This window comes from Salmo salar, chromosome ssa06 (genome assembly GCF_905237065.1).
Source record: "Salmo salar chromosome ssa06, Ssal_v3.1, whole genome shotgun sequence".
Taxonomy (NCBI): Eukaryota; Metazoa; Chordata; class Actinopteri; order Salmoniformes; family Salmonidae; genus Salmo; species Salmo salar.
In genome coordinates, this window is record NC_059447.1 from 91,383,622 (window position 1) to 91,527,800 (window position 144,179).

The window sequence follows — 144,179 nt, forward strand, 5'->3', positions numbered from 1 at the left end:
GTCTTCATGGAGGAGATTATTGAGTAGTTTGGTTCATCAGGCTGACCCCCAGTCTTCATGGAGGAGATTACTGAGTAGTTTGGTTCATCAGGCTGACCCCCAGTCTTCATGGAGGAGATTACTGAGTAGTTTGGTTCATCAGGCTGACCCCCAGTCTTCGTGGAGGAGATTACTGAGTAGTTTGGTTCATCAGGCTGACCCCCAGTCTTCATGGAGGAGATTACTGAGTAGTTTGGTTCATCAGGCTGACCCCCAGTCTTCATGGAGGAGATTACTGAGTAGTTTGGTTCATCAGGCTGACCCCCAGTCTTCATGGAGGAGATTACTGAGTAGTTTGGTTCATCAGGCTGACCCCCAGTCTTCATGGAGGAGATTACTGAGTAGTTTGGTTCATCAGGCTGACCCCCAGTCTTCATGGAGGAGATTACTGAGTAGTTTGGTTCATCAGGCTGACCCCCAGTCTTCATGGAGGAGATTACTGAGTAGTTTGGTTCATCAGGCTGACCCCCAGTCTTCATGGAGGAGATTACTGAGTAGTTTGGTTCATCAGGCTGACCCCCAGTCTTCATGGAGGAGATTACTGAGTAGTTTGGTTCATCAGGCTGACCCCCCAGTCTTCATGGAGGAGATTACTGAGTAGTTTGGTTCATCAGGCTGACCCCCAGTCTTCATGGAGGAGATTACTGAGTAGTTTGGTTCATCAGGCTGACCCCCAGTCTTCATGGAGGAGATTACTGAGTAGTTTGGTTCATCAGGCTGACCCCCAGTCTTCATGGAGGAGATTACTGAGTAGTTTGGTTCATCTGGCTGACCTCCAGTCTTCATGGAGGAGATTACTGAGTAGTTTGGTTCATCAGGCTGACCCCCAGTCTTCATGGAGGAGATTACTGAGTAGTTTGGTTCATCAGGCTGACCCCCAGTCTTCATGGAGGAGATTACTGAGTAGTTTGGTTCATCAGGCTGACCCCCAGTCTTCATGGAGGAGATTACTGAGTAGTTTGGTTCATCAGGCTGACCCCCAGTCTTCATGGAGGAGATTACTGAGTAGTTTGGTTCATCAGGCTGACCCCCAGTCTTCATGGAGGAGATTACTGAGTAGTTTGGTTCATCAGGCTGACCCCCAGTCTTCATGGAGGAGATTACTGAGTAGTTTGGTTCATCAGGCTGACCCCCAGTCTTCATGGAGGAGATTACTGAGTAGTTTGGTTCATCAGGCTGACCCCCCAGTCTTCATGGAGGAGATTACTGAGTAGTTTGGTTCATCAGGCTGACCCCCAGTCTTCATGGAGGAGATTACTAAGTAGTTTGGTTCATCAGGCTGACCCCCAGTCTTCATGGAGGAGATTACTGAGTAGTTTGGTTCATCAGGCTGATCTCCAGTCTTCATGGAGGAGATTACTGAGTAGTTTGGTTCATCAGGCTGACCCCCCAGTCTTCATGGAGGAGATTACTGAGTAGTTTGGTTCATCAGGCTGACCCCCAGTCTTCATGGAGGAGATTACTGAGTAGTTTGGTTCATCAGGCTGACCCCCAGTCTTCATGGAGGAGATTACTGAGTAGTTTGGTTCATCAGGCTGACCCCCAGTCTTCATGGAGGAGATTACTGAGTAGTTTGGTTCATCAGGCTGACCCCCAGTCTTCATGGAGGAGATTACTGAGTAGTTTGGTTCATCAGGCTGACCCCCAGTCTTCATGGAGGAGATTACTGAGTAGTTTGGTTCATCAGGCTGACCCCCAGTCTTCATGGAGGAGATTACTGAGTAGTTTGGTTCATCAGGCTGACCCCCAGTCTTCATGGAGGAGATTACTGAGTAGTTTGGTTCATCAGGCTGACCCCCAGTCTTCATGGAGGAGATTACTGAGTAGTTTGGTTCATCAGGCTGACCCCCAGTCTTCATGGAGGAGATTACTGAGTAGTTTGGTTCATCAGGCTGACCCCCAGTCTTCATGGAGGAGATTACTGAGTAGTTTGGTTCATCAGGCTGACCCCCAGTCTTCATGGAGGAGATTACTGAGTAGTTTGGTTCATCAGGCTAACCCCCAGTCTTCATGGAGGAGATTACTGAGTAGTTTGGTTCATCAGGCTGACCTCCAGTCTTCATGGAGGAGATTACTGAGTAGTTTGGTTCATCAGGCTGACCCCCAGTCTTCATGGAGGAGATTACTGAGTAGTTTGGTTCATCAGGCTGACCCCCAGTCTTCATGGAGGAGATTACTGAGTAGTTTGGTTCATCAGGCTGACCCCCAGTCTTCATGGAGGAGATTACTGAGTAGTTTGGTTCATCAGGCTGACCCCCAGTCTTCGTGGAGGAGATTACTGAGTAGTTTGGTTCATCAGGCTGACCCCCAGTCTTCATGGAGGAGATTACTGAGTAGTTTGGTTCATCAGGCTGACCCCCAGTCTTCATGGAGGAGATTACTGAGTAGTTTGGTTCATCAGGCTGACCCCCAGTCTTCATGGAGGAGATTACTGAGTAGTTTGGTTCATCAGGCTGACCCCCAGTCTTCATGGAGGAGATTACTGAGTAGTTTGGTTCATCTGGCTGACCCCCAGTCTTCATGGAGGAGATTACTGAGTAGTTTGGTTCATCAGGCTGACCCCCAGTCTTCATGGAGGAGATTACTGAGTAGTTTGGTTCATCAGGCTGACCCCCCAGTCTTCATGGAGGAGATTACTGAGTAGTTTGGTTCATCAGGCTGACATCCAGTCTTCATGGAGGAGATTACTGAGTAGTTTGGTTCATCAGGCTGACCCCCAGTCTTCTCTTTAAGTTATTGAGGGAGTATGGGACCAAAGGTGCAGATGGAGCCAGGTAATTAGAGGTGGCTAGTCTTGCAAATGTATTTTGTATGATGAGTAATTTGTGTAGGTAGGAGGCAACTAACTAGCCCTGTCCATGCTAACTAGCCTTCTAACTAACTTGCCCTGAATACAATAGATACGCAATTTGTTGGCGCGGCTGCGTGTGTGTGTGTGTGTGTGTGTGTGTGTGTGTGTGTGTGTGTGTGTGTGTGAGATGGTTTCATTTATAAGGTGTGTTTTGTCTCTTCAACCCGGCATGCAGCAACATGGAGGTAGAAGAGATGGACACTGGTAAGTGAGGTGAGCTCATTAGAATGTTTATTATACAATTATATATATTCTATTATACATCAACATGTTTGTATGTACTGTAGTATTTTGATTTTGTCTGTCTGTCTGTCTGTCTGTCTGTCTGTCTGTCTGTCTGTGTGCCTGTCTGTGTGTGCCTGTCTGTGTGTGCCTGTCTGTCTGTCTCTGTGGGTCTGTGTCTGTCTGTCTGTCTGTCTTTGTGGGTCTGTGTCTGTCTGTCTGTCTTTGTGGGTCTGTGTCTGTCTGTCTGTCTTTGTGGGTCTGTCTGTGTGTGTGTGTGTGTGTGTGTGTATCAGTTGGACTCAAACTATTGTGATTCCCTATCTGTCTCTGTCTGTCCTGACAGGCAGTGAACCTCTACAGACAGCACTCTCTACCTTTGTCTCTTTTCATCTCCACTCCTCTTCTCCCTTCCTCCTCTCCTGTCCTCTCCCCTCCTTTCCCCTCCTCTCCCCTCTCCTCCCCTCTCCTTTCCCCTCCTCCTCCCTCCCCTCTCCTTTCCCCTCCTCCCCTCTCCTCTCCTTTCCTCTCCCCTCCCCTCCCCTCTCCTTTCCCCTCCTTTGCCCTCCCCTCTCCTTTCCCCTCCCCTCACCTCCCCTCCCCCTCTCCTCTCCTTTCCTTTCCCTCCCCCTCACCTCTCCTCCCCTCTCCTCCTTTCCCCTCTCCTCCCCTCTCCTTTCCCCTCCCCCTCACCTCTCCTCCCCTCTCCTCCTTTCCCCTCTCCTTTCCCTTCCCCTCACCTCTCCTCCCCTCTCCTTTCCCCTCCCCTCTCCTCCTCTCTCTCTCCTCTCCACTCCTTCTCCTCTACTCTTCCTATCCCCTTCCTTGCCACTTCTCCTCCTCTCCCCTGTTCTCCCCTTTTGTCATTGTCATTCCATCGCTCAAATGCACTCTCCTTTATTTTCACATTTATTCTCTCCTTCTTTCAACATCTTTGTTCCCTGTAACCTTTTTTGCCAGTGTATCATGCATATTCCGGCTTACTCGTATGAACCCCCACCTCGCTTTTTCCGTTCCCTTTCTATCCCTTCTCTCTCTCTAACTCTCTCTCTGTCTTTCTCTTTCTCTCTATCTCTCACCCATCTCTCTCTCACCCCTCTCTCCCTCCCTCCCTCTCTCTCCTCCTCTCTCTCTCTCTCTCTCCCTTCCCCCTCCCAGCCTGGCAGAGGCAAGGTCCGGACAGCAGTCTAAGGATGCAGCTCTGAACCCCTTAGAGGAAGACACCACCACCCCCCCTAGAGGAAGACACCACCACCCCCCCTAGAGGAAGACACCACCCCCCCCTAGAGGAAGACACCACCACCCCCCTAGAGGAAGACACCACCACCCCCCCTAGAGGAAGACACCACCCCCCTAGAGGAAGACACCACCACCCCCCCTAGAGGAAGACACCACCACCACCCCCCCTAGAGGAAGACACCACCACCCCCCCTAGAGGAAGACACCACCACCCCCCCTAGAGGAAGACACCACCACCCCCCCTAGAGGAAGACACCACCACCCCCCTAGAGGAAGACACCACCACCCCCCCTAGAGGAAGACACCACCACCCCCCCTAGAGGAAGACACCACCCCCCCCTAGAGGAAGACACCACCACCCCCCCCTAGAGGAAGACACCACCACCCCCCCTAGAGGAAGACACCACCACCCCCCCTAGAGGAAGACACCACCACCCCCCCCTAGAGGAAGACACCACCACCCCCCCTAGAGGAAGACACCACCACCCCCCCCTAGAGGAAGACACCACCACCCCCCCCCTAGAGGAAGACACCACCACCACCCCCCTAGAGGAAGACACCACCACCACCCCCCCTAGAGGAAGACACCACCACCCCCCCCTAGAGGAAGACACCACCCCCCTGGAAGACACCACCCCCCCTAGAGGAAGACACCACCACCCCCCTAGAGGAAGACACCACCACCACCCCCCTAGAGGAAGACACCACCACCACCCCCCCTAGAGGAAGACACCACCACCCCCCTAGAGGAAGACACCACCACCACCCCCCTAGAGGAAGACACCACCACCCCCCCTAGAGGAAGACACCACCACCACCCCCCTAGAGGAAGACACCACCACCCCCCCTAGAGGAAGACACCACCACCCCCTAGAGGAAGACACCACCCCCCCCCTAGAGGAAGACACCACCACCACCCCCCTAGAGGAAGACACCACCACCACCCCCCCTAGAGGAAGACACCACCCCCCCCTAGAGGAAGACACCACCACCCCCCCTAGAGGAAGACACCACCACCCCCCCCTAGAGGAAGACACCACCACCCCCCCTAGAGGAAGACACCACCACCCCCCCTAGAGGAAGACACCACCACCCCCCCTAGAGGAAGACACCACCACCCCCCCCTAGAGGAAGACACCACCACCCCCCCTAGAGGAAGACACCACCACCCCCCCCCTAGAGGAAGACACCACCACCCCCCCTAGAGGAAGACACCACCACCACCCCCTAGAGGAAGACACCACCACCCCCCTAGAGGAAGACACCACCACCCCCCCCTAGAGGAAGACACCACCACCCCCCCCTAGAGGAAGACACCACCACCCCCCTAGAGGAAGACACCACCACCCCCCCTAGAGGAAGACACCACCACCCCCCCCTAGAGGAAGACACCACCACCCCCCCTAGAGGAAGACACCACCACCCCCCTAGAGGAAGACACCACCACCCCCCCTAGAGGAAGACACCACCACCCCCCCCTAGAGGAAGACACCACCACCCCCCTAGAGGAAGACACCACCCCCCAGAGGAGACCACCCCCCCTAGAGGAAGACACCACCCCCCCTAGAGGAAGACACCACCACCCCCCCCTAGAGGAAGACACCACCACCCCCCCTAGAGGAAGACACCACCACCCCCCCCTAGAGGAAGACACCCCCACCACCCCCCTAGAGGAAGACACCACCACCCCCCTAGAGGAAGACACCACCACCCCCCTGAGGAAGCCACACCCCCAGAGGAAGACACCACCACCCCCCCCCTAGAGGAAGACACCACCACCACCCCCCTAGAGGAAGACACCACCACCACCCCCCCAGAGGAAGACACCACCACCACCCCCCCTAGAGGAAGACACCACCACCCCCCCCAGAGGAAGACACCACCACCACCCCCCCTAGAGGAAGACACCACCACCACCCCCCTAGAGGAAGACACCACCACCACCCCCCAGAGGAAGACACCACCACCCCCCCCTAGAGGAAGACACCACCACCCCCCCAGAGGAAGACACCACCACCACCCCCCTAGAGGAAGACACCACCACCACCCCCAGAGGAAGACACCACCACCCCCCCTAGAGGAAGACACCACCACCCCCCCCCTAGAGGAAGACACCACCACCCCCCTAGAGGAAGACACCACCACCCCCTAGAGGAAGACACCACCCCCCCTAGAGGAAGACACCACCACCCCCCCTAGAGGAAGACACCACCACCCCCCCTAGAGGAAGACACCACCACCCCCCTAGAGGAAGACACCACCACCCCCCCTAGAGGAAGACACCACCACCCCCCCCTAGAGGAAGACACCACCACCCCCCCTAGAGGAAGACACCACCACCCCCCCTAGAGGAAGACACCACCACCCCCCCTAGAGGAAGACACCACCACCCCCCTAGAGGAAGACACCACCACCCCCCCTAGAGGAAGACACCACCACCACCCCCCTAGAGGAAGACACCACCACCCCCCCTAGAGGAAGACACCACCACCCCCCCTAGAGGAAGACACCACCACCACCCCCCTAGAGGAAGACACCACCACCACCCCCCTAGAGGAAGACACCACCACCCCCCCTAGAGGAAGACACCACCCCCCCCTAGAGGAAGACACCACCACCCCCCCAGAGGAAGACACCACCACCACCCCCCCTAGAGGAAGACACCACCACCACCACCCCCCCCTAGAGGAAGACACCACCACCCCCCCTAGAGGAAGACACCACCACCCCCCCTAGAGGAAGACACCACCACCCCCCAGAGGAAGACACCACCACCCCCCCCAGAGGAAGACACCACCACCACCCCCCCAGAGGAAGACACCACCACCCCCCCCCCTAGAGGAAGACACCACCACCCCCCCTAGAGGAAGACACCACCACCACCCCCCTAGAGGAAGACACCACCACCCCCCCTAGAGGAAGACACCACCACCCCCCTAGAGGAAGACACCACCACCCCCCCTAGAGGAAGACACCACCACCCCCCTAGAGGAAGACACCACCACCCCCCCTAGAGGAAGACACCACCACCCCCCCCTAGAGGAAGACACCACCACCCCCCCTAGAGGAAGACACCACCACCCCCCCTAGAGGAAGACACCACCACCCCCCCCTAGAGGAAGACACCACCACCCCCCCCAGAGGAAGACACCACCACCACCCCCCTAGAGGAAGACACCACCACCCCCCCCTAGAGGAAGACACCACCACCCCCCCCTAGAGGAAGACACCACCACCCCCCCCCTAGAGGAAGACACCACCACCCCCCCCTAGAGGAAGACACCACCACCCCCCCCTAGAGGAAGACACCACCACCCCCCCTAGAGGAAGACACCACCACCCCCCCTAGAGGAAGACACCACCACCCCCCCCTAGAGGAAGACACCACCACCCCCCCTAGAGGAAGACACCACCACCCCCCCCCTAGAGGAAGACACCACCACCACCCCCCTAGAGGAAGACACCACCACCCCCCCTAGAGGAAGACACCACCACCCCCCCCCTAGAGGAAGACACCACCACCCCCCCCCTAGAGGAAGACACCACCACCCCCCCTAGAGGAAGACACCACCACCCCCCCTAGAGGAAGACACCACCACCCCCCCCTAGAGGAAGACACCACCACCCCCCCCTAGAGGAAGACACCACCACCCCCCCCTAGAGGAAGACACCACCACCCCCCCTAGAGGAAGACACCACCACCCCCCCTAGAGGAAGACACCACCACCCCCCCCTAGAGGAAGACACCACCACCCCCCCTAGAGGAAGACACCACCACCCCCCCTAGAGGAAGACACCACCACCACCCCCCTAGAGGAAGACACCACCACCCCCTAGAGGAAGACACCACCACCCCCCTAGAGGAAGACACCACCACCACCCCCTAGAGGAAGACACCACCACCCCCCTAGAGGAAGACACCACCACCACCCCCCTAGAGGAAGACACCACCACCCCCTAGAGGAAGACACCACCACCCCCCCCCTAGAGGAAGACACCACCACCCCCCCCTAGAGGAAGACACCACCACCCCCCCTAGAGGAAGACACCACCACCCCCCTAGAGGAAGACACCACCACCACCCCCCTAGAGGAAGACACCACCACCACCCCCCTAGAGGAAGACACCACCACCCCCCCCCTAGAGGAAGACACCACCACCACCCCCCTAGAGGAAGACACCACCACCCCCAGAGGAAGACACCACCACCACCCCCTAGAGGAAGACACCACCACCCCCCTCAGAGGAAGACACCACCACCACCCCCCCTAGAGGAAGACACCACCACCACCCCCCTAGAGGAAGACACCACCACCACCCCCCCTAGAGGAAGACACCACCACCACCCCCCTAGAGGAAGACACCACCACCCCCCCTAGAGGAAGACACCACCACCACCCCCCCTAGAGGAAGACACCACCACCCCCCCCTAGAGGAAGACACCACCACCCCCCTAGAGGAAGACACCACCACCCCCCCTAGAGGAAGACACCACCACCCCCCCTAGAGGAAGACACCACCACCCTGAGGAAGACACCACCACCCCCTAGAGGAAGACACCACCACCCCCCCTAGAGGAAGACACCACCACCCCCCCCTAGAGGAAGACACCACCACCACCCCCCTAGAGGAAGACACCACCACCCCCCCTAGAGGAAGACACCACCACCCCCCCTAGAGGAAGACACCACCACCCCCCCCTAGAGGAAGACACCACCACCCCCCCTAGAGGAAGACACCACCACCCCCCTAGAGGAAGACACCACCACCCCCCTAGAGGAAGACACCACCACCACCCCCCTAGAGGAAGACACCACCACCACCCCCCTAGAGGAAGACACCACCACCCCCCCTAGAGGAAGACACCACCACCCCCCCTAGAGGAAGACACCACCACCCCCCCCCTAGAGGAAGACACCACCACCACCCCCCCTAGAGGAAGACACCACCACCACCCCCTAGAGGAAGACACCACCACCCCCCCCTAGAGGAAGACACCACCCACCACCCCCCTAGAGGAAGACACCACCACCACCCCCCCTAGAGGAAGACACCACCACCACCCCCCCCCTAGAGGAAGACACCACCACCCCCCCCTAGAGGAAGACACCACCACCCCCCCTAGAGGAAGACACCACCACCCCCCTAGAGGAAGACACCACCACCCCCTAGAGGAAGACACCACCACCACCCCCCAGAGGAAGACACCACCACCACCCCCCCAGAGGAAGACACCACCACCCCCCCTAGAGGAAGACACCACCCCCCCTAGAGGAAGACACCACCCCTAGAGAAGTCACCACCCCCCTAGAGGAAGACACCACCACCCCCCCTAGAGGAAGACACCACCACCACCCCCCCTAGAGGAAGACACCACCACCCCCCCTAGAGGAAGACACCACCACCCCCCTAGAGGAAGACACCACCACCCCCCCCTAGAGGAAGACACCACCACCACCCCCCTAGAGGAAGACACCACCACCCCCCCTAGAGGAAGACACCACCACCCCCCCTAGAGGAAGACACCACCACCCCCCCCTAGAGGAAGACACCACCACCACCCCCTAGAGGAAGACACCACCACCCCCCCCTAGAGGAAGACACCACCACCCCCCCTAGAGGAAGACACCACCACCCCCCCAGAGGAAGACACCACCACCACCACCCCCCCCTAGAGGAAGACACCACCACCCCCCCTAGAGGAAGACACCACCACCACCCCCTAGAGGAAGACACCACCACCCCCCCTAGAGGAAGACACCACCACCCCCCCCTAGAGGAAGACACCACCACCCCCCCTAGAGGAAGACACCACCACCCCCCTAGAGGAAGACACCACCACCACCCCCTAGAGGAAGACACCACCACCCCCCCTAGAGGAAGACACCACCACCCCCCTAGAGGAAGACACCACCACCCCCCCCTAGAGGAAGACACCACCACCCCCCCTAGAGGAAGACACCACCACCCCCCCTAGAGGAAGACACCACCACCCCCCCTAGAGGAAGACACCACCACCACCCCCCTAGAGGAAGACACCACCACCCCCCCCTAGAGGAAGACACCACCACCCCCCCTAGAGGAAGACACCACCACCCCCCCTAGAGGAAGACACCACCACCCCCCCTAGAGGAAGACACCACCACCCCCCCCTAGAGGAAGACACCACCACCCCCCCTAGAGGAAGACACCACCACCCCCCTAGAGGAAGACACCACCACCCCCCCCAGAGGAAGACACCACCACCCCCCCTAGAGGAAGACACCACCACCCCCCCTAGAGGAAGACACCACCACCACCCCTAGAGGAAGACACCACCACCCCCCCCTAGAGGAAGACACCACCACCACCCCCCTAGAGGAAGACACCACCACCCCCCTAGAGGAAGACACCACCACCACCCCCCTAGAGGAAGACACCACCACCCCCCCCAGAGGAAGACACCACCACCCCCCTAGAGGAAGACACCACCACCCCCCTAGAGGAAGACACCACCACCCCCCCTAGAGGAAGACACCACCACCCCCAAACCCCCCTAGAGGAAGACACCACCACCCCCCCTAGAGGAAGACACCACCACCACCCCCCTAGAGGAAGACACCACCACCCCCCTAGAGGAAGACACCACCACCCCCCCTAGAGGAAGACACCACCACCCCCCCTAGAGGAAGACACCACCACCCCCCCTAGAGGAAGACACCACCACCCCCCTAGAGGAAGACACCACCACCCCCCCCTAGAGGAAGACACCACCACCCCCCCTAGAGGAAGACACCACCACCCCCCTAGAGGAAGACACCACCACCCCCCTAGAGGAAGACACCACCCCCAGAGACACCACCCCCCCTAGAGGAAGACACCACCACCACCCCCCTAGAGGAAGACACCACCACCCCCCCTAGAGGAAGACACCACCACCCCCCCCTAGAGGAAGACACCACCCCCCCCTGGAAGACACCACCACCCCCCTAGAGGAAGACACCACCACCCCCCCTAGAGGAAGACACCACCACCACCCCCTAGAGGAAGACACCACCACCCCCCCCTAGAGGAAGACACCACCACCCCCCTAGAGGAAGACACCACCACCACCCCCCTAGAGGAAGACACCACCACCCCCCTAGAGGAAGACACCACCACCCCCCCCCTAGAGGAAGACACCACCACCCCCCCTAGAGGAAGACACCACCACCACCCCCCTAGAGGAAGACACCACCACCCCCCCCCTAGAGGAAGACACCACCACCCCCCCCTAGAGGAAGACACCACCACCCCCCCTAGAGGAAGACACCACCACCCCCCCTAGAGGAAGACACCACCACCCCCCCTAGAGGAAGACACCACCACCCCCTAGAGGAAGACACCACCACCCCCCCTAGAGGAAGACACCACCACCCCCCCTAGAGGAAGACACCACCACCCCCAGAGGAAGACACCACCACCCCCTAGAGGAAGACACCACCACCCCCCCTAGAGGAAGACACCACCCCCTGAGACACCACCCCCCTAGAGGAAGACACCACCACCACCCCCCTAGAGGAAGACACCACCACCCCCCCCCCTAGAGGAAGACACCACCACCCCCCTAGAGGAAGACACCACCACCCCCCCCAGAGGAAGACACCACCACCCCCCCCCAGAGGAAGACACCACCACCCCACACCCCCCCTAGAGGAAGACACCACCACCCCCCCTAGAGGAAGACACCACCACCACCCCCCCCTAGAGGAAGACACCACCCCCAAGAAACACCCCCCCTAGAGGAAGACACCACCACCCCCCCCTAGAGGAAGACACCACCACCCCCCCCTAGAGGAAGACACCACCACCCCCCCTAGAGGAAGACACCACCACCCCCCCTAGAGGAAGACACCACCACCCCCCTAGAGGAAGACACCACCACCCCCCCCCTAGAGGAAGACACCACCACCCCCCCCCCCCTAGAGGAAGACACCACCACCCCCCCTAGAGGAAGACACCACCACCCCCCCTAGAGGAAGACACCACCCCCCCTAGAGGAAGACACCACCACCCCCCAGAGGAAGACACCACCACCCCCCCTAGAGGAAGACACCACCACCCCCTAGAGGAAGACACCACCACCCCCCCTAGAGGAAGACACCACCACCACCCCCCTAGAGGAAGACACCACCACCCCCCCTAGAGGAAGACACCACCACCACCCCCCTAGAGGAAGACACCACCACCCCCCCCTAGAGGAAGACACCACCACCCCCCCCTAGAGGAAGACACCACCCCCTAACACCACCCCCTAGAGGAAGACACCACCACCCCCCTAGAGGAAGACACCACCCCCCTAGAGGAAGACACCACCACCCCCCCCTAGAGGAAGACACCACCACCACCCCTAGAGGAAGACACCACCCCCCCTAGAGGAAGACACCACCACCCCCCCTAGAGGAAGACACCCCCCTAGAGGAAGACACCCCCCCCCCCTAGAGGAAGACCATCCCAATGTATTGCACTGTATAGGGAATAGTAGAGTGAGGTGCAGCTATTGTATGGATGTCTCATTAGTCTGCCACCACTAGTCTGCCACCACTAGTCTGCCACCACTAGTCTGCCACCATTAGTCTGCCACCAGTAGTGTGCCACCAGTAGTCTGCCACCAGTAGTCTGCCACCAGTAGTCTGCCACCAGTAGTCTACACAGTAGGTAGTCTGCCACCAGTAGTCTGCCACCAGTAGTCTGCCACCAGCAGTCTACCACCAGCAGTCTGCCACCAGCGGTTTGCCACCAGCGGTCTACCACCGTAGTCTACCACCAGCAGTCTACCACCGTAGTTTACCACCAGCGGTCTGCCACCAGCGGTCTGCCACCAGCGGTCTGCCACCAGCGGTCTGCCACCAACGGTCTGCCACCAACAGTCTGCCACCAACAGTCTGCCACCAGTAGTCTACTAACAGTAGTCTACTAACAGTAGTCTGCTAACAGTAGTCTACTAACAGTAGTCTGCCACCAGTAGTCTGCCACCAGTAGTCTACTAACAGTAGTCTACCACCAGTAGTCTACTAACAGTAGTCTACCACCAGTAGTCTACTAACAGTAGTCTGCCACCAGTAGTCTACTAACAGTAGTCTACTAACAGTAGTCTGCCACCAGTAGTCTACTAACAGTAGTCTGCCAACAGTAGTCTACTAACAGTAGTCTGCCACCAGTAGTCTACCACCAGTAGTCTACTAACAGTTGTCTGCCAGCAGTTGTCTGCCACCAGTAGTCTGCCACCAGTAGTCTACCACCAGTAGTCTACTAACAGTAGTCTACTAACAGTAGTCTGCCACAGTAGTCTGCCACCAGTAGTCTGCCACCAACAGTCTACCACCAGCAGTCTGCCACCAGCGGTTTGCCACCAGCGGTCTACCACCGTAGTCTACCACCAGCAGTCTACCACCAGCAGTCTACCACCGTAGTCTACCACCAGCGGTCTGCCACCAGCGGTCTGCCACCAGCGGTCTGCCACCAGCGGTCTGCCACCAACAGTCTGCCACCAACAGTCTGCCACCAGTAGTCTGCCACCGGTAGTCTGCCACCGGTAGTCTACTAACAGTAGTCTATTAACAGTAGTCTACAACCAGTAGTCTACTAACAGTAGTCTGCCACCAGTAGTCTACTAACAGTAGTCTACTAACAGTAGTCTACCACCAGTAGTCTACTAACAGTAGTCTACTAACAGTAGTCTGCCACCAGTAGTCTACTAACAGTAGTCTACCACCAGTAGTCTACTAACAGTAGTCTACCACCAGTAGTCTACTAACAGTAGTCTGCCACCAGTAGTCTACTAACAGTAGTCTGCCACCAGTAGTCTACCACCAGTAGTCTACCACCAGTAGTCTACCACCAGTAGTCTACTAACAGTAGTCTGCCACCAGTAGTCTACTAACAGTAGTCTGCCACCAGTAGTCTACCACCAGTAGTCTACTAACAGTAGTCTACCACCAGTAGTCTGCCACCAGTAGTCTACCACCAGTAGTCTACCACCAGTAGTCTACTAACAGTAGTCTACTAACAGTAGTCTGCCACCAGTAGTCTGCCACCAGTAGTCTGCCACCAGTAGTCTACTAACAGTAGTCTGCCACCAGTAGTCTACTAACAGTAGTCTGCCACCAGTAGTCTACCACCAGTAGTCTGCCACCAGTAGTCTACTAACAGTAGTCTACCACCAGTAGTCTGCCACCAGTAGTCTACCACCAGTAGTCTACTAACAGTAGTCTACCACCAGTAGTCTACTAACAGTAGTCTGCCACCAGTAGTCTACTAACAGTAGTCTGCCACCAGTAGTCTACTAACAGTAGTCTACTAACAGTTGTCTGCCAGCAGTAGTCTACTAACAGTAGTCTGCCACCAGTAGTCTACTAACAGTAGTCTGCCATCAGTAGTCTACTAACAGTAGTCTGCCACCAGTAGTCTACTAACAGTAGTCTACTAACAGTTGTCTGCCAGCAGTAGTCTACTAACAGTAGTCTGCCACCAGTAGTCTACTAACAGTAGTCTGCCACCAGTAGTCTACTAACAGTAGTCTGCCACCAGTAGTCTACCACCAGTAGTCTGCCACCAGTAGTCTGCCACAATTAGTTTGGTGAGAAAGCTGCTGGAACAGACTGTCTTGTATTTTATTTGAAGGCTTATAGATTATTTTTGTCCAGAATGTTGATTAAAGCCTTTGTGAAGAACAAAGGATAACAGGAAACATGTGATCAATGATTGTTAGCTACTGTACTGCTGCATTCATTTCAGAACAACGCGTAGGCCTAGTCTATTTAGGGGATATTTGTACCATGACGTTTAGCATGACTTGGATTAGAAATACAGAAACCAAACAAACTGATAAAATCTTACATTTCAATCTGATCTCGAGAAAAACTGGAACAATTGAGAAGCTAAGCACACAGTGCTTGAGTCTCAAATGGTACTCTATTGGCTCTGGTCTAAAGTAGTGCACCATAAAGGGAATAGGGCTCTGGTCTAAAGTAGTGCACTATATAGGGAATAGGGCTCTGGTCTAAAGTAGTGCACTATATAGGGAATAGGGCTCTGGTCTAAAGTAGTGCACTATATAGGGATTAGGGCTCTGGTCTAAAGTAGTGCACTATATAGGGAATAGGGCTCTGGTCTAAAGTAGTGCACTATATAGGGAATAGGGCCCTGGTCTAAAGTAGTGCACTATATAGGGAATAGGGTCCCGTTTGAGACGCACATCCCCAGTCTCATGCTTTTGTCGATGCTGATCAAAAACATGATATACACCGTCTCTGCTTCATGTCTTTGGGATGGACCTGGGCCTTGACTGACTTGATATAACTTCTTTACTCAATGACCTTCAACAACTGGGGATGTTGCAATTCTCTCAGAAACGAAAGAAAGCTTTTCCAATCCATCACTACTTTTGTACGAGCTGTTGAAACGGGAAAGAGACAGTGAGCAATGTGGATGGAACAATTACTGGTAAGAACACCACTAGGGACGGATTGGAACCACTAGGGACGGATTGGAACCACTAGGGGCGGACTGGGACCACTAGGGGCGGACTGGGACCACTAGGGGCGGACTGGGACCACTAGGGGCGGACTGGGACCACTAGGGGCGGACTGGGACCACTAGGGGTGGACTGGGACCACCAGAGGCACACTGGGACCACCAGGGACGGACTGGGACCACTAGGGGCGGAATGGGACCACAAGGGACAGAATTTCTAACACAGTGGCCAATTTTGGTCCTCGAGACCCCGGCACTGGTCTGTTTTCCCCCTTGAAGCCATCATTATTAGCACAAAAACACCAATTTAGATAGGCACATTAGGCTAAAGTTGGACAAGCCCATCTGGCATTTGCCAGAATTTCCCTATGCTCAGTCCACCACTGAACACCACCTTGCTCCTGTGCTGTCATGTGGAAGTGGATTGACGTTGGCGGTCCCATTCAGGACAAAATGATGACACTCAAAAACCCTTGTTAATGTGTTTTAATGCGTCTGAAGACCACCATCAGCTGAAACGATAAACCACAGTGGAATCCTAATTCCACATGGAAGACATCACCTACCTGTTGTTGACAGTTATGTAGCCTCAAAACAGACAGGTTAAGAAAGATGTTGACATCTGTTCTTCAAGAGGACAATGTGGATACAGATATAAAGTAGAGGTCAATGTGGATACAGATATAAAGTATGAATCATAGAAATAGAATTGGTCATGGGTACAATCAAAATGGCCGCCGGTCAACCTGCCAAAACTGCCCCAATGACTTGAGTTGGAAGGTCCATTTTAAGGATCCTACTTATATGATGTGAATGACACACCCGCAACTATAAGAGTATAAAATAGATATTTCCATATGCTGTATTTTTTTTCTATGTTAATAACTAGTGTAATAATCACTGTATGTTTGTTGATTTTAGTTATTTGAAATGATTGGGTTCTGGTCAAAATAGAATCAGGGTTTCTCGGAGTCAAATCATTTAATCTTGAGTCACGTCAATAATTAGGATGCTCGTTTGTTTTTCGCATTGATTTATGTAGTTGTGTACATTTGTGTATAGAACTTGGAATTGTAAATTAATTTTCTGACAGCAGCAATTGGTTTTATTTTTTAAGATGGGATACAATTGGTTTGTGTTACCCACCATGGGCATAGAGTTGAAATAATAACAGTACTGTCACATTTGAAACCTAGATATGAGTCCCAAATGGCACCCTATTCCCTATATATAGTGCACTACTTTTGACCAGAGCCCCATAGACCTTGGTCAAAAGTAGTGTACTATATAGGGAATAGGGTGCCTTTTGGGATGTAACTCTAATGTCACTGCACATCAGATTAGTGTCACTTGAAAATATGACTTGTTGAGCTAGGTTAGATTAGTGTTAAGGCTGATTGACACACAGTATGCGTTTCAAATGGTAGCCTATTCCCTATATATAGTGCACAACGTTTAACCAGAACCCTATGGGCCCTGGTAAAAAATTAAAAAGTAGTGCACTACATAGGGAATAGGGTACCATTTGGGAAGCACTCACACTTCCCTGCTCTCTCATTCCCCACAATTAAGAAAACAGTCATGCAGAGTCTGAAATATCTATGTTCACTGCAATAACATCAAGGTCAATGTGATTGTGTCTTCTCATATTCTTTGTCTTTATTGGGTTTACTGTCAAGAACATGGCTGCAACACACACACACACACACACACACACACACACACACACACACACACACACACACACACACACACACACACGGAGTCATGATGAGGTGTGTGTGTTTAATCAAAAACAACAATTTTCTAATCTTAGTAGATTGAGTTTATTTCATGTCAAATCCCCCCCCCCAAAACATTTATTTTTTTTAATATAGGTTTCTTAGTTTTCCATTTCGTCCTTTCAAGTCCAAGGTCGTGTAGTACAGTTCCAAGGTCGTGTAGTACAGTTCCAAGGTCGAACAGTACAGCTCCAAGGTCGAACAGTACAGCTCCAAGGTCGAACAGTACAGCTCCAAGGTCGGACAGTACAGCTCCAAGGTCGAACAGTACAGCTCCAAGGTCGAACAGTACAGCTCCAAGGTCGAACAGTACAGCTCCAAGGTCGAACAGTACAGCTCCAAGGTCGAACAGTACAGCTCCAAGGTCGAACAGTACAGCTCCAAGGTCGAACAGTACAGCTCCAAGGTCGAACAGTACAGCTCCAAGGTCGAACAGTACAGCTCCAAGGTCGAACAGTACAGCTCCAAGGTCGAACAGTACAGTTAATTGAAATGAAATGATGAGGTTTTTCTCTGCTGTACTTTTCTGGCCACGGCCGCTATTTTTCCAATCTGGAGGAAATGTTTTGGGTTGCAGTATTTACCTCAGCCCCTGAATTGGTGTGTTACCGTGTGTTTGTGTTTGTGTGTGTGTGTGTGTGTGTGTTTGCATGGTGAGTGTGTGTGTGTGTATGATGGGATGTGATGTGATTTGTGTGTGTGTGTGTTCCAATATGGTGACAGTGACTCAATCTAACTGGGAGAGATCCCCAGATGTGCTGTGAACACTCAGAAATTGGGTTTTAGATGAGAAGCCACAGCACAGAATAAACGGAACCAATATTTTCCAGCAACAGGTTGACAATAAATAATTGTGTATTTAATGTAATCCCAACCATAATTTTGTATTTAATGTAATCCCAAGATTGCATTTAATGTAATCCCAAAATTGCATTTAATGTAATCCCAAAATTGCATTTAATGTAATCCCAAGATTGCATTTAATGTAATCCCAAGATTGCATTTAATGTAATCCCAAGATTGCATTTAATGTAATCCCAAGATTGCATTTAATGTAATCCCAAGATTGCATTTCATGTAATCCCAAGATTGCATTTAATGTAATCCCAACCATAATTTTGTATTTAATGTAATCCCAAGATTGTATTTAATGTAATCCCAACCATAATTTTGTATTTAATGTAATCCCAAGATTGCATTTAATGTAATCCCAAGATTGCATTTAATGTAATCCAACCATAATTTTGTATTTAATGTAATCCCAAGATTGCATTTAATGTAATCCCAACCATCATTTTGTATTTCACAACCAGGCAAAATGCTTGATCTTTATTATTCAAGTAAATTATTTCCTACAAATATATTATTCTATAAGTGATCATAATGTTTTAAAAACATTTTCAGTTAGAAAAGGGAGAATATATTTGATCTGTCTGATAAATTGGTCTCCAGTTTGTAATGAAGTTTATAGTTTTATCACTTAGTCTATATACAAAAGGAAGGTGCTTCATTTTGCTGAGATCTATGCAATAGTTGGATTTCCATGAGCAATGTTGTAATATTATTTGTGTCCTGCAGTTTCCTGATAATGTAAAAATACTATTTGTACAGATTTTAAGGGCGGTTTTGGTTTGATAAACATAATGCATAATAAAGGAATTTGTTAAAATATTAAACTTTGTCATTACTGTTCTTACACAGGGATGTTGACTATGAACTACGCAGAAATCGCTCCACCAGCTGCTACAATTCTAATTCTGTGATTCGCTGAATTTCAGTTTATGTGGCAAAACAAGCATGTTACAGTGTTGAAAATCATTGTATCATCGAAACCGCTGTGAAATATATTTTCCCATAAATAAAAATATGAATTTTTCAGCTGTTTGAAGCTGGTGTACAAAACCGAAAGTAAAAGAGGCAAAAACGAAACTTAAAAACAGGACGCAAAGAAATAGCTCATATAGAAAGCAAGTCTATGAGAATGGTAGATCTATAAATCACATTTCTGTATGAATATTGTCATAAAAAAAGTTACATATTGCAGCTGTTACGGTATAGGGGGCAGTATTTTCACGGCCGGATAAAAAACGTACCAGATTTAATCTGGTTACTACTCCTGCCCAGAAAGTTGAATATGCATATAAGTAGTAGATTTGGATAGAAAACACTCTAACGTTTCTAAAACTGTTTGAATGGTGTCTGTGAGTATAACAGAAGATTCCATACAGGAAGTGCCCTGTCTGACAATTTGTTGTCCTTCTGTTGCATCTCTATCGAAAATACAGCATCTGCGCTGTAACGTGACATTTTCTAAGGCTTCCATTGGCTCTCAGAAGGCGCCAGAAAGTGGAATGGGGTGTCTGCTGTCTCTGGGCGAAGAACAGCAGGAGAATTTGTTAGTGGTCAGCCTGGGGACAGTGACACTGGAGAGGTGCGTTCACGAGAATTCTCAATTTTTTTTCTTTCAGCCTTTGAATGAATACAACGTTGTCCGGTTGGAATATTATCGCTATTTTACGAGAAAAATAGCATAAAAATTGATTTTAAACTGCGTTTGACATGCTTCTAAGTACGGTAATGGAATATTTTGCATTTTTTTGTCACGAAATGCGCTCGCGCGTCACCCTTCGGATAGTGACCTGAACGCACAAACAAAACGGAGCTATTTGAATATAACTATGGATTATTTGGAACCAAAACAGCATTTGTTGTTGAAGTAGAAGTCCTGGGAGTGCATTCTGACGAAGAACAGCAAAGGTAATCCAATATTTCTAATAGTAATTCTGAGTTTAGGTTGTCCCAAACTTGGTGGGTGTCAAAATAGCTAGCCGTGATGGCCGGGCTATGTACTCAGAATATTGAAAAATGTGCTTTCGCCGAAAAGCTATTTTAAAATCTGACACCGCGATTGCATAAAGGAGTTCTGTATCTATAATTCTTAAAATAATTGTTATGTATTTTGTGAACGTTTATCTTGAGTAATTTAGTAAATTCACCGGAAGTTTGCAGTGGGTATGCTAGTTCTGAACATCACAAGCTAATGTAAAAAGCTGGTTTTTGATATAAATATGAACTTGATTAAACAAAACATGCATGTATTGTATAACATAATGTCCTGGCAGTGTCATCTGATGAAGATCATCAAAGATTAGTGCTGCATTTAGCTGTGGTTTTGGTTTTTGTGACATATATGCTTGCTTTGAAAATGGCTGTGTGATTATTTTTGGCAGGGTACTCTCCTGACATAATCTAATGTTTTGCTTTCGCTGTAAAGCCTTTTTGAAATCGGACAATGTGGTTAGATAAAGGAGAGTCTTGTCTTTAAAATGGTGTAAAATAGTCATATGTTTGAGAAATTGAAGTTATAGCATTTTTGAGGTATTTGTATTTCGCGCCATGCTCTACCATTGGATATTGGTGATTTAATTTGACCCAGTTTCTCACAGCAGGAAAATAATGCTGCAGCAACAGGAAATGTGAGTTATTATGTGGATTATAATTAATGGACATTTTAATATAAGTACATATTAAACGTTCAAGAAAACGTATTTTCCCACCTCGGGCATTAAAGCCATTTTATTATTGTACCTTTTTTTGTCTGATATGGACACCATTTATCTTCAACCCCGTCACAGACAATATGGAAGTTGTCTGAATATGATTTATAAAAGATACTTGTTATAAAATCAACATTTACCTAATGCTCATGTGTCCCCCAAACCAATTAAATTATTATTATAATAAATATAAAATGTAATTAAAATCTCAGAATTTTCCTGAATTAAACCCTGAAATAGACACATTGTGTGTCAGCGGGCTCATCATTTAATTTTTTTTTTAAATGCTGTCAATTCAGAATTTGAACATAAATCTAATCTTCTTGAGATTGTCTTTAACATTTCAGACTGAGCTCAGAAAACATTCCGTTTATATTTATTCATCTTTGCCATTTTATTTAACAAATATTGTCACGTGACGGAGTTGAGACTAGCGTGACGGGGTTGAGACTAGCGTGACGGAGTTGAGACTAGCGTGACGGAGTTGAGACTAGCGTGACGGGGTCGAGACTAGCGTGACGGAGTCGAGACTAGCGTGACGGGGTCGAGACTAGCGTGACGGGGTCGAGACTAGCGTGACGGAGTTGAGACTAGCGTGACGGGGTTGAGACTAGCGTGACGGAGTTGAGACTAGCGTGACGGAGTTGAGACTAGCGTGACGGGGTCGAGACTAGCGTGACGGGGTCGAGACTAGCGTGACGGGGTCGAGACTAGCGTGACGGGGTCGAGACTAGCGTGACGGGGTTGAATACTGTAACGGGGTTGAAGAGACGCATCGGTTTTCATATATACTGGTATAGTTTACTATCATATTCCCTCCAAGATTTACCCCAAAACATTGCATTTCATTGTATGCAACCATGTAATAAGGACATTAGATATATATGATCGAATATCTGGGTTTTATTAACCAAACTGTAGTAAATATCGAGAAAAAAAAATACACAAAAAAACACATCAGGCATTATGGTAATTAATAACGTTCAACAGGTTTCATCAGAAAAGTGTCAATGTGTCATCAAACTGTAGGAACATTTTCCAAGAGCATTTAGAATGCTAGAACAGCTGTAACTACAGCACTAGTGTCAGAATGACCACATTTACATTTACGTCATTTAGCAGACGCTCTTATCCAGAGCGACTTACAAATTGGTGCATTGACCTTATGATATCCAATGGAACAACCACTTTACAATAGTACATCTATATCTTTTTTTGGGGGGGGAGGGTTAGAAGGATTACTTTATCCTATCCCAGGTATTCCGTAAAGAGGTGGGGTTTCAGGTGTCTCCGGAAGGTGGTGATTGACTATCCTCCTTCTCAGGAGCACCATATTCATTCATTCATTCATTCATTCATTCATTCATTCATTCATTCATTCAGGGTTTTCTTCCTGAGAGTGTGGCCCACACATCTCTCTCAACCTCTACGTGGTCGGGATGTCACACGCTGTGGGGGGTGTGGAATCATCTCAAGGACTTCATCAAACTGGATACCAGCGAATGTCGTCTCGAGAAGGCCAGAAAAATCAGTTTGGTCCTACACGATGCAAACACTTCACTTGTACACTCCTTTTCATCCGTGCCGAGGATGATGATGTCAAAACATGTACAGTTAAGGCACTTCTTTGTGTGTGTGTGTGTGTGTGTGTGCGTGTGCGTGCGTATGTATGTGGATCTTCATTACATCCTTGAACTGGAACTACTTCTTCCTCGGGTTCTGAACAGACACCCTGTGGTGGTTGCTACCGGCCTACTGCTTCCTCGGGTTCTGAACGGACACCCTGTGGTGGTTGCTACCGGCCTACTGCTTCCTCGGGTTCTGAACGGACACCCTGTGGTGGTTGCTACCGGCCTACTGCTTCCTCGGGTTCTGAACGGACACCCTGTGGTGGTTGCTACCGGCCTACTGCTTCCTCGGGTTCTGAACGGACACCCTGTGGTGGTTGCTACCGGCCTACTGCTTCCTCGGGTTCTGAACGGACACCCTGTGGTGGTTGCTACCGGCCTACTGCTTCCTCGGGTTCTGAACGGACACCCTGTGGTGGTTGCTACCGGCCTACTGCTTTCTCGGGTTCTGAACGGACACCCTGTGGTGGTTGCTACCGGCCTACTGCTTCCTCGGGTTCTGGGCGGACACCCTGTGGTGGTTGCTACCGGTCTACTGCTTCCTCGGGTTCTGAACGGACACCCTGTGGTGGTTGCTACCGGCCTACCTACTGTTTCCTCGGGTTCTGAACGGACACCCTGTGGTGGTTGCTACCGGCCTACTGCTTCATCGGGTTCTGGACGGACACCCTGTGGTGGTTGCTACCGGCCTACTGCTTCCTCGGGTTCTGGACGGACACCCTGTGGTGGTTGCTACCGGCCTACTGCTTCCTCGGGTTCTGGACGGACACCCTGTGGTGGTTGCTACCGGCCTACTGCTTTCTCGGGTTCTGGGTGGACACCCTGTGGTGGTTGCTACCGGTCTACTGCTTCCTCGGGTTCTGAACGGACACCCTGTGGTGGTTGCTACCGGCCTACCTACTGTTTCCTCGGGTTCTGAACGGACACCCTGTGGTGGTTGCTACCGGCCTACTGCTTCATCGGGTTCTGGACGGACACCCTGTGGTGGTTGCTACCGGCCTACTGCTTCCTCGGGTTCTGAACGGACACCCTGTGGTGGTTGCTACCGGCCTACTGCTTCCTCGGGTTCTGGACGGACACCCTGTGGTGGTTGCTACCGGCCTACCTACTGTTTCCTCGGGTTCTGAACGGACACCCTGTGGTGGTTGCTACCGGCCTACTGCTTCCTCGGGTTCTGGACGGACACCCTGTGGTGGTTGCTACCGGCCTACTGCTTCCTCGGGTTCTGGACGGACACCCTGTGGTGGTTGCTACCGGCCTACTGCTTTCTCGGGTTCTGGGCGGACACCCTGTGGTGGTTGCTACCGGTCTACTGCTTCCTCGGGTTCTGAACGGACACCCTGTGGTGGTTGCTACCGGCCTACCTACTGTTTCCCCGGGTTCTGAACGGACACCCTGTGGTGGTTGCTACCGGCCTACCTACTGTAACCTCGGGTTCTGAACGGACACCCTGTGGTGGTTGCTACCGGCCTACTGCTTCCTTGGGTTCTGAACAGACACCCTGTGGTGGTTGCTACCGGCCTACTGCTTCCTCGGGTTCTGAACGGACACCCTGTGGTGGTTGCTACCGGCCTACTGCTTCCTCGGGTTCTGAACGGACACCCTGTGGTGGTTGCTACCGGCCTAAAATCCAGCACCTACAGGTTTTTTTTCTCTATCCTTTTTTATTGGTCCTTCAAATTCATAAACAACCCCTATTTTACAGTGATGACATGGTGTATTCTCATGGTGGATATGCACCGCTTTAATCTGGCTTGGCATCGTCTCCATCACACGAACAACATTGGCACACTTCACAAAGAACAACAATGCACTTTGCCCTGACCTTGAAGATCCTGGCTGTGGGGGACTGTTCTGGAACGTGATCTGGACATTGTGGAGGAGTGGTCAAGTTCCTCAATGCTCCTTTCCTTCTCCTTTCTTCTTTTGTTCTGCTGTTCTCCAATGTTTACGCTTCTGACGCTGGTCTCTCTCTCTCTCTCTCTCTCTCTCTCTCACTGAAATCACTGATCTTTTTCCCTGCCTCAACATTTCCTTTCCATCTCTGACTCTCTCTCTCTCAAGGTATTGTTCCCATTTTGTCGTGGTCGACACCGCCTTTGTCTTCTTGCTGCTGATGGGGGTGCCGTCATTCCATAGATGTTTTAACGTTAAATCAAAGATTCTGATAAAATATGCATGTATACATTATAATCCTTGAGTAATTTAGGATCTAGAGTGATTTAAAAGAGCCTTGCCCAACTCTCCTACCATTAGGCTACCTACCTTAAAATATATGTCTTGTTCACATGGAACACGTTACAGCATGTTTGATAAGTGAATATAAACAATATGTAATGTATAATATATTTAATAATGAATTTGTTTAGATGCAATATTCATGAATAAAGTAAATAACTCAACCCTGTTTTTTTTTGCCTCAAAATGGCCTCCGCTCCTCATGTGGTGAAGGACAGGAGACCACATGGTGTGCATGAAATGAATAGATTGTATATTTTTCCAGTCACCACCAGCCAGTGGCCCCAACCACAATTATATCCAGCTCGGTCCAGAGGGGCACAAATAAATAAACAAAAACGAAGTTGATGGATCAATGCCATGCTTTTTAACCCTGGGATGACATTTGGCGTCTCTCCTCTTCTTTTCTCTCTCTCTCCTCTTTTCGTTCTTGCTCCTCTGTTGAGACTGACTGTCAATGTGATGTGATGGATCAATGCCATCCTCCTGCCTTGACCTGGTCTTGGCCTTGTGTCGCTATATCTGGCCGCCAATATCTCCCAATGGTACTAGCCCATCCAGGACTCGCCACACCTCGCCCTTACCGCGCCAATGACAAAAGGATTGCAATAGAGCCGTCGTTCCTATCGCCACATCATCCCTGTGTCTGAAGTCTAAGGGCTCCTGGAAACCTCATGAGGACTTCTCAGAGGCCAAGATAGAAGACACAACCTCATGAGGACTTCTCAGATAGAAGACACAACCTCACGAGGACTTCTCAGATAGAAGACACAACCTCATGAGGACTTCTCAGATAGAAGACACAACCTCACGAGGACTTCTCAGATAGAAGACACAACCTCATGAGGACTTCTCAGATAGAAGACACAACCTCATGAGGACTTCTCAGGGGCCAAGGTAGAAGGCAAAGCCGCATGAGGACTTCTCAGAGGCCAAGATAGAAGACAAAGCTGCATGAGGACTTCTCAGATAGAAGACAAAACCACATGAGGACTTCTCAGATAGAAGACACAACCTCATGAGGACTTCTCAGAAGACAAAACCACATGAGGACTTCTCAGAGGCCAAGATAGAAGACAAAACCTCATGAGGACTACTCAGGGGCCAAGATAGAAGACAAAAGGAGACATTTTGACCCAGGGGTTCCACAGGGTTTCTTCATGGGACCTCCTAGTGGTCAAATAGGGAAATGGTTCCAATAGTTTTTCCACCATTCATTTTTCCCATAAAGGATTTTAGAAACACTTCAAATAAGGGCTGTGTTTCGTGTAGGCTTACCCTGACATGACGTTTTGATAACCTTGTAAACCTCTCTAGGACAAGGTGACTTTTATCAATATATTCACCCCCCCCCCCAAAAAAAAATGAAATGCTAATTAGCTGCTAATGTGGCTATCATAAAGAACTACAAATACCATGATGCTCTGGACGAGACTGCCAAATCGAGGCAAAGGTAAGAATCTCTGGGTTAACTATCTAATGTTAGTTAAATGTAGTAATAGATCAATTGGCTACATTTCTTGGCAAGTTTGAAATTGACACAATACCTGTTAGCAAAGGTGTCGGCTGGAGGTGACGTGCAGAGCTTGCAGGGATTTGTATTTATATATTTTTTTTGTCTACTTTGATGCTAATTAGCATTTTTTTTTTATCAGAGAAAATAGAGCCGAATATATTGATAAAAGTCACCTTGTCCGAGAGAGATTTACATGGTTATCTAAATGTCAGGCCAGGGTAAACCGACACGAAACACTAAAATCTAAAATCCTCTATGGGAAAAATGAATGGTGGAAAAACTACTGGAACCACTAGGTTTTATGGGTGTTATGACACCTCCACTGTGGAGCTCTATTGCTAGTGAAGTGCAACATTGTATCAAATCATCACTTGGTGCTGTGCTAGCGAACTTGCAACATTGTATCAACTAGCCTATTCCGGGCCCTCAGAGTTTCCTGCATCAATGAGCTCAGGACGTTTCCGCTGGATACATGTGATCATCAGATCATTATATATGGGATCATCAGATCGTTATATATGGGATCATCAGATCGTTATATATGGGATCATCAGATCATTATATACCACAAGGTTCAATTCTTGGGCCAACTCTTTTCTCTGTATACATCAATGATGTCGCTCTTGCTGCTGGCGAGTCTCTGATCCACCTCTACGCAGATGACACCATTCTGTATACTTCTGGCCCTTCTTTGGACACTGTGTTAACAACCCTCCAGATGAGCTTCAATGCCATACAACTCTCATTCTGTGGCCTCCAACTGCTCTTAAATACAAGTAAAACTAAATGCATGCTCTTCAACCGATCGCTGCCCGCACCTGCCCGCCTGTCCAGCATCACTACTCTGGACGGTTCTGACTTAGAATATGTGGACAACTACAAATACCTAGGTGTCTGGTTAGACTGTAAGCTCTCCTTCCAGACTCACATCAAACATCTCCAATCCAAAGTTAAATCTAGAATTGGCTTCCTATTTCTCCACAAAACATCTTTCACTCATGCTGCCAAACATACCCTCCTAAAACTGACCATCCTACCGATCCTCGACTTCGGCGATGTCATTTACAAAATAGCCTCCAATACCCTACTCAATAAACTGGATGCAGTCTATCACAGTGCCATCCGTTTTGTCACCAAAGCCCCATATATTACCCACCACTGCGACCTGTACACTCTCGTTGGCTGGCCATCGCTTCATACTCGTCGCCAAACCCACTGGCTCCAGGTCATCTACAAGACCCTGCTAGGTAAAGATCCCCCTTATCTCCGCTCACTGGTCACCATAACAGCACCCAATTGTAGCATGCGCTCCAGCAGGTATATCTCTCTGGTCACCCCCAAAGCCAATTCCTCTTTGGCCGTCTTTCCTTACAGTTCTCTGCTGCCAATGACTGGAACGAACTACAAAAATCTCTGAAACTGGAAACACTTATCTCCCTCACTAGCTTTAAGCACCAGCTGTCAGAGCAGCTCACAGATCACTGCACCTGTACATAGCCCATCTATAAATAGCCCAAACAACTACCGCTTCCCCTACTGTATTTATTTATTTAGCTTCTTTGCACCCCAGTATTTCTACTTTGCACACTCATCTACTGTCAAATCTACCATTCCAGTGTTTTACTTGCTATATTGTATTTACTTCGCCACCATGGCCTATTTATTGCCTTTACCTCCCTTATCTCACCTCATTTGCTCACATTGTACATAGACTTATTTTTCTACTGTATTATTGACTGTATGTTTGTTTTACTCCATGTGTAACTCTGTGTTGTTGTATGTGTCTAACTGCTTTGCTTTATCTTGGCCAGGTCGCAATTGTAAATGAGAACTTGTTCTAAACTACCCTACCTGGTTAAATAAAGGTGAAATAAAAAAAAATAATAATAAATATACGGCATCATCAGATCGTTATATATGAGATCATCAGATCATTATATATGAGATCATCAGATCGTTATATATGAGATCATCAGATCGTTATATATGGGATCATCAGATCGTTATATATGAGATCATCAGATCATTATATATGAGATCATCAGATCGTTATATATGAGATCATCAGATCGTTATATATGGGATCATCAGATCGTTATATATGAGATCATCAGATCGTTATATATGGGATCATCAGATCGTTATATATGGGATCATCAGATCGTTATATATGGGATCATCAGATCATTCTATTTTGCTTTTTCACACGGCTTGGTGATTATCGAGGCCGGGAGTGTTGAAAAGATTTTTCAAATACTGAGGAACTATCATTCACAATGGATGTTTAAATAACAGACTTTGTTGACTTGTGTCAGGCGAAGAAATAATGAGTTATTAAAACGATCAGAAATCAGACATTGCCAAATGGGCACTTTCCTACATACATTATGCATGCATTCTGGAGAGACACACACCATATATATCTTCACCACACAACCCTCCCCTTCTTTTTGATGCAACGGTTTAAATGATACAACAAGCCACATTATCGTCACATATATTTTAGATGCTTTTCACTCAATCACCGCAACTCAATCAGCTAGACCACTACTCAAATCGCGAGCTTCCCAAAAACACTGGTGATTTTTTATTTTTTTTTTTTTTTAATTTAACCTTTATTTAACAAGGCAAGTCCATTAATTAAGAACAAATTCTTATTTACAATGACGGCCTACCCCGGCTAAACATCAACCCGGACGACGCTGGGCTACCGTATGGGACTCCCAATCACGGTCGGTTTGTTATACAGCCTGGAATCGAACCAGGGTCTGTAGTGACGCCTCTAACACTGAGATGAAATGCCTTAGACAACTGTGCCACTCGGGAGCCACACAGCAACAATCCACAGCAATAATAATAATAAAGAAAAAGCCCATGATCCTCTGTGGTTAAGTCGTGCTCCCTGGTGAAGTATTTTGAATGATTTTATTCAGACAGGTGTAATTACATAATTTTGCCGAAACATCAATTTACTTTAGGGGCAATCCAGCATCCTATAACAGTGCACTGTGCACCCGTCAACGTTTCTTTCCAATTCGCAAGAGGCTGAAACCAGAGATCTGTATAAAATGACGAAATGCTCATGTCTCCGCCCTAACAATGGGAGTCTTTTTTTTCCCCAAAGGCAGGAAGGCAGGCGACAAGCTTAGGTCTGCATATTATTCCCATAGAAACGCATTGAGTTCACAGTGCATTCGGAAAGTATTTAGGCCCCTTGACTTTACAGCCTTATTCTAAAATGGATTTTTAAAAACAGAACTTATTTACATAAGTATTCAGACCCTTTGCGATGAGACTCAATATTGAGCTCAGGTGCATCCTGTTTCCATTGATCATCCTTAAGATGTTTCTGCCACTTGATTGGAGTCCACCTGTGGTAAATTTAATTGATAGGACATGATTTGGGAAGGCACGCACCTGTCTATATAAGGTTCCGCAGTTGACAGCGCATGTCCGAGCAAAAACCAAGCCATTAAGTCGAAGGAATTGTCCGTAGAGCTCCAAAACATTGTGTAGAGGCACAAATCTGGGGAAGGGTACCAAAAAATGTCTGCAGCATTGAAGATCCCCAAGAACACAGTGGCCTCCATTATTCTCAAATGGAAGAAGTTTGAAACCACCAAGACTCTTCCTAGAGCTGGCCGCCCAGCCAAACTGAGCAATCAGGGGGAGAAGGGCCTTGGTCAGGGAGGTGACCAAGAACCCGATGGTCACTCTGACAGAGCTCCAGAGTTCCTCTGTAGAGATGGGAGAACCTTCCAGAAGGACAACCCTCTCTGCAGCACTCCACTAATAAGGCCTTTATGGTAGAGTGGCCAGACGGAAGGATTCCTCTGTTAAAGGCACATACGGTGAAGCATGGTGGTGGCAGCATCATGCTGTGGGATGTTTTTCAGAGGCAGGTACTGGGAGACTAGTCAGGATCTAGGCAAAGATGAACGGAGCAAAGTACAGATTGGTCCTTGATGAAAACCTGCTCCAGAGTGCTTTGGACCTCAGTCTGGGGCAAAGGTTCACCTTCCAACAGGACAACGACCCTAAGCACACAGACTAGACAACTCAGGAGTGGCTTCGGGACAAGTCTCTGAATGTCGTTGAGGGCCCAGCCAGAGCCCGGACTTGAACCTGATCGAACACCTCTGGAGAGACCTGAAAATAGCTGTGCAGCGACGCTCCCCATCCAACCTGACAGAACTTGAGAGGATCTGCAGAGAAGAATGGGAGAAAATCCCCAAATACAGGTGTGAGCTTGTAGCGTCATACCCAAGAAGACTCGAGCTTTAATCGCTGCCAAAGGTGCTTCAATGAAGTACTGAGTAAAAGATCTGAATACTTATGTAAATGTGATATTTCAGTATTTTTAATATACATTTGCAAAAATTCTAAAAACCTGTTTTTGCTTTGTCATTATGGGGTATTGTGTGTAGATTGATGAGGGGGAAAAAAAACAATTTTATCCATTTTATAATAAGGCTATAATGTAATAAAAATGTGGAACAAGTCCAGGGGTCTGAATACTTTCCGAATGCACTGTATACTGGACAGAATTTGGCGATAGTGAGCCCTCTCGCTTCGCCTCTTCCTCTCTGCTGAAACTATATCTCCAGAGAAAGCATCCGAGCGAGCAAAAGAGCACCTCTCTGTATGTAGCCCATGTATCCGATGCTGTCTGGACAGAAATGGTATGACATGACATGGTCTACACATACTGAGACAGAGGGATGCTGTTTCCCTCGCTCGGATGCTATAACTGGGATTGATTAATGCTTGGTCAAATACATTATAAATATTTCAATATTGTATTTGGATGGGCAAGGAGGTACGGTAGGCCCCCCCTCACACATGGTACCCTATTCCCTATACAGTGCACTGCCCATAGTCTACAATACAGCTTTGGGGACTTACCCGTAGTCTACAATACAGCTTTGGGGACCTACCCGTTGCCTACAATACAGCTTTGGTGTTCTACCCATAGTCTACAATACAGCTTTGGGTACCTACCCGTAGTCTACAATACAGCTTTTGGGACCTACCTGTAGTCTACAATACAGCTTTGGGGACCTACCCGTAGTCTACAATACAGCTTTGGGGACCTACCCGTTGCCTACAATACAGCTTTGGTGTTCTACCCGTAGTCTACAATACAGCTTTGGGTACCTACCCGTAGTCTACAATACAGCTTTGGGTACCTACCTGTAGTCTACAATACAGCTTTGGGGACCTACCCGTAGTCTACAATACAGCTTTGGAGACCTACCCGTAGTCTACAATACAGCTTTGGGGGCCTACCCGTAGTCTACAATACAGCTTTGATTTTTTGCAACATTATCACTGTCCATGCTCTGTATATCACGCCACAAGATGTGTTTTCTGTTAAGAAATAGGCTTAATTGAGTAACACTTTCTCCTGTACTCCAGAGCAATATAGTCATTATTGATGACCAGCCTAAATTCTCTAACATGGTTGTCATTGATTCCACCATTAGCTATTCATACACCGCTTGGTATACATACATGCCTGTCTAATTAACTGCTAAGTGGCTGCTGTATAATATAATGATGTAATGGTTAATTAGCTGATAATCCTTTAATATGCTGAACATTCTCCCCACTGTAACTGTGGGACTGAAATGGTGCCTAGTCTACTGTGTGACTGAAATGGTGCCTAGTCTGTGTGACTGTAATGGTGCCTATTCTGTGTGACTGAAATGGTGCCTAGTCTACTGTGTGACTGAAGTGGTGTCTAGTCTCCTGTGTGACTGAAATGGTGCCTAGTCTACTGTGTGACTGAAGTGGTGTCTAGTCTCCTGTGTGACTGAAGTGGTGTCTAGTCTACTGTGTGACTGAAATTGTGTCAAGTCTACTGTGTGACTGAAGTGGTGTCTAGTCTACTGTGTGACTGAAGTGGTGTCTAGTCTACTGTGTGACTGAAGTGGTGTCTAGTCTGTGTGACTGAAACGGTGCCTAGTCTGTGTGACTGAAATGGTGCCTAGTCTGTGTGACTGAAATGGTGCCTAGTCTACTGTGTGACTGAAGTGGTGTCTAGTCTCCTGTGTGACTAAAATGGTGTCTAGTCTACTGTGTGACTGAAGTGGTGTCTAGTCTACTGTGTGACTGAAATTGTGTCTAGTCTACTGTGTGACTGAAATTGTGTCTAGTCTACTGTGTAACTGAAGTGGTGTCTAGTCTACTGTGTGACTGAAATTGTGTCTAGTCTACTGTGTGACTGAAGTGGTGTCTAGTCTACTGTGTGACTGAAGTGGTGTCTAGTCTACTGTGTGACTGAAGTGGTGTCTAGTCTACTGAGACTGAAATGGTGCCTAGTCTGTGTGACTGAAATGGTGTCTAGTCTACTGTGTGACTGAAGTGGTGTCTAGTCTGTGTGACTGAAATGGTGCCTAGTCTGTGTGACTGAAGTGGTGTCTAGTCTACTGTGTGACTGAAGTGGTGTCTAGTCTGTGTGACTGACATTGTGTCAAGTCTACTGTGTGACTGAAGTGGTGTCTAGTCTACTGTGTGACTGAAGTGGTGTCTAGTCTACTGTGTGACTGAAGTGGTGCCTAGTCTGTGTGACTGAAATGGTGCCTAGTCTGTGTGACTGAAATGGTGCCTAGTCTTGTGTGACTGAAATGGTGTCTAGTCTACTGTGTGACTGAAGTGGTGTCTAGTCTATGTGTGACTGAAATGGTGCCTAGTCTGTGTGACTGAAGTGGTGTCTAGTCTACTGTGTGACTGAAGTGGTGTCTAGTCTGTGTGACTGAAATGGTGCCTAGTCTGTGTGACTGAAATGGTGCCTAGTCTACTGTGTGACTGAAGTGGTGTCTAGTCTCCTGTGTGACTGAAATGGTGTCTAGTCTACTGTGCGACTGAAGTGGTGTCTAGTCTACTGTGCGACTGAAGTGGTGTCTAGTCTCCTGTGTGACTGAAGTGGTGTCTAGTCTACTGTGCGACTGAAGTGGTGTCTAGTCTGTGTGACTGAAGTGGTGTCTAGTCTACTGTGTGACTGAAATTGTGTCTAGTCAGTGTGACTGAAATGGTGCCTAGTCTGTGTGACTGAAATGGTGCCTAGTCTGTGTGACTGAAATGGTGCCTAGTCTATTGTGTGACTGAAGTGGTGTCTAGTCTCCTGTGTGACTGAAATGGTGTCTAGTCTACTGTGTGACTGAAGTGGTGTCTAGTCTACTGTGTGACTGAAGTGGTGTCTAGTCTACTGTGTGACTGAAGTGGTGTCTAGTCTACTGTGTGACTGAAGTGCTGTCTAGTCTACTGTGTGACTGAAGTGGTGTCTAGTCTACTGAGACTGAAATGGTGCCTAGTCTGTGTGACTGAAGTGGTGTCTAGTCTACTGTGTGACTGAAGTGGTGTCTAGTCTACTGTTTGACTGAAGTGGTGTCTAGTCTGTGTGACTGAAATGGTGCCTAGTCTGTGTGATTGAAATGGTGCCTAGTCTGTGTGACTGAAATGGTGCCTAGTCTACAGTGTGACTGAAGTGGTGTCTAGTCTCCGGTGTGACTAAAATGGTGTCTAGTCTACTGTGTGACTGAAGTGGTGTCTAGTCTACTGTGTGACTGAAATTGTGTCTAGTCTACTGTGTGACTGAAATTGTGTCTACTCTACTGTGTAACTGAAGTGGTGTCTAGTCTACTGTGTGACTGAAATTGTGTCTAGTCTACTGTGTGACTGAAGTGGTGTCTAGTCTACTGTGTGACTGAAGTGGTGTCTAGTCTACCTTGTGACTGAAGTGGTGTCTAGTCTACTGAGACTGAAATGGTGCCTAGTCTGTGTGACTGAAATGGTGTCTAGTCTACTGTGTGACTGAAGTGGTGTCTAGTCTGTGTGACTGAAATGGTGCCTAGTCTGTGTGACTGAAGTGGTGTCTAGTCTACTGTGTGACTGAAGTGGTGTCTAGTCTGTGTGACTGAAATGGTGCCTAGTCTGTGTGACTGAAATGGTGCCTAGTCTGTGTGACTGAAATGGTGCCTAGTCTACTGTGTGACTGAAGTGGTGTCTAGTCTCCTGTGTGACTGAAATGGTGTCTAGTCTACTGTGCGACTGAAGTGGTGTCTAGTCTACTGTGCGACTGAAGTGGTGTCTAGTCTACTGAGACTGAAGTGGTGTCTAGTCTCCTGTGTGACTGAAGTGGTGTCTAGTCTACTGTGTGACTGAAATTGTGTCTAGTCAGTGTGACTGAAATGGTGCCTAGTCTGTGTGACTGAAATGGTGCCTAGTCTGTGTGACTGAAATGGTGCCTAGTCTACTATGTGACTGAAGTGGTGTCTAGTCTCCTGTGTGACTGAAATGGTGTCTAGTCTACTGTGTGACTGAAGTGGTGTCTAGTCTATTGTGTGACTGAAGTGGTGTCTAGTCTACTGTGTGACTGAAGTGGTGTCTAGTCTACTGTGTGACTGAAGTGGTGTCTAGTCTACTGAGACTGAAATGGTGCCTAGTCTGTGTGACTGAAATGGTGTCTAGTCTACTGTGTGACTGAAGTGGTGTCTAGTCTGTGTGACTGAAGTGGTGTCTAGTCTACTGTGTGACTGAAGTGGTGTCTAGTCTACTGTGTGACTGAAGTGGTGTCTAGTCTACTGTGTGACTGAAGTGGTGTCTAGTCTGTGTGACTGAAATGGTGCCTAGTCTGTGTGACTGAAATGGTGCCTAGTCTGTGTGACTGAAATGGTGCCTAGTCTACTGTGTGACTGAAGTGGTGTCTAGTCTCCTGTGTGACTGAAATGGTGTCTAGTCTACTGTGCGACTGAAGTGGTGTCTAGTCTACTGTGCGACTGAAGTGGTGTCTAGTCTACTGAGACTGAAGTGGTGTCTAGTCTCCTGTGTGACTGAAGTGGTGTCTAGTCTACTGTGCGACTGAAGTGGTGTCTAGTCTGTGTGACTGAAGTGGTGTCTAGTCTACTGTGTGACTGAAATTGTGTCTAGTCAGTGTGACTGAAATGGTGCCTAGTCTGTGTGACTGAAATGGTGCCTAGTCTGTGTGACTGAAATGGTGCCTAGTCTACTGTGTGACTGAAGTGGTGTCTAGTCTCCTGTGTGACTGAAATGGTGTCTAGTCTACTGTGTGACTGAAGTGGTGTCTAGTCTACTGTGTGACTGAAGTGGTGTCTAGTCTACTGTGTGACTGAAGTGGTGTCTAGTCTACTGTGTGACTGAAGTGGTGTCTAGTCTACTGAGACTGAAATGGTGCCTAGTCTGTGTGACTGAAGTGGTGTCTAGTCTACTGTGTGACTGAAGTGGTGTCTAGTCTGTGTGACTGAAATTGTGTCTAGTCTACTGTGCGACTGAAGTGGTGTCTAGTCTGTGTGACTGAAGTGGTGTCTAGTCTACTGTGTGACTGAAGTGGTGTCTAGTCTGTGTGACTGAAATGGTGCCTAGTCTGTGTGATTGAAATGGTGCCTAGTCTGTGTGACTGAAGTGGTGCCTAGTCTACTGTGTGACTGAAGTGGTGTCTAGTCTCCTGTGTGACTGAAATGGTGTCTAGTCTACTGTGTGACTGAAGTGGTGTCTAGTCCACTGTGTGACTGAAATTGTGTCTAGTCTACTGTGTGACTGAAGTGGTGTCTAGTCTACTGTGTGACTGAAGTGGTGTCTAGTCTACTGTGTGACTGAAGTGGTGTCTAGTCTACTGAGACTGAAATGGTGCCTAGTCTGTGTGACTGAAATGGTGTCTAGTCTACTGTGTGACTGAAGTGGTGTCTAGTCTGTGTGACTGAAATGGTGCCTAGTCTACTGTGTGACTGAAGTGGTGTCTAGTCTACTGTGTGACTGAAGTGGTGTCTAGTCTGTGTGACTGAAATGGTGCCTAGTCTGTGTGACTGAAATGGTGCCTAGTCTGTGTGACTGAAATGGTGCCTAGTCTACTGTGTGACTGAAGTGGTGTCTAGTCTCCTGTGTGACTGAAATGGTGTCTAGTCTACTGTGCGACTGAAGTGGTGTCTAGTCTACTGTGCGACTGAAGTGGTGTCTAGTCTACTGAGACTGAAGTGGTGTCTAGTCTCCTGTGTGACTGAAGTGGTGTCTAGTCTACTGTGCGACTGAAGTGGTGTCTAGTCTGTGTGACTGAAGTGGTGTCTAGTCTACTGTGTGACTGAAATTGTGTCTAGTCAGTGTGACTGAAATGGTGCCTAGTCTGTGTGACTGAAATGGTGCCTAGTCTGTGTGACTGAAGTGGTGCCTAGTCTACTGTGTGACTGAAGTGGTGTCTAGTCTCCTGTGTGACTGAAATGGTGTCTAGTCTACTGTGTGACTGAAGTGGTGTCTAGTCTCCTGTGTGACTGAAATGGTGTCTAGTCTACTGTGTGACTGAAGTGGTGTCCAGTCCACTGTGTGACTGAAATTGTGTCTAGTCTACTGTGTGACTGAAGTGGTGTCGAGTCTACTGTGTGACTGAAGTGGTGTCTAGTCTACTGTGTGACTGAAGTGTCTAGTCTACTGAGACTGAAATGGTGCCTAGTCTGTGTGACTGAAATGGTGTCTAGTCTACTGTGTGACTGAAGTGATGTCTAGTCTGTGTGACTGAAATGGTGCCTAGTCTGTGTGACTGAAGTAGTGTCTAGTCTACTGTGTGACTGAAGTGGTGTCTAGTCTGTGTGACTGAAATGGTGCCTAGTCTGTGTGACTGAAATGGTGCCTAGTCTGTGTGACTGAAATGGTGCCTAGTCTACTGTGTGACTGAAGTGGTGTCTAGTCTCCTGTGTGACTGAAATGGTGTCTAGTCTACTGTGCGACTGAAGTGGTGTCTAGTCTACTGTGCGACTGAAGTGGTGTCTAGTCTACTGAGACTGAAGTGGTGTCTAGTCTCCTGTGTGACTGAAGTGGTGTCTAGTCTACTGTGCGACTGAAGTGGTGTCTAGTCTGTGTGACTGAAGTGGTGTCTAGTCTACTGTGTGACTGAAATTGTGTCTAGTCTGTGTGACTGAAATGGTGCCTAGTCTGTGTGACTGAAATGGTGCCTAGTCTGTGTGACTGAAATGGTGCCTAGTCTACTGTGTGACTGAAGTGGTGTCTAGTCTCCTGTGTGACTGAAATGGTGTCTAGTCTACTGTGTGACTGAAGTGGTGTCTAGTCTACTGTGTGACTGAAGTGGTGTCTAGTCTACTGTGTGACTGAAGTGGTGTCTAGTCTACTGTGTGACTGAAGTGGTGTCTAGTCTACTGAGACTGAAATGGTGCCTAGTCTGTGTGACTGAAGTGGTGTCTAGTCTACTGTGTGACTGAAGTGGTGTCTAGTCTGTGTGACTGAAATGGTGCCTAGTCTACTGTGTGACTGAAGTGGTGTCTAGTCTACTGTGTGACTGAAGTGGTGTCTAGTCTACTGTGTGACTGAAATGGTGTCTAGTCTACTGTGTGACTGAAGTGGTGTCTAGTCTACTGTGTGACTGAAGTGGTGTCTAGTCTATTGTGTGACTGAAATTGTGTCTAGTCTACTGTGTGACTGAAATTGTGTCTAGTCTACTGTGACTGAAATTGTGTCTAGTCTACAGTGTGACTGAAATGGTGCCTAGTCTACTGTGTGTCCATCTGTCACACAGTAGAGGAAGTGTGTCCATCTGATGAATGGGAATGTGCCTGAACTCAATTTTATACACTAATTGTAGTCTCACCCATTAATTTCTAACGGCCGGTCATTTTTGACCGGGAACACCACAGGTGTACAAAAGTTAAATAATTTAATGAAAATCATCAACATGTATTTTGTGTGTTCAGATGCTCTGTGTGGACAAAGTCATGGAATCTTATGACCATCAGATTAAATTAACTACATTTTTCAGAGAGAAAAAACGTGTAAATCGGTCCAATTAATGAGCAACATTCATCACCATCATCCTATTGGTGAACGTAGAAAACAATATAGAAAAAACTATGATCTGTTTTAGTAGTAGTCAATGTGTAGCAGAGATGAGTCGGTCATGGTTGTACATGGTCACGTGATGGGTAGATGGTAGATCCGCCAGCGACTTCAGAATGAGTGTTGACCCTCGGGGCTAAGTGGGAATTTCCTAATGGTCAAGATGTTGATTTCTTCCGTGATCGACCCGTGTGATACATATGCATGCAATTTCAATTTGGGTAATTTCCTGTTACATCATAATATGTCTGGGCAGCAGCTATTCCGTTTGAATTTGAAATAAACTTTATTGTTCAATATGTCAGGTAAAACACAGTGTCAGGATATTTACAAGTGTCAAAACAACCAAACAAACAAGTCCTCACTAACAGGAAGGATGGTCATATGACAATAGAAAAAAATTATAATATTCTGCTTTTTCCAGTATTGCAATATTTTTTGTTATTGCATATTTTGTTTTGGTAAAATAGAGAGCACATCAAATACTATGGTGCGGGTGAATGACCGTCATGGGTCCTCCAGTAGTCAAACTATGTAATGTAGACATTTACATTTACGTCATTTTAGCAGACGCTCTTATCCAGAGCGACTTACAGTAGTGAATGCATACATTTCATAAAACATTTTTTTTTCTTCATATGCACGGACATGCGTCAATAACGCGTTGATGATGGTCATAAGGTATGTATTCATCTACAACTACGTGTGTTCAGAACTAGTTTCTATTGCTATAGTCTGTCGGACATTTTCACCTGTGATAACTACTCCAAGTATGAGTATTTGTGGCAACCAATTGGGATGTTATTATTGTGAAATGACTGTACAAGGGGGAAGAGGATTAAGTTGCAGTTTAAAAAAAAAAACAGATCAAAGGTTATAATCAAAGTAACATAATCCATAACATGGAATCTAGTTTATATTCAAAACACACATGACAACATGAACAGGAAGGGCTAGATTCAGTCTGTATTGTGGGTAAGATCCGTGTTTTACCACGATAACATTTTAAAGGGAATTTCTGATTAAACTGATATATGCAGAGTGGACAGTCATTACAGTCTCTGCGAACGCAGGAACATTGCCTTTAAATTTTGCTGTAGCACGGATCGATCTCTCCCGCAACACGGATTGAATCTACACCAGAGACAGATGTCCCAGAGATGGCCATGGTGTACTAATTACAAACCAAGTATCTCACTTGAAATACTTTAACGATACCTGCATAATGTATAATGTATTAACATTAAAATAGTGTATGTGCAATCACCCTGCAGGCGTGCTTGTGTATTTGTATGTATACTTAACTCTCTGTGTGTGTGTGTGTGTGTGTGTTCTTTGCTAAATTAGCTTGGCCGACATGCATCAATGGTCATGCCTCAGGGCGGCAGTTTATCTAATGACTTGTTTTGTCTTCATCAGAGAGGAGGAGAGAAGATTGAGGAGTTGGAGAATGTAGCAACGGAGGAGGAAGGTTGGAATTGCCGTCTGCATTCTTCCCTTAAACCTCAATTATGTTGATAGATTGTAGCGATGGATGAAACTGCAATAGATGGAAACAGACAGACACATCAGGCTTCGTGAGCAATATTCTGACGTCACCTTAGACCTTTATAAACACAACCCAATTATTATTTTTTTGTGTTCTAAAGGCCATTGTAGAGGCCAAAACTTTATCTTTTAACCCTTGTGAGGTCTTAACATTCTGTATACTCACCTTGTCCTAAGGGTAAAAAAAAAATGACCCGCCTTCACTAAACCCCTAGAATAAAGCAGCTTAATTGAATTTTAAACCCCAAATCTGTTTTGCAAGAAGAAACAACCTGTCACCTGATATTCACAAACTTTGTGAATATCTGGGTTTTCCCTCTTCACAATGCAGAAAGACTGCATTTAATCAGTGGACACCACTCATTTTTATTACAACACACCTGTCATAATTGTTTTCTTTACTTAAGTAGAGTTTTTTTTAATTATTATTATTATTATGCTAAAGGTACTGCATAGGTGTAAACATGTTTTTTTGCAAGAGATAGGACTTGTATAGCCTAAGAAAGTAGCAGAAATGTGCAGAATGTAGTTTTGAATGTATTTTATTGAAGGGGAACAATAAGTCTTCAACTTTTTGGGCAACATAGTGATTTATTATTATATACTGTACAATGAGGAATTCAACTACAAAATACTAGTCTTCTCCCAGTTTTTGAACCATTGCACCCACCCACAAGGTGTATAAACAACAACAATAAATAATAATAAAATAAGATAATAGATACAAAACAAAAATGTGAAGAACATAAATCAATCAACTCTAATTAGCACATGTAGGACAGTATGCAAGTGTGTGTGCATGGACTTTGCTGATGTATTTCTCACATGTGCAGCACATAGTATTTATTTTACAGTCCTTTTGGGGGCAGAATTGGCATCTCCTCCGCTTGCCTGCCCCAGCTGCAGCTGTAACCGATGTGAAATGGCTAGCTAGTTAGCGGTGGTGCGCGCTAATAGCGTTTCAATCGGTGACGTCACTCGCTCTGAGACCTTGAAGTAGTTGTTCCCCTTGCTCTGCAAAGGGCCGCGGCATTTGTGGAGCGATGGGTAACGATGCTTCGAGGGTGGCTGTTGTCGATGTATGCAGAGGGTCTCTGGTTCGAGCCCAGGTAGGGGCGAGGAGAGGGACGGAAGCTATACTGTTACACAGCCTCGGGTGGATCAGGACAAGATTCAGCCCCCTGAACAGCTTTCACAAGCACTGCAGAGGCTGCTGTGCGGTGGAGGCGCTCCCTTCTTTGAATGTGTGGGTTTACAAGTGCCTTTCCCAGCTGCTCCAGGAACACCCTCCTCTTGTTCTGCTTATCAGGCATCCAGGTAGGGTTAATCTTGTTCCATATCACGAAGGCATTGTATGAGGACACATCAATGATGTTATGGAAGATGACCAGGGGCCAGAGGGCAGTCATCCTCCTGCAGCTGTAATTTCCAATCACCTTGTCCAGGTTGTCCACGCCTCCTTTGTTGTGGTTGTAGTCCAGGATGTTGGCTGGCTTCCTGTCCTCACGATCACCATTTTGTGCAGTGTGCTCAGGAGGGGCACATTGTTGTTCCTCTTTGGGAGGTAAGAAACTAGAGTGGTGGTGGGGGGGGGGGTGAAGGCAAACTGATGAGAAGGCCTCTCTCCCCCATGTTGTGAGGAGTGCAGGGGGGAGCTCAGGCTTGTTCTTTCTAACTGTGCCAACCATGGTGATCTTCCTCTTCAGGAGCTGCTGGCTGAGTTCAATCAGTAGCACACATAACATGAATTTCTCATTGTGTGTGTGTGTGTCTTTGTGGTGTGTAAATGATTTTATAACTGCTGGGTCAAAAATGACCTTAAGACAATCTTTGTATCCTGGTGCTGTTCAGCTTCCATGGAAATATGAACAAAAGCAATGTTTCACTTTTTCTAATGTTGGGGTCACTCTAGGAAAAGTCATCAAATCTCAAGTTGAAAAAATATCATTTAGGGGGTTTTCTCTGCTGTTTAACATGTTCATTGGTTATTATTATACTGTCAGAGGGAAACAAAACGGTCTGAATGTGAGTGAGGGGGTCTGGGGTCCACTCACCAACCAAGAATTCACAAAATGGACAATCACCATATTGAGACTGCATGCAGAATTCTGCTAAATATATCCTCTGTGTACAACGTAATACACCAAATAATGCATGCAGAGCAGAATTAGGCCGATACCCGCTAATTATCAAAATCCATTAAAAAAAGTGAAATTCTACAACCACCTAAAAGGAAGCGATTCCCAAACCTTCCATAACAAAGCCATCACCTACAGAGAGATGAATCTGGACAAAGCCCCAGGACAGCAACACAAAAAGACCCAACCAAATCATGTGAAAACAAAAATTACTTGACACAATGGAAAGAACTAACAAAAACACTGAGAGAACTGGAATGCTATTTGGCCCTAAACAGAGAGTACACAGTGGCAGAATACCTAACCACTGTGACTGACCCAAAAATAAGGAAAGCTTTGAATATGTACAGACTCAGTGAGCATAGCCTTGCTATTGAGGCAGATCTGGTTCTCAAGAGAAGACAGGCTATGTGCACACTGCCCACAAAATGAGGTGGAAACTGAGCTGCACTTCCTAACCTCCTGCCAAATGTATGTGTCACAACTTCCGCCGAAGTCGGTTCCTCTCCTTGTTCGGGCGGCGCTCGGGGGTCAACGTCACCGGTCTTCTAGCCATCGCCGATCCACTTTTCATTTTCCATTTGTTTTGTCTTGTTTTCCCATACACCTGGTTTACATTGCCCTCATTACTTGTCATGTATTTAACCCTCTGTCCCCCCCCCCATGTCTGTGTGTGTGTAATTGTTTATTGTCAGGTTGGCAGTCTTCTGGCTGGTTTGCGCCGGGTTATATTTTACACCCGTGCTTTTTGACAGCCTGTACTTTTTACTTTGTTATTTTGTACTTAGTGCTGCCTCACTTGTTCTGAGGGCATTTTGTTTTTGTGACGCGGTTGGGTTCTATTCATATATTGCCTCAGTAAAGTGCCTTGTCCACTCATCTCTGCTCTCCTGCGCCTGACTTCCAATGCACCAGCTACAGCCACACCTTGACAGTATGACCATATTATAGACACACACTTACAAAAGTTCCAAAGGAATAGAGACATTTCAAATGTCATATTATGTCTATATACAGTGTTGTAACGATGTGCAAATAGTTAAAGAACAAAAGGGAAAATAAATAAACATAAATATGGGTTGTATTTACAATGTGTTTGTTCTTCACTGGTTGCCCTTTTCTTGTGGCAACAGGTCACCAATCTTGCTGCTGTGATGGCACACTGTGGTATTTCACCCAGTAGATATTGCGGTTTATCAACATGGGATTTGTTTTCTAATTCTTTGTGGGTCTGTGTAATCTGAGGGAAATATAATGTTTACTGTTCATTTTATATTGTTAATTTCACTTTGGTTTATTATCTATTTCACTCGCTTTGGCAATGCAAACATATGTTTCCCCATGCCAATAAAGCCCATTGAATTGGGGGAAGGAGAGCGAAAGAGAGCGAAAGAGAGCGAGAGACAGAGACAGAGAGAGAGACAGAGAGAGACACAGAGACAGACAGAGACAGAGACAGACAGACACAGACAGACAGAGACAGACAGAGACAGAGAGAATTAAAAAAAAATAGTTTAGTAGTGTTGGATGAAGTTAATTTTTTTCAGAAGGATATATACAACTACCCTCCACAACATAACAACTCCAAACCTACAACCTGATTTTGGTCAAAATTACCTGGAAGGATTCCTCCTACCAAGGATTCTTACTGCCAGCAAATTCTATGGCAAATCAACAACCAGCAAAAGAAGCAGAAAGTGCAATCCCCCAAAATACCATCCAACCTGGAACTGAGTGAGTCATGTTAAGTCTGAAGCTACTTCTAAAGCCAAGAAGGAAAATACATTACAATAATCTCTAGATATTTTACTTTATAAAGGCTGAAAGCTAAGTTAAGGCTATCAAGCTTGCTAGGACAGAACATACCCTGCAACTTCAATTTGTACAGAGGTGTAAAATGAGAGGTGTGAAAGCCCTTGAGCCCAAATGCAGAGGCCTCTTTGGCCCCCTGTTCCATGGCTTCCCCTTGAGCAGAGGTCATCACAGCACAGTACTCCTTGGATGTAAAAAAAAGAAAAGAGAAGACATGGAAAGAGTAGAAAAAGAAGCTCCTCATGGACAATCCACTGACAGTTTTTGCTGACTGCTACAAAAATGAGAACGTAAGCAACTTAATCTTCCACACAGACCATCCCCTGGCATGGCGCAGTGCTATATTAACACACTATTCATCTGTCAAGAGAGGGGGTGTTAGCGATGGGTGGAAACTCAGGATACTAGACAATGAGGACTCCGAGACAGCCAATGTCAACCTGTAAGTCTGGAACAGTATTGAACAGGGCCCCAACCCCAAACAGTTTGAGCAAGACTTCCACAGAATCAAAGAGTTTGAGTTTATTTTATTTTTACAGGGACAGTGCACATTAATCAACGTTTCAGTAAAAGTGACGGTTTTAGCCAGCCGGCTAATTTTCAACCGCAGTCCCTGGGCAGGTTATTAAAAACAATTACAATACAGACAATCATTGAGCAGTGAGCACACGCAGAGTAACATAGGACAAGCAAGCCATAGCATACAAACAGAGAAACATAGGACAAGCAAGATGTAGCATACAGACAGAGCAACATAGGACAAGCAAGATGTAGCATACAGACAGAGCAACATAGGACAAGCAAGATGTAGCATACAGACAGAGCAACATAGGACAAGCAAGATGTAGCATACAAACAGAGCAACATAGGACAAGCAAGATGTAGCATACAGACAGAGCAACATAGGACAAGCAAGATGTAGCATACAGACAGAGCAACAAACATAGGACAAGCAAGATGTAGCATACAGACAGAGCAACATAGAACAAGCAAGATGTAGCATACAGACAGAGCAACATAGAACAAGCAAGATGTAGCATACAGACAGAGCAACATAGAACAAAAAGCAACAAGACAAAATCCATAAAAGCAACAGAGTGTTTCGATACCTCACAAGCTACAGACAACAGACAACATGGAAAGCGGCAATACACAGCTAGGGATTATGTTCACAAATCTGATTGACCTTTAGCCATGTCTTCATGCATTTTGTGAAAGTGTGATATGTGGTGCAGTTATGTGTGTCTGGTGGCAGTGTATTCCAGACATGGGAAGCTCTCACAGAGAAAGCGGATTTACTAAAGGTGCTTTTCCTTAAGGGAACTACACAGTCACCTCTCATGGCAGACCTTGTGGATCTGCTGCCATATGTTTGGGTTTTCTGTGTAACAAAAGTACTGAGTGGAGGGGGAGCCAGGCCATTTAGGATCTGGAATACAAGACATGCGTCGGTGTATTGCACAAGATTTTCCCAACTCAGGAGCTCATGCTTTCTGAGGATGTAACAGTGATGATGGCTATTGGGCTTCCTATCAAGCACTTTGAACTGAATAGGTTTTAATGTTGTATAGCAAGCTTGGGTCCAACTAGTCAAGCAGTATGTTAAGTGGGGGAGTATCATAGATTTGAAGTACAGTTTTGCTACCTCTGTAGTCAAACAATTTCGTACAAATCGGAAATGAGCTAGGTTGAATTTGGTTATTTGAATTAACTTTTTCACCTGCTTTTTAAAAGAGAGGTTAGAATCAAGTATGATGCCAAGGTACTTAAAATCAGATACCACCTGGAGCTTCTCCCCTGATACACAGACATCTGGTTCAGTAGCATCAGATACCACCTGGAGCTTCTCCCCTGATACACAGACATCTGGTTCAGTAGCATCAGAAACCACCTGGAGCTTCTCCCCTGACACACAGACATCTGGTTCAGTAGCATCAGATACCACCTGGAGCTTCTCCCCTGATACACAGACATCTGGTTCAGTAGCATCAGATACCACCTGGAGCTTCTCCCCTGATACACAGACATCTGGTTCAGTAGCATCAGATACCACCTGGAGCTTCTCCCCTGACACACAGACATCTGGTTCAGTAGCATCAGATACCACCTGGAGCTTCTCCCCTGACACACAGACATCTGGTTCAGTAGCATCAGATACCACCTGGAGCTTCTCCCCTGATACACAGACATCTGGTTCAGTAGCATCAGATACCACCTGGAGCTTCTCCCCTGATACACAGACATCTGGTTCAGTAGCATCAGATACCACCTGGAGCTTCTCCCCTGACACACAGACATCTGGTTCAGTAGCATCAGATACCACCTGGAGCTTCTCCCCTGATACACAGACATCTGGCTCAGTAGCATCAGATACCACCTGGAGCTTCTCCCCTGATACATCTGGCTCAGTAGCATCTGTTGCCCTCTTTGTGAAGAACATGCAAACAGTTTTTTTCACATTGAGATGCAAACACGAGTCACTGAGCCACTTTGTAACCTGGACCATTACAGTAGTGTGTTCTTGTGCAGCTTGTTGTTTGCTCTTTGCATGCACATATATCACTGTATCATCTGCATACATTTGAACTTCAGACCCAGTACAGACAGAAGGCAGATCATTAATGTACAGGCTGAACAGGAGGGGCCCCAGTATTGACCCTTGGGGCACGCCCACATCATAGCTAAGAGTGGGCGACAGCTCATTGCTCACTCTGACACACTGAGTTCTGCCTTCCAAGGTATGATTTCATCCATCTCAAGGCATCGGGGGAAAAGTTGAACTTGGACAATTTTGTGATGAGATCCTCATGGTTAACAGTATCAAAAGCCTTCCTTAGGTCCAGAAACACAGCCCCAACAACAACCCCTTTATCCATCTTGGACTTCACATTTTCAAGAAGAAAGCAGTTGGCCGTTTCTGTGGAGTGTTTCGCTCTGAAGCCAAACTGCATGGAGTGTAATGTGAAGAGGCTGTTGTTGAGGTGGGCAATCAGTTGTTCTGCTACACACTTTTCAACAACCTTCGACTTCCATACCCTTGGAAACACCCCCAGACAAATAGATGTGTTGGTGACCTTAGTAATGGGGCCAATGAGTGACTCTTTGTAGTTTTTAAGAAAGGTAAGAGTCCAGCCCAAACACATCTTTGACTTTAGAGTTCTTTAGTGAGCTAATCACCTTGTTCCCCTCTGACTCAGAAACCTCCCTTATGATGAAGACAGGTTGAGCGTCATTCACTAGCACTGAGCCCAAGAAACCAGTGGAGGGGTTCTGTGTCAGTACCCTGATGGAGTCAACAAAGTAGGAATTGAAGGCTATTGCTATTTCGACTGCATCCTGTGTTAGATTGTTATTCACCATGATTTCTAGTCTTTTTGCGGTGTTACTATGGTCTTTCCCTGTTAACTTTTTTAGATTCTCCCAGATCAATTTAGAATGTCCCTTTTCGCTTCACCAATTATGTTAATAAAAAAAGTTTGCCTTGGCCTGTCTGACTTCTTTCATCACCTTATTTCTCAACATGGTAAACCTACGTCTGTCATGCTCTAATTTGGATTTTAGGGCTGTTTTTAAGAGCATAATCTCGTTCTTTCATCAGTTTCCAGATTTCCCCATTTAGCCAAGGAAGAGTGCTCTTTTGGCCAGGTTTGGATTTGATTTTCTTTAGGAAACCATTTATTGTAGTCTGGATTGTGGATAGAAAAACCTGACTATCAGCTTTCACATCTGTATAGGACAAGAGATCGTTCCAGTTAATTCCCTTAATTGCGTTTATAAAATAGTTTAATTCACTCTTAGGTATTCTTAGTTGATCTGTCTTTCTAACAGTAGAGAGGTTAAACTTGCTCTTAGACAGCTTTCTGGCTATAAGTGTCAGATTATGATCAGACAGCCCAGTAACCATATTGAATGATTTAGTCAATCTCTCTGGTTTATTACTGAACACCAAATCAATCTGTGTTTTAGAGCAACAAGTCAGGTTGGCTCTTTAAGAGGGTGAACAGCAGGAGAAGCTCTTTCTTGGTGACGATTCCCCGAGCGAGTAAGACCAGACCCCCTCCTTAAACAGCCCCACAGACAAGCAACCCCAAGTGGAGAATCAAACCCCACAGCACACAGCAGGAAAGGGTGGCAACAACACCCAAGGGAGTGATTTAAAAAAAAAAAGCTTCTTCCACTTTCCTCAACTCATGAGTGGTTATCTCCACCCTGCTACCACGAAAAGACTTCCACCCTGCTACCATAAGGCGGGTAAACGCATTTCCTGTAACTGTACCCAACACCTAATAAAAGAGCAATGGACACCCTGCCCAGACCAGCGAGACACTCCCCTGACAACACTCCCCTGACAACCTCAGCACACACAGGGACAAACACCTACAGTGCATTGGGAAAGTATTCAGACCCTTTGACTTGTTCCACATTTTGTTAAGTTACAGCCTTATTCTATCATGGATTAAATAAACAAATGTCCTCATCAATCTACATACATTACCTCATAATGACTAAGCAAAAACAGGTTTTGAGAAACTTTGACAAATGTATTAAAAATAAAAAATAAAAGAGAAATAGCTTATTTACAAAAGTATTCAGACCCTTTGTTATGAGAATCAAAATTGAGCTCTGGTGCATCCTGTTTCCATTGATCATCCTTGAAATGTTTCTACAACTTGATTGGAGTCCAGGTGTGGTAAATTCAATTGATCTGAAATGATTTGGAAAGGCACACACCTGTCTATATAAGGTCCCACAGTTGACAGTGCATGTCAGAGCAAAAACCAAGCCATGAGGTCGAAGGAATTGTCCATAGAGCTCTGAGACAGGATTGTGTCGAGACACAGATCTGGGGAAGGGTACCAAAAAATCTCTGCAGAATTGAAGTTTCCCCAAGGACACAGTGGCCTCCATCATTCTTAAATGGAAGAAGTTTGGAACCACTAAGACTCTTCCTAGAGCTGGCCGCCCGGCCAAACTGAGCAATCGAGGGAGAAGGGCCTTGGTCAGGCAGGTGACCAAGAACCCGATGGTCACTCTGACAGAGCTCCAGAGTTCCTCTGTGGAGATGGGAGAACCTTCCAGAAGGACAACCATTTCTGCAGCACTCCACCAATCAGCCCCTTATGCTAAAAGTGGCCAGACGGAAGCTACTCCTTAGTAAAAGGCACATGACAGCCCACTTGGAATTTGCCAAAAGGCACCTAAAGGACTCAGACCTTGAGAAACAAGATTCTCTGGTCTGATGAAACAAAGATTTAACTCTTTGGCCCGAATGCCAAGCGTCATGTCTGGAGGAAACCTGGCACCATCCCTTCGGTGAAGCTTGGTGGTGGCAGCATCATGATGTTTTCCAGCGGCAGGGACTGGGAGACTAAGTCAGGTTTGAGGGAAAGATGAACGGAGAAAAGGACATCAGACTGGGGTGAAGTTTCACCTTTCAACAGGACAACAACCCTAAGCACACAGCCAGGACAACGGAGGAGTGACTTTGGGACAAGTCTCTGTCCTTGAGTTGCCCAGCCAGAGCCCAGACTTGAACCTGATCGAGCATCTCTGGAGAGACCTGAAAATATCTACGCAGCGATGCTCCCCATCCAAATACAGGAGTACCAAGCTTGTAGCGTCCTACCCAAGAAGACTCAAGGCTGTAATCACTGCCAAAGGTGCTTCAACAAACATTTGTCCTTATAGGGTATTGTGGGTATCGTTTGATGAGGGGAAAAAACTATTTAATACATATTGGAAAATGTGGAAAAAGTCAAGGGGTCTGAATACTTTCCAAATGTACCTGGAGGTGACAGCTTTCCCTCCCCCTAGACACAACTATGACAACATAACCAACAAAAACCGCTGTCGCATGCTGGATCTGTACGCAGTCAATGGTATGCTTTGAGGGGCCTCCTACGGTAGGTACCTCAACCCAGAGTGTCTCAGAGCGTTCACAGTCAGCCCACTGACAACCCTATCAGATCACAGCAAAATCACAGCCTACTTGAACAGAGCAATACTCAACCATGAGGCATCAAAGCCCAACAAACAGCATGCTATTAAAAAATGCTATCGATGGAAGGAAGATAGTGTAGAAGCCGACCAAAGAATAATTGGACAAAAAACAAATCCAATCCCACAGTAGACAACTTCCTCGACAAAATGTTTCCCTGCAATAGTGAAGGTGTTCATTTAGTAGAAAGCCTGAACAGTATATTTGACATATCAGCTAACATAGCGAATAAATACAAAAATCAAGCAGAAAACCTAAGAAAATTAAGAGCAATGAGAAATGGTTTGATGAAGAGTACAAAAACCTAAGAAAGAAATTGAGAAACCTATCCAACCAAAAACGAAGAGACCCAGAACACTAAAACAGTACAGAAGGAACAGCACGTCAGAAAAACAGCTGTGATTGAAGAATACATAGAATTAAGTTACTTCTGGGAAAATTGGAAAACACTGAACAAACAACCAAACAAAAAAGAGCTATCTATCTATCTATCTATCTAAAATGGAGACGTATGGATAAACCACTTCTCCAAACTTCTCCGGCCATATTACAAAGACTAAGAGTAAAAACATATGCATGCCAATTTACAAAACATAGAATCAGCTATTATAGACTACCAGAACCCATTGGATTCTCCAATTACATTGAATGAGCTACAGCAGAGGTTCCCAAACCTTATTTTACCCAGGGCCCCTTACCAGCATTGGGGAATATCCTGCCCCCCCATTCTACTATTTGCACATTGTCACAACTGTACATAGCCTATGCAACATTTGAAATGTTATACTACATCTTTTAACTGCTAATAATATAATGTTTTAAACGTTGTTATTCTCTTAACTGTTTGTGTGTGTAATGTTTACTGTTTTAATATCTTGATTGTTGTTGTCCTGATCTTGTTTAATTCATTTTGTAGCTTTTATTTTTTATTTTTTTCACTTGCTTTGGCAATACAAATACGTTTCCCATGCCAATAAAGCCCCATTGAATTAGAGAGAGAACATGCTAATCTAACTCCCTTGACTCAGTGTACTATTTAAAGCATGCGTTTCATTTCTCTGTTGGAAATAAGAAAGGTTCACACTTCCGACAACAAAACACCACCCCATTGTCAGTTATCAAATCCGTAGTCGTTAACAGCTGTTGTTAGTGCTGTTGTGTTGTTAATTATTATTTTTCTGCACGCGTTGTCCTTGTCTTTCTCAGCAGACTGTCCAAACAGATCTATGTGTCTCTGACAGATTTAAAAAGTTATTCAACACCATCAATCGCCATCGTTAAGCAATGTCTGGCCACATCGTTTAGGTGAGAAGAAGAATCGATCGTCATGAAAGCCTCTTTCCTCGCCTAGTTCTACAATTTCTCTTCTTATAATCTGATTTTAAACCTTACCCTAACTTTCATCCTAACGTTAACTACACTGCTTACTTTATGCTAGCGACAGCTAGCCTAGCGGTTAGAGCATTGGGCCAATAACTGTAAGATTGCTGGTTCAAATCCCCAAGCCACCTAGGGGAAAAATATATTAATGTGCCCTGGAGCAAGGCACTTAACCAAAATAGCTCTGCTCTGGATAAGAGATTCTACTAAATGTAAACATTTGCATATTTTTCTCAACAATATGATGATAAAGTTTTATGATTTACCCCTTAAAATATTAATAAGAAATGCGTGAAAGAAATGAGTGACAAAAAAATCCTACTCGAAAAGCTTACTTCATCAATTCTACCGGTTAAAGTTAATCAAGCTTTCATCACGACCCTCATCAGAAACCCTCTCTTTCCCCATCGGACCCTTAACGACAAGAGGAAGAGTATGAGCCAGGACATTTGTTCACCTCCTTGCTCGGGTGGTGCTCGGCGGTCGACGTCACCGGTCTTCTAGCCATCACTGATCCATTTTTCATTTTCCATTGGTTTTGTCTTGTCTTCCTACCACACCTGGTTCCAATCCCATTAATTACATGCTGTGTATTTAACCCTCTGTTTCCCCTCATGTCCTTGTCTGTGATTGTTTGTGATGTTATGTTACGTGGGTTTGTGTATCGGTGTGCGACAGGTATACTTTACCCATTTATTTTGTACTTTGGTTTTGGAGTTAAAAAAAAATTAAATACTCCATTATTAACCAACTTGGTTTCTCCTGCGCCTGACTTCCCTGCCACCTACATACACGAATATGACAACACTGAAGAGGATTACCCCTGAGATTCTTCAAACAGGAGAGACAGAGAGAGAGAGTTTCAATACCTCCCTACCCTGGGGGTTGGTGAACATTATAATGAAAATGACCCCTCACTTCGACTGGCTGATGGCTTCAATAACACTAAGCTCTCAAAGGCTTTTGCATGTTCCCTAAATGGCAGACAATAAACATCTATTCCCTATATAGTGCACTAGTTTTTTTTACCAGCGCTCATAGGACTCTGTTCAAAATAGCCCGGTCAAATAGAGCGCACTATACAGGGAATAGGGTGCCATATGGGACATATTCAGTGTTCCACCTCTCACACTCTCTCTCTCTCTGTGTCCCCATTTGGCAAGCAGATCCCAGTTGCATGTATTTTTCATAGCAGGGACTGTCTACTTCTTTTTCACTTCTCTTCTGCAGTCCTCCACATAAAGACGCTGCTACAACAATCCACCATTAACACCCAATGTAGGCGTCATCGTTGACATATGGAATTAGGATGTATGTTTTTTTTTTTTTATAATAATTTCTTTTTTTCCCAGTTTGACGACAACACCTGTGAGATGGAAAGGGATATGTGACATTGATACATTCTGTATATTCCTATAGTCCAACAGTACAGGTTGCCATGGTGATGAGGGGCTGCCTGTGAATATAGCATGGTATGTCACTGGGTTGTTAGACGACAGGGGAATCTTTCACAGAGAAGGTCACAGGTAAACTAGTGGTTAGAGCTAGTGGTTGCTGGATCGAATCCCCGAGCTGACAAGGTAAAAAAAAAATCGGTCGTTCTGCCCCCTGAGCAAGGCAGTTATAACCCACTGTTCCCCCGGGGTGCCGAAGACGTGGATGTCGATTAAGGCAGCCCCCCGCAGCACCTCTCTGATTCAGAGGGGTTAAATGTGGAATACACATTTCAGCTGAAGGCATTCAGTTGTACAACTGACTAGGTACCCCTCTTTACCATTAAATGGAACACACACGCACACACACTGAAGTTCACAGTTGAAATGGAGTGCTGGGATATACTTAGGTTTCAAGGCTGAAATGGACACCACTATAGAGGTTACTGAGAGGGCAGCAACAGAAACGGTCTCCTCTGAGTGGAGAGTGGAGAGTCTATGATTCAGCCCAGTGATAAGTGGAAGCAGTCAGGGTGTAAAGTGGTGGAGTGATATGTGGATGCAGTCAGGGTGTAAAGTGGTGGAGTGATATGTGGATGCAGTCAGGGTGTAAAGTGGTGGAGTGATATGTGGAGGCAGTCAGGGTGTAAAGTGGTGGAGTGATAAGTGGAAGCAGTCAGGGTGTAAAGTGGTGGAGTGATATGTGGATGCAGTCAGGGTGTAAAGTGGTGGAGTGATATGTGGATGCAGTCAGGGTGTAAAGTGGTGGAGTGATAAGTGGAAGCAGTCAGGGTGTAAAGTGGTGGAGTGATATGTGGATGCAGTCAGGGTGTAAAGTGGTGGAGTGATATGTGGATGCAGTCAGGGTGTAAAGTGGTGGAGTGATATGTGGAGGCAGTCAGGGTGTAAAGTGGTGGAGTGATAAGTGGAGGCAGTCAGAGTGTAAAGTGGTGGAGTGATATGTGGAGGCAGTCAGGGGGTAAAGTGGTGGAGTGATATGTGGAAGCAGTCAGAGTGTAAAGTGGTGGAGCTGTAGAGATTACAGGTATTGCTGTACAGTATTTGACTGCTTCTGAACGTGATATTTGATGCAAGTACATGAATACATCATCAGGTACACAATGTGGTGCCTACTATTACTTTAGTACAAGTATATTACATTTACTATAGTACAATTGTATTACAATTACTATAGTACATGTATATTAAAATTATATTATAATTACTATAGAACAATTATATTACAAATACAATAACACAATTATATTACAATTGCTTACTGTTACAGTATGGGTACTTGACTTAATGGCTAATAAGTTGACCATTTTCTAAGTACCTTGCTCATTGATTGGAAAGCAGCTGCTGTCATCCCCCTCTTCAAAGGAGGGGACACTCTTGACCCAAACTGCTACAGACCTATATCTATCCTACCCTGCCTTTCTAAGGTCTTCGAAAGCCAAGTCAACAAACAGATTACAGACCATTTCGAATCCCACCGCACCTTCTCCGCTATGCAATCTGGTTTCACCTCAGCCACGCTCAAGGTCCTAAACGATATCGTAACCGCCAGTGATAAGAAACAATACTGTGCTGCCGTATTCATTGACCTGGCCAAGGCTTTCGACTCTGTCAATCACCACATCCTCATCGGCAGACTCAATAGCCTTGGTTTCTCAAATGTTTGCCTCGCCTGGTTCACCAACTACTTCTCTGATAGAGTTCAATGTGTCAAATCGTATGGCCTGTTGTCCGGGCCTCTGGTAGTCTCTATGGGGGTGCCACAGGGTTCAATTCTTGGGCCAACTCTTTTCTCTGTATACATCAATGATGTCACTCTTGCTGCTGGTGAGTCTCTGATCCACCTCTACGCAGACGACACCATTCTGTATACTTCTGGCCCTTCTTTGGACACTGTGTTAACAACCCTCCAGACGAGCTTCAATGCCATACAACTCTCCTTCCGTGGCCTCCAACTGCTCTTAAATACAAGTAAAACTAAATGCACGCTTTTCAACCGATCACTGCCCGCACCTGCCCGCATCACTACTCTGGACGGTTCTGACTTAGAATATGTGGACAACTACAAATACCTAGGTGTCTGGTTAGACTGTAAGCTCTCCTTCCAGACTCAAATCAAACATCTCCAATCCAAAGTTAAATCTAGAATTGGCTTCCTATTTCTCCACAAAACATCCTTCACTCATGCTGCCAAACATACCCTCCTAAAACTGACCATCCTACCGATCCTCGACTTCGGCAATGTCATTTACAAAATAGCCTCCAATACCCTACTCAATAAACTGGATGCAGTCTATCACAGTGCCATCCGTTTTGTCACCAAAGCCCCATATACTACCCACCACTGCGACCTGTACGCTCTCGTTGGCTGGCCCTCGCTTCATACTCGTCGCCAAACCCACTGGCTACAGGTCATCTACAAGACCCTGCTAGGTAAAGTCCCACCTTATCTCAGCTCACTGGTCACCATAGCAGCACCCACCTGTAGCACGCACTCCGGCAGGTATATCTCTCTGGTCACCCCCAAAGCCAATTCCTCCTTTGGCCGTCTCTCCTTCCAGTTCTCTGCTGCCAATGACTGGAACGAACTACAAAAATCTCTGAAACTGGAAACACTTATCTCCCTCACTTGCTTTAAGCACCAGCTGTCAAAGCAGCTCACAGATCACTGCACCTGTACATAGCCCATCAATAATTTAGCCCAAACAACTACCTCTTCCCCTACTGTATTTATTTATTTTGCTCCTTTGCACCCCATTATTTATATTTCTACTTTGCACTTTCTTCCACTACAAATCTACCATTCTAGTGTTTTACTTGCTATATTGTATTTACTTTGCCACCATGGCCTTTTTTTTGCCTTTACCTCCCTTATCTCACCTCATTTGCTCACATTGTATATAGACTTATTTTTGTACTGTATTATTGAATGTATGTTTGTTTTACTCCATGTGTAACTCTCTGTTGTTGTGTGTGTCGAACTGCTTTGCTTTATCTTGGCCAGGTCGCAACTGTAAAGGAGAACTTGTTCTCAACTTGCCTACCTGGTTAAATAAAGGTGAACGAATTGGCTCCTGTAGTTGACTGTGAAATCTACAAAATGTATCCCATGGTCTAAATGAATGCCCTCTGGTTGACCTTGCCGACCTTTCTCCGTAGCAGTCCTGTGCTGTGGTGTTGATTGATTGATTGATTAATTGCTTAATTCATTAATCTATGTACCTTGTTCCGTAGCAGTCCTCCGGAGCAGTGTTCTGGCGTGCTCGCCAACGACGACGGCTTTACCTTGTCTTTGCCGGTACTAGAGTCGTTGTCTTTGATGATGTCATACTGCCGACAGAACAAGGCAATGACAGCTGCAGGGGGGGAATAGAGAGACGAGAGATGGGGATTAACATATTGTCATTGGTCACTCACAGCCCTGTCACCACCACCTCATGTAACTAGTAGTAGAGACATAGTAGAGGGTACGTGGATCATTCCCTGGGGGGTATGGCGTGACGATGGTGGTGACGATGGTGGTGACAATGGTGGTGACAATGGTGGTGACGATGATGGTGACGATAGTGGTGACGATAGTGGTGACGATGGTTGTGTCTTTATCTCTGAGCAGGGAAGATAATTATATCTACCCAATGATTGTGAAGGAAATGGCACCATACTCACTAGTGAACTACTTTTGACCAGGACCAATAGGACTCTGGTCAAAAGTAGTGCATTATATAGGGAATAGGGTGCCATTTGGGACGAATTCAATGTCTTCACTGTTATCGGTATACTTTCACCATGTGTGTTTGCTGGCTGTTAGAGTGGAACCTTAATACAGTAATAAAACTGCAACATCTGGATGGGTATAATGTTAGTTTGGGGTGCTGCTGCTTGTAAGGCTATAGAGAAGTTTGTTTTGTAATAACTCCACAGCCCTTTGAACTACATTAGGCCCTCAACAGGAGTTGGTAGGCCTGTTCATTAGGCCCTCAACAGGAGTTGGTAGGCCTGTTCATTAGGTCCTCAACAGGAGTTGGTAGGCCCGTTCATTAGGCCCTCAACAGGAGTTGTAGGCCTGTTCATTAGGCCCTCAACAGGAGTTGGTAGGCCCGTTCATTAGGCCCTCAACAGGAGTTGGTAGGCTCGTTCATTAGGCCCTCAACAGGAGTTGGTAGGCCTGTTCATTAGGCCCTCAACAGGAGTTGGTAGGCCTGTTCATTAGGCCCTCAACAGGAGTTGGTAGGCCTGTTCATTAGGCCCTCAACAGGAGTTGGTAGGCCTGTTCATTAGGCCCTCAACAGGAGTTGGTAGTGCTGTTCATTAGGCCCTCAACAGGAGTTGGTAGGCCTGTTCATTAGGCCCTCAACAGGAGTTGGTAGGCTCGTTCATTAGGCCCTCAACAGGAGTTGGTCTTCCAATAAAAGTCGCAGTGGATGGATGGACAATATCCCTTTAAACTGGGTGATCTGCCTGTTTGGTTCCCTGGATGAGAATGTTAGCTGGGTGATCTGCCTGTTTGGTTCCCTGGGTGAGAATGTTAGCTGGGTGATCTGCCTGTTTGGTTCCCTGGGTGAGAATGTTAGCTGGGTGATCTGCCTGTTTGGTTCCCTGGGTGAGAATGTTAGCTGGGTGATCTGCCTGTTTGGTTCCCTGGGTGAGAATGTTAGCTGGGTGATCTGCCTGTTTGGTTCCCTGGGTGAGAATGTTAGCTGGGTGATCTGCCTGTTTGGTTCCCTGGATGAGAATGTTAGCTGGGTGATCTGCCTGTTTGGTTCCCTGGATGAGAATGTTAGCTGGGTGATCTTGGGCAGATTGGTTCCCTGGATGAGAAAGTTAGCTGGGTGCATATACAATAGCATATATAATAGCGTTTATCCCTCAAATAAAAATCTGGACCTGGAGCCAGTTTCACTGCTTTTTCCCCCCATTCTTCCCCTCTAATCAGGGGCTGATTTAGACCTGGGACAGCATGTGGGTGATTCCCCTCTAATCAGGGGCTGATTTAGACCTGGGACACAAGGTGGGTGATTCCCCGCTAATCAGGGCCTGATTTAGACCTGAGACAGCATGTGGGTGATTCCTCTCTAATCAGGAACTGATTTAGACCTGGAACAGCATGTGGGTGATTCCCCTCTAATCAGGGACTGATTTAGACCTGGGACAACATGTGGGTGCAATTAATGATCAGGTAGAACAGAAAAGCAGTAGTAGTCTGGACCTCCTAAGGTAATATTTGAATACTCCTGGCATATACAGTATAATAGTGCATATTAGGCAACTGGCGATCAACTGGCACACTGATCAATTTCCAAAAAACAGAAGAACATGTTTTTTATTTTATTTATTTTGGGGGGAACTCAGTCGGGGTCTCCTCTTTCTGTTTAGAGTTAGTGCAATTTAGAAATTTGGTTGTGCATCAGCAGTTTTTCTCTTGTTATGTCAGTCACTGACAGTCACTGTCACTGTCAGCTCACATTTTTTAGATTGGTAAATTAGTCTAACCAGCTATCTACATTTATAATAATCATGGTCGAATTACCAACCGTAGATTTTGTTAGTCACTCTCACTCAGTTGAAAACGTATTACTCTTCTTCTTCTTCATTGTATTGGTGTAGGCATGGGCTAGAGGGAGTCTGCAACATGTTTGTTATACCACTCATTTCCTTTCAAATAATTGAACAAGTGCATACTTTATGAGGAAGGAGAGATAGTTTGGCCATAGCCGGTTGCTGCTGCAGGTCCCTGGGGTGTAACAGCCTGTCAGGCCTGGTTGCGTCTCACACCTTACTCAGTCTTAGACCTCAGAGGCTTAAGGCATGTCTAGTCATTAATGGGAGGGAGGTTTGAACATCAGGGACTAGAGGGAGAAGTGTGATGTTGATTTGACATGACAATAGGGGAGAAGATATGTGAAAACTGAGCCTTTCCTGTGCATTTTAAAGCTGATTGGAAAATAATTTTACGATTTATATCACCCAGCTTTTTTATGATTCTGTCAAAATGAACGATGAGCTTGAAATCAGTGCTGTAGTCGACTGGCTGATTGATTAATGGATTGAATGATTGATTGATTGATTGACAGAGATATAGTTGTCTGCTGAATGACTAAAATGTAAATGTTTAGTGGAAACAGCATCCTTGGACATCTGAACACTCACCCATCCAATATGCAATAATGAGCTTCTAAATAATTGGTAGCATGCAAAGTCCTTACCTGCCCTGTCCTCTTCCTTAACTGCCCTGTCCTTTTCCTTACCTGCCCCGTCCTTTTCCTTACCTGCCCCGTCCTCTTCCTTACCTGCCCCGTCCTTTTCCTTACCTGCCCCGTCCTTTTCCTTACCTGCCCCGTCATTTCCTTACCTGCCCCGTCCTTTTCCTTACCTGCCCTGTCCTTTTCCTTAACTGCCCTGTCCTTTTCCTTACCTGCCCTGTCCTTTTCCTTACCTGCCCCGTCCTTTTCCTTACCTGCCCTGTCCTTTTCCTTACCTGCCCTGTCCTTTTCCTTACCTGCCCCGTCCTTTTCCTTACCTGCCCCGTCCTTTTCCTTACCTGCCCCGTCCTTTTCCTTACCTGCCCCGTCCTTTTCCTTAACTGCCCTGTCCTTTTCCTTACCTGCCCCGTCCTTTTCCTTACCTGCCCCGTCCTTTTCCTTACCTGCCCCGTCCTTTTCCTTACCTGCCCTGTCCTTTTCCTTAACTGCCCTGTCCTTTTCCTTACCTGCCCTGTCCTTTTCCTTACCTGCCCCGTCCTTTTCCTTACCTGCCCTGTCCTTTTCCTTACCTGCCCCGTCCTTTTCCTTACCTGCCCCGTCCTTTTCCTTACCTGCCCCGTCCTTTTCCTTACCTGCCCCGTCCTTTTCCTTAACTGCCCTGTCCTTTTCCTTACCTGCCCCGTCCTTTTCCTTACCTGCCCCGTCCTTTTCCTTACCTGCCCTGTCCTTTTCCTTACCTGCCCCGTCCTTTTCCTTAACTGCCCTGTCCTTTTCCTTACCTGCCCCGTCCTTTTCCTTACCTGCCCCGTCCTTTTCCTTACCTGCCCTGTCCTTTTCCTTACCTGCCCCGTCCTTTTCCTTACCTGCCCTGTCCTTTTCCTTACCTGCCCCGTCCTTTTCCTTACCTGCGCCGTCATTTCCTTACCTGCCCCGTCCTTTTCCTTACCTGCCCCGTCCTTTTCCTTACCTGCCCTGTCCTTTTCCTTACCTGCCCCGTCCTTTTCCTTACCTGCGCCGTCATTTCCTTACCTGCCCCGTCCTTTTCCTTACCTGCCCTGTCCTTTTCCTTACCTGCCCCGTCCTTTTCCTTACCTGCCCCGTCCTTTTCCTTACCTGCCCCGTCCTTTTCCTTACCTGCCCCGTCCTTTTCCTTACCTGCCCACATGAGCAGCACGACCACAATGATGATCACCTCTCCTGTCTGGAGCTGCCGTGACTTGTCCACACCTTCCACTGCAGGGTCATCTGTAGCGACAGACAGAGACAAACAGACATTTTTACCCAAAAAATTTGCACGAAAGAAAACAAGTGAAAGACAACACAGAGCAGATAAAAGCACTGTAAAAACAGTGAGCACGTGAGGTTTGAAACCCAAAAGAGATTATATGAAAACCACACCAGTCAAAAGTTGACACACCTACACATTCCAGAGTTTTTCTTTATTTGGACTATTTTCTACATTGTAGAATAATAGTGAAGACATCAAAACTATGAAATTACACATATGGAATCATGTAGTAACCAAAAAAATGTTAAACAAATCTAAATATATTTTAGATGTTAAATTATTCAAAGTAGCCACCCTTTGCCTTGATGACAACTGTGCACACTTTTGGCATTCTCTCAACCAGTTTCACCTGGTGTACTAAGCAAATGGTCTGAATACATGTAAATATGATTTTAAAAAAATGCAAAAATTAGGGGATTACTGGGTAGGTTGGTTCATCAGGTTTATCCCTTGTCAATGCTTGAAGTTACTGAGGGATAATGATGTTTTGGCAATATGAAGATAAGAATTCCAATGTGAAGAGAGGAGTATGGAACCTCTGTATCTGTACAGACCACAGACCCTGTACATTCCAAACCACCCAGAACCTGTTCATTCCAAACCACCCGGACCCTGTTAATACCAAACCACCCTGACCCAGTTAATACCAAACCACCCAGACCGTGTTAATACCAAACCACCCAGACCCTGTTAATACCAAACCACCCAGACCCTGTTAATACCAAACCACCCAGATCCTGTTAATACCAAACCACCCTGACCCTGTTAATACCAAACCACCCAGATCCTGTTAATACCAAACCACCCAGAACCTGTTAATACCAAACCACCCAGACCCTGTACATTCCAAACCACCCTGACCCAGTTAATACTAAACCACCCTGACCCTGTTAATACCAAACCACCCTGACCCTGTTAATACCAAACCACCCAGACCCTGTTAATACCAAACCACCCAGACCCTGTACATTCCAAACCACCCTGACCCAGTTAATACTAAACCACCCTGACCCTGTTAATACCAAACCACCCTGACCCTGTTAATACCAAACCACCCTGACCCTGTTAATACCAAACCACCCAGACCCTGTACATTCCAAACCACCCAGACCCTGTTAATACCAAACCACCCGGACCCTGTTAATACCAAACCACCCAGATCCTGTTAATACCAAACCACCCGGACCCTGTTAATACCAAACCACCCAGATCCTGTTAATACCAAACCACCCAGAACCTGTTCATTCCAAACCACCCAGACCCTGTTAATACCAAACCACCCAGACCCTGTTAATACCAAACCACCCTGACCCTGTTAATACCAAACCACCCTGACCCTGTTAATACCAAACCACCCTGACCCAGTACATTCCAAACCACCCTGACCCTGTTAATACCAAACCACCCAGACCTTGTTAATACCAAACCACCCAGACCCTGTACATTCCAAACCACCCTGACCCAGTTAATACCAAACCACCCTGACCCTGTTAATACCAAACCACCCAGACCCTGTACATTCCAAACCACCCTGACCCAGTTAATACCAAACCACCCAGACCCTGTTAATACCAAACCACCCAGACCCTGTTAATACCAAACCACCCTGACCCTGTTAATACCAAACCACCCAGAACCTGTTAATACCAAACCACCCAGAACCTGTTAATACCAAACCACCCAGAACCTGTTAATACCAAACCACCCAGACCCTGTTAATACCAAACCACCCAGAACCTGTTAATACCAAACCACCCAGACCTTGTTAATACCAAACCACCCAGACCCTGTTCATACCAAACCACCCAGAACCTGTTAATACCAAACCACCCAGACCCTGTTAATACCAAACCACCCAGACCCTGTTAATACCAAACCACCCAGACCCTGTTAATACCAAACCACCCAGACCCTGTTCATACCAAACCACCCAGAACCTGTTTATACCAAACCACCCAGACCTTGTTAATACCAAACCACCCAGATCCTGTTAATACCAAACCACCCAGATCCTGTTAATACCAAACCACCCAGACCCTGTTAATACCAAACCACCCAGACCCTGTTCATTCCAAACCACCCAGAACCTGTTAATACCAAACCACCCAGACCCTGTTAATACCAAACCACCCAGACCCTGTTAATACCAAACCACCCTGACCCTGTACATTCCAAACCACCCTGACCCAGTTAATACCAAACCACCCAGACCCTGTTAATACCAAACCACCCAGACCCTGTTAATACCAAACCACCCTGACCCTGTTAATACCAAACCACCCTGACCCTGTTAATACCAAACCACCCTGACCCTGTTAATACCAAACCACCCAGACCCTGTTAATACCAAACCACCCTGACCCTGTTAATACCAAACCACCCAGACCCTGTTAATACCAAACCACCCAGACCCTGTACATTCCAAACCACCCAGACCCTGTTAATACCAAACCACCCTGACCCAGTTAATACCAAACCACCCGGACCCTGTTAATACCAAACCACCCAGACCCTGTTAATACCAAACCACCCGGACCCTGTTAATACCAAACCACCCAGAACCTGTTAATACCAAACCACCCAGACCCTGTACATTCCAAACCACCCTGACCCAGTTAATACCAAACCACCCTGACCCTGTTAATACCAAACCACCCAGACCTTGTTAATACCAAACCACCCAGACCCTGTTAATACCAAACCACCCAGACCCTGTTAATACCAAACCACCCTGACCCTGTTAATACTAAACCACCCTGACCCTGTTAATACCAAACCACCCAGACCCTGTTAATACCAAACCACCCAGACCCTGTTAATACCAAACCACCCAGACCCTGTTAATACCAAACCACCCAGACCCTGTTAATACCAAACCACCCAGACCCTGTACATTCCAAACCACCCAGAACCTGTTAATACCAAACCACCCAGACCCTGTACATTCCAAACCACCCAGAACCTGTTAATACCAAACCACCCAGACCCTGTACATTCCAAACCACCCAGAACCTGTTAATATCAAACCACCCAGACCCTGTTAATACCAAACTAAGGTGAGCTTAAAAACAACCAACCTAAAGCTATTACTGTGCCTAGCAAGCTAACGTAGCTAGCTAGCACTCCTGTCAGGTAGCTAGCTAGCTACAGTTACCCATAGCTGACGAGATATTTTTATAGCTTATTCCACTACATTTTTTCCAAAAAATGTTCAGAATGCCCCAAAATATGTTTATGAATCTAGCTATGTTTTATAGGCTCCTCACTACGAGACAAAGGACAGTAGTGGAGAAGGTGGAAAGTTTTAAGTTCCTGGGCGTACACATCACGGACAAACTGAAATGGTCCACCCACACAGACGGCGTGGTGAAGAAGGTGCAACAGCTCCTCTTCAACCTCAGGAGGCTGAAGAAATGTGGCTTGTCACCGAAAACACTCACAAACTTTTACAGTTGCACAATCGTGGACAGCTGCTCGTCGAACATCTCATTCATTCCAAAATCATGGGTATACATATGGAGTTGGTTCCCTCTTTGCTGCTATCTTTCCACTCTTCTGGGAAGGCTTTCCACTAGATGTTGGAACATTGCTGCGGGGACTTGCTTCCATTCAGCCACAAGAGCATTAGTGAGGTCGGACACTGATGTTGGGTGATTAGGCATGGCTCGCAGTCGGCTTTCCAATTCATCCCAAAGGTGTTCGATGGGGTTGAGGTCAGGGCTCTGTGCAGGCCAGTCAAGTTCTTCAATACCGATCTCGACAAAACATTCCTATATGGACCTCGCTTTGTGCACGGGGGCATTGTCATGCTGAAACAGGAATGGGCCTTCCCTAAACTGCTGCCACAAAGTTAGAAGCACAGAATCGTCTAGAATGTCATTGTATGCTGTAGCGTTAAGATTTCCCTTCATTGGAACTAAGGGGCCTAGCCTGAACCATGAAAAACAGCCCCAGACCATTATTCCTCCTCCACCAAACTTTACAGTTGGCACTATGCATTCGGGCAGGTAGCGTTCTCCTGCCATCCGCCAAACCTAGATTAGTCCGTTGGACTGCCAGATGGTGAAGCGTGATTCATCACTTCAGAGAACTGCTTTCCACTGCTGCAGGGTCCAATGGCGGCGAGCTTTACACCACTCCAGCCGACGCTTGGAATTGCGCATGGTGATCTTAGGCTTGTGTGCATCTGCTCTGCCTTGGAAACCTATCAGGATAAGGTAAGACCCAGATGCAGACCGTGTCGAAGTAACAATGTTTATTACGGCAACAGAGGCAAAGCTACAGGACGACAGGCAGGTCAGGCAGAGGTTGAAAATCCAGATAGGGGCAAAGGTACAGGACGGTACAGGCAGAGTGGTCAGGCGTGCGGGTTCAGGGTCAGGAAAAAAAGAGAGACTGGGAAAAGACAGGAGCTGACAGGACAAATGCTGGTAAGCTTGACAAACAAGACAAACTGGCAACAGACAAACAGAGAACACAGGTATAAATACACAGGAGATAATGGGGAAGATGGGCGACACCTGGAGAGGGGTGGAGACAAGCACAAAGACAGGTGAAACAGATCAGGGTGTGACAGAAACCTATCTTAGGCTTGTGTGTTGCTGCTCAGCCATGGAAACCCATTTCATGAAGCTCCTGATGAACAGTTATTGTGCTGACGTTGCTTCCAGAGGCAGTTTGGAACTCGGTAGTGAGTGTTGCAAACGAGGACAGACGATTTTATCGTGCTACGAGCTTCATAACTCGGCAGTCCCGTTCTGTGAGCTTGTGTGGTCTACCACTTCGTGGCTGAGCCGATGTTGCTCCTAGACTGCTTTGCTTTATCTTGGAACTGCTTTGCTTTATCTTGGCCAGGTCGCAGTTGCAAATGAGAACTTGTTCTCAACTAGCCTACCTGGTTAAATAAAGGTGAAATAAAAAATACAAAAATAAAATTGGAAACAGGATGCACCTGAGCTCAATTTCGAGTTTCATAGCAAAGGATCTGAATACTTAGAAAAATAAGGTATTTCTGTAAAAAAAAAATCATACATTTGCAAGAATTTCAATAACCTGTTTTAGCTTTGTCATTATGGGGTTATTGTGTGTAGATTGATGAGGGGAAAAACAAATGTAATCAATTTTAGAATAAGGTTGTAACGTAACAAAATGTGGAAAAAGCTAATTCTTGAATACCTACATCAAAAATTCGAACTTATTTGATATATGGAGAATCTCCAATCTTACGGGTAGGGAATACTCATTTCACTCTCATGTTCACAATGTTTATACCCGAATTAACTACTTTTTGGTGGATGGAAAATTACTCCCTTATACCTGTAATGTGAAGTATCATGATATTATAATTTCTACAGTCCACTCACCTTTTTCCCTGAGATTGGGTGACATCATATCAAGCGAGAGGGTCTAGAGGTTGAATCCTCAGCTCCTCACAGAACCAACATTCTGTGAACATCCTAAAGACCAAATTTTATTTTTCTTTGATACCAACAACAACACAGAATGAGACTTCCCCAGCAGTATTGTGGGAAACACTGAAGGCTTATTTGAGAGGCAGTATCATGTCCTTTCAGGCTGCCAGGAGAAGGCAAAGCAGAGAAAATGTTGTAGAATTGGAGGGACAAATTCATTTACTGGATAGGGAGAATGCTAGTCATCCATCTATGGAGAAACATAAAAAAATAACATCTTCAAAATTTGAATATAATCGGATTCTCTCAGCTAAAATTGCATAATATTTTCTCTATAACAAGCACAAATATTTTTAGTTTGGTGACAAACCGCACAAATTACTTGCCAGACAACCAAAAAACTGAGAACGACCGAACGATTCACAAATTACTCTCTTCCCCTAAGGACATCAATGCCAGATTCCATATCTCTCCTCAATACAGACCAAAATATCTTAGCAAAAACTCTGGCTAACAGGCTTAGCACTTTAGTGGGCAAATTGGTAGATTCAGACCAGACTGGCTTTATCCCTAACAGAAACACATTCTTCAATGTCAGGCGCCACTTCAACATTATGTATCCTCAGAGGTTACCCAACATGGACCTTGTCGTTATTTACATTTTAGTCATTTAGCAGACACTCTTATCCAGAGCGACTTACAGTAGTGAATGCATACATTTCATACAATGCATTTTTTTGTACTGGCCCCCCGTGGGAATCGAACCCACAACCCTGGCGTTGCACACACCATGCTGGCGTTGCAAACACCATGCTCTACCAACTGAGCCACGTCTCTTGATGCCAAAAAGGCCTTTGACCAAGCTATCTATTTAAGGTCCTACAGAAATGTTATATTGGAGACGGGTTTATAAAATGGATCCAGCTTCGAAATAGAAACTACTGTGCGAGAATACTCACTAACCAATCATTAGCGCCCCGATTTAACCTTTATAGAGGGACAATAAGTAAGGCTTCCCATAAGTAACTTTTTCAGATAGTCTAATCTGTAGTTATGTTAAGAAAACATCTTCCTACATTTGGAAATGCTAAACTTTCCATGTTTGACGGATGCATCAAAATTGGTCCCACCTCAGGCAAACTGATATCTCGTCTATATGACACTTTTCTGCCCTTTCTGTTTACCTGTCCTTGTTCTGTATATCTTATTTTGTATTATTTATTTTGTACTGATAACTCTGGGTATTTTTTTATCTGTCTGCTCTTTTTATGTTTATATAAGAATTTCATACTTGTCTTTTCTACAAAGTACCTAAACACCATTCTTGTGTGTGTTCAATCAAAAATATTTGAGCAGAAATGTTTACAAATTATTATAAAAATAAAAAGCTGAAATGTCTTGAGGCCAAAAATATGAATCTCTTATGTTATGGCAAGCCTAACTAAGTTCAGGAGTAAAAATGTGCTTACCAAGTCACATAATAAGTTGCATGGACTCTGTGTGCAATAACAGTGTTTAACATGATTTTTAAATGACTACCCCACCTCTGTACCCCACACACAAACAATTATCTGCAAGGTCCCTCAGTCGAGCAGTGAATGTCAAGCACAGATTCAACCACAAAGACCAGGGAGGTTTTCCAATGGTTCGCAAAGAAGGGCACCGACTGGTAGATGGGTAAAATTAAACAAACAAATAAACAAACAGATGTCAAATATCCCTTGGAGCATGGTGATATTATTATTAATTTCACTTTGATCACAACAAAGATATGTAGGTTTCCACTCTACATTACCCCACTATATAGATAATGTACGGCTAATAAGGAAGAGGTCGAGGAAATAAACAAGGAAAAATACATTTTAACTGTGTCGTAAACACCACAAACATTAACAACCACTCACACAGGAAGCTCAGTGATTGGATTGTCTCAGCACAGCCAGAGGGTCGCCACGGCAGCCAGCAGGCTGTAGATTTATAGGAAGTAACGTCCTGGTTGTTTACGTCATTCACATTAGTCGACAGCTCAATCAAAAACCAGTCAAATTGAAATGGTGAAAGAGCTTGACCCGGACACTGAGAAATTAATAGATTGATTTTGACTACATCACTTCTGCTGATCACCCTAGCCATTCTAATGGTACCCGGCCTGAGTCAGCCAAACTGAAACATTCAAATCAAATCAAATTTGATTTGTCACATACACATGGTTTGCAGGTGTTAATGCAAGTGTAGCGAAATGCTTGTGCTTCTAGTTCCGACCATTGCAGTAATATCTAACAAGTGATCTACCAATTCCACAACAACTACCTTGTACACACAAGTGTAAAGGAATGAATACGAATATGTACATCAAAATATATAAATGAGTGATGGCCGAACGGCATAGGCAAGATGTAATAGATGGTATGGAGTACAGTATATACATATGAGATGAGTATTGTAGGGTTGAATGTAGGATACATTAAGAGTAACAATGAGATGAGTAATGTAGGTTATGAAAACATTATATAAAGTGGCATTGTTTAAAGTGGCTAGTGATACATCTAATTACATCAGGATGGCAAGATGCAGTAGATGGTATGGCGTACAGTATATACATATGAGATGAATAATGTAGGTTATGTAAACATTATCTAATTATCTAATCATGATTCACTAGCATCAGTGTTCACCATGTACACAACCTGATAGACTACCATCACTGCTTGAATAATGTAAAAAACATTTTTTTTTAAAAGAGCACACTTTTAATGACAGCACGCTATTAATTAAACCCCCCCCAAAAAAACATGACACCTTGGGATAGGAATCTGCATGACTGGCTATATAGAGTAGTCGTCTTTCAAATTCAGTTCACCAGTTCATCAGCGCATACTGAGAGGATAGAGAGCTAATGAAGCCTCAGTCGATCGGTCACAGCCCCGTCATTTTCATCCACAGCCATATGCCAGGTAGCCTAGCAGTGTTGTGCGCCAGTAGCCGAAAGGTTGCTGGTTCGAATCCCCGAACTTTACTTCCAAGTTTTGTATTTAGCCTGCCTATAGTGCCAGATTGGGGGGGGTTTGCAGTTTTACAACTATTCCATTGCAAGCTCAATAAAACCCAACTAAAGTATTTAAAATAGCATTTAAACCCAATTCTGCACCTTATTCTATATCGACCTCATTTTAAATCTGTCTCATTCTGTATATATATATATATAACAAATTACCTTTATTTAACTAGGCAAGTCAGTTAAGAACAAATTCTTATTTTCAATGACAGCCTAGGAACAGTGGGTTAACTGCCTTGTTCAGGGGCAGAACGACAGATTTGTACCTTGTCAGCTCAGGGATTTGATCTTGGCAACCTTTTGGTTACTAGTCCAATGCTCTAACCACTAGGCTACGCTACCTAATTCTCTATCTGTCTCCTTCTACCTCATTCTGTATATACCTTATTCTGTATCTGCCTCATTCTGTATCTACCTAATTCTGTATATCCCTCATTCTGTATCTGCCTCTTTCTACTTCATTCTGTATCTACCTCAATCTGTATCTGCCTCATTCTATATCTACCTCATTCTAACCCATTCTGTACCTGCCTCATTCTGTATCTGTCTCATCCAGCCTCATTCTGTATCTGCCTAATTCTGTATCTGCCTCATTCTGCATATGTCATTCTGTATCTACCTCATTCTGTAACTACCTAATTCTGTATCTGCCTCATTCTGCCTCATTCTGTATCTGCTTTATTCTACCTCATTATATATCTACATCATTATGTATCTGCCTCGTTCAAACTCATTCTGGTACTTGCTTAATTCTGCATCTAACTCATTCTGTATCTACCTAATTCTGTATCTGTCTCATTCTGTATCTACCTCATTCTTTATCTGCCTCATTTTGTATCTGCCTCATATTGTATCTGCCTCATATTGTATCTGCCTCATTCTGTATCTGCCTCATTCTGTATCTGCCTCATTCCGTATATGCCGTATTATGTATCTGCCTCATTCTGTATCTGACTAATTGTGCCTCATTCTGTTTGTTCCTATTTCTGTACCTCATTCTGCATTCTGCCTCATTCTGTATCTACCTCATTCTGTATCTACCTCATTCTGAATCTGCCTCATTATACTTCATTCTGTATCTGCCTCATTCCACCGTATTCTGCATCTGCCCCATTCTACGTCATTCTGTATCTACCTCATTCTGTATCTACTTAATTCTATATCTAACTCATTCTGTATCTACCTCATTCTGTATCATCTCATTCCGCCTCACTCTATCTACCTCATTCTGTATCTGCCTCATTCTACTTCATTCTGTATCTACCTTTCTCTATCTGCCTCATTCTATATCTGCCTCATTTTACCTCATTCTGTATCTGCCTCATTCTACCTCCTTCTGTATTTGCCTCATTCGCCCTCATTCTGTATCTGCATCATTCTACCTCATTCTGTATCTATCTCATTCTGTATCTGTCTAATTCTGTATCTACCTCATTCTGTAACTACCTCGTTGCGTATCTGCTTCATTCTGAATCTACCTCATTGTGTATCTGCCTCATTCTACCTCATTCTGTATCTACCTCGTTGCGTATCTGCTTCATTCTGTATCTACCTCATTCTGTATCTGCCTCATTCTACCTCATTCTGTATCTGCCTCATTCTGTATCTGTCTCATTTTGTATCTGCCTCATTCTGTATCTGCATGCAGAAATGCAACGACATCACAACGAGGCAGAGAGAGAAAGCAGGGCAGTCCTTTTCCAAAACAGGGGCTTCCTCTCTATCTGTGTCTGCAGGCAAGAAGGTACCTCAGGTGGGTGGGCCAGGTGTGATAGAACATGAGGTGTCTCTCCAGAAGGTATCTCAGGTGTGATAGAACATGAGGTGTCTCTCCAGAAGGTATCTCAGGTGTGATAGAACATGATGTGTCTCTCCAGAAGGTATCTCAGGTGTGATAGAACATGATGTGCCTCTCAAAACACTTCTGCTCCATTCTGTAATGCAGTAACGAAGGCTCTAGAGCCCTACCGCCCTAGACATCGATAAACAGGCATTGTTAATTACCTGTAAATTACAATTTCATTGACATTTTTCATTTTGCTGTATTCTATGATCAGCACCTCATTAAAACCTCACAATAGACACTGATTGGAAAATGGAAAACGAACACACAAATCTCATAGCCCATATGAAGCTTCTGTATAAAACTGAAGTGCAAGTGCAAGGAGTTAGGGGTCAGGGTTAGGGTCAGAGTCCGAGTTAGGGGTCAGGGTTAGGGGTCAACATTAGGGGTAGGGTTACGGATACAGGTGTCCTGTGTGTATTTGTTTCCTCTCCTTCTGCCCTAGTCACAGGTGCCAGTCATCAGTCGCCAATCTGAAGACACACCTGCTCCTTTTCCCTTACCCAATCACATCCCCTTTCCCTTGGTTTAAAAGAAACCCAATCAGTTGTCTCTGGAGATCTCTCTTTTGTTTTTGTGCCGACATCTCACTTTGTCTGTTATCCTGTGAGTATGTATTGTTGTGGTTTATTACTGTTTGTTTGTTGGTGGGAAAAGGGGATACCAAGCCAAGTATCCCTTGGGCCTACATTACCCGTAGGAAAACGTTGTCTAAGTACCCTAGTTAGAACTGGGCGGACCACCCACGGTATTTTATTGGTTAGTTAGCTAGCAGTTCTTGAAGCAGGCAAGACTAGCTTAGGGGTTTTTGTTGATATTTATTATTTCTTTCCTTGGCTCCAGCGCAGCCCCCCCCCCTCCCCATTACCGTGTGTTTGAAAAATAAACCTGAAGTGTTTGACGGTAGGTTTAGGTTGTCTGTTGTTTTTAATTCTCACTGTTCCTTTTCACTGTTATGATTTGCATGAGATATGTTACGGGTCTCGTTTCCATCCCCCCTAGACTGCAGGGCAAAAGAGGTTCGTAACAGGTAGGGTAAGGGTTACCTTGGTTGGAGCTGTTGGTGGGGAATGGTAAGGGTTGGGGTTAGGGGTCAGGGTTAGTGTAAATGTACCTTGGTTGGAGCTGTCGGTGGGGAATGGTAAGGGTTGTTAGTCTAGTGTAAATGTACCTTGGTTGGAGCTGTCGGTGGGGAATGGTAAGGGTTGGGGTTAGGGGTCAGGGTTAGTGTAAATGTACCTTGGTTGGAGCTGTCGGTGGGGAATGGTAAGGGTTGGGGTTAGGGGTCAGGGTTAGTGTAAATGTACCTTGGTTGGAGCTGTCGGTGGGGAATGGTAAGGGTTGGGGTTAGGGGTCAGGGTTAGTGTAAATGTACCTTGGTTGGAGCTGTTGGACAGGAAGCGGTCAGACTTCTTGAGGGTTCTGAAGTGGACCCTCTTGCTGGCCTGACTCTCTCCGTACAGACCAATGGACTGGACCTGGATAATATAGTCCGTCTCCTCGTCCAGATCCCACAGAACACAGGTCCTGCTGGTGGTGTTCACCTCCCTGATGAAGCGCTGGGTGTGGCCCTGCTGTCTCTGAAATACAGGACAGAGACATAGAGGATTCATATAAATCAAATCCAACAACAGGTGTAGACTAATAGTGAAATGCTTACTGACTGGTCCTTTTACAAGATAAAGGATCAAGAAAGATACAGGAAAACAACAGTAATAGCGACATGAGGAATAAATACACAGTGAATAACAAATAACAATAACAAGTGAAAATAACCGCGACTATATACAGGGAGTACCAGTACCGAATCGATGTGCAGGGGTATGAGGTAATAACATGGCTATATACAGGGAGTACCAGGTAATAACATGGCTATAAACAGGGAGTACCAGGTAATAACATGGCTATATACAGGGAGTACCAGGTAATAACATGGCTATATACAGGGAGTACCAGGTAATAACATGGCTATAAACAGGGAGTACCAGGTAATAACATGGCTATAAACAGGGAGTACCAGGTAATAACATGGCTATAAACAGGGAGTACCAGGTAATAACATGGCTATAAACAGGGAGTACCAGGTAATAACATGGCTATATACAGGGAGTGCCAGGTAATAACATGGCTATATACAGGGAGTACCAGGTAATAACATGGCTATAAACAGGGAGTAACAGGTAATAACATGGCTATATACAGGAATTCCCAGGTAATAACATGGCTATATACAGGAAGTACCAGGTAATAACATGGTTATATACAGGGAGTACCAGGTAATAACATGGTTATATACAGGGAGTACCAGGTAATAACATGGTTATATACAGGGAGTACCAGGTAATAACATGGTTATATACAGGGAGTACCAGGTAATAACATGGCTATAAACAGGGAGTACCAGGTAATAACATGGCTATATACAGGGAGTACCAGGTAATAACATGGCTATAAACAGGGAGTACCAGGTAATAACATGGCTATAAACAGGGAGTACCAGGTAATAACATGGCTATATACAGGGAGTACCAGGTAATAACATGGTTATATACAGAGAGTACCAGGTAATAACATGGCTATATACAGGGAGTACCAGTACCGATTCCATGTGCAGGGGTACGAGGTAATTGAGGTAGCTATGTACATATAGGAAGGGGTAAAGTGACTAGGCAGCAGGATAGATAATAGACTGAGCTGTAGCAGCAGCGTATGTGATGAGTGTGAAAATCTGTCTGTGTGTGGGTGTGTATGTGTGAGTGGCGTCAGTATGCATGTGCGCAGGTTATGTATGTGTGTGGCCGTTTGTAGTGTGTATGTGTGTGTTGAGGTGTCAGTGTAAGTATTTGTGAGTGTGTGGGTAGAGTCTAGTGTGTGTGCATAGAGTCAGTGCAAGACAGTTAGTTCAAAAAGTGTCAATGCAGGTAGTCCGGGTAGCTATTTAGCAGCCTTGTTTAGCTGTTCAGTGTCCTGCTGGTTCCAGACTTGGTGCACTGGTACCGTTTGCCGTGTTGTAGCAGAGAGAACTGTCTATTGCTTGGTTGGCTGGAGTTTTTGACAATTTTTTTGCCCTTCCTCTGACACCACCTGGTATAGAGGTCTTCGATGGCAGGGAGCTTGGCCCCAATGATGTACTGGGGCCGTGCTCAACACCCTCTGTAGCGCCCTGCGGTCCGGGTTCCTTGCAGTTGTCATACCAAGCGGTGATGCAGCCAGTCCAGATACTCTCAATGGTGCAGCTGAGGGCCCAAGATCTGAGGGCCCATGTCAAATATTTTCAGCCTCCTGAGGGGGAAGAGATAATGTCGTGCACTCTTCACAATTGTGTGGGTATGTGTGGACCAACATCCTTGGATGTTGGGTATGTGTGGACTAACATCCTTGGAGAGCTCTTTGGTCTTGGTCATGGTGGAGAGTTTGGAATCTGATTGATTGATTGCTTCTGTGGACAGGTGTCTTTTATACAGGTAACAAACTGAGATTAGGAGCACTCCCTTTAAGAGTGTGCTCCTAATCTCAGCTTGTTACCTGTATAAAAGACACCTGGGAGCCAGAAATCTTTCTGATTGAGAAGGGGTCAAATACTTATTTCCCTCATTAAAATGCAAATCATTTTATAACATTTTTGACATGCGTTTTTCTGGATTTTTTGGTTGTTATTCTGTCTCTCACTGTTCAAATAAACCTACCATTAAAATGATAGACTGATCCTTGCTTTGTCAGTGGGCAAACGTATAAAATCAGCAGAGGATCAAATACTTTTTTCCTTCACTGTAGAACCTTTTAGGTTGCAGTGACACATCCATAACCTGAGCGGAAACCAGATTGCATACCAGAGAGAACACTATAGATATCAAGAAAGATAGTCAGTTGACTATTGACAAGTTTTTGCAACACTTTTGATAAATGGCAAAATAGAAATTAGCCTATAACTTTTAGGATCAGCTTGATCTCCCCTTTAAATAAAGGATGCACCGTGGCTGCCTTCCAAGCAATGGGAACCTCCCCAGAAAGGAAAGACAGGTTAAACAGGTCAGAGATAGGCTTGGCGATGATAGGGGCAGCAACCTTAAAGAAGAAAGGGTCTAAACCATCTGACCCAGATGTTTTTTGGGGGTCAAGTTTAAGGAGCTCATTTAGCACCACCTCGGACTCAGTGACTGCCTGCAGGGAGAAACTTTGTAGCGGGGCAGGGGAAAAAGAAGGAGGAGAATCGGGGCAAGTCGCATTAGAAGGGGTGGGAGATGAGGAAATGTTAGACGGGCAAGGAGAGCTCAGCCATCTGCTTCTTGTCAGTAACAACCACATCATCAATATTAAGGGACATGGGGCAGCTGTGAGGAGCAGGGTTTATTCTCCAGGTCTTTAACTGTTTTCTAGAACAATGGCACTAAAAATATAAAAAAAGAAGGTCCAAGCGTATTCGGCATAGGGGACCAAGCTGATTCTATACCAATTTACAGAGGCCAGGTCATGAAGGAAGGCTTGCTCATTAAAGTTTTTTAGCGAGGGTCTATGACAAATCAGGACAGGTCGTTTCACTGAGCAGCCATTACGAACACAGGCTGTAAAACAGTGATCACTAAGGTCATTACAGAAAACACCAGACTGACACCTATCAGGATTATTTGTGAGGATAACATCAAGGAGAGTAGCCTTTTCTGGGTGTTTGGAGTCATACATTGTGGGATTGGTAATAATCTGAGAAAGATTTAGGGAGTCCCATTGCTTTAAGACTTGGTCAGGTGTTTTACCATGTCCGAGTTTAGATCACCTAGCAGGACAAATTCAGACTTAGCGTAAGGGGCCAGGAGAGAGCTAAGGGCGGGTAGGGTACAGGCCGGTGCTGATGGTGGACGATAACACCCAGCAACAATCAACAAAGAGCTATTTGAAAGTTTAATGCTTATAACCAGAAAATTAAATTGTTTGGGGACAGACTTGGTGGAGTCAACCGAGCACTGAAGGTGTTCCTTGGTAAAGATTGCCACTTCGGTAAGATCTGCCTTACCGAAAAAGGTTACATACCAGAAAGGTTAACATCAGTGTTCAAAACACAATTTCTTAACCATGTCTTAGTAATGACCAACACATCTGGATTGGAGCTGTAAACCCACACTTTCAATCGATACATTTTCGGTAATAAGCTTCTAGTGTTAACGTGCAGAAAACACAGGCTTTTACGAAAGCAGAAATCATTGAAGCGGATATCAGAGCACAAGTCAGAATTGGGGCTAGCAAAGGTAGCTGGGCCACTTGTGTACATGCACATTTCCAGATATCATCAGCAGTAATACAATCAAGGCACGGCAGAGGACAGGGAGAGCTCTGAGGTGTTGATTTATGACATCTGAATGTGCATCAGATGCCAACAAGATCATATTGTACAGCAATTTCATCAGGTAGCATGAAAACAAAGCCGGCGAGAGGTTGGTTAGAATAGGATGGGAGGCCAATAGTCTTGTGTAACCAATAGAGAGTCAGAGTCCCGAGTGTGGGAACAAACATAGTCTGCCCCATGGTTGGGTAAACAAGCAAGTTCATAGTCCACAAACCACGCAGGAGTCATGATGAAAAAGCATAAAGCACAAGAAAAATATATAACGACTTGGGGCTAGCCATTGTAAGTTCAGAGTCACTTGCCCCAACAGTGCATGTGTGCTGGAGATGAGCGGAAGCTCGGAAGAGAGGGGGGAGTGTGGCGGGGTACCTGTACCAGACAGGGGGAGACAGGGCAGATGGTGAACAGATTGACAAGTGGAATCCAAGCAGCAGTGCAGCAGGCAACGGGAGTAGGTGTCACACCCACTTGGGAGAAGCTTTTTCGGAAGCCAGATTCCTTGTAGAAAATCAAAGCTACCTAACTAACGTAGATAGCAAGTCTCGTTCCACCATTTTTTCCCCATATGGAAAAGGAGGTTGTTAACTAGCTATATCTCTTCAGTTTCGGCTAAAGGTCCTATACGACGTCCAAACAAAGTTTTCTTGTGGCTGTTGTAATTTGGAGATTGCGAGGAGGATTTCTTCTGATGTGATCAATATTGTGTCTTATTGAGGTAATTTACAATTGAAGTGTCCTGGCTGCATATCAGTTCAAAATAGAGATGAATCGAGGACTTACTATATTGTAATAACCTCTGCACAGATGGAGGGGGCTTCAAAGGCCTCTGTATTTGGGTGGGGGACACTGTGAAACTCTCCTGCCATTGTTGGGCTTAATGGCTTTGACCCTTCCCATGTCACACCTCAGTGCTAATTGATCTGATCTGTTCTGCCCTAGCAAGCTTGGTAGCCTTAACTTAGAATTCAGTCCTTATAAAGTAAAATATATCATTGTAAGTTATTTTTCTTCTTGGCTTTAAAAGTAGCTTCAGACTAAATATTACTCACTCAGTTCCAGGTTGGATGGTGTTTTCAGGTTTCTTGTGCTTCTTTTTCTGGTCATTGGTTTGCCAGAGCATTTGCTGTATAGATCAAAGCCCTGGAAGCCACCTGTCATTGTCAGGCAAACTACTGACTTGCCAAAACTATAGTTTTGTTAACAAGAAATGTGTGGAGTGGTTGAAAAACGAATGTTAATGACTCCAATCTACAGCTGTAGTGGGAAGTTTACATACACTTAGGTTGGAGTCATTAAAACTTGTTTTTCAACCACTCCACAAATTTCTTGTTAACAAACTATAGTTTTGGCAAGTCGGTTAGGACATCTACTTTGTGCATGACACAAGTCATTTTTCCAATAATTGTTTACAGACAAATTATTTCACTTATAATTCACTGTATCTCAATTTCAGTGGGTCAGAAGTTTACATACACTAAGTTGACTGTGCCTTTAAACAGCTTGGAAAATTCCAGAAAATTATGTCATGGCTTTAGAAGCTTCTGATAGGCTAATTGACATCATTTGAGTTGGAGGTGTATCATTGGAGGTGTATCTGTGGATGTATTTCAAGGCCTACCTTCAAACTCAGTGCCTCTTTGCTTGACATCATGGGAAAATCAAAAGAAATCAGCCAAGACCTCAGAAAAAAAAGGAAACCTCCACAAGTCTGGTTCATCCTTGGGAGCCAATTTCCAAATGCCTGAAGGTACCACGTTCATCTGTACAGACAATAGTACGCAAGTATACACACCATGGAACCACGCAGCCATCATACCGCTCAGGAAGGAGACGCGTTCTGTCTCCTAGAGATGAACATACTTTGGTGCGAAAAGTGCAAATCAATCCCAGAACACCTTGTGAAGATGCTGGAGGAAACAGGTACAAAAGTATCTATATCCACAGCAAAACGAGTCCTATATCAATATAACCTGAAAGGCCGCTCAACAAGGAAGAAGCCACTGCTCCAAAACCGCCATAAAAAAAGCTAGACTACGGTTTTGCAACTGCACATGGGGACAAAGATTGTACTTTTTTGGAGAAATGTCCTCTGGTCTGGCCATAATGACCATCGTTCTGTTTGGAGGAAAAAGTGGGAGGCTTGCAAGCCGAAGAACACCATCCCAACCGTGAAGCACGGGGGTGGCAGCATCATGTTGTGAGGGTGCTTTGTTGCAGGAGGGACTGATGCACTTCACAAAGTAGATGGCATGATGAGGAAGAAAAATTATGTGGATATTTTGAAGCAACATCTCAAGACATCAGTCAGGAAGTTAAAGCTTGGTCGTAAACCGGTCTTCCAAATGGACAATGACCCCAAGCATACTTCCAAAGTTGTGGCTAAATGGCTTAAGGACAACAAAGTCAAGGTATTGGAGTGGTCATCACAAAGCCCTGACCTCAATCCTAAAGAACATTTGTGGGCAGAACTGAAAAGGCATGTGTGAGCAAGGAGACCTACAAACCTGACTCAGGTACACCAGCTCTGTCAGGAGGAATGGGCCAAAATTCACCCAACTTATTGTGGGAAGCTTGTGGAAGGCTACCTGAAACATTTGACCCAAATTAAACAATTTAAAGGCAATGCTACCAAATACTAATTGAGTGTATGTAAACTTCTGACCCACTGAGAATGTGATGAAAGAAATAAAAGCTGAAATAAATCATTCTCTCTTCTATTATTCTGACATTTCACATTCTTAAAATAAAGTGGTGATCCTAACTGACCTAAGACAAGGAATTTTTACTAGGATTACATATCAGGAATTGTGAAAAACTGAGTTGAAATGTATTTGGCTAAGGTGTATGTAAACTTCCGACTTCAACTGTAATTCATTGGAATTCTAGAAAACCTAAACAGAGGAGGCTGTATATATCCATTTAAAAAAAAAATCAGCATCAGAATAGTTTCACTATTCTAAAAGAGATGGGAAGTGGCTCTATAACAAAAGCTATTAAAAGAGGCGATACAGGACAACCTTGTCTGGTTCCAGGCTTTAACGAAAATGACTGATTTAATGCCGTTTGTATTAAACAGATGGTGAGTTGTATAAGGGCCAGTTTCCTGGACACAAATAAGCCTAGTCGTGAACTAAAAAGTGGAGAATGCTTTTTAGTCCAGGACTAGGAACAATCTGTGTCTGGGAAACTGGCCCTAAAGGGCTCTACACACTATACGCAAACAGAGCGACTGAGCGTCGCAGTTCCAGAAATTCAGCCACACAAAAATACGCAGAACTACGCAGAGAGCGACGCAAACAGACCTCCGTCACTCCGTTTACGTAGAGTATGTAGAGCAATTTATTTTACGCCTGCTACGTTAGATCAGGTTGGAACTAAAACTAGATGTATCCAATGTTACAAACTCACATGCTACATAATTCATTGGAAGTCCATAAAGTGAAACAGGTATGAGGGTGTTATTTTCCTAGTTTCCCCCGGTTAGTGTGAATAGAGATCAGTATTCATAGGTAGTTCCACTATTCTAAGCATTCTAAGCATTCTATGTATTCTAAGCATTCTCAAAGCTATTCAACCTGAAAATTGCTCTCTGGCAGCTGTGGATATCCACCTTGGAACCGTATATTAAACATGTTGAGCTTTATTTAAGATTCTTAGTTTGGGAGGCCTTGGGGGGAGTCGAACTTTCCTTCATTGTCATTTATATTAGCATGTGAACCAAGCCTTTCGGTAATGCTGAGAAAACCAAACAGTGTAAAATTGAAGGCCAGGCTTACAGACATCTTTATTCACCATATCACATCAGACATTTTGTTGGAGCATCTGCCAACTGCCTAAACAGGCTACAATATGTCCAGAACTGTGCTTCACATGTCCTCACCCACACCTCCCCCCCCCCCTGCGAGCACATCACTCCAGTGCTGTTCAACGTCCAATGGCTCCCCATATGCTCATGCATCGAGTACAAAATCTTTGTACACACCTACCAAGCTATCCGCAACTCTGGACCCAAGTACCTGTCTGTCCTCATCCTACCTACCAAGCTATCCAGAACTCTGGACCCAAGTACCTGTCTGACCTCATTCTACCTACCAAGCTATCCACAACTCTGGACCCAAGTACCTGTCTGTCATCATTCTACCTACCAAGCTATCCAGAACTCTGGACCCAAGTACCTGTCTGACCTCATTCTACCTACCAACCTATCCAGAACTCTGGACCCAAGTACCTGTCTGACCTCATTCTACCTACCAAGCTATCCGCAACTCTGGACCCAAGTACCTGTCTGTCCTCATCCTACCTACCAAGCTATCCCCAACTCTGGACCCAAGTACCTGTCTGTCATCATTCTACCTACCAAGCTATCCACAACTCTGGACCCAAGTACCTGTCTGACCTCATTCTACCTACCAAGCTATCCAGAACTCTGGACCCAAGTACCTGTCTGTCCTCATCCTACCTACCAAGCTCTATCAACAACTCTGGACCCAAGTACCTGTCTGTCCTCATCCTACCTACCAAGCTGTCCACAACTCTGGACCCAAGTACCTGTCTGTCCTCATCCTACCTACCAAGCTGTCCACAACTCTGGACCCAAGTACCTGTCTGTCCTCATCCTACCTACCAAGCTCTATCAACAACCCTGGACCCAAGTACCTGTCTGTCCTCATCATACCCTCCTGCCCCACACGTCGCACCTCCAGGTCTGTCTCCCTTCAGCAGCCCCGCAGCTGACTAAAAACTATGGGTGACAGGGCTTTCAGTTACGCGGCTCAGTTCTCATGTCCTCCAGATCTGACGACACCAGTATATAGCTTTGTTTTCTGTGTTCTATGTTCTGTGTTTTTTATTATTAAGCACGCTATCAGTATCCCCCCTAACACATCAGATATTTAGTACGGTATCATTATCCCCCCTAACACATCAGATATTTAGCACGGTATCAGTATCCCTCCAAACACATCAGATATTTAGCACGGTATCAGTATCCCTCCTAACACATCAGATATTTAGCACGGTATCAGTATCCCTCCTAACACATCAGATATTTAGCACGGTATCAGTATCCCCCCTAACACATCAGATATTTAGCACGGTATCAGTATCCCCCCTAACACATCAGATATTTAGTACGGTATCAGTATCCCCCCTAATACATCAGATATTTAGCACGGTATCAGTATCCCCCCTAACACATCAGATATTTAGTACGGTATCAGTATCCCCCCTAACACATCAGATATTTAGCACGGTATCAGTATCCCCCCTAACACATCAGATATTTAGCACGGTATCAGTATCCCCCCTAACACATCAGATATTTAGTACGGTATCAGTATCCCCCCTAACACATCAGATATTTAGCACGGTATCAGTATCCTTCCTAACACATCAGATATTTAGCACGGTATCAGTATCCCTCCTAACACATCAGATATTTAGCACGGTATCAGTATCCCCCCTAACACATCAGATATTTAGCACGGTATCAGTATCCCCCCTAACACATCAGATATTTAGCACGGTATCAGTATCCCCCCTAACACATCAGATATTTAGTACGGTATCAGTATCCCCCCTAACACATCAGATATTTAGTACGGTATCAGTATCCCCCCTAACACATCAGATATTTAGCACGGTATCAGTATCCCCCCTAACACATCAGATATTTAGCACGGTATCAGTATCCCCCCTAACACATCAGATATTTAGCACGGTATCAGTATCCCCCCTAACACATCAGATATTTAGTACGGTATCAGTATCCCCCCTAACACATCAGATATTTAGCACGGTATCAGTATCCTTCCTAACACATCAGATATTTAGCACGGTATCAGTATCCCTCCTAACACATCAGATATTTAGCACGGTATCAGTATCCCCCCTAACACATCAGATATTTAGCACGGTATCAGTATCCCTCCTAACACATCAGATATTTAGCACGGTATCAGTATCCCCCCTAACACATCAGATATTTAGCACGGTATCAGTATCCCTCCTAACACATCTACAACAATGACATTTACTGAATAAACACCGTTACAGTGGAATCCACTCAGCAGACTAACCCTATACCAACATGTAAACACACCCATTGTCAACAGGAATGTAATCTCTGGTGGACAGACTACATTACCGATACTGTAGATCTGTCAGGATACAACGGGATCAGTGAGATATTATTATTATTTGGGCAAATCACCATTTCTCAGGTGTTAGTATCTTTCGAATTTCGGGAAAGTGCAGGGCCCACAGACTAGTCAACTTGCAAAGAGAGAGGGTGGAGCTCTTCGTTCTCTTCTCTTACCGCGTTTGACCAATTACGCAATACTTTATTTCTGGGTTAACTGAGATGAACAGGAATGACAGGAGATAATTGTGGAGATAATTGAAAGGAGATAATTGTAGGTGAGTAATTAGGATACATAATAACTCTAGAACACATCACCTGCTGTGAGATGGAGAAGCCGATGATGACGTCACCCTCAGGTACCTCCCAGGAGATGGTGGCGGAGTCGGCCCTCAGGTGCATCACAGACACGTTGACGGGAGCAGGAGGGCGGTCTGAGGAGAGAGAAAAAAAAGACCATATCAGGGTCTCTCAAACTGAACGATTCAATCATTTGTATCGAAGGTGGTGAACCTTCGGCCTCCTGTGCACCACAAGAATGTGTTAGACAGCTTAGCTTCAGAATGTGTTACACCGCTTAGCTTCAGAATGGTGTTAGACCGCTTAGCTTCAGAATGTGTTAGACCGCTTAGCTTCAGAATGTGTTACACCGCTTAGCTTCAGAATGTGTTAGACCGCTTAGCTTCAGAATGTGTTAGACAGTTTAGCTTCAGAATGTGTTACACTGCTTAGCTTCAGAATGTGTTAGACCGCTTAGCTTCAGAATGTGTTAGATCGCTTAGCTTCAGAATGTGTTAGATCGCTTAGCTTCAGAATGTGTTAGACCGCTTAGCTTCAGAATGTGTTAGACAGCTTAGCTTCAGAATGTGTTACACCGCTTAGCTTCAGAATGTGTTAGATCGCTTAGCTTCAGAATGTGTTAGACCGCTTAGCTTCAGAATGTGTTAGACCGCTTAGCTTCAGAATGTGTTAGATCGCTTAGCTTCAGAATGTGTTAGATCGCTTAGCTTCAGAATGTGTTAGAACGCTTAGCTTCAGAATGTGTTAGACCGCTTAGCTTCAGAATGTGTTAGACCGCTTAGCTTCAGAATGTGTTAGACCGCTTAGCTTCAGAATGTGTTACACTGCTTAGCTTCAGAATGTGTTAGATCGCTTAGCTTCAGAATGTGTTAGATCGCTTAGCTTCAGAATGTGTTAGAACACTTAGCTTCAGAATGTGTTAGACCGCTTAGCTTCAGAATGTGTTAGACCGCTTAGCTTCAGAATGTGTTAGACCGCTTAGCTTCAGAATGTGTTACACCGCTTAGCTTCAGAATGTGTTAGACCGCTTAGCTTCAGAATGTGTTAGACAGTTTAGCTTCAGAATGTGTTACACCGCTTAGCTTCAGAATGTGTTAGGCCGCTTAGCTTCAGAATGTGTTACACCGCTTAGCTTCAGAATGTGTTACACCGCTTAGCTTCAGAATGTGTTCGACCGCTTAGCTTCAGAATGTGTTAGACCGCTTAGCTTCAGAATGTGTAAAACAACTTAGCTTCAGAATGTGTAAAACAACTTAGCTTCAGAATGTGTTAGACCGCTTAGCTTCAGAAAGTGTTAAACCGCTTAGCTTCTAAGCCTTCAGGTCTCGGGCATGTTTACTGAATTCAACAAACTCTCTAACGACATTCACCACACTCTATAATCTATTAACTATACTCTATAATCTATTCACCATACTCTATAATCTATTAACCATATTCTATAATCTATTAACTAAACTCTATAATCTATTCACCATACTCTATAATCTATTCACCATATTCTCTAATCTATTAACTAAACTCTATAATCTATTCACCATACTCTCTAATCTATTCACCCTATTCTATAATCTATTCACCATATTCTATAATCTATTCACCATATTCTATAATCTATTCACCATACTCTATAATCTATTCACCATACTCTATAATATATTCACCATATTCTATAATCTATTCACCATACTCTATAATCTATTCACCATACTCTATAATCTATTCACTATATTCTATAATCTATTCACCATACTCTATAATATATTCACCATATTCTATAATCTATTCACCATACTCTATAATCTATTCACCATACTCTATAATCTATTCACTATATTCTATAATCTATTCACCATACTCTATAATCTATTCACTAAACTCTCTAATCTATTCACCATACTCTCTAATCTATTCACCATACTCTCTAATCTATTCACCATACTCTCTAATCTATTCACCATACTCTATAATCTATTCGCCATACTCTCTAATCTATTCACCAAACTCTAACCCATTCACTTGAATGTTTTTGTCAGTATTACTGTACTTGGAACAGGGAAAGCAAAATGCTTCTCTCCCCTTTACTCTCTTGCTGAATGTATATATCTAAATCAACACAGAATGTTCCATTAATCACACAGTACAACCCCCTCCATCCTTTTAGGAAGTGATTCTCAGCCACGTCTATTGCCCTATTGCTCCAGTCATTACAATGTATTTACCGATGGAAGGAAAATTGTTTGTTGTGTCATCTACTTGCATTACTCCCCTGCTTCTAACAAGAAGACGGTTTCCTGCCAAGAAAGCTCTCCAATCTGGCACCCAGTCTGTGTGCCATAGGGCTCTGGTCTAAAGTAGTGCACTATATAGGGAATAGGGTGCCATAAGGCTCTGGTCTAAAGTAGTGCACTATATAGGGAATAGGGCTCTGGTCTAAAGTAGTGCGCTATATAGGGAATAGGGCTCTGGTCTAAAGTAGTGCGCTATAAAGGGAATAGGGCTCTGGTCTAAAGTAGTGCACTATATAGGGAATAGGGTGCCATAGGGCCCTGGTCTAAAGTAGTGCACTATATAGAGAATAGGGTGTCATAGAGCCCTGGTCTAAAGTAGTGCACTATATAGAGAATAGGGTGCCATAGAGCTCTGGTCAAAAGTAGTGCACTATATATAGGGAATAGGGTGCCATTTCGGATGCATAGCCCAGATCTAAAGCTTTAAACCCCTCGCCCGGGCCGTGTTCACAGCCTTACAGCCAGTTAGATAGCATCACAACCTGCTCCAGAAGCCTATCTCTGTAAAACACACAGATACATATCATTTATGATGTTTTGAATTGCACTTCTGCACTTCTAAGCATTTCTCCATTGTTGATTATTACAGTAACGGATAATCACCTCATCAGTTCACTCTCACTCTCTGTGACCTTGCCTATTTTTTCTCATTCTACCTGTTTCCACCAACAACCAGTCCCACAGCCAGTCCCACCTGTGATCACACCCAGCTTCTGAAGGCAATCTCTGCTGAACATTTAGATATTATTTATGATTTTTTAATATGTCAGTCCCGAGTGGCACAGTGATCTAAGGCACTGCATCTCAGTGCAAGAGACGCCAATACTGTCCCTGGTTCGATTCCAGGCTGTATCACATCCGGCCATGATTGGGAGTCCCAATCGCGCACAATTGGCCTAGCGTCGTCCGGGTTTGCCCGTCATTGTAAATAAGAATTTGTTCTTAACTGACTGGCCTAGTTAAATAAAAAATATAAATTCATAAGTAACTTGTTGGTTTGTGTACAGAGCTCAGTTTTATACTGAAGCAGTCAGGATAAATGCCTCTCTAGATTAAAGTTTTATTGTCACACGCACAAGTACAGTTAAATGCTTAACTTGCATGCTCTTAAAGTGAAATGACACCCAGTCATTGTTTCCCAACCACAGCCTGTCCTTAAGCTGACAGACAGTCTTTAAGAGGTGACCAGCAATCCATTTAACGTCCCTCCTCCAGCCTTCATCCCCAGGACAACACACGACAGCACAGCATCTCTCCACTCGTTTGTTGCTCTGCGGTAATCCATCATGATTTAGCTGCTAGCTGATTCAATTAAGGAGTGGAACTAAGGGCCAGGGAACCAAGCTGATTAAGGAGTGGAACTAAGGACCAGGGAGCCAAGCTGATTAAGGAGTGGAACTAAGGACCAGGGAACCAAGCTGATTAAGGAGTGGAACTAAGGACCAGGGAACCAAGCTGATTAAGGAGTGGAACTAAGGACCAGGGAGCCAAGCTGATTAAGGAGTGGAACTAAGGACCAGGGAACCAAGCTGATTAAGGAGTGGAACTAAGGACCAGGGAGCCAAGCTGATTAAGGAGTGGAACTAAGGACCAGGGAGCCAAGCTGATTAAGGAGTGGAACTAAGGACCAGGGAACCAAGCTGATTAAGGAGTGGAACTAAGGACCAGGGAACCAAGCTGATTAAGGAGTGGAACTAAGGACCAGGGAACCAAGCTGATTAAGGAGTGGAACTAAGGACCAGGGAGCCAAGCTGATTAAGGAGTGGAACTAAGGACCAGGGAGCCAAGCTGATTAAGGAGTGGAACTAAGGACCAGGGAACCAAGCTGATTAAGGAGTGGAACTAAGGACCAGGGAACCAAGCTGATTAAGGAGTGGAACTAAGGACCAGGGAACCAAGCTGATTAAGGAGTGGAACTAAGGACCAGGGAACCAAGCTGATTAAGGAGTGGAACTAAGACCAGGGAACCAAGCTGATTAAGGAGTGGAACTAAGGACCAGGGAACCAAGCTGATTAAGGAGTGGAACTAAGGACCAGGGAACCAAGCTGATTAAGGAGTGGAACTAAGGACCAGGGAACCAAGCTGATTAAGGAGTGGAACTAAGACCAGGGAACCAAGCTGATTAAGGAGTGGAACTAAGACCAGGGAACCAAGCTGATTAAGGAGTGGAACTAAGGACCAGGGAACCAAGCTGATTAAGGAGTGGAACTAAGGACCAGGGAACCAAGCTGATTAAGGAGTGGAACTAAGGACCAGGGAACCAAGCTGATTAAGGAGTGGAACTAAGGACCAGGGAACCAAGCTGATTAAGGAGTGGAACTAAGGACCAGGGAACCAAGCTGATTAAGGAGTGGAACTAAGGACCAGGGAACCAAGCTGATTAAGGAGTGGAACTAAGGACCAGGGAACCAAGCTGATTAAGGAGTGGAACTAAGGACCAGGGAACCAAGCTGATTAAGGAGTGGAACTAAGGACCAGGGAACCAAGCTGATTAAGGAGTGGAACTAAGGACCAGGGAACCAAGCTGATTAAGGAGTGGAACTAAGGACCAGGGAACCAAGCTGATTAAGGAGTGGAACTAAGGACCAGGGAACCAAGCTGATTAAGGAGTGGAACTAAGGACCAGGGAACCAAGCTGATTAAGGAGTGGAACTAAGGACCAGGGAACCAAGCTGATTAAGGAGTGGAACTAAGGACCAGGGAACCAAGCTGATTAAGGAGTGGAACTAAGGACCAGGGAACCAAGCTGATTAAGGAGTGGAACTAAGGACCAGGGAACCAAGCTGATTAAGGAGTGGAACTAAGGACCAGGGAGCCAAGCTGATTAAGGAGTGGAACTAAGGACCAGGGAGCCAAGCTGATTAAGGAGTGGAACTAAGGACCAGGGAGCCAAGCTGATTAAGGAGTGGAACTAAGGACCAGGGAACCAAGCTGATTAAGGAGTGGAACTAAGGACCAGGGAACCAAGCTGATTAAGGAGTGGAACTAAGGACCAGGGAGCCAAGCTGATTAAGGAGTGGAACTAAGGACCAGGGAACCAAGCTGATTAAGGAGTGGAACTAAGGACCAGGGAACCAAGCTGATTAAGGAGTGGAACTAAGGACCAGGGAACCAAGCTGATTAAGGAGTGGAACTAAGGACCAGGGAACCAAGCTGATTAAGGAGTGGAACTAAGGACCAGGGAACCAAGCTGATTAAGGAGTGGAACTAAGGACCAGGGAACCAAGCTGATTAAGGAGTGGAACTAAGGACCAGGGAACCAAGCTGATTAAGGAGTGGAACTAAGGACCAGGGAACCAAGCTGATTAAGGAGTGGAACTAAGGACCAGGGAACCAAGCTGATTAAGGAGTGGAACTAAGGACCAGGGAGCCAAGCTGATTAAGGAGTGGAACTAAGGACCAGGGAGCCAAGCTGATTAAGGAGTGGAACTAAGGACCAGGGAGCCAAGCTGATTAAGGAGTGGAACTAAGGACCAGGGAGCCAAGCTGATTAAGGAGTGGAACTAAGGACCAGGGAACCAAGCTGATTAAGGAGTGGAACTAAGGGCCAGGGAACCAAGCTGATTAAGGAGTGGAACTAAGGACCAGGGAACCAAGCTGATTAAGGAGTGGAACTAAGGACCAGGGAACCAAGCTGATTAAGGAGTGGAACTAAGGACCAGGGAACCAAGCTGATTAAAGAGTGGAACAAAGGACCAGGGAACCAAGCTGATTAAGGAGTGGAACTAAGGACCAGGGAGCCAAGCTGATTAAGGAGTGGAACTAAGGGCCAGGGAGCCAAGCTGATTAAGGAGTGGAACTAAGGACCAGGGAGCCAAGCTGATTAAGGAGTGGAACTAAGGACCAGGGAACCAAGCTGATTAAGGAGTGGAACTAAGGACCAGGGAACCAAGCTGATTAAGGAGTGGAACTAAGGACCAGGGAGCCAAGCTGATTAAGGAGTGGAACTAAGGACCAGGGAACCAAGCTGATTAAGGAGTGGAACTAAGGACCAGGGAACCAAGCTGATTAAGGAGTGGAACTAAGGACCAGGGAACCAAGCTGATTAAGGAGTGGAACTAAGGACCAGGGAGCCAAGCTGATTAAGGAGTGGAACTAAGGACCAGGGAGCCAAGCTGATTAAGGAGTGGAACTAAGGACCAGGGAGCCAAGCTGATTAAGGAGTGGAACTAAGGACCAGGGAACCAAGCTGATTAAGGAGTGGAACTAAGGACCAGGGAACCAAGCTGATTAAGGAGTGGAACTAAGGACCAGGGAGCCAAGCTGATTAAGGAGTGGAACTAAGGACCAGGGAGCCAAGCTGATTAAGGAGTGGAACTAAGGACCAGGGAGCCAAGCTGATTAAGGAGTGGAACTAAGGACCAGGGAGCCAAGCTGATTAAGGAGTGGAACTAAGGACCAGGGAACCAAGCTGATTAAGGAGTGGAACTAAGGGCCAGGGAACCAAGCTGATTAAGGAGTGGAACTAAGGACCAGGGAACCAAGCTGATTAAGGAGTGGAACTAAGGACCAGGGAACCAAGCTGATTAAGGAGTGGAACTAAGGACCAGGGAACCAAGCTGATTAAGGAGTGGAACAAAGGACCAGGGAACCAAGCTGATTAAGGAGTGGAACTAAGGACCAGGGAGCCAAGCTGATTAAGGAGTGGAACTAAGGGCCAGGGAGCCAAGCTGATTAAGGAGTGGAACTAAGGACCAGGGAGCCAAGCTGATTAAGGAGTGGAACTAAGGACCAGGGAACCAAGCTGATTAAGGAGTGGAACTAAGGACCAGGGAACCAAGCTGATTAAGGAGTGGAACTAAGGACCAGGGAACCAAGCTGATTAAGGAGTGGAACTAAGGACCAGGGAACCAAGCTGATTAAGGAGTGGAACTAAGGACCAGGGAACCAAGCTGATTAAGGAGTGGAACTAAGGACCAGGGAACCAAGCTGATTAAGGAGTGGAACTAAGGACCAGGGAACCAAGCTGATTAAGGAGTGGAACTAAGGACCAGGGAACCAAGCTGATTAAGGAGTGGAACTAAGGACCAGGGAACCAAGCTGATTAAGGAGTGGAACTAAGGACCAGGGAACCAAGCTGATTAAGGAGTGGAACTAAGGACCAGGGAACCAAGCTGATTAAGGAGTGGAACTAAGGACCAGGGAACCAAGCTGATTAAGGAGTGGAACAAAGGACCAGGGAACCAAGCTGATTAAGGAGTGGAACTAAGGACCAGGGAGCCAAGCTGATTAAGGAGTGGAACTAAGGGCCAGGGAGCCAAGCTGATTAAGGAGTGGAACTAAGGACCAGGGAGCCAAGCTGATTAAGGAGTGGAACTAAGGACCAGGGAACCAAGCTGATTAAGGAGTGGAACTAAGGACCAGGGAACCAAGCTGATTAAGGAGTGGAACTAAGGACCAGGGAACCAAGCTGATTAAGGAGTGGAACTAAGGACCAGGGAACCAAGCTGATTAAGGAGTGGAACTAAGGACCAGGGAACCAAGCTGATTAAGGAGTGGAACTAAGGACCAGGGAACCAAGCTGATTAAGGAGTGGAACTAAGGACCAGGGAACCAAGCTGATTAAGGAGTGGAACTAAGGACCAGGGAACCAAGCTGATTAAGGAGTGGAACTAAGGACCAGGGAACCAAGCTGATTAAGGAGTGGAACTAAGGACCAGGGAACCAAGCTGATTAAGGAGTGGAACTAAGGACCAGGGAACCAAGCTGATTAAGGAGTGGAACTAAGGACCAGGGAACCAAGCTGATTAAGGAGTGGAACTAAGGACCAGGGAACCAAGCTGATTAAGGAGTGGAACTAAGGGCCAGGGAACCAAGCTGATTAAGGAGTGGAACTAAGGACCAGGGAACCAAGCTGATTAAGGAGTGGAACTAAGGACCAGGGAACCAAGCTGATTAAGGAGTGGAACTAAGGACCAGGGAACCAAGCTGATTAAGGAGTGGAACAAAGGACCAGGGAACCAAGCTGATTAAGGAGTGGAACTAAGGACCAGGGAGCCAAGCTGATTAAGGAGTGGAACTAAGGGCCAGGGAACCAAGCTGACTAAGGAGTGGAACTAAGGACCAGGGAACCAAGCTGATTAAGGAGTGGAACTAAGGACCAGGGAACCAAGCTGATTAAGGAGTGGAACTAAGGACCAGGGAACCAAGCTGATTAAGGAGTGGAACTAAGGACCAGGGAACCAAGCTGATTAAGGAGTGGAACTAAGGACCAGGGAACCAAGCTGATTAAGGAGTGGAACTAAGGACCAGGGAACCAAGCTGATTAAGGAGTGGAACTAAGGACCAGGGAACCAAGCTGATTAAGGAGTGGAACTAAGGACCAGGGAACCAAGCTGATTAAGGAGTGGAACTAAGGACCAGGGAACCAAGCTGATTAAGGAGTGGAACTAAGGACCAGGGAACCAAGCTGATTAAGGAGTGGAACTAAGGACCAGGGAGCCAAGCTGATTAAGGAGTGGAACTAAGGACCAGGGAACCAAGCTGATTAAGGAGTGGAACTAAGGACCAGGGAACCAAGCTGATTAAGGAGTGGAACTAAGGACCAGGGAACCAAGCTGATTAAGGAGTGGAACTAAGGACCAGGGAACCAAGCTGATTAAGGAGTGGAACTAAGGACCAGGGAACCAAGCTGATTAAGGAGTGGAACTAAGGACCAGGGAGCCAAGCTGATTAAGGAGTGGAACTAAGGGCCAGGGAACCAAGCTGATTAAGGAGTGGAACTAAGGACCAGGGAACCAAGCTGATTAAGGAGTGGAACTAAGGACCAGGGAACCAAGCTGATTAAGGAGTGGAACTAAGGACCAGGGAACCAAGCTGATTAAGGAGTGGAACTAAGGACCAGGGAACCAAGCTGATTAAGGAGTGGAACTAAGGACCAGGGAACCAAGCTGATTAAGGAGTGGAACTAAGGACCAGGGAACCAAGCTGATTAAGGAGTGGAACTAAGGACCAGGGAACCAAGCTGATTAAGGAGTGGAACTAAGGACCAGGGAACCAAGCTGATTAAGGAGTGGAACTAAGGACCAGGGAACCAAGCTGATTAAGGAGTGGAACTAAGGACCAGGGAACCAAGCTGATTAAGGAGTGGAACTAAGGACCAGGGAGCCAAGCTGATTAAGGAGTGGAACTAAGGACCAGGGAACCAAGCTGATTAAGGAGTGGAACTAAGGACCAGGGAACCAAGCTGATTAAGGAGTGGAACTAAGGACCAGGGAACCAAGCTGATTAAGGAGTGGAACTAAGGACCAGGGAGCCGGCAATCTCAAATATAAAATGTACTTTGATTTGTTGAACACTTTTTCATTCCATATGTGTCATTTCATAGTTTTGATGTCTTCACTATTATTCTACAATGTAGAGAATAGTAAAAAAATAAAGAAAAAACCTGGAATGAGTAGGTGTGTCCAAACGTTTGACTAGTTTGACATTTGCTATCATTGTTTTCTATGTTGAGTGCACCCTTTGTAGTTCGTGTGGTAACAGTCTTTGGTATAATTTAACTCAATCATCTAACTTTTACATTGAACTGTGACTATTTACTTGAGAATGATAATGGTTAAATGATAATGTTGAAATCCCTGTCTCAGTAGTCTCACCGTCACCACGGCTGCAGCATGGATGCCACAGTGTTCTGGTAAAGGAGGTCCGACCGGAATCCTGATATTTAAAAAATGATTACGGCATGGCGTTGGGAAATACCAACTCTCTGTTCACTCCAAGCGAACGACGAGTTTAAAATAGTGAAGTACAGTTATACGTTGAAATGGTGTACTGTTATTGCTAAAACAATGATCGTATTTAAAAACCTGATGCGTATATCTAAACATTATATCTTTATTGTCTGAATGTAATACTTGATGGTTTGCAGACTTCCCTTGGAGCAGGGATTGGAACTGACTCCTCCCCGTATAGTTTCTGTGGAACTTTCCTTCAGTCAGTTCATTTTGGGTTTATGTACGTTCTGTTCCTGCACGTTAGATCTTAGCTCTTTTTTTTTAAAGTTAAGACTTTATAGGACAGTCCGTTTTACATTTCAATTCATTTTTCTCTTTGTATATTTTAAAACACTTTGGTTTACTTCCTTGACATAATTTGTATTTTTGACGTTTTGATTTTTTTGCACCCTACTCAGTTGTCTCTCGTTGCCTGCTAGGTCATCCCTGACAGGTAAATAGCAAATGTGTCTACTCTGGTCTTGGCACGTGCTCTCTAGCCAACAGCTCTCAGATACAGTGTGGGTAGGCTAGTCTACATGATGGCATTATTATTTGTATTTGTCAAACTGCAGTCAAGCATCAATCATCATGTCACCAGAATAAGACCCTCAATATTTATGATCTCGATGCTCCTTTTCCAATAATTGTGTTCTTTCACCACCCTGTGAAGTTTATCCTCATTTATTTAATCTATAGTCTAATAAACTGCATGGTTTCCCGAGTCGTAGTGGGAGGACCACACACCATATCATCGCGCGACACCAACATTTCTCGCATAGATCATTTTACAGAAACAAAAAGGTCCCACCATGTCGAATAAACAAATTATCTTTCGGCGTTTATAAAATTGTACCGAAACTACCTGTTTCCATCAGAGCTGTTGTGATGTTTTTTTTATACGGTATTACTTTACTCGCATAAAATTGTTTATGGAAAAGGGGTTAGTAACACAATGTCATCACTAGCCATGCTTTACCAACTGAGCTACAGAGAACCACACTGAGTTAAAGAGAACCACACTGAGTTAAAGAGAACCACACTGAGTTACAGAGAACCACACTGACTGAGTTACAGAGAAACACACTGAGCTACAGAGAACCACACTGAGCTACAGAGAACCACACTGAGTTACAGAGAACCACACTGAGCTACAGAGAACCACACTGAGTTACAGAGAACCACACTGAGCTACAGAGAACCACACTGAGTTAAAGAGAACCACACTGAGCTACAGGGAACCACACTGAGTTACAGAGAACCACACTGAGCTACAGAGAACCACACTGAGTTACAGAGAACCACACTGACTGAGTTACAGAGAAACACACTGAGTTACAGAGAACCACACTGAGCTACAGAGAACCACACTGAGTTACAGAGAACCACACTGAGCTACAGAGAACCACACTGACTGAGTTACAGAGAACCTACACTGAGTTACAGAGAACCACACTGAGCTACAGAGAACCACACTGAGTTACAGGGAACCACACTGAGCTACAGAGAACCACACTGAGCTACAGAGAACCACACTGAGTTACAGAGAACCACACTGAGCTACAGAGAACCACACTGACTGAGCTACAGGGAACCACACTGAGTTAAAGAGAACCACACTGAGCTACAGAGAACCACACTGAGTTACAGGGAACCACACTGAGTTACAGGGAACCACACTGAGCTACAGAGAACCACACTGAGCTACAGGGAACCACACTGAGCTACAGAGAACCACACTGAGTTACAGGGAACCACACTGAGTTACAGAGAACCACACTGAGCTACAGGGAACCACACTGAGTTGCAGGGAACCACACTGAGCTACAGAGAACCACACTGACTGAGTTACAGAGAACCTCACTGACTGAGTTACAGAGAACCACACTGAGTTACAGAGAACCACACTGAGCTACAGAGAACCACACGGAGCTACAGAGAACCACACTGAGCTACAGGGAACCACACTGAGTTACAGAGAACCACACTGACTGAGTTACAGGGAACCACACTGAGCTACAGGGAACCACACTGAGTTACAGGGAACCACACTGAGTTACAGAGAAACACACTGAGTTACAGAGAACCACACTGACTGAGTTACAGAGAACCACACTGAGCTGCAGAGAACCACACTGAGTTACAGAGAACCACACTGAGCTACAGAGAACCACACTGAGTTACAGAGAACCACACTGAGTTACAGAGAACCACACTGAGTTACAGAGAACCACACTGACTGAGTTACAGAGAACCACACTGAGTTACAGAGAACCACACTGAGTTACAGAGAACCACACTGAGCTACAGAGAACCACACTGAGCTACAGGGAACCACACTGAGCTACAGAGAACCACACTGAGCTACAGAGAACCACACTGAGCTACAGAGAACCACACTGAGTTACAGGGAACCACACTGAGCTACAGAGAACCACACTGAGCTACAGAGAACCACACTGAGCTACAGAGAACCACACTGAGCTACAGAGAACCACACTGAGCTACAGAGAACCACACTGAGCTACAGAGAACCACACTGAGTTACAGAGAACCACACTGAGCTACAGAGAACCACACTGAGCTACAGAGAACCACACTGAGCTACAGAGAACCACACTGAGATACAGAGAACCACACTGACTGAGTTACAGAGAACCACACTGACTGAGTTACAGAGAACCACACTGACTGAGTTACAGGGAACCACACTGACTGAGTTACAGAGAACCACACTGAGTTACAGAGAACCACACTGAGTTACAGAGAACCACACTGAGTTACAGAGAACCACACTGAGCTACAGGGAACCACACTGAGTTACAGAGAACCACACTGAGCTACAGAGAACCACACTGAGCTACAGAGAACCACACTGAGTTACAGGGAACCACACTGAGATACAGGGAACCACACTGAGTTACAGAGAACCACACTGAGTTACAGAGAACCACACTGAGCTACAGGGAACCACACTGAGTTACAGAGAACCACACTGAGCTACAGAGAACCACACTGAGCTACAGGGAACCACACTGAGCTACAGAGAACCACACTGAGCTACAGGGAACCACACTGAGCTACAGGGAACCACACTGAGATACAGGGAACCACACTGAGATACAGGGAACCACACTGAGTTACAGAGAACCACACTGAGTTACAGAGAACCACACTGAGCTACAGAGAACCACACTGAGTTACAGGGAACCACACTGAGCTACAGGGAACCACACTGAGCTACAGGGAACCACACTGAGCTACAGAGAACCACACTGAGCTACAGGGAACCACACTGAGCTACAGGGAACCACACTGAGCTACAGGGAACCACACTGAGCTACAGGGAACCACACTGAGTTACAGGGAACCACACTGAGTTACAGGGAACCACACTGAGCTACAGGGAACCACATTATATGCTGTTACTGTACTCTAACAAATGGCCTTGTAGAACAGAATACACAACAGCATGACAGCTTGTTAGCAGCCCTTTCTACTTAATCAACTCATCACTCATCTACTGTAGTTACTTCCGTACTGCTTGGCAAGCCTCAGACATGTCAGAGTATGTTAGTACAGCAGGGTTTCCCAAACCTCTCCAATTGAGTCATTGAAACTGAAACAGGGCATCCCAAATGGAGGAAGCAAACAATGTACAAGGCTAGCTGTGATTTACAACTTGATAGCAATATTTTTTTGGACTACCAATACATTATATTAATCATGTATTGAACTTTATCCATCTATTCTGCCAACAACGCCTTACTGTACGTCATGGAATGTTGAGTCAAATATAACCTATTTTTAAAACCTCTTATAAACTGGGAATTTTATATTTTTTACTGATATTTTGATTGTCTGTTCATTTCATATCTGCAAAGTAGAGGTCGACTGATTAATCGGAATGGCCGATTAATTAGGGCCGATTTCATGTTTTCATAACAATCGGTAATCGGTATTTTTGGCCACCGATTTGGCTCTTTTTTTTTTTACATTTACACCGTTATTTAGCTAGGCAAGTCAGATTAAGAACACATTCTTATTTTCAATGACGGCCTAGGAACGGTGGGTTAACTGCCTTGTTCAGGGGCAGAACAACAGATTTTTACCTTGTCACCTCGGGGGATTCGTTTTTGCAACCTTCCGGTTACTAGTCCAACACTCTAACCACCTGCCGTACATTGCACTCCACGAGGAGCCTGCATGGCAGGCTGACTACCTGTTACGCGAGGGCAGCAAGAAGCCAAGGTAAGTTGCTAGCTAGCATTAAACTTATCTTATAAAAAACAATCAATCTTAACATAATCACTAGTTAACTACACAAGGTTGATGATATTACTAGTTTAACTAACGTGTCCTGCGTTGCTTATAAACGATTCCTGTCTAATTTCTCATCGAATCACAGCCTACTAAAATCAATACACAAGTATGTATTTTTAAACCTGCTTATTTAGTTAATATTGCCTGCTAACATGAATTTCTTATAACTAGGGGAGTTGTGTCACTTCTCTTGCATTCCGTGCAAGCAGTCAGGGTATATACAGCAGTTTGGGCCGCCTGGCTCATTGCGAACTGTGAAGTCCATTTATTCCTAACAAAAGCTGTAATTAATTTGCCAGAATTGTACATAATTATGACATAACATTGAAGGTTGTGCAATGTAACAGGAATATTTAGACTTAGGGATGCCACCGTTAGATAAAATACGGAACGGTTCCGTATTTCACTGAAATAATAAACGTTTAGTTTTCGAAATGATAGTTTCCGGATTCGACCATATTAATAACCAAAGGCTCGTATTTCTGTGTGTCATTATGTTATAATTAAGTCTATGATTTGATATTTGATAGAGCAGTCTGACTGAGCGATGGTAGGCAGCAGCAGGCTCGTAAGCATTCATTCAAACAGCACCTTCATGCGTTTGCCAGCAGCTCTTAGCGATTCTTCAAGCATTGTGCTGTTTATGACTTCAACCCCCGAGATTAGGCTGGTGTAACCGATGTGAAATGGCTAGCTAGTTAGCGGGGTGCGCGCTAATAGCGTTTCAAATGTCACTCGCTCTGAGACTTGGGAGTAGTTGTTCCCCTTGCTCTACATGGGTAACGCTGCTTCGAGGGTGGCTGTTGTCGATGTGTTCCTGGTTCGAGCCCAGGTAGGAGCGAGGAGAGGGACGGAAGCTATACTGTTACACTGGCAATACTAAAGTGCCTATAAGAACATCCAATAGTCAAAGGTATATGAAATACAAATCATATAGAGAGAAATTGTCCTATAATTCCTATAATAACTACAACCTAAAACTTCTTACCTGGGAATATTGAAGACTCATGTTAAAAGGAACCACCAGCTTTCATATATTCTCATGTTCTGAGCAAGGAACTTAAACGTTAGCTTTTTTACATGGCACATATTGCACTTTTACTTTCTTCTCCAACACATTGTTTTTGCATTATTTAAACCAAATTGAACATGTTTCATTATTTATTTGAGGCTAAATTGATAGTATTTATGTATTATATTAAGTTAAAATAAGTGTTCATTCAGTTTTGTTGTAATTGTCATTATTACAAATAAATAAACCAAAAAAATCGGCCGATTAATCGGTACCGGGGTTTTTGGCCCTCCAATAATCGGTATCGGCGTTGAAAATCATAATCGGTCGACCTCTACTGCAAAGTAGTTGTCAGTTCCACTTTAACACCTAACAAACACTTTAAAATAGACCAAGTCGTGTTGTTATCTCATATCCCAGCGACAATGCCTTACATTACGCCTGGGAAGAAAACAGTTCAATTTGCTCAACTTGCCATTGGCTCAACCATTGGCTCAACTTACAACCAGCAAACATTATGACTATATTAGCCCACACAGCTACAAGGATGCACTTTCATGCCAGGTTTATGACCTCACATTGTAGCTTATAGAGACCCCAACTGATGTATAGAACAATCTTAAATGTATCATCTACTTTGGTTTAGATACAAGCATCATGAAACCTCTAACAAAAAATATAAACGTAACATGAGACAATTTCAACGGTTTTACTGAGTTACAGTTCATATAAGGAAATCAGTCAATTGAAATAAATTCATTAGGCCCTAATCTATGGATTTCACATGACTGGGCAGGGGAGCAGCCATGGGTGGGCCTGGGAAGGCATAAACCCCCCACTTGGGAGCCAGGTCCAGCCAATCAGATTGAGTTTTAAAGTTCAGGGTGATGGATGGTCTCTCTAACGTTGTGATAAAGTTCAGGGTGATGGATGGTCTCTCTAACGTTGTGATAAAGGAACTCTCAGGAGTACAGTATTCACGCTGCTTCAAACAGACAGAGTACTGTGACTGCTGTGAGTACTGTTGGTTTATCAAGGTGTTAAACTATAGAACAGATATAGTGTAGTGCACCAAATGTAATTAAATCCACAGCGGAGTAACTCCAGTTAGAAACACTACTGTGGATCCCGTGGGTATCTCAAGGTGCTGAACTGTCCAACTAACATAGTGTAGTGCACCATACATTGGAGTAGCTTCAAGTACAATACATTTTACTCATTGACAGTCATTGACAGAGTACTGTGGGATTATCATATTCCATGGTGTAACAGGTAGGATTATCATATTCCATAGTGTAACAGGTAGGATTATCATATTCCATAGTGTAACAGGTAGGATTATCATATTCCATGATGTAACAGATAGGATTATCATATTCCATAGTGTAACAGGTAGGATTATCATATTCCATGATGTAACAGATAGGATTATCATATTCCATGATGTAACAGATAGATTATTCCATTTATATATTCCATGATGTAACAGATATTATCATATTCCATGATATTACGTAGGATTACCATAGAAATAGACATTATAAATAGACAAAGATTTAAATAAACATTTGGGATGCAGCAGTATCATATGAACATCCTTCCACTTATTTTCTGTCTCCTTGCCTAACATGCTGACCACACTGCTCACGCTGCAAAATAAATGTAAACATACACGTTATTTGTGGCTCAGTTGGTAGAGCATGGTGTTTGCAACGCCAGGGTTGTGGGTTCGATTCCCACGGGGGGCCAGTATAAAAAAAAAAAAAAAAATAAATAAATAAATGTATGTATTCACTACTGTAAGTTGCTCTGGATAAGAGCGTCTGCTAAATGACTAAAATGTAAATTCAATTATTGCACCCACACTGCTTGCGCTGGCCAACGAGCGTCTGCGTTGCCAAGCGCTAAAATAGAAGTCAGTTCTATTTATGATGCTGAACACGGTGCAAGTCCTGCCTCTCCCATCTCCTCATTGTTTTATAGAAGCAGATACCCACATGCCATCTCCTCATTGGTTATACCAACGTGGGTGATTGAAAGATGAACTGAGTTCGGTCGGTCGTCGTGGTGACTATGAAAGTTTGATGCCAATCGCCATATAAAGTCCAAAAGATGAAAAAGCCTGGAAGGAGGAGAGATGACTAGAAACTATTTGGTTGACCGTTTTATCTGTGGATTAATTGTCGGAGTAGAGGACCTTCTGCATTTCAGGTAAAATAACAACTCAACGTATATATCCCAGGACAAATTAGCTAACAACAGCAAGCTAGCTAGATACATTTCGATAAATGCTTATTTTGTACAAAGCTCATAACTGGGACAGCGTCAATTCAATGTAATGTAATCCCTGTGTTGGACTAGCCATTGCTTTGGATATAGATACAAACAGAATGAAATCGAATATAACTTTGATATTGTGATCAAATCTAATCAGAGAATATCGAATGGGAACAGTGTAGAGAACATACAGAGAGGCCCCTGGCTGGCACTGGCCTGGCATGGAATGGAAGAGGACAGGCTGGCACTGGCCTGGCGTGGAATGGAAGAGGATAGGCTGGCACTGGCGTGGCATGGAATGAAAGAGGACAGGCTGGCACTGGCCTGGCATGGAATAAAAGAGGACAGGCTGGCACTGGCCTGGAATAAAAGAGGACAGGCTGGCACTGGCCTGGCATGGAATGAAAGAGGACAGGCTGGCACTGGCCTGGCATGGAATGAAAGAGGATAGGCTGGCACTGGCCTGGCATGGAATGGAAGATGTGTTAGACACACATGAAGGATCTTCTCAGTGCATGTCATGCTGGTCTAAACTGCTCCATCTGAACTACAGCCATGATCAAAATGGAGGATGAAGCTGAGAGTTTAATAATCCTATCTATGTTTTTTTAATTGTTGTTATTATTTTTTAATTGAACCTTTATTTAAACTAGGCAAGTCAGTTAAGAACAAATTCTTATTTACAATGACGGCCTACCCCGGCCAAACCCGGACAGATGCTGGGCCAATTGTGCGTCGTCCTATTGGACTCCCAATCACGGCCGTATGTGATACAGCCTGGAATTGAACCAGGGACTGTAGTGACGCCTCTAGCACTGAGCTTATCAAGGTACTGTAGTATTAATAGTGTAGCATTAAGTGGAGTAACTCCTACTACCTCTGTATTAAACAGTGGAGTAACTCCTACTACCTCTGTATTATACAGTGGAGTAACTCCTACTACCTCTGTATTATAACAGTGGAGTAACTCCTACTACCTCAGTATTGTACAGTGGAGTAACTCCTACTACATCTGTATTATACAGTGGAGTAACTCCTACTACCTCTGTATTATAACAGTGGAGTAACTCCTACTACCTCTGTATTATAACAGTGGACTAACTCCTACTACCTCTGCATTATACAGTGGAGTAACTCCTACTACCTCTGTATTATACAGTGGAGTAACTCCTACTACCTCGGCATCCTATTCCCTCCTATCTGGTATACCTACTGCAGCCCTGATCCTCCACATACAACACCCGTTCTGCCAGTTACATTCTGTTAAAGGTCCACAAAGCACACACATCCCTGGGTCGCTCCTCTTTTCAGTTCTCTGCAGCTAGCGACTGGAATGAGCTGCAACAAACACTCAAACTGGACAGTTTTATCTCCATCTCTTCATTCAAAGACTAAATCGCTAGCTAGGTTTCCGTCTAATTGGCGACAGATTTTCAAGTGAATACTGTAAAATGTGCATAAAAACAGCTCTAATGATGGTTTTCTCACAACAACAAAAAATGCGTTTTTTTAAAGAAAAAAAACAGTTTTGTCTAAAAATGTTGCAGAAAAACTAATCCATGCTTTTGTCACTTCTAGATTAGACTACTGCAATGCTCTACTCTCCGGCTACCCGGATAAAACACTAAATAAACTTCAGTTAGTGCTAAATACGGCTGCTAGAATCTTGACTAGAACCAACATTTTTGATCATATTACTCCAATGTTAGCCTCTCTACACTGGCTTCCTGTTAAAGCTAGGGCTGATTTCAAGGTTTTACTGCTAACCTACAAAGCATTACATGGGCTTGCTCCTACCTATCTCTCCGATTTGGTCCTGCCGTACATACCTACACGTACGCTACGGTCACAAGACGCAGGCCTCCTTACTGTCCCTAGAATTTCTAAGCAAACAGCTGGAGGCAGGGCTTTCTCCTATAGAGCTCCATTTTTATGGAATGGTCTGCCTACCCATGTGAGAGACGCAGACTCAGTCTCAACCTTTAAGTCTTTACTGAAGACTTATCTCTTCAGTAGGTCCTATGATTAACCTGTTGGGGCTAGGGGGCAGTATTTGCACGGCCGGATAAAAAACGTACCCGATTTAATCTGGTTACTACTCCTGCCCAGTAACTAGAATATGCATATAATTATTGGCTTTGGATAGAAACCACCCTAAAGTTTCTAAAACTGTTTGAATGGTGTCTGTGAGTATAACAGAACTCATTTGGCAGGCCAAAACCTGAGAAGATTCCTTACAGGAAGTGGCCTGTCTGACCATTTCTTGCCCTCCTTGATCATCTCTAACAAATACAGGGGATCTCTGGCATGACGTGACACTTCCTACGGCTCCCATGGGCTCTCAGAAGGCGGGAAAAAGCTGAGGTTAAGTATAGTCTGGCCCAGGAGTGTGAAGGTGAATGGAAAGGCTGGAGCAACGAACCGCCCTTGCTGTCTCTGCCTTGCCGGTTCCCCTCTCTCCACTGGGATTCTCTGCCTCTAACCCTATTACAGGGGCTGAGTCACTGGCGTACTGGTGTTCTTCCATGCCGTCCATGGGAGGGGTGCGTCACTTGAGTGGGCTGAGTCACTGATGTGGTCTTCCTGTCTGGGTTGGCGCCCCCCCCCCCTTGGGTTGTGCCGTGGCGGAGATCTTTGTGGGCTATACTCGGCCTTGTCTTAGGACGGTAAGTTGGTGGCTGGAGACATCCCTCTAGTGGGGGCTGTGCTTTGGCAAAGTGGGTGGGGTTATATCCTGCCTGTTTGGCCCTGTCCGGGGGTTTCATCGGATGGGGCCACAGTGTCTCCTGATCCCTCCTGTCTCAGCCTCCAGTATTTATGCTGCAGTAGTTTATGTGTCGGGGGCTAGGGTCAGTCTGTTACATCTGGAGTATTTCTCTTGTCTTATCCGGTGTCCTGTGTGAATTTAAATATGCTCTCTCTAATTCTCTCTTTCTCTCTTTCTCTCTTTCTTTCTTTCTTTCTCTCGGAGGACCTGAGCCCTAGGACCATGCCTCAGGACTACCTGGCATGATGACTCCTTGCTGTCCCCAGTCCACCTGGCCGTGCTGCTGCTCCAGTTTCAACTGTTCTGCCTGCGGCTATGGAACCCTGACCTATTCACCGGACGTGCTTGTTGCACCCTCGACAACTACTATGATTATTATTATTTGACCATGCTGGTCATTTATGAACATTTTAACATCTTGACCATGTTCTGTTATAATATCCACCCGGCACAGCCAGAAGAGGACTGGCCACCCCTCATAGCCTGGTTCCTCTCTAGGTTTCTTCCTAAGTTTTTGGCCTTTCTAGGGAGTTTTTCCTAGGGAGTTTTTCCTAGCCACCGTGCTTCTTTCACATGCATTGCTTGCTGTTTGGGGTTTTAGGCTGGGTTTCTGTACAGCACTTTGAGATATCAGCTGATGTACGAAGGGCTATATAAATACATTTGATTTGATTTGATTTTGATTTGATTTATAGTCTGTCTTGTCTCAGGATGGTAAGTTGGTGGTTGAAGAAAACCCTCTAGTGGTGTGGGGGCTGTGCTTTGGCAAAGTGGGTGGGGTTATATCCTGCCTGTTTGGCCCTGTCCGGGGGTATCGTCGGATGGGGCCACCGTGTCTTCTGATCCCTCCTGTCTCAGCCTCCAGTATTTATGCTGCAGCAGTTTATGTGTCGGGCGGCTAGGGTCAGTCTGTTATATCTGGAGTATTTCTCCTGTCTTATCCGGTGTCCTGTGTGAATTTAAGTATGCTCTCTCTAATTCTCTCTTTCTCTCTTTCTTTCTCTCTTTCTTTCTCTCTCTCGGAGGACCTGAGCCCTAGGACCATGCCTCAGGACTACCTGGCCTGATGACTCCTTGCTGTCCCCAGTCCACCTGGCTGTGCTACTGCTCCAGTTTCAACTGTTCTGCCTGCGGCTATGGAACCCTGAGCAGTTCACCGGACGTGTTACCTGTCCCAGACCTGCTGTTTTGAACTCTCTAGAGACAGTAGGTGCGGTAGAGATACTCTGATTTACTCCTGAGGTGCTGACCTGTTGCACCCTCGACAACCACTGTGATTATTATTATTGGACCCTGCTGGTCATCTATGAACATTTGAACACCATGGCCATGTACTGTTATAATCTCCACCCGGCACAGCCAGAAGAGGACTGGCCACCCCTCATAGCCTGGTTCCTCTCTAGGTTTCTTCCTAGGTTCTGGCCTTTCTAGGGAGTTTTTCCTAGCCACCGTGCTTCTACATCTGCATTGCTGCTTGTTTGGGGGTTTTAGGCTGTGTTTCTGTATAGCACTTTGTGACATCAGCTGATGTAAAAAGGGGCTTTATAAATACATTTGATTGATTTGATTGATTGAAGAGCTGGATCCTTTTTATTTGTGAAACGGCAGTCAAGCATCAATCATCATGTCGCCAGAATAAGACCCTCAATATTTATTGGAAAGGAGCATCAAGCTCATCACCGTGCTCTTTCACCACCCTGTGAAGTTCCATCATCATTTATTTAATCGAGTCGCAGTGGGAGGACCACTCATCATGTGACTCCTAGTTTACTTCGATATGATGGTTATTTGTTTTTATTTATTATTATTTATTTGTATATATTTTTATTTGATCAATACTTGAACATAAAAGGGTTTCCACCGACATTTCTCGCATAATTAATTTTACAGACACTAAAAGATCCAGCTTGTCTAGCGTATTTTGTTACATTTTGAGCCTGTAATCGAACCCACAATTGCTAATGCTCCGGATACTCAACTAGTCTAAAGGCCAGTTTTATTGCTTCGTTAATCAGAACAACAGTTTTCAGCTGCGCTAACATAATTGCAAAAGGGTTTTCTAATGATCAATTAGCCTTTTAAAATGATAAACTTGGATTAGCTAACACAACGTGCCATTGGAACACAGGAGTGATGGTTGCTGATAATGAGCCTCTGTACACCTATGTAGATATTCCATTAAAAATCTGCCGTTTCCAGCTACATTAGTCATTTACAACATTAACAATGTCTACACTGTATTTCTGATCAACTTCATGTTATTTTAATGGACATTTTTTTTGTTGCTTTTCTTTCAAAAACAAGGACATTTCTAAGTGACCCCAAACTTTTGAACGGTAGTATACATTTGGAAAGTTTCCATCAGGCCTGTCATGACATTTTTTATACGACATGTACTGTACCCACATAGAAACATTGGATGGAAACTTGGCTAGTGACACTCTTACAGAAATGTTTTCGTGATGCATTTTGGTCTACTTTTTTTCCCTTATGCTGTTGTCTGTACCTAACAATGTTTGTGCCATGTTTGTGTTGCTACCATGTTGTTTCTACCATGTTGTGTTGTTGTCATGTTGTGTTGTGTTGCTACCATGTTGTTTCTACCATGTTGTGTTGTTGTCATGTTGTGTTGCTACCATGTTGTGTTGTTGTCATGTTGTGTTGTTGTCATGTTGTGTTGTTGTCATGTTGTGTTGCTACCATGTTGTGTTGTTGTCATGTTGTGTTGATGTCATGTTGTGTTGTTGTCATGTTGTGTTGTTGTCATGTTGATGTCATGTTGTGTTGTTGTCATGTTGATGTGTTGCTTCCATGTTGTGTTGTTGTCATGTTGTGTTGATGTCATGTTGTGTTGTTGTCATGTTGATGTGTTGCTACCATGTATTGTTGATGTCATGTTGTGTTGATGCCATGTTGTGTTGATGTCATGTTGTGTTGTTGTCATGTTGATGTGTTGCTACCATGTATTGTTGATGTCATGTTGTGTTGATGTCATGTTGTGTTGATGTCATGTTGTGTTGTTGTCATGTTGATGTGTTGTTACCATGTTGTGTTGCTAGCATGTTATGTTGCTGTCATGTTGATGTGTTGTTACCATGTTGTGTTGTTGTCATGTTGATGTGTTGCTACCATGTTGTGTTGCTACCATGTTATGTTGTTGTCATGTTGATGTGTTGTTACCATGTTATGTTGTTGTCATGTTGATGTGTTCCTACCATGTTGTGTTGATGTCATGTTGTGTTGTGTTGTTGTCATGTTGATGTGTTGCTACCATGTTGTGTTGATGTCATGTTGATGCGTTGTTACCATGTTGTGTTGTTGTCATGTTGATGTGTTTCTACCATGTTATGTTGATGTCGTGTTGTTGTCATGTTGTGTTGTTGTCATGTTGTGTTGTTGTCATGTTGTGTTGTGTTGATGTCATGTTGTGTTGATGTCATGTTGTGTTGTTGTCATGTTGTGTTGATGTCATGTTGTGTTGTTGTCATGTTGTGTTGATGTCATGTTGTGTTGTTGTCATGTTGTGTTGTTGATGTGTTGCTACCATGTTGTGTTGATGTCATGTTGTGTTGTTGTCATGTTGTGTTGATGTCATGTTGATGTGTTGTTACCATGTTATGTTGATGTCATGTTGATGTGTTTCTACCATGTTGTGTTGATGTCATGTTTTGTTGCTACCATGTTATGTTGATGTCATGTTGATGTGTTGTTACCATGTTATGTTGTTGTCATGTTGTGTTGTTGCTACCATGTTGTGTTGATGTCATGTTGTGTTGTTGTCATGTTGATGTGTTGCTTCCATGTTGTGTTGTTGTCATGTTGTGTTGATGTCATGTTGTGTTGTTGTCATGTTGATGTGTTGCTACCATGTATTGTTGATGTCATGTTGTGTTGATGCCATGTTGTGTTGATGTCATGTTGTGTTGTTGTCATGTTAATGTGTTGCTACCATGTATTGTTGATGTCATGTTGTGTTGATGTCATGTTGTGTTGATGTCATGTTATGTTGTTGTCATGTTGATGTGTTGCTACCATGTATTGTTGATGTCATGTTGTGTTGTTGTCATGTTGATGTGTTGCTACCATGTTATGTTGTTGTCATGTTGTGTTGTCATGTTGATGTGTTTCTACCATGTTATGTTGTTGTCATGTTGATGTGTTGCTACCATGTTGTGTTGCTACCATGTTATGTTGTTGTCATGTTGATGTGTTGTTACCATGTTATGTTGTTGTCATGTTGATGTGTTCCTACCATGTTGTGTTGATGTCATGTTGTGTTGTGTTGTTGTCATGTTGATGTGTTGCTACCATGTTGTGTTGATGTCATGTTGATGCGTTGTTACCATGTTGTGTTGTTGTCATGTTGATGTGTTTCTACCATGTTATGTTGATGTCGTGTTGTTGTCATGTTGTGTTGTTGTCATGTTGTGTTGTTGTCATGTTGTGTTGTGTTGCTACCATGTTGTTTCTACCATGTTGTGTTGTTGTCATGTTGTGTTGCTACCATGTTGTGTTGTTGTCATGTTGTGTTGTTGTCATGTTGTGTTGTTGTCATGTTGTGTTGCTACCATGTTGTGTTGTTGTCATGTTGTGTTGATGTCATGTTGTGTTGTTGTCATGTTGTGTTGTTGTCATGTTGATGTCATGTTGTGTTGTTGTCATGTTGATGTGTTGCTTCCATGTTGTGTTGTTGTCATGTTGTGTTGATGTCATGTTGTGTTGTTGTCATGTTGATGTGTTGCTACCATGTATTGTTGATGTCATGTTGTGTTGATGCCATGTTGTGTTGATGTCATGTTGTGTTGTTGTCATGTTGATGTGTTGCTACCATGTATTGTTGATGTCATGTTGTGTTGATGTCATGTTGTGTTGATGTCATGTTGTGTTGTTGTCATGTTGATGTGTTGTTACCATGTTGTGTTGCTACCATGTTATGTTGCTGTCATGTTGATGTGTTGTTACCATGTTGTGTTGTTGTCATGTTGATGTGTTGCTACCATGTTGTGTTGCTACCATGTTATGTTGTTGTCATGTTGATGTGTTGTTACCATGTTATGTTGTTGTCATGTTGATGTGCTCCTACCATGTTGTGTTGATGTCATGTTGTGTTGTGTTGTTGTCATGTTGATGTGTTGCTACCATGTTGTGTTGATGTCATGTTGATGTGTTGTTACCATGTTGTGTTGTTGTCATGTTGATGTGTTTCTACCATGTTATGTTGATGTCGTGTTGTTGTCATGTTGTGTTGTTGTCATGTTGTGTTGTTGTCATGTTGTGTTGATGTCATGTTGTGTTGTTGTCATGTTGTGTTGATGTCATGTTGTGTTGTTGTCATGTTAATGTGTTGCTACCATGTATTGTTGATGTCATGTTGTGTTGATGCCATGTTGTGTTGATGTCATGTTGTGTTGTTGTCATGTTGATGTGTTGCTACCATGAATTGTTGATGTCATGTTGTGTTGATGTCATGTTGTGTTGATGTCATGTTGTGTTGTTGTCATGTTGATGTGTTGCTACCATGTATTGTTGATGTCATGTTGTGTTGATGTCATGTTGTGTTGATGTCATGTTGTTGTCATGTTGATGTGTTGCTACCATGTATTGTTGATGTCATCTTGTGTTGTTGTCATGTTGATGTGTTGCTACCATGTTATGTTGTTGTCATGTTGTGTTGTCATGTTGATGTGTTGCTACCATGTTATGTTGTTGTCATGTTGATGTGTTGCTACCATGTTAAATTGATGTCATGTTATGTTGTTGTCATGTTGATGTGTTGCTACCATGTTGTGTTGATGTCATGTTGTGTTGTTGTCATGTTGATGTGTTGTTACCATGTTGTGTTGCTACCATGTTATGTTGCTGTCATGTTGATGTGTTGTTACCATGTTGTGTTGTTGTCATGTTGATGTGTTGCTACCATGTTGTGTTGCTACCATGTTATGTTGTTGTCATGTTGATGTGTTGTTACCATGTTATGTTGTTGTCATGTTGATGTGTTCCTACCATGTTGTGTTGATGTCATGTTGTGTTGTGTTGTTGTCATGTTGATGTGTTGCTACCATGTTGTGTTGATGTCATGTTGATGCGTTGTTACCATGTTGTGTTGTTGTCATGTTGATGTGTTTCTACCATGTTATGTTGATGTCGTGTTGTTGTCATGTTGTGTTGTTGTCATGTTGTGTTGTTGTCATGTTGTGTTGTGTTGATGTCATGTTGTGTTGATGTCATGTTGTGTTGTTGTCATGTTGTGTTGATGTCATGTTGTGTTGTTGTCATGTTGTGTTGATGTCATGTTGTGTTGTTGTCATGTTGATGTGTTGTTGTCATGTTGTGTTGTTGATGTGTTGCTACCATGTTGTGTTGATGTCATGTTGTGTTGTTGTCATGTTGTGTTGATGTCATGTTGATGTGTTGTTACCATGTTATGTTGATGTCATGTTGATGTGTTTCTACCATGTTGTGTTGATGTCATGTTTTGTTGCTACCATGTTATGTTGATGTCATGTTGATGTGTTGTTACCATGTTATGTTGTTGTCATGTTGTGTTGTTGCTACCATGTTGTGTTGATGTCATGTTGTGTTGTTGTCATGTTGATGTGTTGCTTCCATGTTGTGTTGTTGTCATGTTGTGTTGATGTCATGTTGTGTTGTTGTCATGTTGATGTGTTGCTACCATGTATTGTTGATGTCATGTTGTGTTGATGCCATGTTGTGTTGATGTCATGTTATGTTGTTGTCATGTTGATGTGTTGCTACCATGTATTGTTGATGTCATGTTGTGTTGTTGTCATGTTGATGTGTTGCTACCATGTTATGTTGTTGTCATGTTGTGTTGTCATGTTGATGTGTTTCTACCATGTTATGTTGTTGTCATGTTGATGTGTTGCTACCATGTTGTGTTGATGTCATGTTGTTGTCATGTTGATGTGTTGTTACCATGTTGTGTTGCTACCATGTTATGTTGCTGTCATGTTGATGTGTTGTTACCATGTTGTGTTGTTGTCATGTTGATGTGTTGCTACCATGTTGTGTTGCTACCATGTTGTGTTGTTGTCATGTTGATGTGTTGTTACCATGTTGTGTTGATGTCATGTTGATGTGTTGTTACCATGTTATGTTGTTGTCATGTTGATGTGTTGCTACCATGTTGTGTTGATGTCATGTTGTGTTGTGGTCATGTTGATGTGTTGCTACCATGTTGTGTTGATGTCATGTTGATGTGTTGTTACCATGTTATGTTGTTGTCATGTTGATGTGCTGCTACCATGTTATGTTGATGTCATGTTGTGTTGTTGTCATGTTGATGTGTTTCTACCATGTTATGTTGATGTCGTGTTGTTGTCATGTTATGTTGTTGTCATGTTGTGTTGTTGTCATGTTGTGTTGATGTCATGTTGTGTTGATGTCATGTTGTGTTGATGTCATGTTGTGTTGTTGTCATGTTGTGTTGATGTCATGTTGTGTTGTGTTGTTGTCATGTTGTGTTGCTACCATGTTGTGTTGATGTCATGTTGTGTTGTTGTCATGTTGATGTGTTGTTGTCATGTTGTGTTGTTGATGTGTTGCTACCATGTTGTGTTGATGTCATGTTGTGTTGTTGTCATGTTGTGTTGTTGTCATGTTGATGTGTTGTTACCATGTTATGTTGTTGTCATGTTGATGTGTTTCTACCATGTTGTGTTGATGTCATGTTTTGTTGCTACCATGTTATGTTGATGTCATGTTGATGTGTTTCTACCATGTTGTGTTGATGTCATGTTGTGTTGTTGTCATGTTGTGTTGTTGTCATGTTGATGTGTTGTTACCATGTTATGTTGATGTCATGTTGATGTGTTTCTACCATGTTGTGTTGATGTCATGTTGTGTTGTGTTGATGTCATGTTTTGTTGCTACCATGTTGTGTTGATGTCATGTTGAGTTGTTGTCATGTTGATGTGTTGCTACCATGTTATGTTGTTGTCATGTTGTTGTCATGTTGTGTTGTTGTCATGTTGTGTTGTTGTCATGTTGTGTCGATGTCATGTTATGTTGTTGTCATGTTGTGTCGATGTCATGTTGATGTGTTGCTACCATGTTATGTTGTTGTCATGTTGTGTTGTTGTCATGTTGTGTTGTTGTCATGTTATGTTGTTGTCATGTTGTGTTGTTGTCATGTTGTGTCGATGTCATGTTGTGTTGATGTCATGTTGTGTTGTTGTCATGTTGTGTTGTTGTCATGTTATGTTGTTGTCATGTTATGTTGTTGTCATGTTGATGTGTTGCTACCATATATTGTTGATGTCATGTTGTGTTGTTGTCATGTTGATGTGTTGCTACCATGTTATGTTGTTGTCATGTTGTGTTGTCATGTTGATGTGTTTCTACCATGTTATGTTGTTGTCATGTTGATGTGTTGCTACCATGTTGTGTTGATGTCATGTTGTTGTCATGTTGATGTGTTGTTACCATGTTGTGTTGCTACCATGTTATGTTGCTGTCATGTTGATGTGTTGTTACCATGTTGTGTTGTTGTCATGTTGATGTGTTGCTACCATGTTGTGTTGCTACCATGTTATGTTGTTGTCATGTTGATGTGTTGTTACCATGTTGTGTTGATGTCATGTTGATGTGTTGTTACCATGTTATGTTGTTGTCATGTTGATGTGTTGCTACCATGTTGTGTTGATGTCATGTTGTGTTGTGGTCATGTTGATGTGTTGCTACCATGTTGTGTTGATGTCATGTTGATGTGTTGTTACCATGTTGTGTTGTTGTCATGTTGATGTGCTGCTACCATGTTATGTTGATGTCATGTTGTGTTGTTGTCATGTTGATGTGTTTCTACCATGTTATGTTGATGTCGTGTTGTTGTCATATTATGTTGTTGTCATGTTGTGTTGTTGTCATGTTGTGTTGATGTCATGTTGTGCTGATGTCATGTTGTGTTGATGTCATGTTGTGTTGTTGTCATGTTGTGTTGATGTCATGTTGTGTTGTGTTGTTGTCATGTTGTGTTGCTACCATGTTGTGTTGATGTCATGTTGTGTTGTTGTCATGTTGATGTGTTGTTGTCATGTTGTGTTGTTGATGTGTTGCTACCATGTTGTGTTGATGTCATGTTGTGTTGTTGTCATGTTGTGTTGTTGTCATGTTGATGTGTTGTTACCATGTTATGTTGTTGTCATGTTGATGTGTTTCTACCATGTTGTGTTGATGTCATGTTTTGTTGCTACCATGTTATGTTGATGTCATGTTGATGTGTTTCTACCATGTTGTGTTGATGTCATGTTGTGTTGTTGTCATGTTGTGTTGTTGTCATGTTAATGTGTTGTTACCATGTTATGTTGATGTCATGTTGACGTGTTTCTACCATGTTGTGTTGATGTCATGTTGTGTTGTGTTGATGTCATGTTTTGTTGCTACCATGTTATGATGATGTCATGTTGATGTGTTGTTACCATGTTATGTTGTTGTCATGTTGTGTTGTTGCTACCATGTTGTGTTGATGTCATGTTGAGTTGTTGTCATGTTGATGTGTTGCTACCATGTTATGTTGTTGTCATGTTGTTGTCATGTTGTGTTGTTGTCATGTTGTGTTGTTGTCATGTTGTGTCGATGTCATGTTATGTTGTTGTCATGTTGTGTCGATGTCATGTTGATGTGTTGCTACCATGTTATGTTGTTGTCATGTTGTGTTGTTGTCATGTTGTGTTGTTGTCATGTTGTGTCGATGTCATGTTATGTTGTTGTCATGTTGTGTTGTTGTCATGTTGTGTCGATGTCATGTTGTGTTGATGTCATGTTGTGTTGTTGTCATGTTGTGTTGTTGTCATGTTGTGTCGATGTCATGTTGTGTTGATGTCATGTTGTGTTGCTACCATGTTGTGTTGATGTCATGTTGTGTTGTTGTCATGTTGATGTGTTGCTACCATGTTATGTTGTTGTCATGTTGTTGTCATGTTGTGTTGTTGTCATGTTGTGTTGTTGTCATGTTGTGTCGATGTCATGTTGTGTTGTTGTCATGTTGTGTTGTTGTCATGTTGTGTCGATGTCATGTTGTGTTGATGTCATGTTGTGTTGCTACCATGTTGTGTTGATGTCATGTTGTGTTGTTGTCATGTTGATGTGTTGCTACCATGTTGTGTTGATGTCGTGTTGTTGTCATGTTGTGTTGATGTCATGTTGTGTTGCTACCATGTTTTGTTGTTTGCATGTTGTGTTGTGTTGCTGCCATGTTGTGTTGTCTTAGGTCTCTCTTTATGTAGTGTTGTGTTGTCTTAGGTCTCTCTTTATGTAGTGTTGTGTTGTCTTAGGTCTCTCTTTATGTAGTGTTGTGTTGTCTTAGGTCTCTCTTTATGTAGTGTTGTGTTGTCTTAGGTCTCTCTTTATGTAGTGTTGTGGTGTCTTCGGTCTCTCTTTATGTAGTGTTGTGTTGTCTTAGGTCTCTCTTTATGTAGTGTTGTGGTGTCTTAGGTCTCTCTTTATGTAGTGTTGTGGTGTCTTAGGTCTCTCTTTATGTAGTGTTGTGGTGTCTTAGGTCTCTCTTTATGTAGTGTTGTGGTGTCTTAGGTCTCTCTTTATGTAGTGTTGTGGTGTCTTAGGTCTCTCTTTATGTAGTGTTGTGGTGTCTCTCTTGTTGTGATGTGTGTTTAGTTTTACAATTTTATTTTTAATCCCAGCCCCCGTCCCGCAGGAGACTTTATGCCTCTTGGTAGGCCGTCATTGTAAATACGAATTTATTCTTAATTGACTTGCCTAGTTAAATAAAGGTTAAATAAATAAATACAAATTGTAATAAATAAAACATGTTTATGAATGCCATGGCCAATTTATCAGTGAGACTTCAGTAAATTGCCACGTTCATGATTTCCTGCTGTGCATTCATACAATCCTCGCTAGCGTCATGCTGCTATAATCCCATTATTGTGTTTTTAGGGGAAAGGAGGATACCTAGTCAGTTGTACAACTGAATGCATTCAACTGAAATGTGTCTTCCGCATTTAACCCAACACCTCTGAATCAGAGAGGTGCTGTGGGGGGGGCTGCCTTAATCGACATCCACGTCTTCGGCGCCCCGGGGAACAGTGGGTTAATTGCGTTGCTCAGGGGGCAGAACGGCAGATAGATTTTTACCTTGTCAGCTCAGGGATTCGATCCAGCAAACTTTCAGTTACTGGCTCAACGCTCTAACCACTAGGCTACCTGCCGACCACCCTCGTACAATCTTCACCAGCGTCATGCTGGTATATCTCAAAGCATAAATGATTGTTTGTCTTAACACTGGTGAATTTCACACAATGACACTAGAGCTAACATTAACATACACACTGGTGTAGGGTAAGGCCTAGTTGGAAACGCCCCGTAACAACCCAATTTCTCTTCTCTGTTTCTCACCATTTTGGATGGAGAAGATCAACCCAAGGTTATTTAGCCTATTATAACCCACGCTGACTCCCTCCTGTTCTCGTGTGAGTGTCCGTTTTGTATTCTGCACAGGGACTCTACCTTGGGGCCAAGTGACCATGGTGACATTGCAGATGTTGGTGACAACAGTCGGGGAAATTAGCTTGTTTCTGACACCAGTTGGACCACGTCTTGTCGTATTCCTTCCTGTCTACATTTCTACAGTGGCCTAATAGACGGGTTAGCTGACAATAGACGGGGTTTAGCTAGCTAGCCAACAACTGTAACAATTTATTGTGCAAATGTGTGCACAATATAGTTTACGTGTTGCCAACGATCTAAGCCACATTTTGGTTTTGTTGCTAAACAACCAACCCGTCTGTGAGCAGAGACCTCACGTTATATCAGAGACCAAATTACACTTTTTTCTATGGTGGCGTAGTCTGGCAGGATGTGACATGTCTGGCACACACACACACATTCTTTGGGGACACCTGATAGCTAGCTTCAACAGTGATAGGTGCTTCTACACCTGCATTGCTTGCTGTTTGGGGGTTTTAGGCTGGGTTTCTGTACAGCACTTTGAGATATCAGCTGATTGTAAGAAGGGCTATATAAATACATTTGATTTGATTTGATTTGATAGGTGGGCCATTCGTTATTTCCCCCACTGTGACAATTATTTCACACATTAAATTCCTCAATCTGTTCATTGCTGTCATGCAATTTAATCTTGAAAATAAAACTTAATGGGGAACCATAAAACTTAACAGAAGTAATTGGACATTCTGTTTTCTGTTCAAATGAATGTCGGACGGACTGTAAATCCCAACGGTCTGATTTCTGCTCTGATGACAATTGGCAACATAACTGTCACAGTTATTTCATCATCCAGGCTCCTTCACAGCGACTCATTCATACGCATGAGAGTCCTAATTATTATTTTATTGATATTACGGATTTTGATGGCTCTGAGAAGTCCCTTTTTCCCACAGAGATTAAACATCAATAGAACTGACCCCCCCCCCCCCAGCATCCTTGTGTGACACATTTGAATGTGGGTTAAAAGGGAAATTTAAAAAATTGCCCCCACCTACCAGAGTCTTCCTTGCTAGCTAGCCTGCCTGCCAAACACCTGTCCTCACCATTGTTAACAGAACTTCAGGAAAACAGTGTCCGACATGTGGAGGACGAAGGACACCGTCTACCGATGTACAGCTAGCTAGCTATCCAACGTTATTGTGCATTTAACGCCACCTACTGTACTGGAGCGCCTCCGCCTGTACTAAACATAAAAATGGACCAAGAGAAGTATAAAGATGGAGGAAAGCCCCGAATTGCGGATCGCAATTGCACCCTTCTCAAGCTGGCAAAACGCATGCGCAACGTCCCCAAAGGACAGAATGCACACAACTAATGACGCCCAGGGGAGCACTGCACATCATTCTCGCTGCCATTTCAAAAGTAGAGATTGTGAATTCAGACCGAGGTGTCAGGTTTTCATCACGGATCTCTCTGTACTTTGCTCCGTTCATCTTTCCCTCGATCCTGACTAGACTCCCAGTCCCTGCCGCTGAAAAACACCCACACATCATGAGAAAATACTTCTGTGACACATATACAACAGTGCCTTCAAAAGCTTGACTTTTTCCACATTTTGTTGTGTTAGAGCCATGAATTTAAAATGGATTCAATTTTGATTTTGTTTCACTGATCTACAAAAAAAAATAAAAACATAAAGTCAAAAAATATTTTATTGACAAATTCATCAAAAATGAAAAGCTGAAATGTCTTGCGTCAATAAGTATTCAACCCCTTCGTAATGGCAAGCCTAAATAACGGTTAAAGGTGACAGGCAAAGGACTCCAAAACAAAATAAACGAGCACAAAGTAATAACACTAATTTCCACTTTTTTTGTGAAGATGTCATTTTCTGACCATAGAATGTAAGGATGACATCATTTGAGGACAAAAAGAAAATAGCAATGGCTTACTGCAAGGAGCACACGCTACAGACCTGGCTTACTGCAAGGAGCACACTCTACAGACCTGGCTTACTGCAAGGAGCACACACTACAGACCTGGCTTACTGCAAGGAGCACACGCTACAGACCTGGCTTACTGCAAGGAGCACACGCTACAGACCTGGCTTACTGCAAGGAGCACACGCTACAGACCTGGCTTACCGCAAGGAGCACACGCTACAGACCTGGCTTACCGCAAGGAGCACACTCTACAGTCCTGGCTTATTGCAAGGAGCACACGCTACAGACCTGGCTTACCGCAAGGAGCACACGCTACAGACCTGGCTTACCGCAAGGAGCACACGCTACAGACCTGGCTTACCGCAAGGAGCACACGCTACAGACCTGGCTTACCGCAAGGAGCACACGCTACAGACCTGGCTTACCGCAAGGAGCACACACTACAGACCTGGCTTACCGCAAGGAGCACACGCTACAGACCTGGCTTACCGCAAGGAGCACACGCTACAGACCTGGCTTACTGCAAGGAGCACACGCTACAGACCTGGCTTACTGCAAGGAGCACACGCTACAGACCTGGCTTACTGCAAGGAGCACACGCTACAGACCTGGCTTACTGCAAGGAGCACATGTCTGACATGATTTGAGAAGACACTTGTAAATCTGGGTAATAAACATGTATGTAAATAATGATTAGGAGATATGGTCTAGCTAGCTAACTAACATACTGTATCAAGGATTTTTTTTAAATCTACACTGACCAAAATATTATTGTAGACCTTTTTTATGATGTATTTAGCTGTTGAATAAAGAAAAGTTTGGAAAAACAGGGAAACTTTTGCCTGTCACCTTTAACGTCAGTCTCTTCATAAGGCGATCCTATAGGCAGCTTCCTCACATCAATTCCTGGTTAGTAAGAGATTTGAATTACGTGCTAATTACACGTGAGTAATTCTGTAACCATGTGTTAATAACCACTGGCTAATTAGGAATAGGTTCTAGGCTACTTATAAAAGTTGAGGTAAACAATCAGGAAGTTAAAATATGCTAGATATGAGTCTGAATAAGTTGTGATTACTTGATAACAATTCGGCACAACAACATGGTGAAGAAAATACAGCTGTACCCAAAGCATAAACCCACCAATCTATCCACAGTATTAACCCACCAACCTATCCACAGTATTAACCCACTAACCTATCCACAGTATTAACCCACCAACCTATCCACAGCATTAACCCACCAACCTACACACAGTATTAACCCACCAACCTATCCACAGCATAAACCCACCAATCTATCCACAGTATTAACCCACCAACCTATCCACAGCATAAACCCACCAATCTATCCACAGTATTAACCCACCAACCTATCCACAGTATAAACCCACCAATCTATCCACAGTATTAACCCACCAACCTATCCACAGTATTAACCCACCAATCTATCCACAGTATTAACCCACCAATCTATCCACAGCATTAACCCACCAACCTATCCACAGTATTAACCCACCAACCTATCCACAGCATTAACCCACCAACCTATCCACAGTATAAACCCACCAACCTATCCACAGTATTAACCCACCAACCTATCCACAGTATTAACCCACCAACCTATCCACAGCATTAACCCACCAACCTATCCACAGCATAAACCCACTAATCTATCCACAGCATAAACCCACCAATCTATCCACAGCATAAACCCACCAATCTATCCACAGTATAAACCCACCAATCTATCCACAGTATAAACCCACCAATCTATCCACAGTATAAACCCACCAATCTATCCACAGTATAAACCCACCAATCTATCCACAGTATAAACCCACCAATCTATCCACAGCATAAACCCACCAATCTATCCACAGCATAAACCCACCAATCTATCCACAGTATAAACCCACCAATCTATCCACAGTATAAACCCACCAATCTATCCACAGTATTAACCCACCAACCTATCCACAGCATAAACCCACCAATCTATCCACAGCATAAACCCACCAATCTATCCACAGTATAAACCCACCAACCTATCCACAGTATTAACCCACCAACCTATCCACAGCATAAACCCACCAATCTATCCACAGTATAAACACACCAATCTATCCACAGTATTAACCCACCAACCTATCCACAGTATTAACCCACCAATCTATCCACAGCATTAACCCACCAACCTATCCACAGCATTAACCCACCAACCTATCTACAGCATTAACCCACCAACCTATCCACAGCATTAACCCACTAACCTATCCACAGCATTAACCCACCAACCTATCTACAGCATTAACCCACCAACCTATCCACAGCATTAACCCACTAACCTATCCACAGCATTAACCCACCAACCTATCCACAGCATTAACCCACCAACCTATCCACAGCATTAACCCACCAACCTATCCACAGTACTAACCCACCAACCTATCTACAGCATTAACCCACCAACCTATCCACAGTACTAACCCACCAACCTATCCACAGCATTAACCCACCAACCTATCCACAACATTAACCCACTAACCTATCCACAGTATTAACCCACCAACCTATCCACAGTACTAACCCACCAACCTATCTACAGCATTAACCCACCAACCTATCCACAGTACCAACCCACCAACTTATCCACAGCATTAACCCACCAACCTATCCATAGCATTAACCCACTAACCTCTCCACAGTGACAGCAAGGACAATGTCCCCGTGTGCAGTTGGGATATGATATTTTGACGCAAGTGATTGAGAGAGGATTGCTAGAAAACAGGTCATTAAAAACAAGAAACAAACATATTATATATTCACTTACTTCCACTGACCAAAAACATGTCGCTGGCGAAGAGCAACAGGACCACACAGTTCACTAACACCAGCAGACAAGACATGGCTTCGTGTTTTATTCTTCTCAGATCTATATATCAAAATGTATAGATGTCAGATCTTCAAGTACCCACTTGCAGGCTACTTTATGCGTTCAATTCATAAGCACATTGGAAGAAGAAGAAAAAATATTTCCCGAATCATCACTTATTATCCAGGCGAGCGTTGAAACCGTTGAGTCGAAGTATTCAGAGTAGATCAATTAACTTCAGGTATGTGACAAAAGAGATCATATTGACGAACATTTTGTCAACACGTCCCGGTACATTCATGTCCACAATAATCCCATATTTATTCGTTAACCATCACACCGATATTTAAGACTTCTCTCCTTTCTCCAAACCGCGGTACACAAATTGAATCTGACCACGTTCGATCTAATCTAAGGATTTTAAAGGAGGCTTCTTCTAAATCGAAAACCACAATGTCTCTTTCAAGTGTGATTCTCCTATGGTGTGAGTTCGTCGTGCATCGTGGTCAGTGTATAGGCTGCAGGTAACCTGTGAATGGACACGTTGAGAAGGACCAGCAACACGGACAGCGCTCTGGGAACTATAGACAGACACGCGCCTTGGCATCAGGCAGCGCACCTCTCTCTTTCTCTCTCTTCTCTCTCTGGTGGTCAGCTCTGCTTTCTGATTATTTATTCATGTCGATCTGTCATTCTGCAGTGCCTCTCTCTCTCGCTCTCTCTCTCTCTTTCTCTCTCTCTCTCTCTCTCCGTCTCCTCTCTCTCTCTCTCTCCGTCTCTCTCTCTCTCTCTCTCTCTCCGTCTCTCTCTCTCTCTCTCTCTCTCTCTCTCTCCGTCTCTCTCTCTCTCTCTCTCTCTCTATGCTTCAACGGAATTCTAAAGAACACAGCCTTTTTTTATATAGGCATTTGGCACAACAATGTACAATTGGAGCATGTGTTTAATTCGAGATTATAGTAATTAACGTTCTATATCGGAAGTGAGTGATTTTATCGATCTTGCTGTTTAATAATGCGCGCTCGCTCACAGCAAATGAAACCGTGTTCAACGCAATAATGATTTACCCGAGACACTTGTAGGACAGCGATAGGCGATATCCTAATATTCACAGTTTTTTTTTTAGAACTACAGAGCGAACATTTTGACTATCACGTGTGAACGTAGTAACCTGTTTCTGTTTCTCTCCCTCGAGCCATAGTTTGTATTTATTTATGCAAAAATCCTCCTCTACGCATAGAATTACATCGTTCATGTGCAATTCGGGGCTGTATAGTCCTCACTACAAACTATACACAAACCTCCACCTGTTATAGCGTTGTTGAAATTATTGGCAATGATTCCATTCAAGAATCATACATATTGTATGTAGTCTCTGACAGATCCACAGCCATGCATTTATATATATGTCTCTGGCCAGACACGAATATATATGGCTCTGGCCAGACACAAAGATATATGTCTCTGGCAAGACACGAATATATATGGCTCTGGCCAGACACAAAGATATATGTCTCTGGCCAGACACGAATATATATGTCTCTGGCCAGACACGAATATATATGGCTCTGGCCAGACACAAAGATATATGGCTCTGGCCAGACACAAAGATATATGGCTCTGGCCAGACACAAATATATATGGCTCTGGCCAGACACGAATATATATGGCTCTGGCCAGACACGAATATATATGGCTCTGGCCAGACATAAATATATATGGCTCTGGCCAGACACGAATATATATGGCTCTGGCCAGATACAAAGATATATGGCTCTGGCCAGACACAAAGATATATGGCTCTGGCCAGACACAAATATATATGGCTCTGGCCAGACACAAATATATATGGCTCTGGCCAGACACGAATATATATGGCTCTGGCCAGACACAAATATATATGGCTCTGGCCAGACACGAATATATATGGCTCTGGCCAGACACGAATATATATGGCTCTGGCCAGACACAAATATGTATGGCTCTGGCCAGACACAAAGATATATGGCTCTGGCCAGACACAAATATATATGGCTCTGGCCAGACACAAATATATATGGCTCTGGCCAGACACAAATATATATGGCTCTGGCCAGACACAAATATATATGGCTCTGGCCAGACACAAATATATATGGCTCTGGCCAGACACAAATATATATGGCTCTGGCCAGACACGAATATATATGGCTCTGGCCAGACACGAATATATATGGCTCTGGCCAGACACGAATATATATGGCTCTGGCCAGACACGAATATATATGGCTCTGGCCAGACACGAATATATATGGCTCTGGCCAGACACGAATATATATGGCTCTGGCCAGACACGAATATATATGGCTCTGGCCAGACACGAATATATATGGCTCTGGCCAGACACGAATATATATGGCTCTGGCCAGACACGAATATATATGGCTCTGGCCAGACACAAATATATATGGCTCTGGCCAGACACGAATATATATGGCTCTGGCCAGACACGAATATATATGGCTCTGGCCAGACACGAATATATATGGCTCTGGCCAGACACGAATATATATGGCTCTGGCCAGACACGAATATATATGGCTCTGGCCAGACACGAATATATATGGCTCTGGCCAGACACGAATATATATGGCTCTGGCCAGACACGAATATATATGGCTCTGGCCAGACACGAATATATATGGCTCTGGCCAGACACGAATATATATGGCTCTGGCCAGACACGAATATATATGGCTCTGGCCAGACACAAATATATATGGCTCTGGCCAGACACGAATATATATGGCTCTGGCCAGACACATATATATGGCTCTGGCCAGACACGAATATATATGGCTCTGGCCAGACACGAATATATATGGCTCTGGCCAGACACAAATATATATGGCTCTGGCCAGACACGAATATATATGGCTCTGGCCAGACACGAATATATATGGCTCTGGCCAGACACGAATATATATGGCTCTGGCCAGACACGAATATATATGGCTCTGGCCAGACACGAATATATATGGCTCTGGCCAGACACGAATATATATGGCTCTGGCCAGACACAAATATATATGGCTCTGGCCAGACACAAATATATATGGCTCTGGCCAGACACGAATATATATGGCTCTGGCCAGACACGAATATATATGGCTCTGGCCAGACACGAATATATATGGCTCTGGCCAGACACAAATATATATGGCTCTGGCCAGACACAAATATATATGGCTCTGGCCAGACACGAATATATATGGCTCTGGCCAGACACGAATATATATGGCTCTGGCCAGACACGAATATATATGGCTCTGGCCAGACACAAATATATATGGCTCTAGCCAGACACAAATATATATGGCTCTGGCCAGACACAAATATATATGGCTCTGGCCAGACACAAATATATATGGCTCTGGCCAGACACAAATATATATGGCTCTGGCCAGACATAAATATATATGGCTCTGGCCAGACACAAATATATATGGCTCTGGCCAGACACAAATATATATGGCTCTGGCCAGACACAAATATATATGGCTCTAGCCAGACACGAATATATATGGCTCTGGCCAGACACAAATATATATGGCTCTGGCCAGACACGAATATATATGGCTCTGGCCAGACACAAATTGCGTTTTTGGAATGTCTGTGAGAGTGGTAGTTATAGTGTCTGCATGGGTGGGTGGGTGTCTCTCTCAGCTCACGTGTACACACACACACACACACACACACACACACACACACACACACACACACACACACACACACACACACACACACACACACACACACACACACACACACACACACACACCAGTCATTACATTAGTAGTGAGTAGCCTAACCCTCTGATGCATGTTTAATAGGAAACGTGCAGTTCCTACGAAGTTGTAGGCTAACTTGGAGGCAGTATTTCTAGTCTAAGGATGAATAAAAAGTTACTCGTTTATTTCCACAGCCTTGAGGCTACATCCTATCCTATCCCAGTCTCAGCAAATGATGTGTTGAAAGCCGACACAGCGCATGGTCATGGTAACTCATATTAATAATTGGCTGTACGCATTCATCCTATACAGGACTGAAATCATAGGACTGATTTGAGGTCCATATTTAATGCCTATGTAGGTAGCCTGTTGGGTGTTCATACCAACACGTCTATGCAGTAAATTCCCTTGGAAAACTGTCTCTCCAAAAGCTGTAATGCACCCAAAATGTACAGAAATGTGTGAATGTACTTCTTGTTGTAGGCCTACCTCATTTGTGACGGCCTATTCTGTCATGCCCTGATCTGTTTCACCAATCAGTGTGCTTGTCTCCCCCCCCCTCCAGGTGTCACCCATCTTCCCCATTATCCCCTGTGTATTTATACCTGTGTTCTCTGTCTGTTTGTTGCCAGTTCGTCTTTTATGTTTTTTCAAGTCAACCAGCGTGTTTTCCCGTACTCCTGCTTCTATTCTCCTTTTGCTATACCTCCCGGTCTTGACCCTTGCTTGTCCTGTCTCTGAGCCCTCCTGCCTGACCACTCTGCCTGCCCCTGAGTCTGCCCGCCGCCCTGTACCTCTGCCTCCCTCTGGATTACAGACCTCTGCCTGCCTTGACCTGTCTTCTGCTTGCCTCTGTTGCAACATTAAACATTGTTACTTCGACAATCTGCATCTAGGTCTTACCTTAATTCATGATATATTCATCAGTTTGAATATTGACATTTGAATGTTTTTTATTTTATCAGTATAGATGAGGTAAAGGAGTCCATTGGAGCGTAGATGTTCCATTTACCAGCTCGGAACACATTTACCAGCTCGGAACACATTTACCGGCTCGGAACACATTTACCGGCTCGGAACACATTTACCGGCTCGGAAAACATTTACCGGCTCGGAACACATTTACCGGCTCGGAACACATTTACCGGCTCGGAACACATTTACCAGCTCGGAACACATTTACCGGCTCGGAACACATTTACCAGCTCGGTAAATAAGTGCTGTTATTGTGATGTGGGAAGTCTAGGAGCAACAATGGCTCAGCCGCGAAGTGGTAGGCCGCACAAGTTCACAGAACGGTACCGCCGAGTGCTGAAGCGTGTTGCACGTAAAAATCTTCTGTCCTCGGTTGCAACACTCATTACAAAGTTCCAAACTGCCTCTTGAAGTAACATCAGCACAATAACTGTTTGTTTCCATGGCAGAGCAGCCGCACACAAGTCTAAGATCACCATGTGCAATGCCAAGCGTCGGCTGGAGTGGTGTAAAACTCACCACCATTGTTCTCTGGAGTGATGAATCTTTGGCGGATTCCAGGAGAACGCTACCTGCCCCAATGCATAGTGCCAACTGTAAAGTTTAGTGGAGGAGGAATAATGGTCTGGGGCTGTTTTTCATGGTTCAGACCCCTTAGTTCCAGTGAAGGGAGATGTTAACACTACAGCATACAATGACTTCTAGATGATTTTGTGCTTCCAACTTTGTGGCAACAGTTTGGGAAAGGCCCTTTCCTGTTTCAGCATGACAATGGCCCCGTGGACAAAACGAGATCCATACAGAAATGGTTTGTCGAGATCGGTGTGGAAGAACTTGACTGGCCTGCACAGAGCCCTGACCTCAACCCCATCGAACATCTTTGGGATGAATTGGTTCGCGGACTGTGAGCCAGGCCTAATTGCCCAACATCAGTGCCTGACCTCACTAATGCTCTTGTGGCTGAAAGGAAGCAAGTGCCTGCAGAAATGTTCCAACATCTAGTGGAAAGCCTTCCCAGAAGAGTGGAGTTTGTTATAGCAGCAAAGGGGCGACCAACTCCATATTAATGCCCATGATTTTGTAATGAGATGTTCAGGTGATGAGCAGGTGTCCACATACTTTTGGTCATGCAGTGTATAACGCACAACCCAGCAGACTGCAGACCAATCGTGTTCAAATAGTCATGCTACTTTACACTATTGCTAAACTAATCGTCCCGCAATCCCTTCTCAAGGTCAAGGTATGAGTCGAGAAATCTGCCTATTTTCCTCGAATGTACGTAAATGTCACAATTCCAAAGCTATACGATACTGAAGATGTTGTAATGTTGTACTTCTTGCTCACGAAATTAATGCTAATTTTTGGAGGTTTTGAGCTAATGCCCAATTGACTCCCATTCACTACTTGAAGGAGAGCTATCCTTGTCCTAGAATAGCCCAGAATGCATTATGCAGCCCATTTGACGACACATGGGCAACGTACACAATTGTCGTCAGTACGATTTCCGATGGAGTTTCTCATCTCCTCAAAAGTATCTCTACCCAAGATAGACCAGAGCCTGTCGTTTCCAATTGGAGCAAATGAATCATAGTGGGCAAAACAAGCAAGGAGATGGTCAGAGCCAATCACAAGCTAGTGAGACCCTATTGGAGTGTTCTAGCACTTATTAACATATTTCCGTTAGGGAACACCTTTACCACCCTGTAAAGTGCACGTGTGCAATAACTGAATTTGCCCATGCACTCCTTTTAAACAACGCCATTTAAAAAAAAACATTGACAAAGGATAAAGTGTACAAAACACAGTCCAATCTGTTTGTTACAGATTATAGTTTTTTGGAAACAGAAAACTGTATAGAGATCAAATGTTTCATCGATAATAAAATTTGAAGAATGTCTGCCAAAATCCATCTAGCTCCATTTTACCTCCCACTGCCTCCCACTGCCTCCTACTGGGCTTCCTGTCATCACCATATTTGGTAGTGAGTGGAAACGCCAACCGGATGCTTCATTGTTCTATCTGTGTCTTATTGTTCTATTTAGGGTTTCCATGGTAACTTTTGGTGATGCCATGTTTCAAAGCAACTTGTATGTGTGGCTATATGCACGCGTTCATCGTTTGTTGGGGTATTGATCTGTGGAAAGTTTCTACCATTAATATCAGCCAGCGGGATGCTAATAGACCTTTTCTTTTATATGGACGTTGCCATGGTTTCTATGCGTTCAACATCATCAACCTTCTGGACACCTGCCGCTCAGTGTAGACGTATTGTGCATCTCAAATGGCACCCTATTCCCTATATAGTGCACTAATATCCCATGGGCTCTGGTTAAAAAAGAAAAGCACTATATAGGGAATAGGTTGCCATTTGGAACTCGAGAGCTTTTTTTGTCCAGCCTGACATTGGCCTTGTAAATATTACATTAGAGTTGCCATGACAGCTGTCCTGATCCCACAGTATCTATTTGTAGAAATAGCCTGACATTTCTGTGGCATTTAGCTCCATATGAGCTTTTATATCGATGCAGCAGAGTACCTCCGACCAATGCAGGGTATTGGGGAGCTATTGTGAATGAATTCTCCCTAAAACAGAACCTGAATGCTCTCAACACTGACAAACAAACACCATCTAAGATGTCCTTGTTATGACATGGATGTCTTAAGGCTGGGATAGTTTCTTTATTAAACAATATTCATCCCGGGCCCACACACTTCTAAGAAGTGAAAGCGTACCTGTGAGGGGGAGAGAGGGCGGGGGGGGGGGGTCGTCCGGGTAGTAGTTGTAGGTTTTTATACAGTACCCAAGACCAGTCTGTCTGGTTAATTTGACAATTGGAAAAACAGCTACTGCGTAAACACTGCAATGCAGATTTGATTGCATTGAGAAATGTTATTTTTTAAATTTTATTTCACCTTTATTTAACCAGGTAGGGTAGTTGAGAACAAGTTCTCATTTACAACTGCGACCTGGCCAAGATAAAGCAAAGCAGTTCGACACATATAACAACACAGAGTTACACATGGAATAAACAAACATACAATCAATAATACAGTAGAAATAAGGCTATATACAGTGTGTGCAAATGAGGTGAGATAAGGGAGGTAAGGCAATAAATAGCCCATGGTGGTGAAGTAATTACAATATAGCAAGTAAACATTGGAATGGTAGATGTGCAGAAGATGAATGTGCAAGTAGAGATACTGGGGTGCAAAGGAGCAAGTTGGATGGGCTGTTTACAGATGGGCTATGTACAGGTGCAGTGATCTGTGAGCTGCTCTGACAGCTGGTGCTTAAAGCTGGTGAGGGAGATATGAGTCTCCAGCTTCAGTGATTTTTGCAGTTCGTTCCAGTCATTGGCAGCAGAGAACTGGAAAGAAAGGCGGCCACAGGAAGAATTGGCTTTGGGGATGACTAGTGAGATATACCTGCTGGAGCGCATGCTACGAGTGGGTGCTGCTATTGTGACCAGTGAGCTGAGATAAGGGGGGGCTTTACCTAGCAGAGACTTGTAGATGACCTGGAGCCAGTGGGTTTGGCGACGAGAATGAAGCGAGGGCCAGCCAACGAGAGCGTACAGGTCGCAGTGGTGGGTAGTATATGGGGCTTTGGTGACAAAACGGATGGCACTGTGATAGACTGCATCCAATTTGCTGAGTAGAGTGTTGGAGGCTATTTTGTAAATGACATCGCTGAAGTCGAGGATCGGTAGGATAGTCAGTTTTACGAGGGTGTGTTTGGCACCATGAGTGAAGGATGCTTTGTTGCGAAATAGGAAGCCAATTCTAGATTTAACTTTGGATTGGAGATGCTTAATGTGAGTCTGGAAGGAGAGTTTACAGTCTAAATAGGCTGATGTAACAGGTTTTAGAGATGTTAGAGATGTTAGAGATATTAGAGGTGTTAGAGGTGTTAGAGGTGTTAGAGGTATTAGAGATGTTAGAGGTATTAGATGTATTAGAGATGTTAGAGATGTTAGAGATGTTAGAGATGTTAGAGGTATTAGAGATGTTAGAGGTATTAGAGGTGTTAGAGGTATTAGATGTATTAGAGATGTTAGAGATGTTAGAGATGTTAGAGGTATTAGAGATGTTAGAGGTATTAGAGGTGTTAGAGGTATTAGAGGTGTTAGAGGTATTGTTAGAGGTGTTAGAGATGTTAGAGGTATTAGAGGTATTAGAGATCTTAGAGATCTTAGAGGTATTAGAGGTATTAGAGATATTAGAGGTGTTAGAGATGTTAGAGGTGTTAGAGATGTTAGAGGTGTTAGAGGTATTAGAGATGTTAGAGATGTTAGAGGTGTTAGAGATGTTAGAGGTATTAGAGATGTTAGAGGTATTAGAGGTGTTAGAGATGTTAGAGATGTTAGAGGTATTAGAGATCTTAGAGGTGTTAGAGATGTTAGAGGTGTTAGAGGTATTAGAGATGTTAGATGTATTAGAGATGTTAGAGGTATTAGAGATGTTAGAGGTATTAGAGATGTTAGAGGTATTAGAGATGTTAGAGGTATTAGAGATGTTAGAGATGTTAGATGTGTTCGTTTATTAACATTTTATTTTATGCGAAGCATGTTTTTCAGAAATCATTTTTAAATAATAAATGAATCCAACTCTGATGATGGAGGTACTGTTTAAAATGCACAGGGCATCATCTCACTTTCCAAACCCACACAAAAGCTTTGGCTTTTGGACTCAACACAGAAGGGGCATAAATTTCTCGCTTCATCCTCCCTGCGTCAGCTAAACCATCTTTCCGTAATATTGTTCATGACTTTATTAATTATCCTCATGAGTTTTGTAGCGTCCAACAACCTCAAGGTTGCCAAAGTAGAGAGAACAACAGGTTCCCCTCGCTGGCTTTGGGAGAGAATGAAATGTTAATTGCTTCGTGTTCAGTGCCTTGTAAAAAGTACTTGGTGAGAAACACCAGAGCTTTAAATGGAGTCTAGGGATGAGACACAAAATGGCACCATATTGGGCCCTGGTCAAAAGTAATGCACTATATAAGGAATAGGATGCCATTTCAGACGTACCCGAAGAGTTTGGATGGAGTTGCTTGTGGAAATAGCTACGGCACACATTTCCACTTCTGTCCTTCTCTTGGATGCCTTTAGAATACTTAAAATGGAAACATTACGATGGGGGGGGATGTATTTGTACACCAAGCTGCCTCACGCTACAGAAACAGGATATAGGCTCCTGCCCTATAAGCCATTCTCGCTCGGACATGGCTTGCTTATTTGACTTATGATGAAGGAATCTTTCCAATTTCAAAGAGTGTTTCTGGCTTCGTAAACAACATTTATCAATATTGCGTAAAAACAGTTCTACAATACTACTTAGGACTGTAATTTACAATGGTCCTACGCATAGAAAAAGTGTGATTTATCAAATCATCCTTTAAGAGCATAATACACACCGGTAGGAGATTAACAATTGTTTTCAGCCTCAGTGCTTGTTCACGACCTTGGCTGTTCGCATTTAGAAACAGCTGTAATGAACCATTATGGTCAGAATCATCCCTTTAACCCGTGGGGAATATACCAACGCCGTACCATTTAGAAACAGCTGTAATTAACCATTATGATCAGAATCATCCCTTTAACCCGTGGGGAATATACCAACGCCGTACCATTTAGAAACAGCTGTAATTAACCATTATGGTCAGAATCATCCCTTTAACCCGTGGGGGAATATACCAACGCCGTACCATTTAGAAACAGCTGTAATTAACCATTATGATCAGAATCATCCCTTTAACCCGTGGGGAATATACCAACGCCGTACCATTTAGAAACAGCTGTAATTAACCATTATGATCAGAATCATCCCTTTAACCCGTGGGGAATATACCAACGCCGTACCATTTAGAAACAGCTGTAATTAACCATTATGATCAGAATCATCCCTTTAACCCGTGGGGAATATGCCAACGCCGTACCATTTAGAAACAGCTGTAATTAACCATTATGGTCAGAATCATCCCTTTAACCCGTGGGGAATATGCAACGCCGTACCATTTAGAAACAGCTGTAATTAACCATTATGATCAGAATCATCCCTTTAACCCGTGGGGAATATACCAACGCCGTACCATTTAGAAACAGCTGTAATTAACCATTATGATCAGAATCATCCCTTTAACCCGTGGGGAATATACCAACGCCGTACCATTTAGAAACAGCTGTAATTAACCATTATGATCAGAATCATCCCTTTAACCCGTGGGGAATATGCAACGCCGTACCATTTAGAAACAGCTGTAATTAACCATTATGGTCAGAATCATCCCTTTAACCCGTGGGGAATATACCAACGCCGTACCATTTAGAAACAGCTGTAATTAACCATTATGATCAGAATCATCCCTTTAACCCGTGGGGAATATACCAACGCCGTACCATTTAGAAACAGCTGTAATTAACCATTATGGTCAGAATCATCCCTTTAACCCGTGGGGAATATGCCAACGCCGTACCATGAAATAAAAAAGGCTAAACAAAAAAAAGCTAAAACATAAAACATTCTGAGACTGAAATAGAGATGCTAGTGTCAGAGATTGAGACAAACCAAAAGGTTTTATTTGGTCTGCTCAGTTGAGACTGAAATAGAGGTGCTCGTGTCAGAGATTGAGACAAACCAAAAGGTTTTATTTGGTCTGCTCAGTTGAGACTGAAATAGAGATGCTAGTGTCAGAGATTGAGACAAACCAAAAGGTTTTATTTGGTCTGCTCAGTTGAGACTGAAATAGAGATGCTAGTGTCAGAGATTGAGACAAACCAAAAGGTTTTATTTGGTCTGCTCAGTTGAGACTGAAATAGAGATGCTAGTGTCAGAGATTGAGACAAACCAAAAGGTTTTATTTGGTCTGCTCAGTTGAGACTGAAATAGAGATGCTAGTGTCAGAGATTGAGACAAACCAAAAGGTTTTATTTGGTCTGCTCAGTTGAGACTGAAATAGAGGTGCTAGTGTCAGAGATTGAGACAAACCAAAAGGTTTTATTTGGTCTGCTCAGTTTGAGACTGAAATAGAGATGCTAGTGTCAGAGATTGAGACAAACCAAAAGGTTTTATTTGGTCTGCTCAGTTTGAGACTGAAATAGAGATGCTAGTGTCAGAGATTGAGACAAACCAAAAGGTTTTATTTGGTCTGCTCAGTTGAGACTGAAATAGAGATGCTAGTGTCAGAGATTGAGACAAACCAAAAGGTTTTATTTGGTCTGCTCAGTTGAGACTGAAATAGAGATGCTAGTGTCAGAGATTGAGACAAACCAAAAGGTTTTATTTGGTCTGCTCAGTTGAGACTGAAATAGAGATGCTAGTGTCAGAGATTGAGACAAACCAAAAGGTTTTATTAGGTCTGCTCAGTTGAGACTGAAATAGAGGTGCTAGTGTCAGAGATTGAGACATACTTATTACTGGTTACTGTACTGGCTAGCAATACTTATTACTGGTTACTGTACTGGCTAGCAATACTTATTACTGGTTACTGCACTGGCTAGCAATACTTATTACTGGTTACTATACTGGCTAGCAATACTTATTACTGGTTACTGTACTGGCTAGCAATACTTATTACTGGTTACTGTACTGGCTAGCAATACTTATTACTGGTTACTGTACTGGCTTGCGATACTTATTACTGGTTACTGTACTGGCTAGCAATACTTATTACTGGTTACTATACTAGCTAGCAATACTTATTACTGGTTACTGTACTGGCTAGCAATACTTATTACTGGTTACTGCACTGACTAGCGATACTTATTACTGGTTACTGTACTGGCTAGCGATACTTATTACTGGTTACTGTACTGGCTAGCGATACTTATTACTGGTTACTGTACTGGCTAGCGATACTTATTACTGGTTACTGTACTGGCTAGCAATGCTTATTACTGGTTACTGCACTGGCTAGCAATACTTATTACTGGTTACTGCACTGGCTAGCGATACTTATTACTGGTTACTGTACTGGCTAGCAATACTTATTACTGGTTACTGTACTGGCTAGCGATACTTATTACTGGTTACTGTACTGGCTAGCGATACTTATTACTGGTTACTGTACTAGCTAGCGATACTTATTACTGGTTACTGTACTGGCTAGCAATACTTATTACTGGTTACTGCACTGGCTAGCAATACTTATTACTGGTTACTGTACTGGCTAGCGATACTTATTACTGGTTACTGTACTGGCTAGCAATACTTATTACTGGTTACTATACTGGCTAGCAATACTTATTACTGGTTACTGTACTGGCTAGCAATACTTATTACTGGTTACTGCACTGGCTAGCGATACTTATTACTGGTTACTGCACTGGCTAGCAATACTTATTACTGGTTACTGTACTGGTTAGCGATACTTATTACTGGTTACTGTACTGGCTAGCAATACTTATTACTGGTTACTAAACTGGCTAGCAATACTCATTACTGGTTACTGTACTGGCCAGCGATACTTATTACTGGTTACTGCACTGGCTAGCAATACTTATTACTGGTTACTGCACTGGCTAGCAATACTTATTACTGGTTACTATACTGGCTAGCAATACTTATTACTGGTTACTGTACTGGCTAGCAATACTTATTACTGGTTACTGTACTGGCTAGCAATACTTATTACTGGTTACTGTACTGGCTAGCAATACTTATTACTGGTTACTGCACTGGCTAGCGATACTTATTACTGGTTACTGTACTGGCTAGCGATACTTATTACTGGTTACTGTACTGGCTAGCGATACTTATTACTGGTTACTGTACTGGCTTGCGATACTTATTACTGGCTAGCAATGCTTATTACTGGTTACTGTACTGGCTAGCAATACTTATTACCACAACAGTGCACTGGTCTGTAATTATATTCCCCGTATAGTTACCAGAAGAGCCATTGAGCTTGACTCATAACTGAACACAACCAAGGTGGTCAATTACCAAGCACCACACGTCAGCCCTACCCTACTGCATAGCTCCTCACTAAGGCCTGGGAGACTAAATGGAATGACACGCTCCCATTATATCAAGAGAAGGGCTTGCGTCCAAAATGGCGACCTATTCCCTATATAGAGCACTACTTTGAACCAGGATCCAGTAGTGCACTATATAGGGAATAGGGTTTCCATTTGGGACTCAGGCAAGATGTCAATCCCGGGAAGGTGGCTTCCCAAATCCATCTTGACAGTGCCGGGGAGCGTGTGGCAAGAAATAGGCACCCATAAATCCATCGTTGCCACTTGTGCTGCAGGTCTCTGGAGCATTGGTCTCCTCAGAGGAAACTCCATTAGTGCCTGTCCCACTTCATAAAAATCTACATTGGTCCAGAAATAACTACAATTCATTCTGCATCTATCTGTAATGTATGAGCAGTGGAGTATCTAATGAATTCAATCTTTTTCCAAGTCCATTTCTTTATTTTTTCCCCCTTTTTTCCCCCCTGCTTGGCATTCTCCTCACTCGTTCAACGCTGGTGGTTTTGGAAAAACGAGTCGGAGGCAAAGTGGTGTCTCTCTGAGATGGAATAAGAAGTAAATATGATTAACATACAGAGTTCTCCCCAAGTGCACTATATAGGCCAGGGATAGGGTGCATCAGCTGCACTATGCAAAGTTCCAATTGGTAAGACTTACAACAAGTGGATCTGGCAGTATGGTGTCTTCAAACATTTACATTTTAGTCATTTAGCAGACACTCCTATCCAGAGCGACTTACGGTAGTGAATACACACATTTCATTTTCATTTCATGCAATTTTTTATTTGTACTGGCCCCCCATGGGAATCGAACCCACAACCCTGGCATTGCACACACCATGCTCTACCAACTGAGCCACAGGGAAGGCTGTGTTGTCTTCACTCAGTTGCTTTGCCTTGATTCCTTGCCTCCTCTCTCCTCGCCTCTTTCTCAAAACCATTAGATCCGTTTATGGGTCTTATTAAAGGACATTTCATTCGTCCATTGTTGACATAGTCCCAAAATGTTTTGCTTATCAGCAATTAAGTTTTCAAGATATGTAACTTTCAAAATTCTGAAATCATCCCTGTATGATGCATTTTGCGTCATATGACGCTACGTTTGGCATCATCGTGTAAACAAACACTGTATAGCCTCAAAACATGGTTTAAACTATACTGTTGATATCATGGATGGTCAGTCCTTGCATCCATAGCTGTAGTCTATACATTTGAGAGTGGTTACATTTTCTCCGTCCTCAGCTTTGTACTGAAACCATAGAGGATGCTTTGATATTGTCGGGGAGGGGACCTATGGATCTGTCTCCGTCTCCGTTTGTCCTTTCGTACATTCGTACGTTAGTCACACACAATTTCTCAGACAGCACTGGCCTGATTTTGACAAAACCATGGGTGAATGATGCATCTTGCCATAGAGATCCAGAATTTACTAAATTACACTGATTGGCCAAATGGTGGCGCTATAACAAGAGAATGCAAACTTTGAACGTTCACGCCCATCTCCCCGTTTGATGCAAAGTCATGAAATTCGGTACATAGGTCTCTCTCCTCACGAGGAACAAATTTGCATCATGGTCCCATAAGGTCCGCCATTATGGATTTTCCGCCATTTCGAATTTTGTGAAAAACACTTAAAATGCTACTTTTCTGGCACCGCATGAGCGGTCTGCACGAAACTTGATATGTGGCATCTATGGACAAAGATCTCTCAATGCAACATTTTCCAGACTAGTTCCTAAAACAACATATTGACCAATAAACATTCACGTGGGCTTGGTCTGGCACATAAACACACATAAATAAGTCAAGGATATTCATATTGTAACAAAATGTGGTACACATGTTGCAAACACTGTCAAGGCTCAACATATACAAGAACATTCATATCGACCACATGGTGGCGCTATAACTGGCACGTGTTTACATCTCTTGATCTGTTTGATTGATGATTGATGAAATTTGGCACACATGCTCAGGGATATGAGTCTAGCTAACCCACAAGATATCTCAGACACCACTGGCCAATCTTGACGAAACTTGGGTGAATGATGCATCTTGCCATAGAGATACATCATTTACAAAGGGGGGGGGGGCTGCATAATTCATGTGGGACGACATGTTAACTGTTAACTTGTTTTAACTGCCAATTACCGCTTTAAAAGCTGCCTTTCAGGTTGTCTTCTCTCTGTCGAGGTTTAGCGCAGTCCAAATTCCAGCTCCAAGCATCAGCTACAGTACCTTTGTAATATACCTTGTAGTAAGGTGCTTCCTCCCAAAAATATATTTGTTGTGGTTGGATATACTTTTTTTTGGTCTTTCACTTTCTGTCATTATGAAAAGGGAAGTGTTGTTTTGTAACCTAGAGGAAATAGCTTTGCCTAGTATCTATATCAAAGGGTTTGGAAATAGCTTATTAGAAACCTGTCGAAAGGCATAAAATGTGTTGCTGGGTTTTTAGAGCCCCCAGTGCAGACACTTTTGAGAGAAAGATTACTGCTGTTATTGTTTAACCAAGTAGATAATGTGCCATAAAAGAGCCATAAAAACAGCCATAGAGTCCAGAATGTATTACAACAATGATCAGCTAAATAGCCACCCTTTGCCTTGATGACAGCTTTGCACACTCTTGGCATTCTCTCAACCAGCTTCACCTGGAATGCTTTTCCAACAGTCTTGAAGTAGTTCCCCCATATGCTGAGCACTTGTTGGCTGCTTTTCCTTCACTCTGCCGTCCGACTCATCCCAAACCATCTCAATTTGGTTGAGGTCGGGGAATTGTGGAGGCCAGGTCATCTGATGCAGCACTCCATCACCTGCCTTCTTGGTAAATTTACTTTTAATCCATGTGTCTGCATACTTCAAGGCATGTCATACGAGGGTACAGTGAGATACCCAATGGATTGGACAATACTTTTCTCGTCAATTATCTTGAAAAAAAACGAATACTTAAAAACTGTAAATCAACCAATCCTCCATCGTTAAGACAATGGAAAAATCATATGCTTCATTATCTAAAATTAGAAGGAGAGTTGGCGACGGAGAGGAACAAAATGGACCAATTTGAGGAAACGTGGCAGAGAGTAGTGCAGGACCTGGAGATAGGGCTGAGAATAGGGGGGTCTGGGCAGGTGTGATGTCATTGATGTTTGTGCGTGTCTGTGTATTGTATTTTTTATGAGTATGTTTTGTATTGTCTTAAAAAATATAAACTGTATTTCTTTTTTTTTTTAAAGACACATGATCTTTTGCCTTTATTTAATCAGGTAAGTCGTTGAGAACACATTGGCACTGTCCAAATACCCATACTTGCGTCCTAAATAGTAGGCCGTTTGAGTATGCGGAAAAAAAATAAAGGTTCAATAGTATGCCACATTTCGAAAATCAAGTATACTTTAAATACCAGGATGTTGTACTCATTTCAGCTGATGATTAGATAGGGCGAGGAGCTACCGACAACAAATAGCGGGAAACAACGCAATCGCGGTATGATGCATTCTCAGTATGCCAAAATAAAATGTATAGTATGTACATTTTTGAAAATCTAGCATGGTTTAAATGCCAGGATGTTGTACTCATTTCAGCTCTTCATCTAGTAGGATTATATGTACACTTTTCCTCAATGCATTGGAAGAGGTGGTCTGCGAGTGACAGGCCCTCTTCAAGTTGCCAAACAACAAAACTAGACTACTTAATTGGGAAGATGCTAAATGGCAAAGCTTTTGCGATGGTGTTCAAATGGAGGTTAAGTACACTGAACAAAAATATAAACACAACATGTAAAGTGTTGGTCCCATGTTTCATGAGCTGAAAAAGATTCCAGAAATTGTACATATGCAGAAAAGCAGATTTTGTCACGCGGAATGACGCTGAAGGGACGAAGCAGGTACCGGGATTAAACATTTAATAAACAACTGACATAGACGAGACAGGAACAGCGTCAGAAACAAATTCAAAAAGACAAAAACAATACAATGAAGCAGCAGGGAACAGAGCTAGGGAACTGACAACTATAGGGGAGGAAATAAACAGGAGATAAGTGAGTCCAGGTGAGTCCAATAATGCTGATGCAAGTGACGAGGGAGGGCAGGTGTGAGTAATGGATGGCAGGAGTGCATGATGCAGGGTAATCTGGCGCCCTCAAGCGCCAGGGGAAGGGAAGAGCGGGAGAAGACGTGACAGATTTCTCTCAAATGTGGTACAAATTTGTTTAAATCCCTGTTAGTGAGCATTTCTCCTTTACCAAGATAATCCATCCACCTGACAGGCTGTGGCATATCAAGAAGCTGATTAAACAGCATGATCAATACACAGGTGCACTTTGTGCTGGGAACAATAAAAGGCCACTCTAAAATGTGCAGTTTTGTCACACAACACAATGCCACAGATGTCTCAAGTTTTAAAGGAGTGTGCAATTGGCATGCTGACTGCAGGAATGTCCAACAGAACTGTTGCCAGAGAATTTAATCTTTATTTCTCTACCATAAGCTGACCTCCAACATAATTTTAGAAAATTTGTCAGTATGTCCGATTGGCCTTACAACCGCAGACCACATGTAACCATGCCACCCCAGGACTTCCACATCTGTCTTTTTCACCTGCGGGATGGTTTGAGACCAGCCACTCAGACAGCTGATGAAACTGTGAGTTTGCACAACCAAAGAATTTCAGTACAAACTGTCAGAAAACGTCTCAGGAAAGCTCATCTGTGTTCTTGTCGTCCTCACCTGGGTCTTGACCTGAATGCAGTTCAGCGTCATAACCGACTACAGTGGGTAAATGCTCAGCTTTGATGGCCACTGGCACGCTGGAAAAGTGTGCTCTTCACGGATGAACTGTATTGGGCAGATGGCAGAAATCGTGTATGGCGTCGTGTGGGCGAGTGTTTTGCTGATGTCAACATTGTGAACATAGTGCCCCATGGTGGCTGTGGGTTATGGTATGGGCAGGCATAAGCTACGGACAACAAACACAATTGCATTTTATTGATTGCAATTTGAATGTGCAGAGATTCCCGGGACGAGATCTTGAGGCCCATTGTCGTGCCGTTCATCCGCTGTCATCACCTCATGTTTCATCATGATAATGCACGGCCCCGTGTGGCTAGGATCTGTACACAATTACTGGAAGCTGAAAATGCCCAAGTTCTTTCATGGCCTGCATACTCACCAGACATGTCACCACCCATTGAGCATGTTTAGGATGCTCTGGATCGACATGTACGACAGCATGCTCCTGTTCCCGTCCAATATCCAGCAACTACGCACAGCCATTGAAGAGAAGTGGGACAAAATTCCACAGACCTCAAGCAACTCTATGTGAAGGAGATTTGCATGAAGCAAATGGTGGTCACACCAGATACTGACTGGTTTTCTGATCCACGTTTGATTAGAAGATATGGATTGTTTTAGTTTTGTTGGCTAAGCTCCCTATTAAATTGTTTAATTTATGGATCAGGCCTTAGCAGTCATTCTGATCTCGTTCCCAATGATCAGTGCTTTAGTTTATTATGTTTCTGTCCGGCTGTCCATCTGACTGTCCACCTTTTTTCTGTGCAATAGCCTTTTGATTTGAACATTTATAAAAGTTTTGGTGTGTGTAGTAAGCTATTTGATTTAATTAATATACGTTACGGCACTTTGGTTTCACTAATAAATAGGTTGAAATGGAACCAAATGATCTGTTTCTGTCTCCAGTCCGGTTTAAATAGGATAGATTGGCTGTATGGTCTATGCCAGGTACTCCCAAACTGGGGTACGCACAATGCCGTCGGGGGTACGCCAAATAAAAATGTGATTCATATTTTTAAAAAAAATAAAGAAATACCTCTTCACATTTTCAAACAGTACATTTATATTTTCGAATAGACATTTGGGTGAGTTTTTTTTTTTCTTCGCCTGAGGGGCCTCGTTTCACTGCCAAAAATAAAATGAAACCATCTAGTGTTCAGCGAAATAACAACACAATGTCAAATACAGGTAGCCTAGTCAAATAATTAACATCCAATCACATTAACCGTTACTCTCTCGTGGGAAACCTTCACTCTTGCGCAGACATATAGAAACGAAACATGACAATTTGAAAAATAAGCCACGGGAGTTTTTTGAGCGAGAATAAAGACGACTTTCGAGTAGTAAGACATGTATAAAAGCAACAGATACCATTAATAAGAAGGGGCTAGAAGAGTCTTATATGGTGAGCTACCGAGTGGCGAGGACAGGAAGCCCCATACTATTGTGGAGGACTTAATTCTTCCTGCTGCCGTGGATATGGCTGGGACAATGCTGGGGGAAAAGGCCAAAAATACAGACAATGCCTCCATCAAACAACACTGTTTCACGATGCATCAATGACATGGTAGGAGATGTTTTGAAACAATTACTGTTTCGCATACAAGCCAGTGAATTCTATGCGTTACAGCTGGATGAGTCAACAGACGTGGCGGGCCTGGCACAGCTCCTGGTATATGTCCATTACATTTATGGGGGGTCAATTACGGAAGACATCCTCTTCTACAAACCACTGGAAAAAGTACTGGACAGCTTTGTGACATCAAATTGACTTTGGTGGCCAAGATGTGTTGGTATCTGTACTGATGGCCAAAAGCCATGACAGGGAGACATGGTGGAGTGGTAACGCGCCTGCAAGCAGTTGCCACCGACGCCACTTGGGTCCACTGCAGCATCCACCGAGAGGCACTTGCTGCTAAGGGAATGCCTGACAACTTGAAAGACGTTTTGGACCCTACAGTGAAAAAGGTTAACTTTGTTAAAGCAAGGCCCCTGAACTCTCGTGTATTTTCTGCACTGATATGGGCAGCGACCATGTAACGCTTTTACAACATACAGAAGTGCGCTGGTTATCAAGGAGCAAAGTATTGACACGTTTTTTTAAATTGAAAGACGAGCTTAAAGTTTCTTTACTGACCATCATTTTCACTTGTCTGACCGCTTGACTGATGACGAGTTTCTCACATGACTGGCCTATCTGGGTGATGTTTTTTCCTCACCTGAATGATCTGAATCTAGGATTACAAGGGACTCTCTGCAACTATATTCAATGTGCGGGACAAAATTGAGACTATGATTAAGAAGTTGGAGCTCTTCTCTGTCTGCATTAACAAGGACAACACACAGGTCTTTCCATCATTGTATGATTTTGTTGTGTGCAAATGAACTCAAGCTTACGGACAATGTCAAACGTGATATAGCGAAGCACCTGACTGAGTTGGGTGAGCAATTACACAGGTACTTTCCCAAAACGGACGACACAATCAACTGGATTCGTTATCCCTTTCATGCCCTGCCTCCAGTCCACTTACCGATATCTGATCAAGAGAGTCTCATCGAAATTGCAACAAGCAGTTCTGTGAACATTTTATTTAATCAAAAGCCACTGACAGATTTCTGGATAGGCCTGCGCTCAGAGTTTCTTGCCTTCGCAAATTATTATTAAGACACTGATGCCCTTTGCAACAACGTACCCATGTGAGAGTGGATTCTCGGCCCTCACTAGCATGAAAACTAAATACAGACACAGACTGTGTGTGGAAAATGATTTTAAGACTGAGACTCTCTCCAATACAACCCAACATTGCAGAGTTATGTGCATCTTTTCAAGCACACCCTTCTCATTAACCTGTGGTGAGTTATTCACAATTTATGATGAACATATAAGGTTTTATATGTAAGATGGTTAAATCAACAGCAAAATTATTGATTATTATTATTATTTGTGCCCTGGTCCTATAAGAGCTCTTTGTCACTTCCCATGAACCGGGTTGTGACAAAAACTCACACTCATTCTTATGTTTAATAAATGTATCATATAGTGTGTGTGTGGCAGGCTTACAATGATGGCAAAAAACAACATTTGAGAGTGCGCTGACCCTGGTGCTAGAGGGGGTACGCAGCTGGAGGTTGAATGTATGAAGGGGTACGGAACTATAAAAAGTTTGGGAACCACTGGTCTATGGTACAGGTCAAATGTGCTAGTCTGCCTATAACCAGCCTAACATTCCTATTCTATTCAGAATTCAGAGAAATGTATCAAATTGGAAAGTATCAATTATCAGGGTGGTTAATGAGATGCATGTCTGTTGAATTTGCAAAAATCCACCCGCACTCAGCCCCGCCCCACCTACTCAGCCCCGCCCCACCTACTCAGCCAGTGCGTTGTGACATACTGCATACTTTATACTAAATGGTACGTGCTAAATAGTATGCGACAATGAGTACATAGTTTGCAGTTTAAGTATGTAGTCCTCAAGCATGGGTATTCGGACACGGCCAGTATCTTTTGTCTTTATTTAAAGCTGTAGAATCTAACTTTTTGGACAACCTGACCAAATCCACATAGAAATCTGATCTGTCATTCTCAATGAAAGCAAAGTCTAAGATATGGTAGATATGTTCTATGTGTGCTATTTCTATGCTTCCAGTTGTTAAGTTTTGTTTTTGTGTCTTTTACTTTCAGTTTTGTACAGCAGTTTCAAACAGCGGAAAATACAATATTTTTGGTTATGGAAAATATATTTTTACAGCAGTTTAGATGGTACAGTGATTCTCTACTTGCTTGTTTTGTCACATAAACTGAAATTAGTAGAACTTTTAGAATTTTAGCAACCAGGAAATGGCTTTTTCTTCATAGTGCACCTTTAATCAGGTAAGTCATTGATAGTGGACCTGTCCATCCGGCTGGATAACCTGCTGGCTACCCGCGGACGTCCAGATCGGGGTCTGTCGGTTCCATCCCCCAGCACCACCGCTCCGATGCCCATGGAGCTGGGAGGTGCTGCGCTTAGGACGACCGGAGGAGGGGCCGTTCCATGCACCATCTGTGGCCGCAGAGGGCACACTGCCGGTCGGTGCTGGGGAGGTTCCTCTGGGAGTCGAGGCAGCAGGCAGGGCACTCTCGTGTCACCCCAGGTGAGTCGGTACCAGGCTCGCCCAGAGCCCCCTGTTGCTCACATGTTTTTGTTTATTCATTTTCCTGAGTTTTCCCCGCATTCCCAGCATAAGGCGCTCGAAGATTCAAGCGCAGCTGGGAATTTTATTGACAGAGCATTTGCCCATAGTTTAGGGATCCCCATTGTTCCTGTGGATATGCCCTTCCCTGTGCACGCCCTAGATAGTCGGCCATTAGGGTCAGGGCTAATTAGGGAGGCCACCGCTCCACTGGGCATGGTTACGCAGGAGGGTCACAAGGAGAGAATCAGTCTCTTCCTTATTGATTCTCCTGCGTTTCCCGTGGTGCTAGGCCTACCCTGGTTAGCTTGTCATGACCCCACTATTTCGTGGCAACGGAGGGCTCTCACGGGGTGGTCGCGAGAGTGCTCGGGGAGGTGTTTAGGGGTTTCCGTTGGTGCTACTATGGTGGAAGGTCCAGACCAGGTCTCCACCGTGCGCATCCCCTCTGAATATGCCGATTTGGTTCTCGCCTTCTGTAAAAAGAAGGCGACTCAATTACCACCCCATCGACGGGGGGATTGTGCGATAAATCTCCTGGTAGACACAGCACTTCCCAGGAGTCACGTGTATCCCCTGTCGCAGGAGACGGCGGCTATGGAAACATATGTCTCCGAATCTCTGGGTCAGGGGTACATTCGGCCCTCCACTTCACCTGCCTCCTCGAGTTTCTTTTTTGTGAAGAAGAAGGATGGAGGTCTGCGCCCGTGTATTGACTATCGAGGTCTTAACCAGAGCACGGTGAGGTACAGTTACCCGCTACAGGCTCATCGCCAATGCGATCGAGTCAATGCACGGGACGCGCTTCTTCACCAAATTAGATCTCAGGAGCGCCTACAACCTGGTGCGTATCCGGGAGGAAGACGGCATTTAGTACCACCTCAGGGCACTATGAGTACCTCGGCATGCCGTACGGGTTGATGAATGCTCCATCAGTCTTCCAGGCCTTTGTAGACAAGATTTTACACCTGCACGGGCAGGGTGTAGTGGTGTATATCGACAACATTCTGATATACTCCGCTACACGCGCCGAGCATGTGTCCCTGGTGCGCAGGGTGCTTGGTCGCCTGTTGGAGCATGACCTGTACGTCAAGGCTGACAGTCCAACAGTCCATCTCCTTCCTAGGGTATCGCATTTCCACTTCAAGGGTGGAGATGGAGAGTGACCGCATTGCAGCTGTGTGTAATTGGCCGACTCCCACCACGGTAAAGGAGGTGCAGTGGTTCCTAGTGTTTGCCAATTACTACCGGAGGTTTATCTGGGGCTTTGGTCAAGTAGCGGCTCCCATTACCTCACTGCTGAAGGAGGGCCCGGTATGTTTGCAGTGGTTGGCTGAGGCAGACAGGGATTTTGGTCAGCTGAGTGCTCTGTTTACCTTGGCTCCCGTGCTGGCCCATCCGGATCCCTCTTTGGCGTTCATAGTGGAGTTGGACGCGTCCGAGGCTGGGATAGGAGCCGTGCTCTCTCAGCGCTCGGGTACGCCACCAAAGCTCTGCCCCTGTCGCAGGAGACGGCGGCTATGGAAACGGCTATGGAAACCAGTAAAGGGGTTATTTGTTATGCCTTCTTTTCGAAGAGTGAAACTATGACATGAGATAATGTGCTCTCAATGACTTACCTGATTAAATACAGGCAAAAGATAATGTGTTCTCAATGACTTACCTGATTAAATACAGGCAGAAGATAATGTGTTCTCAATGACTTACCTGATTAAATACAGGCAGAAGATAATGTGTTCTCAATGACTTACCTGATTAAATACAGGCAGAAGATAATGTGTTCTCAATGACTTACCTGATTAAATACAGGCAAAAGATAATGTGTTCTCAATGACTTACCTGATTAAATACAGGCAAAAGATAATGTGTTCTCAATGACTTACCTGATTAAATACAGGCAAAAGATAATGTGTTCTCAATGACTTACCTGATTAAATACAGGCAGAAGATAATGTGTTCTCAATGACTTACCTGATTAAATACAGGCAGAAGATAATGTGTTCTCAATGACTTACCTGATTAAATACAGGCAGAAGATAATGTGTTCTCAATGACTTACCTGATTAAATACAGGCAGAAGATAATGTCACGACTTCCACCGGAGTCGGTCCCTCTCCTTGTTCGAGGGGACTGGGAGCCAACAACTGTTTTTTCTTAGAATGCATTCGTATTCACATTTTACAGTGGTATCAGGTATTTTTTTTGGGGGGGGGTTGTGTTAAAACCGAGAAAAGAATATGCGCCTGGTTTGCATAAAAAAACGGGTGTATTTGCATATATGAATAAATTAACATAACGTGGTGGAACAGTGCTGCTCTGTCCAGGCCTACCTACACTGTATAGATTGCCTCATTAATTACTATTGTTGTCATATTCTCATGAATAATTCAACAAGTGTGTCAATAGCAGTATACCCTCAGATAAAAAGTCAAGATTAAAAAAAGATTACACCAATCTATACATAGTGTTGTAGTGGTCATATGTGGCTCAGTTGGTAATACATGGTACTTGTAATTCCAGGGTTGTAAGTACAATTCCCATGGGGATCA

At 44.6% G+C, this 144,179-nt stretch overlaps 2 protein-coding genes across 4 annotated transcripts in view; one reads left to right on the forward strand and one right to left on the reverse strand.

Annotated features, from left to right (window-relative positions):
- Nucleotides 1–4,406, forward strand: part of LOC106594046 (low density lipoprotein receptor adapter protein 1) — a 131,726-nt gene extending 127,320 nt beyond the window's left edge. Inside the window, exons 9-10 of one of the 2 annotated variants that reach the window (XM_045721181.1) lie at nt 3,066–3,094; nt 4,271–4,406. In XM_045721181.1, the coding sequence (XP_045577137.1) occupies nt 3,066–3,094; nt 4,271–4,317 (76 nt within the window). In that variant the 3' untranslated portion in view covers nt 4,318–4,406. Of the gene's footprint in view, nt 1–3,065; nt 3,104–4,270 lie in introns of both variants that reach the window. The other variant, XM_045721182.1, reaches the window with a different exon arrangement.
- Nucleotides 4,407–38,682: 34,276 nt separating this feature from the next.
- Nucleotides 38,683–119,707, reverse strand: fndc4a (fibronectin type III domain containing 4a). 2 transcript variants are annotated; one of them, XM_045721184.1, is made up of 6 exons: nt 118,907–119,707; nt 82,340–82,455; nt 71,920–72,124; nt 60,103–60,192; nt 55,970–56,103; nt 38,683–39,960 (listed from the first exon to the last, which is right to left on the reverse strand). In XM_045721184.1, exons 1-6 carry the CDS (start codon nt 118,980–118,982, stop codon nt 39,919–39,921), a joined length of 663 nt encoding a protein of 220 aa, XP_045577140.1. In that variant the 5' UTR covers nt 118,983–119,707; the 3' UTR covers nt 38,683–39,918. The 2 variants fall into 2 exon arrangements, with proteins under 2 accessions (XP_045577140.1, XP_045577139.1); XM_045721183.1 differs by lacking the exons at nt 38,683–39,960; nt 55,970–56,103 and having other exon boundaries at nt 59,529–60,192.
- Between the last annotated feature and the right edge of the window lie 24,472 nt (nt 119,708–144,179).

What these genes read in the sequence shown, in the direction of transcription:
- fndc4a (XM_045721183.1), bottom strand. Translation starts at nt 118,982, where the DNA reads ATGTCTTGTCTGCTGGTGTTAGTGAACTGTGTGGTCCTGTTGCTCTTC. An exon ending in GCTTCTCCATCTCACAGCAG is followed by an intron (nt 72,125 to 82,339) that starts GTGATGTGTTCT and finishes CCTGTATTTCAG; the next exon opens with AGACAGCAGGGCCACACCCA. An exon ending in GTCCAACAGCTCCAACCAAG is followed by an intron (nt 60,193 to 71,919) that starts GTACATTTACAC and finishes CTGTCGCTACAG; the next exon opens with ATGACCCTGCAGTGGAAGGT.